Here is a 103254-nt window from a genome sequence, read left to right as displayed (position 1 = left end):
CTGAAAACGAACAGGACCTGTATACGTGCATTCTCCAGTGTTCTGCCGCTTTTAGGTCTGGGAGTTCCTCTATCTTTCAAACAGGAAGGGTGATTACAATCCAAACCGAACACGTAAACAGGCTGAACTTGTAAACTGTGCACCAATGACCATCACTATCAAGCACATTCCTTACTGTGATAAAGTACTGCAGGAATGAGTCCTAAAAGCCATGAATAAGTTATCGTGTTTGGACTTCGGGTTCCCTCTTCTCAAAGTTGATGGGTTTTATTAATGGACTTTTGGTTGGAAGCCTGAAATAGGGTCTGTGGTTAACACAGGCTTAAAAGAGTTTTTTCTTTCTACAATATAAAATACGTCATTAAATAGCCCACTCGTGGTTTTTGAAGCTTTTACATGTCTTTGTAAAGGCGGTTACTAAGCTAGATTGTCACCACGCCAACATAATCGTGCTGACAAGTCCGTCTTCACAGCTTTTGTTTGGGTATGTTCACACATGGTTTAGTTCGTTTATAATCCTACGTCAGCTTTTTACTCCTGGCGATGGCATTTAGACTTTAAAAAATCATTTGTGAAGATTATCTCGCTGGAGAAAACATGTAAGTATCATAAACTTTATTTGCCACAGAACTTATTTTCAGCAATAATCCAAGTCCAACGGAGACATCCCATTGGCATTTTTGTCGAGGGCCCCAGTGCGATGCTAACTTCTGGGGTCATCCCTGCACTTCTATATTTATTAAAATCAGGTTTATTTCCTATCAGACTATTTTACTTAAAGCGGACGCACTTCTTTTGGAGACTTATCTTTTTCTCTCCACCAGGAGGATCATGCAATCGATAGGATGTGTTTGTGCGTGAGTAGTGAGTGTGCACCTCTGTGTCTGTCCACGGCTAACCTCGCATTCTGCTGCAGCAAACTGCATCATATTTTGGGTGGCTAGTATGGTTGCATACTCAAGAACCTCTCGCGATTGTGGTGACTCACACTTTCTCAAAACACCTTTTATTATCTGTTTTATACTTCCATTGACTGTCTGCTGACTCATCACTCACTACTCTTGGCCTGTAGGAGCCTGTAGGGGCCACTAGTGATGACATATCTGAGTGCATCGGCGACTCCCAATCTGCTACCATGCGCCCACATTGAGGGCACAAACGTTTTGGGCTAATAGAAGTACCAGTATGGACTTCTGCTGCGTACCTCTCGGCCGCTGGTCTGTGGCTCACTTTTATTGTTTTGGACGGTGTCTTTGGTTAACCACCAACGGCCAAAGGAACTACCACTAAACGTGCTGCTGTGCCTCACCGCAATTCAGCCGCTGCTAAGCGGGCGGACAGCTTGGTGAGTTTAATTTAGTTTTTGGCAAGATTGTATGAAGTGTATAATACAACGACTTCAAGTTGATTGCTTGCATACATCGCTGCTTTGTGCTTTACAACGCCTTACAGCCCATTGGTTGAGTACATCACTGGTTGTTTGCTCCCTTTTATTGTTCAGTTCGATCTGATTGGCTAACCGCTGACAGAAATGCCAGCACACACACTGCAGTACCTCTTTGCAACTCAGCCGCTGCTACACAAGCAGACAGCTGTAGTTTTTGGCAAGATTGTATGACGTCTCTTATACAACAACTTTGAGCAGATTGCCTGCATACATCGCAGCTTATTTTTTAAATTAAATGTAGTGTGTTTTACCACTTCATTGGGTTGGTGTCTAGACGTGGGGTTAGCCAATTGTGATCTGTATTCATTCAATCCCCCAATATAGCAGTGGAATTGCAAACGCACCTGGCGGAGACCTGCGAGTGCAGCTTTCTAGTTTTGTCAGGTTTTGTTGCTTTCACTGACCACATAATGAAATGACTGTCGTAAAAGATGTTCGATGGAATAAACTCTGCAGGTCAGATAACGCGTCCATAATGCTGCAGTGATCTTCGTCTTATGTCAGAAGTCTCTGTGTGGCTGTTGGAGGAGCACAGGTTTCAGATGTCTTCCCACATGCAGAGAGGATCTGTAGTCACCACATAACCCGACACCAGTAATATTTCATACCAAACAAAACATTGTCATGTGACACCAACTTGAACTACATATTGGAGATATATAAATAGAGGTGGTTATTTTGCAATTATTACATTCTGGTGTTCACAGCATGTTTTGCTGCTTCTCCCAGCTCATCATATGACATTTTAAATCAATTAGAGAAGTGAAAACTACAGGAAATTGTCTGCATGGCCAACCGGACCTATGAGCTGGACGGCGGAGCACCTGTTGTAATTTGGTAGCGTCTGACAGCCCGTGATGATGATAGGAGTAATATGAGATGGGGAAATTTGGACTCCCTGCTCCCCCTTGCTCATCTCAACCACGCGTCCAGCTGCTGATGATCTCTCAGGTTCATGGCGAGGAGCAGTCCGATCTCTCTAGACCACGGAAAATAAATTCCTCGGGGACCAGTTCATTCATGTCAGCCTGTGCATTTGTTGGCACTTGCCTTCGATGGTTTGTACTTCAAGTTCACATTCATGTGGCAACTTGGCGAAGGCTGTGGAAGAGTACCTTCAAAGAATTCACGCACAAAGAGGAAAACTTGTAGTTATCAGCCAATCAGATACTTGATACGGATTTGTCAAAAACCACAATTTGTTGAAAGGAAATTCATTCCATTTCTTTTTTATTATTATACGTTTTTTTATTTTTTATTATTGAGACCATGCTGTATAAACAGCACATCAGCTAAAACATGAGCAGATTAAATCTCTCATCTCTCATCTCTAGCATTCAAGATGATGTTTCAGAACTCTTGGTGCTTGTCACCAGTTTAGTTCCAATCACCAGTAAACCTTAAACTGTAGTTTCAGCTGGAATGTTAAAGTATTTTAAAAGTATGCTCATGAAATGTATTTTACTGATCAACATTATGATTTACAAAATGTCCTAAAAGCCTGTCTGGCCTTTTTTATTTCTAATGGCTCAACTGACTGCCAATGTCTAACTTGATCTCTTTCACTAGTTGCACTGTGAGAGGAACGTTGACATTTAGGATCACATTCCCTAAAAATAGATGGCTTGTTAAGTGTCTTCAAGCTGCACAGAGAAGCAGAACTGTGACACAAGTAAATGGCATGTGTGATGACATCAACAACCCCAAATTATTAAAGATGTAAGAGATTTATGCCCCCAGCCAGATCAAATTGAAAGAATATTTCCTAAAAAAGGTTGCGGTTACATTTTTCAAATATAAATTTCCAATGCTAGATATGATATAGCCCAAACAATACTGAATATTTGATTTTTAACATTTGATCAGCCTTGTTATCAGTTGGAAAATCTAGTAATTTTATTTGTATGTTTTTTCAAATTATAGAAAAGTTGCTTTCAGCAGTTACTACCGTAAGAGATTGATACTAATTCAGGAAAGTTTATTTGTAAGGGCATCACCTCCACCTGTCTACAAGGCCTGGTGGATATTACCACACCACAATTAACCACTAGCCACGCTAACGGCATGGGATGGCAACTTCGGTTGGTCTACCATTTTGGTCCGGACTGAAATATCTCATTAACTTTTGGATGGATTGCTATGGAATAGGAACAAACATATGTCGTCTCATAAAGATAAATCCTACTGACATTGGTGATCCGCTAACTTTTCCTCTAGTGCAATCAACTGGTCAAACATGTTCTGGATGGATCACCAAATACCTGCAAAACTGACATAATTTGTGTTTAGTGCTAATAAGCAAATGTTAGCATGCTAACAACAGGCTAAACTAAGATAGTTGAAAATGTAAGCATTATTACCTGATTACCACCAGCATGTTAGCATTGTCATTGCGAGCATGTTAGCATGCTGACGTTAGCATGTAGCTCAGTAGCACAGTACAGCCTCACAGAGCAGCTATGGCATATGGGAACTAGATAGTAAAATAGTTTATCGCTGGTCTGTAAGGCTTAACAGCATTAGATCTACCATGAATTCTACAAATGCTGAATGAACCCATTCCCCTTGTGATCAAAAAAATCAACAGAGTATTAAAAATGACCTGTCAATAATTTCAAAACTTTTCAAAACAATACATTTTCTCTCCTCATTTCCTGAAAACTTGAAAAAGTTTTCAACCCACAGTAACAATTTTGTCAACCTTTTGCATTTTCAGTGGATTGAAAGGTGTGTTAACGCATGAGCACCCGTCTAAAAAAACCACCCGACATGTGCAGAGCCACTTGTGCCCCACACAGGGTGTTATATAATACAAGTCCCCCACCGTACCCGTCTCTTTGTCTCCGCACTGTGCCCATCAGGGAGTCCCGTGTGCACATACACAACTTTAAAAATAGAGTTGGACACATATGAGTTCCCCCGTCCAGGCGTGTCCCGTGTGGGAACAGCAGATTCCACGTGAGGGGCAGAAGGAGCTTAATATTGCACAGACCGAGCACAGGGCTTCACACTTCCCTTCTGCAGTGGTCCAGTGTCTGACTACCCTTTACCAGTCCTCAGGGAGCGTTTCAGCAGGAGAGCGTCACCATGCCGAAAGTCTTAGCGCCAGGTAAGTATGGGCAGGATGACTCTGGGGTTAAACATGCACTCTCATCGATAGTGTTTTCAATATTTCACGTTGACACATGACTATTAAAACAAACTGTGGAAGCCTTCACCTAAAGTGTAATCATTTCCATTTTTATTACGCTTTTCCATGGAACGTTTTTTGGCCAACACATGAAAAAAAAGAACTTGACCTTTCTGTCACAACGTCACCCTCATGTCCGATCGTTCAGATGCCTTGAATGCATATTACAGGGTTCACACCTCTTACTGTCTAATATCAACAGCTGTTTAGGTAGTAAATTCACAAATGTTTGCCAGTGTTACATTGTCACTTTAAATGGATGGCACTGACAGCTTTAATGACAGGTTCATTGGGGTTAAAATGCATATAGTTCCAATATGAAGTCCATATTGGATAGTAAACAGTGATCATGAGGTGATGATTCTCTTAAATGCGTTGTAATTTGTGTGATTCCAACGTCAAAATACATGTTTTAAGCTCAATTGCAAACAATTTAAATTCATATCGTGAAACTCCGTGGTTGTATATCAGAGCAGAGTGTAGGGAGTAAGTGATTATCAGCTGGTAAAATTACAGGAGAGGATGTTTTATGGATGTGATTTGCCAGAAGATTCTCCGACTTCAAGTGTGACAGGAGATCAGGTCATTCTTAATTAGTGCTTCAGTTTTTAGTGTCCCTTTTAGTTCATCACCAGTATGAAAATCTCTTTCATTACTTCATTACTACTACTTTAAATGCTATTGTAATAGCTGATAATTATAGACTTACCTCCACCAGGCTCTGGGCATCTGGCAAGTATGATGACACATTATGCCGTTAAGAGTTTTCCAAAAGGTGGAAAAAAGAAAGGCAATGTTCCAACCATCGGCTGTCTGAAGAGCTCGGTGGTGGTAATGATTTGGCAGGTGTTGGTGCAGAATGTGCTTTATGTGAAAGCATAATCTGACATGACGGCTGGGATTTCAAGTACAGATGAGTCTTAAAGGGCCAGTTTACCAAAATCACACGATACTCAGCGACGTAGATAATCAACATAACTAACTGTGGATTATGTTCTATTAAAGGTATAGTCCCCCCCAAAAACACATCCATTCTGCAGCTCACTTACTTCATAACCACACTTGTTTTGTTTCCCTCTAACCTGGACCGCCCCACCCTGCCTGGGACTTTTTGCTTACTCAGCAGAGGGAGGAAGTGAGAATGGAGCTGAGAAACTTCATATGGAGTTCGGAGAAGATGTGAAGCATTTCAGAATGCATGGTTTACCGTATGGATGTGAGACGGTCACATCACCAAAAATTCTTTCTCCAAAGCGCATTTGAATGCAACCAGGGATCTTGGTAAATGGAAAACAATGCCGTACGGTGGAAATGGACACCATTTATTAATCTATTGTTCACATTTAATATCCGTTCTCTGGTTCATTATAATGCATTTGAATTAGAGGCTTTGCAAACAGAGCAGCACCAATGAATAAGTGAATGTGAACAGTTACATCAATAAATGACTTTTCCCAGGTAGCTCAGCGACTCCTTCCACCACGGGAATGCTTATCGGTTCACAAAGCAGCGCACAAACAAGACTTAATTGACCTTCAGACTTGTTTGAACTACCGAGGCGATGCCAGGGAGGCGACGTGAAACGCATCTTCACGTGCATGACGAGATGTTCAGAAATGATAGCGGTGCAGGAATGGAATCCTGTACATTAGCATCAAAAGGCGTCACCTCCCCTGGGAGCGCGGAGAGATCGCTGAATCCTCTCTGCATGTGTCCTGAAGATGCAGTTCCCACTGCTGTGTCCAGCTGCTGTTCCTTCAAAAGTAACTGTGAATTTAACAGTCATGTGTCCTCTCCATTATTTATCCTCAAACTGTATGTTACCCTAATCCCACTTCTCCATTTACCATAAAGTGTCCAATGTCTCATTCCATTGCTCATATCCTCAGCATTACTATTGCATGTGTCTTAATCTCTATATTTTGGTTATAACTGATACATATTAGGTCTCTCTGCCTAAAATGTTATGTATTCATAACTACGGCAAACTTGTTGTTGCTGATATACTGTAAAACACAGTAATTGTTTTGTTTTGCACATCCCCTTTCTAACCAACTCTTTTCTAACACTCTCTTTTTTGGGGTTTTACTCCGGGCGGTTCTACTTTCTTGCTGGGCACAATCAGGTCAACAGAGTAAGTATGGAGGGTGAGGCGTAGAACTCTAAGTCCTTGTCGTCATATGTGCCATACTGGAGATGTAACGCCTTGGCTCTTGGCTAGAAAGTGCATGTAAGAAGTATAGTTTGATCTAGAGAGTGGTTGGGCATCAAGTAGTGCCACTCTATGTGAGCAACAGTTCTCCAACAAGCGTTCAAGTCTCGTAAGCAACGCGATGACGATACGTATCGTCATCGCGTTGCTTACGAGACTTGAACGCTTGTTGGAGAACTGTTGCTCACATAGCTTGGTTCATAACTCCAGTCATTTTGCACTATGACCCTTTTCTCCTATCATTAATTTGTCAAAAAACAACAAGAGATGATCTGGAGTTAAAAACATACATTTAAAAAGGCTGAACCATCTTGTGTCCGTGCGAGTCCAGCCAACAGCGTGTGCCAGTGCTCCTCTATGTGCATGGGACCGAACTGGAGGTCAGACTTTGACTGAGTCAGTCTTTGGTGATGTGCGCAACGCATGTGCTGGAGTCTGCAAAACATCCGGCTGGGTAATGTACGTGCCTTTTTACGTCATAGATGTACGATGTCGTGTGGACCGTTCATTCACCGCGAATGAACGGTCCATCTTTCATCGTCCATCGTTCTGCAGTCATGTTCATGCCGCGTAGATTAGCGGTCAAGAAGTTGTGTTTGTGGCTGCATGGTGTGACGGGAGCAGAATGCCGAGCTCTGTTATTAACACAACGAACCGTTGCTGTGCCCGACAGAGACCGATGATAAAATGCGGGCCTTCGCGGAGCAGGTCTTTGCGTCGGAGACCAAAGACGAGGACGTCCGCGATGAGATCTCTATGTTTGATGTGGCTGAGGACTGTCCCATCATGCACCAAGAGATGGCCCACCATCTACACACTGAGGACGATGCTGAGAAACGGTGAGGTGGGAGATTACGCGTTGTCAGTTTGTGCTTGTGGCGCAACAAAATTGTGTCATTACACGGTGAGAGAATACGATATTTGGAGGTTTCACATTTGCATTTAGTCTTAATGGCAAACCACTTAACCTCACCTCTCCTTATCCACAGCAAGAGACACCAGCGCTGCCGCACCATGGCCGTGCCTGCGGTCGCTACCCACGTGGCTGCTGTTGACACGCCCACCTACCTGGAAGTGCCGGACTTCCAGAGAGTGGCCATCATCGGAGACTACGCCTCTGGGGTACTGTTTATTTTCATTTGACCCCATTCAAATTCACTGGTGAGGTACTTTTGTTTGCCTTCATGTTTTTAAAACACCCACCTTTTTAGACTCATAAATAATGATCCTTGATGTAAATTCACTAGTAAGTAGCATCAAAACTCATAGAGTGCTGCAGGGATGAGGTAACGTGAGGTGTTTCGTTAGGCCAACCCGGAGGTTAGTCCTTACTGTTGTGTTACGTTCAAGGGGTGACAATGACAAAAAATGGAATATGGATCTTTAAGCGAACAGTTGCTGTGTTCCTATAAAATAATATTAAAAAAAAGCTTGTGTTAACTACAGACCTTATTTCAGGCATCTAACAAAAAGCCATTGACCTCGAGACTCGGAAGTCCAAATATGCTATTTGCAGGTTATAGGACTCATTACTGCAACACTCCATTGCCTCATTTAAGCTAGTTCAACTTAAAAAAAGTTCCCTCCATTTTTGCCTGAAAAAGTAAACTTTAGTATTTGTTTTTATTATTCTCCTCATTACATTCCCTTGACTTAAGGGGAAAACAAGCTATTAAATGTATGGGATGCATGTCATTATTACCAATGAATGCAACTTTACATGTATAAACCGACAAACAAGTTTCCATCATGTAACTTTTCCCCTAACTTTGTTTGCTAATATGCTAACCACTATCTTTAGAAACTTAATTTGGTCAGTTTAGTGAACAGTCAGGCGTACATTCATTCAATAATAATTTCAAATCTAACAAGAAATTTGAATTTTTTTAAAAATATGAAATGGGTGATTACACATTCACATCTATCCGTTCAATAAAAGGCTCCGACAACCAGCAGCCAGTTAGCTTAGCTTAGTTAACGATAAAATATTAGTTGATTTCAGTGAAGTCCCGTATGATCTTTTACAGTGTAATAACAGTAGTAGTTGAAGTATCAACCCCTTTATTTACTGCATGCTGTGAAAGGAACCGAAACTAGACTTGGGTCAAGTTGACATGGATGCAGACTTCGATTTCACGGACTATATGTGTCTGTGGGTCAGTGGCCTCACAGCCTCCCTCTCACTAGCAGAGGCCCATGAATGGAGCTCAGCTGAGAGCAGGCCCGGATTTAGCTCTCTATGCTCGACTATGGGTTTGAAACACTTTGGAGGAACTGATTGATATTTCTGCTTAAGCCTACTCAAAACCTCACGATTGTGAAGTATAAAGTATATAGGTTGACCGTAGAACATATTGCGTAATATCATAAAGAGCAATGCAGCATGTCAGAAAAAAACTGCCAAATAGGGGCAATGTTTTGTCTCTCACCTCCCATCAAACAAATATAAACTCTTTAGTTAAATTTAGTATTAAGTCTTTTTGACATGAGTGGATAGCTAACGGTATGGAGGAATGCTTCAGATGTTGACATTATAAGGCTACAATTTTATTTATGTTATTAGTAACTGTAAAATCTGTAACATCTCTTGCATCTGCCAATCAGGTGACCATGGACGACTTCGAGCTCTCCTGCAAGGGTCTGTACCGTGCCTTGACCATCAGGGAGAAGTACATGAGGCTGGCCTACCAGCGCTACCCACGGACGACCTCCGAGTACCTGCGCGATATCGAGGGGGAGAGCTTCAAGATTGAAGATCAGGTGCAGCCAGGTGAGGAGAGAAGGAGTTCGAGGCAGCTCGTGTGAAACGTCTTCTGTACCAGTTGATTCATTTGCGTTTACGTCCGTCCATCAGTCTTCACGACGCCTCCAAAGAGCGGGGAAGACCCCTTTGACGCCAAGAAACTGCCAGAGAATCTGGGGTATGTTCCTCGCATGAAGGACGGCGTCATCTACGTGTACAACGACGCCGCAGCCGCAGACAAACATCAGCCCAAAGACCTGCCCTGCCCCGACTACAACACCTTCATCGACGACATGAACTTCCTCATTGCTCTCATTGCACAGGGCCCGACGTGAGTCCTTTGAAATGATGTTGATCGCTCTGGTTTGAACTTTAGAATTCAAAAATCTCGGTTATCTCTGTTGTCCCTCCATGGTTTCCTCAGGTCTTTAAAAGTGAAGTCATGTTGTCAGGGTTTAGCGACTGTAATTTATCACAAGTTCTCAGTGTATGGTCGTGGGGATCCCAACAAAATAGCATACAATAACAATAAGCTTCAAATCAACATTTTCCTTTTTCTAAACACTTGAATTCAACATGAAACTCGTCCATCTGCTATTTGGCAGCCCCTAACAGTGCAGTTCACTTCTCTTCTCTTTTGTTTTTGCAGTAAGACGTACACTCACCGTCGTCTGAAGTTCCTCATGTCCAAGTTCAATGTGCATGAGATGCTGAATGAGATGGAGGAGATGAAGGAGCTGAAGATGAACCCCCACAGGGACTTCTACAACTGCAGGAAGGTAGCCATGAAAAGCCTTTAGCGAGCACACTTCTTCTAATTTAGCTTTAAAACAGAAAAGCAGGACAAATAACTTGGAACAAATATATATATATATATACTTGGTGAAGTTCCCACAAAGGTTTTATATGAGGGGAGGTTGTAAAATGAAGGGGAATCATTGCATTCTTCCTCCACTGACTGATCTAAAAATCTTTAAATTGACTTATGTTTATGTGACACACGAAACACACTTTATGTTCACACAGAAAGCATTGAAATTAATAATTCAAATGTCTAAAAATTGGGTTTCTCATCTCTAATTCAAATATATTCAAGTGTACATAAATGAGGAGATTCTTTACATTTTAATTTAAAATGTCTTTTTCCCCACTTAGTTTGTTGTCGTCCCCGCTTACATCTGCCATTCACCTAGTGTGTGTGTGTGTGTGTGTGTGTGTGTGTGTGTGTGTGTGTGTGTGTGTCTTTAGCTCCCTCTTGTTACCAAGCAGAGTTATTACACACCACATGAAACCTCCAAACCTCAGTGATCCTCACCCTTATCATCTCCCTGCCTCTCCAGGTGGACACCCACATCCACGCCGCCGCCTGCATGAACCAGAAGCACCTGCTGCGCTTCATCAAGAGGTCTTACCGCGTGGACGCTGACCGCATTGTGCACAAAATCGAAGGGAGGGAAGTCACCATGAAGGAGCTCTTCGAGTCCCTTCACCTGCATCCTTATGACCTCACTGTGGACTCCTTGGATGTGCACGCCGTACGTTACACACTTGGAACATTGGTGGCTTTAGATATGAAAAGCTAAAAAAATGGAATTACCATGTTAAGGAAACGTGAGGAATTGTCTTTTTTTTATTGCAGTTCTCTGACTGCATGTGTTCGAAAGCATCCATGTATTTAACAGTATTGATTTTCTTCTTGAGTAAACCTAATGAGAGGTTTTTAAATATCAAAAATTTGCTGAGAACATGGTTTTATTTAAAAAAAAATCACAGTTCTTTTGTTGTAATTTGTTCAAATGAAGGTATTGTATACATAGTAGACAATATAATAAATGTGTTGCTTCAAAAAGGCACAATTTAGACATTACGCTAAACTAAACACACACTAAATCTTTAACATTGTATTTACTTATTCACTCTATTTGGATAACTACTTCTTAAAGTAAACATCCAAATTTTATTTTCAAAAACTGCTACTATTGCAAAATTTTCATTATGAATAGACCAATCCTATTGTTCCCATCCCTTTAGTCAACCTTCTGTGATCTAAATCTGTTTTCTTGTCTCTTTGTTGTTTCTCTGAAGGGAAGACAAACCTTCCAGCGTTTCGATAAGTTCAACGCCAAGTACAACCCTGTAGGAGCCAGTGAGCTGCGTGACCTGTACATGAAGACAGAGAACCACATCGGGGGAGAGTACTTTGCCACCATCATCAAGGTCAGTTTCTCTGTGTAAAGAATGGATAACAAACATCGCAGAAGAACAAACAGTTCTTGAAAAATAGGTTTTAATAATGAAATAATCCATATGTTTGTCCGTTTGACCGTTGTGTAAACCAGGAAGTAGCCAATGACCTGGAGGACGCCAAGTACCAGTATGCTGAGCCTCGTCTGTCCATCTACGGCTGCAACCCTGCCGAGTGGAGCAAGCTCTCCAGCTGGTTTGTCAAGCACAGAGTCTTCTCGCCAAACCTCAAGTGGATGATTCAAATACCCAGGATCTAGTAAGATTTCATATCTTCATTCTTTCATTTATGCAAACTGTGAGACAGATGGAGAATAATGAATCCTTGTGGATAGATCATAGATTCTAATTTGCCTAGGATATGATATTAAAGAAAAATCTATTTTGAATGAAAAAAAAGGCTCAAAAGGTGTGAAAGATGGCTAGAATTCATATTTAAATGTTTTTGTTCCCCCCCCCCCCCCTCTTCTATCTTAGTGATATTTTCAGAGCCAGGGACTTTGTGCCCCACTTTGGCAAGATGCTGGAGAACATTTTCCTTCCAGTGTTCCAGGCCACCATCGACCCACAGTCCAACCCAGACCTCAGCCTCTTCCTCCAGCATGTGAGTCAGAAAAAGTCACAACTGCAAAGGTGCACTCAGTAAAGTGCAGATAAGTCACGTCGCATTAAGCATATTAAGCGGTTTGCTGCAGCAGAATGCGAGATTAACCGTGGACAGACACGGAGGTCCGCACTCACTCACTCACACACACACACACGCAACCAATTGCATGGTTGCATTCATAACTGGGATGATCGTAACAGCTCAGACACAACAAGATAACAAACCCTATCTGTTACCTGTGTAATCAACCTTTTTGCTACCTGGTGTGTAGGTGACAGGTTTCGACAGCGTGGACGATGAGTCCAAGCACAGTGGTCACATGTTCTCCACCAAGAGCCCCAAACCAGAGGAGTGGGACATCGTCAAGAACCCCTCCTACACCTACTACATCTACTACATGTATGCCAACATCACTGTGCTCAACCAGCTCCGCAGGTCAGTAGCTTTGTCTCCGTACACACAGTTTTGTCTTTTTTAGTGTGAGCTAGTAGCGCACTAATAATTATTTAATGCTTTCAGGGGTTTTTTATGACAGATTCCTTCCATTTTGCGTTCATATCTCTTATACTTTCCCCTCATTGTTTTATATCTCATCTTCTCCTGAGTGAGCGCGTACTTGACGACAACAGGAAAACAAGTTCCTCTGAGAACATGTGTCCATAGTTTAATACTTGTTTATTGTCCGCTTTCCAGACAGAGGGGCATGAACACGTTCACGTTCAGGCCTCACTGCGGTGAGGCCGGTGCCATCACCCATCTGCTGGCTGCCTTCATGACCGCTGACAACATCTCTCACGGCCTCAACCTCAAGAAGGTCAGTGACTGTGAATCAGCACTTAAATTCAGCAGCACTCACACATACACTCACTCACACATGATCGGGCACCAGTTCTAGACTTCAGCTCTGCAAAGGAACCACAAGGGTTCTAGGTATTGCGCTGTACTATAGCCTACAGGAGAGCTACTGCACAATTCTTTTTCCGAAATGTGTTTACATAATTTGTTGTCAATGTTCCATTCAACAAAAAGAAGACAGAAAAATACATGGAAGTACAGCAGGTGAAGTACATTTTAAATGTGCCGATTTCAAATTGAAAATTAAATATGAAATTGAAAAATGGCAGACCTCAGTTATAGCGATACAGTGGCAACTTACTTCAAACAAAAAACCATAGTAAAATGGCAGATACATTCACAACAATATATTCTAGAAAGGGTTTTTTCATTTATCAAAAAAAGCATCAGACAAGTCAGGAAGTCAACTATGTTCCATTCTTGGTGTCATCATACCAAGCAGAGATTGTGAAAACCTGACAGGAGATCCATTGATGTTATATACAGAATGTCTTCTGTGATGCACGTTGGTAATATCATAAGTTGACTGAACCTGATCATATCTATCAATCTATCAACCCCCCAGAGTCCTGTGCTGCAGTACCTGTACTTCCTGACCCAGATCCCCATCGCCATGTCCCCCCTCAGCAACAACAGCCTGTTCCTGGAATACGCCAAGAACCCGCTGCTGGAGTTCCACAAGAAAGGCCTGGTGGTCTCTCTGTCCACCGACGACCCCATGCAGTTCCACTACACCAAGGTCCGAGCACATGGAGGGCGCAGACAATGACGCACGCTGTGCTGTGTATAATGAGCATTGTGTTACGACTACAGATGAATGCATTTTAGTTTTTGCAATCTGATTGTACACAAAAAGTAATGTGCTGCACGCACAAACGGAAATGAAGTAGAACAATCAAATGGACATGCATTGTGAGCATTGTGCCGTGTAGAATACGCAGATTCTTTTAATAATGTGAATTGCTTGTACACAGTTACCTCTGGTGATTGCTGCCTTCCACAGTCCAAGGGAGTTGGATGTACTATAGCTGTAGCTATGTGATCCAAATATCAAAGTGTAAATCTTGGCCTTTATGTCCACAGGAACCCCTGATGGAAGAGTACGCCATCGCAGCCCAGGTCTTCAAGCTCAGTACCTGCGACATGTGTGAGATCTCCAGGAGCAGTGTTCTGCAGAGCGCCATGTCTCATGAGGTAACACACACCGCATGGTGATCCATTAAATGTGGTGATGCTTTATTTAAAGACATTTAACAAATAGCTTGTAAGACGTGTCTTTCTTTTTACATTGGCAAACATTGTCGGTGCAAAATAGTACTTGAAGACGTATTTCTGCACTCAGATCTTCATGTCAAATCCTCTATCCTTTCACCGCACTGGCTGTTTTTTAAATCGAAGAGATTTAAGCATCATGTTCCACATAGAGGCGATTTCATGCTCGCACCAAAACATGCTCGTGGTTTCCTTCTGTGTTCCAGGAGAAGTGCCACTTCCTGGGTGAGGACTACCTCAAGGAGGGCCCAGAGGGCAACGACATCCGTAAGACCAATGTGGCCCAGATCCGCATGGCCTACCGCTACGAGACCCTGTGCTACGAGCTCAACCGCATCAAGGAGGGCGTGAAGTCTGAATAAACACTCTCAGATACGACTTCCACTCGGAAAAATGTTCCACATTCGTTTTTTTTTTTTCACAGCAACTCTTAAACAATTGAATCTTAATGAAACTAACCTTCTAAACACGCTGATGTTCTCTCCTTTTGGGGGAAGAAACCTTTTTGCTCTTCACTGTGTAAAAAACACTTACTGACTTACATCTCAGTGTGTGTTTTCCATGTGGAGAAACATCATGTGTGAGAATGAAAGAGAATAAAATGTGAAATACCAAGTGCATTTGTGTGGTGATGCATTTCATCATTCAATCAGTGTTACATTGCAACATTGTTTACTCGACAGCCGGATCTTGTCTCGTGTTGATTTTGTGACTTGGCAGAGCTACTGCCGCCTTCAGACGGTCCTGGTGAGCTCTGACCTGTGAGCTGCAAATGAGACATGAATTGCACTCTTATTCTGCGCCATGTTTCTTTCTACACTGTGCACCAGAAGTAGTTTTCTGATGGCTGTTGTTTCCTTTCGAAGTGGAGCTGCATTAACATTTAGCTGTATCTGCAGAATGAATCTGGGAAAAATGCGCGTCAGCCATGATGTTAGTGTGAGATGTTGCATAATGCATTGCTTTTAGCATTAGTTATTGACAGAGCCTCCTTGATGTCTGCCATTTATCTTAGCTGGATTGAGCTCACAATATACCTTGTTGGATGAAGTCTGAGATTCCTTTAAAAGAAAACAAAAAACAAAGAGGAGATCAAGACTAAAATGTCCTTTAGCTCATGTTTTTGTGGTCCACTGTTTGTCTGATCCAACTAAACGAACATGTAACATATGCTCTGAGTCTGCTCCACTGTACAGATTCTTGAAGTGAGTCTGGTTATAAATAGCATCTGCTGCTAAATGGATATTTACTAGATTTTGACACTTATACGGGACATGTTTTTATGTTTTACACTGTCCATCGCTTTCCTGCACCGACACATTACATCCCGTTGCTTTATAAAAGAAAGCAAAGTCCCAGTCAGTTATTAACTTGAGTCGTGCCGTGCAGCTCATAGCCAAGCGTCCATATTTCCCAGGACACCTGAAGACAACAGCATTTATTCATCGTTGACAGCTGCAGCGGTTGATATGATGACGTCTTCCCTCTTCGATCGGGAGGATTCAACCAAACTTTCTCGCGGTCACAGCCGCGTCAAGCTCGACAGAAACACCCAGCGTAAAACTGGAAGTCAAATGCCTTTCCTAGAGAATTAGTGTACCTCAGTTCTACATTTACACAGATGAGTCTAAATGAGTCTATGTATGATGAATTGTGACTCTGTGTAAAAAAAGAAATAAAATAGACATGAACAAGTGGGCAAAGTAAGTGTTACCTGATAATGCCTCTGACAAAAAAAGAAGAAAAAAAACTTGTCCAACAACTGACTTTGACCACCTCCAACAGTGTAAATTCACCTTGAATTGTTACATAGTCTGTAGCAGGTGCTATGAAAGGCCTTATCCTATATTGATCGTGAAGCAGCAGATAGGAATTCACACATGTCTTTCTATGCCATTATTAGTGTCTTAATAACATATTGAGACACTAAGCCAGAAAAAACACAGTCCCATCCGCAGTTTTTAATGAAAATACATTTGCCTTTAAACTCATTACTAACACTGACATCATATACAAATGGAAGGAACACAAACATGTAGCTGCTAAACGTGAAGACAAAAAATGAATTGTATAATTTCACTTTTTAACATGTTTTGCGATTGACAAGGTTGTTATTTTGAAAGTTTTAACCGGAAGTCATCTATTTTCTGGCTGACTTGACGCTAACTGTCCCGAGAAAGAGGACGAGGAGTGCTCTGCTGTACTTTTCTCTAGTCAATGGACTCTCTCTTTGTTGCTGTGTGTAGTTATTAGTACAGCGGACACGGTGTGTGGCTCAAACAAGTTTATTTTCTAAGAAGTTACAAATAAGTGGTTGCGGACTCCAACGCCTGGACTTATTCAGACCGCTAACCTCTCCGGTTTGAACGCTGCTAGCGAATAGAGTCGGATTTAATTAGTTTTTCATTTTATCGAAAGGAACATGAGGAAAGCAAATGAGTTTTGCTCACAATTTTAAACTATGAGGGGTAAGTTACGAGACAGGTAACGCTACTGTATGCATCTTCCCATGTGATGTTATGGCGGTAGTATTGTTCCGATGTCTTCTCACACAACTCCTCGGGCTACGTTAACGTCAGAGCGTTCTGCCACATCCAGTAACCCAATTAGCGTGACATGCTATCCGTATAATTGTGCTAACGTTACATTTTTAAGTTACTTGCGGGTTTCTCCATACGGTGAGACGTCGTAGTTATAGTTGACGCTTAACTTATTAAGTATCGAACATGTATCTGTATCAATACGTGATGTTGTTCATGATACCGCTCCCTCCTCCAACAGACAACTGAACAACTTTAACCCGGCGGTAGGAGACTATCCGTGTAAACCAGTGAGCTACTTTTGGTTATTTGACATTTTTGTTATGGCCGAATTACAGACAATAAATCCTAAAGAGTCAGGGGAGCAATTAAGTTTCATTTCTTTGAAATGAGACTTTGCAATAAGGAAGAATATTCTAAATATCTATAGTTTTGAAGGGTGTTTTTGTTTTCTTCATATAAGGACAAGTTCTTTCTCCCCATTTTCTACCAGAAAGTAAGCAACTAATTCAGGTCCCACAGTTGGCTGTGGTCATTGAACCTTACAGCAGTATAGCTTCAATATGGAAATATTCTGCAGGTGTTGTAAACTGTAGGAAAAGCAGTTCAGTTAATAAATACGCATCTGAGATGTGTGTATTCCACTAATCCCGTCAGAGGAAAGGTTCCAGTTAACTCCAGGAACACTGCTGAATAATAGATCCGCATTCATGTGGTGCTAAAGCTCTTCAGTTCTTTTGATGGCTGTCTTGGTTTGAGTTTACGAGATCATTTGGCTGCATGTTCAGCACAGTGTTATCCACAACAAATGCAGGAACTTGTCATGCTGTCGAGCGGTCTATCAGTCTTTCACCAGAGCTCTCAAGATGAATGTTGAGTTGCTCACAAACTGTTCTGCTGGCTGCTGATGGATCAGTCATTTCCAGACACTTAATCGTTGGTGTGTCCTTCTACGCTGGCATTTAGCAAACCCACGCTTTTTCTTCTTCTTTTATTATAGCTGTAACTGTCACTGCAGCCGCACAACACCTCACCTACAACATGTTGGGTCACGCCGCACTTCTTCGGGCGTTTTGTGGCAGTTTTTGAAGGCGCAATTAGGTTTGATTTAGCTGTCGAGCGATGACTGGGTTCTCCAGCTCCATGGTGCTCCTGTCTGGTTTGCTTGTCGATGAGTCAGTGAGTTTCACTTGGAAATACAAGGATACCTTTTTCTGCGTAGTTGGCGGCCCGATACATGCCGGTGAGCTTCATTTTGACCCTCCGGCTTTGTTGCTCAATATCACGGCGCCTCATGGCGGGCCTCACCGACAATAACAAAGCTTGATTTGAACTGTCAGCCGTAAGAAAAGGGGAAGCTGAAAACTTGAGATATGTTTGCAACATGTTCCTGTAACTGAGTAGTAGCTGGTTTACTTCTGCAAATTACTGAGTTTCAGAGACGGTGTTTGATTACCAGCACAGGGTTGGGGGGGGGGGGGGGTAGAGATGATCCAAACATAGCTCGGATCAGTGGTTTCGACTGGGTGCAAATCTCTCCGCACCGTAATTATGGACAGTCGGCTGATCCTTCATCCTGCAGCTCACGAAGCTCAACTCATGCTTTCCTGTACAACATACCGCACGCAGACGAGTAACGCAAGTAGGTCAGTTTTGGGAGACGCATTGTCACTGCGTGGTCTGGCAATGATCGAGCAGCATTCCAGTGCACGCGCATACGTTTGATGTAGGTCAAACCCAAACAAAGGCGTCACTCGCAAAAATGACTGACCGACTGTCTCTAGTTAAATTTATTCACCCCCCCCCCCCCTCTTGTACGGCTCTGCAGGAATGCGGCTCATAGAGTTATTGTGATCGTGAGCCGTGCAGTGGAATTTTACCGTGTCTCCCCTTCTCCACGTTCTCCCAGCCTCGGTCCTAATGTGCAACGTGTCCAAATGGTTTGGTTCCAGCAAGCCAGGAGCTGCAGCACCAGAGTGTACAGTGACCGCATTGATGTCGACTCAGGGAATATCAGTCAGGGTGGCTGACGCTGCAGATCTGTACACCAGGTCTCAGTGTTTGATAGCATTTGGTTAAGGGGGGGGGGGGGGGGGCAAGACCATAGATTGTAGCTCCATACCGTACACATTGTAATCCTTGCACAAAGGCATCAGTTAATCAGATATGTTTTTATCTAGCGTCTGATAAAGAGCTAAACCATTGAAGAAGCTTTTTATTCCACAGCGTAGAAAGGTGTGGTGAGAGTGTTCTCCATCGTTAACCTAACTGTCACTGGCTCCTTGAGAATGATGCGTTGTCTTTCCGCTAAAGCTCTTTGAAATCACCTAAAATGCGCAGGTCATCCCCCAGAAAGCTTTGCAAGAACACTACATTTTGAGTCGAAGCTTCGCTTGATCATTGGCATTGTCGTAGTTGGCCAGCTGTGCGGTTAAGGGCGACAGTGACAGAGGAGGAGGAATTCCCCTGAGGCTAGAGGAGGGTGTTGGGGCGGTTCAGGACACGGACACACAGCGGCAGAAATCTGCGTTCCGGTCACTGTCTTCCCTTATTCTTACGGGATGTATTTTTGGAAACCGACCCCGACAGAAGCCTGTCCTTCCTGACGTCCTCTCTGTCCCTTCCTACAAGTTGCAGACTGCTTCAGATGTGTGCTGCTTTAAAAGTATCCGTGTCCTCCTGTGGTGCCTCGGTATCCCTTTGACCCTGCGATGTGCTGCCTGGGCTTGTTTTTAAGTGCAGTGATTGATGGGTAATTTTTTGTGTCTTGTCTTCTTCTTTTTAGGTTGTTTACAAGAGGAAACGAGGGGGGACGTGACACTCTGCTAGGACAATAAGAAGCGTAAAGGATCAGTTACATCCGTACACCTTGTGGCGCTCCTGCTTTTACTTATCGTTTCTGGATCTAATTGGGAACGGATCACTTGGCTTCGACCTGTCTCTGTCTTTTCGAGGAACTCCCTGATGCATTCTCTTGCCCCCTCTCAACATGCTGGCTCTGAGGCTGGAGCAGGGCAGGCGAGGGGGTGGTGAAGTCGATCGCCTGCAGAAAGGGGACGCTGTGGCTCGGCAGGGCCGCCAGTCAGGGAGGCCCCCTTCTCGCGAGCAGGGCAGCAACATCAAGGAGAAGATCTCCCAGTGGGAAGGTCGCAGCCAGGATGCCGGGGCGAGAGCACATCCTCCGGCCGTATGCAGAACTCTGTCTGGAGAACTCCTGGGCAACGGATGTTCCAATGAGGGATCAAGAGGGGGGCCTTACCTCTCCAAATCTATGACCTTGGCCTTAGATTTTCGAGTATCCCCAGCACATGGTGTGGTTGGTAGGAAGTCAGAACCTCTGCAGAAATGTTCCACTGAATTTCCCACCACACCCCCAGGAGTTAAACCACTTGCAGCGCAAATGTTTGCGTCTCCCAAAGCGGAGACCGTCGCTGCTAACACCGCCGGTAAGCGGATCTTCACCGCCAACAGCGACCAGAAAACGGATCGCATCTTGGACGTTGAAGTAGTTTCTAAACATCTACCTCTGTCGACCGACGTACAAGAAGACAACATGCCCGCTGGGAACTTCTACACTTCACGGGGTTTCTGGCGTAAACTCGAGGGGGACCGACTGCTCTGGGAGAAAGGCAGGGGGTCTTCAGGTGAAGCTCAGCCTCCTCCCAAACCTCTGCGGACATTCCAGTATTCGGGAGCCAACAGCAACACGGGGCGGGACAGCAGATCCCTTCATAACAGCCAGTCCAACGCGAGGAGTAGGAGGGTAGCCCACCCACCTAGCTTCCCACCTCCTCCCTGTCCTGTAGCGAAGACTAATGGGCTTTCAAGGCACAAAAAGAACAGGTGAGTCCATGCAGAGCGCTTTACTTGATCTGACAGAATAAGGAAATTGACGAATGCACATTAAACATCCTGCTTCAGAGTTCGTCTGTCAGCAGTGTTTTTTTGGGGCGGTTCTGTGGAGGAAACCGAGTCTAAATTGTTGGCCGGCGTCCTGGTGTGATGTCACCTGATATCTGGCAGCATTGTTCTCCATTATGTGGATGTGGCCTAGTTCCTCTGCAGACACGGGTCCAGGGTCATCATCCACACACACACACACACACACACACACACACCCTCTCTCACACTCTCTCTATTCACTGGAGATGAAGCAAAACAAAACATAACTTTGTAACCCATGGACACATTGAGATCAGGACTTATTAGGTGGCCTGACTCCTAATAATGCAGCTCTCTGTAAACTGTTGTGTCTGTCGTTATCATCTAAACACTGTCCAGGAGTATTAACAGATTATGATCATACAATGCAAAGGTATTCACATTTTCAAATAAAAAAATTAAAAAAACAAAAACATATAAAGCCTCATTTTTGAGAGGCGTTATTTAGCCGACCCTCATTTGATATAAGGGGGGTGGGCAAAATAATAGAAACATCTGTCAGCGTCATGCTATACAGTGAAATAGCACCACAGACTACATCCTCCAAAATTACAATACAGTTGAATTAACATCCTAATCTTCACAAGGTGAGATTTATAGCAGGACTGTTGTATTGGACGGCATCAGTTGTAGCGAAGTGTCAATTTATGAGGTCTGCTTCCAAATTTACCTGGGATGGACCTCGTGTTGTGTGTCTGAATATAAGTGCAAGAAGACACCTTATAAATATATAAACCCAAAACAATAGTTACAATAAGAAAAGTGATCTTCTCTTTTGGAGACGTTGCATTACACCTCACAAGTCTTCACTTGGATGAACACAGATGAAAGCCTTTATCACAGAGCTGTGACTGAGTAATAGTTGGTCATCTGTAATACTCATGCAGAGTAGTGTATTTATTGGAATACAACCTAACTTTTATTTGGGGGAAACGGCCCAAACCTTAGAAAAAGTTGGCCAAAAAGATGGCCAAAGCAACTTTCAATCAAAGTAAATAAAAAGTTGCCCAATCTGGCAACAGGTACATCAAACCTCCACTGAGCTTGTAACCAGACCTAGATGATAGCAGATCCGCTCTGACTGAACCGATCTGTATTTTCACCATTGGAGGAAAGTTGCACTGTGGCCTAAGTGTTATTATGACAGCTGTCATACTGCCAACTGCCCTGTTTGAAATCCTGTCAGAGTCTTCTTCCTTGTTCTGCTCTTCAAACAACTTCTGCACCAGATGATCGGTCATTTCCTTTCATGACAGTTTATCGCACTCTCTCCGTATTGCTGCGTTTGATATCAACATGTGGAATGTTGCGGCGGGGCGCTGACTGAGCATAATACAAAAGAGCGAACAATAGCGTGGCGGCTATCTTTAGGACAGCAGCGAGGCCCCTCTCCTTCACTGCCTTCCCTTTCCCTCCTCCGACCACAGGAAGTCCTTTGAGTACGAGGATGCGGCGCGTCTGACGGCGAAGCGAGGCACGCTGCGAGGCGAGGACAGCCTCTACCACGCCTACTCCGACGACAACATCTACGAGGACATCGTTTGTAAGTTGAACTCCCTGAGTCGCATGAAGCTTCTGGAGCTTTTTGATCGCTGCACCGACTGTCGTGTGTTTTACACCCTTTTTTGTTTTTTTGTTTAAAAAGAGACAAAGACAGGAAGTCATAAAGACTGCAGGGTGCCTGTCATTGGTTGAATGCTCCATTTAGAACTTTTTTGTATCATCATAGCCTGTTCAAGAGCGATGCTGGACAGGGACCGGTGACCTCATCAGGAAACATCACTGAAGATGTACTCCCTCAGATCTTACACTTTCTGCGATACTGTGACATTTTGAGAGCTGTGCTGTACAGTATAGTGATTTGATTTGTCTGCATCAGTCGTTGCAGTTAAGCATAGATTTAGACACAATGGTGTTACTGCAGTAAAATGAAAAGTATCTCTACCTAGAGGTGCACAGATTAGAACATGAATCCGTAATTACCAAACTACTTTGATAATTAGATGATTGTTTTAGTTCTGTTTCAAGCAAAAACACCCCAAAAAATATCTGGTTGCAGCTTCTAGCTTGTGCTTTTTCTTTATGAAAGATATTAAAATGATTGTCTTTGGGGTTTGGACTGTTGGTGGAATAAAACAAGCAATTTTTAATACATGACTTTGTCCAAAATTGTACAAGGCTTTTATTATTTTCACATTTTAAGGACAAAAAGATTAACCAAGAATATAATTGAATAATTCATTGATAATGAGTCTACTCTGTGGCCATGGAAATGATTAGGAATTACTTTTCATTTGCTTTTATACTCAGTATCTTATTGTAAAGGTGTGGTGAAACTTTTCACTGATGAATCATCCAGTCGGCCCGTCTTATCCTCCCCCAGGTGAAGTGACCAGAGATACCCCCTATGAGGATGTCAAGCCATCTGCCATGTGTCTCCCTATCGGAAGGCCAAAGGTACCGGGAGATATGCCATTTACGCCTCCTTTTCACACTCCAGAAATATTTATAGTTGTTAATCGGTGTATAAAATGAGCCTAAAGGAGGAAGTGTTGTAGTTTGATACGACGTAATTACCGACAACCAAGCGATGACTCCGAAAACTGTTTGTCTTCCAGCTGCCTCCCAAACCTAAAACGCTGCAAGGCTACGCTAACAAAGTGGAGAGGAAGAGGTTTCAAACTTCGACGCCATCCAAATCCTCAACGCTTGCAGATATTCCCAAACCAGCTACACCGCGGCGCGGAAGCGCACAAACCCAGAGGACGCCTCAGGTAAGTGATCGGTGGATCGGTGCTCGTGTTTGGATGCTGACTGAGATGTTTTGTGTTTACGCCTTTCATTGGAATTTGGTGAAACACATTTCTTCCCATAGCTCAAGAAGACTAAATACGAATTTCGCACAAATGTCTAATAGGATTACATTATGAAGACGTGGATGTGAATTGCGACTTGGTTGGTTTGTGGAGGCGTACATCCGCGCGCTGGTAATTCCAGTTGAGCAGGAAGGAGAGGGATGCTGAAAGAAAACAGATAGTGGTTGAGCAACATGTGCTTCATGAGAGTTCACACAGAACTCATTCATGACTCATGGCGGTGCGGAGAGCGTGGCCAGGGGGGAACTTAAACGATCAGGTACAATAACAAGACGGAGTTATTAACATATTATATATACATGTACGGGTGATGACTAGAAAAGGATTATAGCTTTAAAACCCACGTGACTCTTGTGTACCAGCAGGTTTGACAAATGCCAGTCAAGGTTATTTTTAGATGGTATTTGAACAAGATGTCTTTGGTGACCTGAATGTTTTCATTATGTTACTTTGAATTAACAAATAGTTTAGAATGAATAGCCTGGATAGTAATTATAAAAGAAAACATTTGTTACAGTTATGTCCTTTAACTCTTTTAGATCTTTGACAAAGGTGTTAACATTAAGACAATGGGCGTAGACACAAGAACGCCTCATTATGTATTTATCTGCTCAACAACTGTACCATTGTTTTAGTTAGAGGAATTGAACTTTCTTTCCATACACTGACACACACACACACGTTGTCTTCCTCTGCTGGCAGTGCGCTGTGTCCTCTTGAAGATAAGTTTTCGGTTTCCTGTATGTCCTGTATGTATGTTTGTTTGTGTGTGGAGCCCCAACTCTATGTATTAATGCGCCTTAGTCAACTGTGTTCTTTCAGGACATTAACAGAAGAATGTACGGTTAAAAAAAAGAAAAATATGCAGAAAATCTATAATATAATTATGTACTTAGTGGCTTGTTATGTCATGATTCCCTGTAATCATGATTCTATAATGGCTGTGAAATTAGGGGGCTGACAAGTACCTGTGTGTGTGTGTGTGTGTGTGTGTGTGTGTGTGTGTGTGTGTGTGTGTGTGTGTGTGTGTGTGTGTGTGTGTGTGTGTGTGTGTGTGTGTGTGTGTGTGTGTGTGTTCTACCACACAGTATGTCAACAAGATCGAGACCATCTTTGATGACAAGCGAGGGAGGAAGAGGGTAAAGAACCAGGGAGTCCCAGTGCGAGGTAAACACACACACACACACACACACACACACACACACACACACACACACACACACACACACACACAGACTGTCACATATGCTCATATGTCACTCACATCAACACTTCAGTCAGATTACGTAGAGCCCCTTTGTGGAAATACCCAGCTTTTGATGGTACACACGAGGCCAGCTGCAGCTGGCAAAGCTGCTGATTATGAAACAAAGGCTGACTGTCTGCATCTGATTATGGCTTCTCAAGTCTTTTCCATTCCTCTGCTTCTCCCTAATCCCCCCCCCCCCCCCCCTTCTCTAATTCATATCCACAACAGAGGAGACCAGTGGGACAGAGAGTGACCCCGAGGACAACACCAAAGGTATCACGGTGGAGTTGATATGTCTGTAATGTCTCTTTACATATGTCTGTCCAATCAAGTGACATTCAACCATAGTGGGACCATAATGCACCTGATTGTACATGATGGGGACATCGAGACTAGTGCAGAAACAATTAGTCATGTATCATTCTAGAGGGGCTTTGAGGTAAACGCTGGTGTTTACTAGGAAATCTTTACCATGTTCACTGTCTTAGTTTAGCATGATAACCTTTGCTAATTAGCAATAATAATTTGGCCATAAACCAATGCATTGGAGAGTATTAAACCTTTCATTTTGAGCTGATGAGGGCTTTAGATTCACCAAAGTTTTTACATTTCATCCTCTGGCGAACATCTGTCTCTACCAGATTTGATGTGAATCCGTCTATCAACCATATGATAATCCATATAACAATACCCGTCCAGCTTTATCAGTGTGGACTTTAGTGGTGGGCGTTGCCATCCTTAAAGCCACGCCCGGCAACTGTTGCTTCTGTTAAGCCTTCTCAGAAAAGTCAAATAAAACCAAGACCAGCCAAGCAACATCCTCTTTGCAAGAGAGGCTCATGGGAAATGTTGTTTTCACTTCAAGACACTCAAATAATACCACTGCTGTAAGACACAGACTACCAGTTATCCATGACCATACACCGTGTAATCAGCGTTAACGCCACAATTATACTTCATGTTTAAAAAGCCTCGTATTGCTCCGGTGTGCTGGATGAGACATGTCCCAGGACAAGCGTTTGGCTTATAGTCTCATTGTGGGGTGTCCAGCAGGCTCCAGGAGATCAGTTTACATCCAGTCTACACTGAAACGTCGGCCAGGTTACCGCACCCTGGAGAGAGACCTGATCCAGCTGCAGCAGCAGCAGCTTTTCCAGATCTTTGTGGTGGTGTCGCTGAGAAAAGGCTCCTCGGGAAACACCTACGCTCCTGAAATCACGCAGCAGTTCCCCAAACTGGTTAGAAACGAGTTTTTAACATAACCCTACCCCTTCTTCCAGTCAGAGGACATAACTGTAGTTTAATCATAGTGCTTTGATTGAATGGTATTCTGTAGAATTAGGACAATATCATGTCCAAGATCTTGTTTGGTAGAATTAAAGGAACATGACTCTCATCTAGAGCAATGAGGAATCATTTCAAGGGGAATTTTTCAGTTTTACATAAATCAAGAGCACTCATGAAACATTGTGTTTTTCCCATATTCATTTTTTAATTATATTTAAATATATTGTCATGTTATTTTTAGAGAAGGTTTTGTCTCAGGCACCTATATGGGAACATGCTAACTGTTATTTGATGAAGATTTAGAACAAGCACCCCCTGCATAAGACATTCTTAATATACCGTACCGTATTAAAATATGTTCTATTAAATTATCCTTTAATGCAATTAAATGAGTACAGATGTCACGAGGGCCTCCCTTTTAACCAGTTCAAAGAAGTCATTTGGAGGAGCCCTGCTTTAGCTGGATTCCCTCGTTTCAGTTCGAGAAGTCGTCCCGGCTCTCCAGAGAGGCAGAGGATCAGCTGAAGGTCATCCCCAAGTTCTGCTTCCCCGACGCAGACGACTGGAAGCCCTCCGCCCACATGCCCAGGTCAGCACATGCACTACGGGAATACTGGTAATAGCAGGCTAGATGGACACATTCATAAATGCATCACACGGGCTACGCCAATGGCTCAATGGTAACACTATATTTTCATCTCTTCCTTCATGTCTGTATTTGCGTTTGTTGTCATTCTCCACACGCCTCTCATGTGCTCTAATACATGTTGTCTAACTTTTCCCTTCCTGTGCAGTGTTTAGCTTTAGTTCTTGCGCTCTAGTTATCAGTTGAATATGTTTCTCTCGTTTCTTATTTATAGCCTCTGCTGTAACTCATAAATTGCTGCTACAAAAAGTCAAATTCCCCACAGGCGTCATTACAATTTCAACAGATTGAATTAATACTCTTCCTAGGGGCATTGGGCATTCTTCTTCTCTTAGTATTTATTTATATTTAACACGTGGGTGTGGTTCATTGTTGTAATGTGGATTATGATCTCAACTTACTCATCCTCCCTGTCTTTAAACACGTTTTACATTACATTAGTCTTTTATCCAAAGTGATTTACAGCGTATCTGTCGTAGTGCAGATAAATAAGACTCATCTGTTCATTTCTATTGTTTCTGAATGCTCTGCCTCTACATTTGGAGATATTTATCTCTTTTTTCCAGCTTTTAGACAAACAATTCGTTGTTTTTTTTTTTTTTACAATTGTTTTGTTTTTAAGGTGCTAAAAATCTGAATGAAATCATTTGACTATCTCTCCTGTGTCTTAATCTTGTTCCGTTCACAGTGAGACCTTCTCCTTTGTCCTGACCGGAGAGGACGGCAGCCGCTGGTTCTGTTACTGCTGTAAGATCTTGGTGAGTGTAGAACATCAGCGTCTGAATCATTGACTCGAGCGTCTGTGTGTGTGTGTTTGTGTGTGTGTTTGTGTGTGTGTGTGTGTGTGTGTGTGTGTGTGTGTGGGTGTGTGTGACGACATGGAAACCCGCCACATGCTTACTCAACATCTCTGAGGAGATTTGAATCAGTATATGTGAATAACAGACCGTAAACCACTTCTAAATCGATGACAGAGAGCAAGAAGAATTTCATCCTTTTCTCCTTCTTTCTTTTGCTTCACAAAGAGAGCTGCTGTCAGATCTTTTTAAGACGCTTTCATAAACACGCGTTTTAGTTCGAGATGATGCGGTGTATATATGCCAACATATATGTTTGTGAATATTCTGTGGTTGTCTTGTTGAGCTCTCTTTAACTATGTTGTTGTGTTTATTCTATCTTTAGTGCAGACAGTTAGACCAAGCCTTACAGTCAGAGTTTTCTGTTTAGTTTTGTTGGTAGATAAGCTCACCACTACCATCATAAAAGTTTGGACTTTAGACTCTTGATTTGTTTTTGTTGACCTTCCAATCCACCAAGATGTCATTGAAAGTACTATCAGACACAATAAAACAGAAAGTGGGCTCCTGGTGAGAACATGATCGTACTCAGTTTGGTTAAATGTTATTTATGAATGAGTTTTTTTGGCATCGTTATCTCTGTTGTTCCCTGCTTTATGTCACATGCAACTGTTTTGTTTCTTTAAGCCCATTGGGAAAGGGAAGAGGCTTCCTGAGGTGCACTGTATCGTCAGCAAACTGGGCTGTTTCAACCTCTTTGCAAAGGTGAGGCGACTAGACAATGCATCTGCACCCTTGATCCTGCTGATAGAAGCCTTTTGTAGGGAGATGAAAGGAGCCGGATTTAAAATGGAATGAGGCTACTCCAGAATATAATCCAGAGCGATCCCTGGGTGTTTTTTTTCACAAAATAAACTGTAATGCATGCAGCCGTGTCACACCCATCTTCCAGTGGTGAAGTTTACAAACGGTAAGTGTGACTATGGCGCGAATGTGGTCACAAGGAGAGGAAAGATTCATTGACTTCATTTGCAGCGCTGCAGCTTTGCTCTGACTTTAATCAACACCCGTTCTTTCAGTACACACACAGTGATTCGTCTCTCTCCGTCTGTCCAGATTTTGGAGGAGGTCGAGAGGCGCAGGGAGATTTCCCCAGCGCTGGTTTACCCTTTTATGCGTAGCGTGATGGAGGCGCCTTTTCCAGCCCCTGGACGCACAGTCACCATCAAGAGCTTCATCCCTGGCTCTGGGAATGAGGTAACCCTGAAAACCAAAAGAGGAAATGTTAATTAGTAGTTTTGTTCCTCCTAACCACTCCTTCCTGCACACTCAGAATGACTCAGACTGGGAGGTTATCTGTGTAAACAATAGGGGTAGCTATTTCAGCTTAGAAGGGTTCATGTCGGGACAGCTAAATGTATTATAACCGTCAGCCATAATCAATTTAGTCATTACTGTTTGCTGACTCAAAGTAAGTAGGTAATGAGCCTTCCCAAAACTCAGACAAAATGCTGCAGAATCACTACTGTCTTCTCTTTCAGCAGTTAGGAGGCCCTGAAGATGCTTACTTAAGATTCCGCTTCTGTGGTTCACATCTGCATCTTCCACCTGCATGTATCTGAAGAGTCTGTTTTTGCTTAACAGACATTAACATAACAGAAGTTTGACTTGATTTAAAAAGTCAGTAAAGCTTAAACATGTTCAAGTGAAGTAAATAACCCATTAAAAGTTGTTAAAGCTGAACGGAACTGTCAAACAGCTCGTGTCAAAGCAGTAAACTTAGCATAGTTAACTCAAAATCATGAATTAGGTTGACTTTAAAATGTCAGTTCAGCCAACGTAAAGATCAGAGTTATGTTTAGTGAGCGGATAAAAGTCTTTTCATGCAGTTTGTAAATTGTCAAACTTGTACTCAAAATGTTGCCAAATCAAAATGTACACAATTTAAATGAAAATGCATTTTTTTGGACTGCAGATTATTGTTCTCTATGATGAACATACGCTATTGTTAGTGTTGTTTTAACAACATTGTGTTACAGTTTCAGTTACAGCTAGTCTTAACGGCTCCAGGTTAATCCGCTGTAGTTACACTCAGCCTGGCTCTTGTTGCTCTGAACAGGTGCTGACTTTGTGTCGACCAGTGGACTCCAGGCTGGAGCACGTGGACTTTGACAGTCTGCTGCAGTGTCTCAGTGTCGGGAACCTCCTGCAGGTGTTTGCCTCCCTTCTGCTCGAGAGGCGGGTCATCTTCATCGCTGACAAACTCAGGTACTGCCGTGGTAACACCAAACACTGCAGGCTGCAGGGCCCCTTAACCATCGGTGTGTGTGTGTGTGTGTGTGTGTGTGTGTATATATATATATATATAATATATATATATATATATATATATATATATATTATATATTATATATTTTATATATAATATATATATATATATATTTTATATATAATATATATATATATATATATATATATATATATTATATATTTTATATATAATATATATATATTTTATATATATATATATTTTTTATATATATATATATGTTTTTTTTTTTATGTATATGTATATATATATATATATATATATATATATATATATTTTATATATATTTTATATATATTTTATATATATATATGGAAGAGTTGCAGCCAAAAAGCCAAACCTTCAACATGGAAACAAGGCCAAACGACTCAACTATGCATCAAAACAGAGGAACTGGGGTGCATAAAAATGGCAGCCGGTGCTCTGGACTGATGAGTCAAAATTTGAAATATTTGGCTGTAGAAGAAGCCGTTTTTTTTCGGCGAAGGGCTGGAGAGCGGTACAATGAGTGCAGTGAAGCATGGTGGAGGTTCCTTGCAAGTTTGGGGCTGCATGTCTGCAACTGTGCAAGTGTGCCTCGAAAAATTGATGCTGGTTTGAAGGCAAAGGGTAGTAACACCAAACATTGATTTAGATTTTTGTTTGCTCGCCTTTCATTTTGTAAATTGATCAAAATAAACTGTTAACACTTCCATTTTTCAAAGCATTCTTAGTTGACAGCATTTTTTTTCACACCTGCCTAAAACTTTTGCACAGTACTATATAGATAGATAGATAGATAGATATGACATAGAGAAGCGATGCTTGATTACATCATACAGGCCCAGTGCCAGTGTTATTTATATGCGTGTGCCTTGGCCTCAATGCTAAGCTTCCCAACGGCAAGTCAAGTCAGGTTTTATTTGTACAGCCCAATATCACTTACAGTGTCCCAGAGGGCTCTACAGGGCCAACAACAACAGGTCCTGACCCATCCCGAGCTGGTTCTTATGGAGCAGGACATTTCTCAGTTGAATGAGGATACTTCAAATTCTGTCTTTATTTGATTAAGTAACCTGCCATATATACATACAAAATGAAGGCTACAAGAACAACAATATGTACTGCATTAGCATAGATCAGCTGGATTTTGGCAGAACTCTTTGAAACACCAGAACTGTTTGCTGGAAAAGAATTAGTCGTGTGCTTTGATTAATATCTTCGTGTCATGTGATCCGTGTGAGAACTGACTGGTGTTTTAATCTCTTCTCCCCCCCCGTTCACCGCAGTGTGTTGTCTCGGTGTAGCCACGCAGTGCTGGCGCTGCTGTACCCTTTCACCTGGCAGCACACCTTCGTGCCCGTGCTACCGGCCAGCATGCTGGACATCAGCTGCTCCCCCACCCCATTCCTCATTGGGGTGCTGGCCCCTTGCCTGCCACAGCTGCTGGAGCTGCCCATCGAGGAGGTCGGTCCGGTCCGAATTCTGTTGAAATGTCCTAAAATAGCTGTTGATCAAGACAGGTCTGTCTGTGTAGAGGTTTCAGTGCCATCTATTGGCCGTAGATTTCCTGCATATGGCGAATGAATCCCAAACAGAACCAGTGAGTAGCTCCCACTGTGCGTGAGGAGTGTCTGAGAAACGCCCTGGAGAGACCGTTGCTCAGACTCACCCCTCCTTTTTTGTAACTCGTGTTGCGAAATAGTAAACTCTCGCCATCAGTAACTGTCATTCTTTCCTCTCGTTGTCTTCCCAGGTGCTCATAGTGGATCTGTGTGCAGACAAGTTTGTCATTCAGGTGTGTACACATAGCGGTGTATAATAGGAATGATAGGTGTGGTGCCAGTGGGGGGGGGGGGCTTTGCCTACACTTGTCCCTTGTTTGTATGCAGAATGTTTTGAGGATGACAGAGAGAAAATTATGTTACGCCCACAAGCTCTGCAGAGATGAAGCTATATGGTACGTAAGCGCAAACCAAACAGGACGGCTGTTTTTACAGCTGTTACAACAGTAATAGTCTGTTCAATTCATGACGAATGTGTTTGTTTTGTTCAGTTGGGTTTATTTTTATGCGTCTTAATTTAGGACTGGGTTCCTATTTGACATTTCATTTAGCTTCACCACGTCTTTTTTCTCTATTAACTACGAGCTAACGGGACATGCGGTGATTGTCTGTCGCTCCGACGTTAGCGGCCTCAAATACAGGAACTGTGATTTCAACATTGCCGGTAGCCTCCCTCCTCGGCAAGTGACACGAATTTCGTCATTGTAAGGATGATTTGACAAACGCAGTGTAGTCTGTTGGTGGGATATTTAGACGGTGACATTTTGGAATCTCCAGATTTAACATTTTAAAACAAAACATAACACCTAAACAAACACAAACACGGCAGAAATGCATGTCGTGACATCGTGTGAGAGACAGGTTGGGATGCATGTTTGAAACTGGCGTCATGTGACTGCTGCTGACCATTCCCGTGATGTGTGACAGCTGGGCGATGAAGACTGCATCCTGCCCAGTAAACTGCAGGCAGCGCTGCAGCAGATCCTGGAGGACAGGGAGGATATCCTGAGACAGGAGGATGGAGACAGATGTGGAGGTTGGTATAAACAGATGTGCTGCAGAGTCTTAAGTTTATACTGTTGATTAATCTTAAATCTGATTTGTAAAACTACGGTACAATTCATCTATTTTGGATTCTGTTATAAACCGGTTTGTCTGTTCCCGTCCAGGTCAGCAGGCTGACCTGAGCTCTCTGGTGTCGGAGGGTTTTGTGCGGTTCTTCGTGGAGTTGGTGGGCCACTATCCCCTCCACATGGTCGAGTCCTCCAACGGAACCAGGGAGGTCCAGCGCGACGGCTTCCGCAAATCTCACCCCTCCCGCGGAGTCCGCCAGTTCCTGCAGCTCTTCATGGATACTCAGATGTTTGCCGGCTTCATTCAGGACAAAGAGCTGCGCAAGGGAGGAGCGAGAGGTACTTGTGTTGATGCGGCGGGGCCAATAGGGTTCAGAAGGGTTGATTCTTTCAAACAAAAACAAAAAACTGATTGAGAAAACCTTTTTTCTTCCATGACTTTATGAAACAGCTAATTGTATTGTCCAATGGGGACTATTTTCTCTGTTTGCATTAAGGTGCACTGATACGACTTCTTAAAAGACAAAAACAAAACGTGCAGATGAAATTTCTTCTCACTCAGTAACTACTTTTCATAATGATATAATCAATAGGAAGCAAAAATGGTATTGTCACACACCAAGTCGTGGCTGAAATACACTCTGGTTCAGAGAGAAACACCAGCAGCAGACTATTGTAGGCAAGGAAGGCAACCTGGGCCTGGAGCCCCAATCGGCTATAGATTTATTATGATGTTTAGATATAAGAAATATTGAATTATGTTAATATTCTAACTCATTGCACCCAGAAAATAAGGAACAGTAGGCCCCCAAAGCAAAACATATGCAACCCAACTGTATTGCTGACTACTTACGGTGTACTTCTACTTCAGAGGAAAACATTGTAGTACTACATTTATTCTCCTGACAGAAAAGTGTCGCAGATTCAGATTTGACTCACAAAATATAACCATTAAAATACGATGCACAATTATGAATTAAACTCTCCAGCATCCTATGCTCCGCCTTGAAGAGAATGGGGGGGGGGGTGCTGATGATGCTTCTCTTTCTCTCTTTACTTGAAGTAAACGTTTGAATGCAGGACTTTAACTGTAGTGTATTAATAGATTCATAATTAATAGTTCTACTGAAGAAACGTTTTTGTGTTCTTCTACCACTGCCAACATTCCCAGTTAGAGAAATGAAAAGTAAAGCAGCTTTTGCCCGGGGCCCTGAATGACGCACACATCTTACTCACAGTCAAAAACATGGCTAAACACTCAGCGGAGGTATTCTTCTCCAAGTTGCCATATTAGTCACTTGCTTTGTCACCACCGTGGTTGCAAAGTAGAGCATGGATTCAATTAGCGTAGGTATTTTTGCTGGTGGTGAACTCAATAGTTAGTATGCCAAAAACAATAGATACTGTATTTGAGTTGCACATGCTGTCTTAGTGGCTCAACTCTCCCAACTGTCTCCCAGGTCTCTTTGAGGCCAGAGTGGCCGAGTATCTGGATTCTTACCCTGAGCCGGAGCCAAGCGGTGTGAACAAATTTCTTAAAGGACTGGGTAAGCGTTGCTCCATCATCAAGTGTCGACTCTCAAAGGTTCGTTTTCAACAGCTAATTGGTTTTCTTTTTTTTTTCCTTTTTTAGGAAACAAGATGAAGCTCCTACAAATGAAATGAAAACCGACCAACACGTTGGCTTTTAGATGAAAGACTCTGTCATTACAAACGGAACACTTGTTGGTGCTGGACTTGCTGAGGAGGTGAATGTGGACGGGAGTCTGGTCTCTGGACGTGAACGGGACAGTGGAGAGTGTTGGCGTGAGAGGACCAGCTTTGTCTTATAGCCACGTATGCATGTCTGAGAGCAGCGCACTTTTTAGCGGACGGAAACTGGAAAGGCTGTTTCTCTTCGACAATAGCTTTTTGAAACCTTGAGGACGAGGCGCTCTGTCTTTTGGAAAACTACAAAAAAAACATTCCAGCTTCCTGACCTCAGTTATCAGCCTGAACATGCGCGGTTGTAAAATGCACACATTGTGTATTTAACAGTAAATGCAACACGTAAATGTTAAATTTCAATGTAAGTACTTTACACTTGAAAGTGATCTGTACGGTTCCAACCTGATGCATGTTTCTATACATTTAAATGTAATTCCATTACCTACGTTGCATTCCCTTCAGCACAAACTGTACACAAACCTTCTCTTTCCTATGTTTTTATTTGTCTGCATTTCAGATCAAGTCGGTTTGTTCCCTCTGATCAGAACATTTCAAAGTGTCCAGGTTAAATCTCATCAGTCAAAATTAGTATTAACATTTACATATACAGAAATTTGGTTTGGTTTTTTTTCTTCCGTCATTGACTTTTCCCTTTTTAACTGGAGTTGTAAATATGTTTTTTTAGATTTTGCACAATGTTGAGAACCAGTGTACAGTATTTGGAATATTTTTGTATAAAAGCATGATGTGTCCTGAATGGAATAAATGGGTTCCCAAGGACAGCATTTAATGATTGACTATGCTTCTTAAAATTGAAATGCTTTGAAAACTGGGTAGTACAGTAGCCCTGCATAACTCTAACAACAATCAATGCTTTTGATTAAGCATTAGTGTAGGAGGCAATACATATGGTGGCCCTGAGCTCAACAACTGCACATTAAGAAAATGCAAATAGACGACACGCAAATTTGACATCGTATGCAGGGCATTTAGAAAAAAACAACTAAAACTACAAATACAGAAACACACTGCATGTTTAAAGTGTCCAGATAACGAACACGTATCCATCCCCCCGCCATGGATGTTAGCTGAGAGCACCCAGGGCAACACCATCCCCATGGGAGCCGGCTCGATGCTAAAAGAACCAGACGAGCATGAAGTTCGCCTGATGGCAGAGACACTGCTGAGGATGACTCTGACTCAGAGGACAAGTCCAGAAGCCTCGGTTCTGAAGACGGCGAGGAAGATGTTGAGTCCCTAATCCTCCCTCAGGCTTCAAAGCTGGTGGCCGGGGATGGTGCGTGCAGCGGATCTCCAAACCCGAAAGCCAGGATGTCCCAGCAAGAGGCCTGTAGGAGAGCGGCTGCAGAGCAGGGTATCGCGTGGCCTGAAGTCCTCACCGAGACCAGTACGCCTCGCAGTGAGGGGGGGAAGGCTTCCCAGAACTGAATCCTCTGCTGGTTTTACCTGTGTGCCTGGAGGAGGCGACCCAGTCATGGATCTTTTTCCAACATCTATTTCCTTTTTAATGCTGCCCTGAGATGAACTGGTTACTTTATGAAGCATTAGGCAGATTATAAGAGCCTTGGAAACATTGCTTATATACTTATGACTAGAGCCAAATGAGGAATCTGGCAGCCCAGAAACTGATGCATCCTGGATTTGGGTTGTCAGCTGCCAGGATTTCTCTCTGGTTTTTGTTTTTGTTATCTCTAAGTGTCCGCCTGCCTTTAGCATGAACGTCATCAGAAACATGTTGCACAAATGTCTTCACATCCTTCCTCAGAAATGCAGCTGCTTCTTTGATTGGTTTGAACTGGAGTCCTTCCATCTCGGCGTATAAAGTGTTTGAGGGCTCTTTCGCAGACATTTTGAGTCTTTTATGAACACTTTCTGTAAGTCCCAAGGGAATTACCCACAATTCATAGTATTGTTGGTAAACATGGGTTTACTAGGGGAAGTTGGAGATGTAAAAAAAAAGAAAAAAAAAAGAAAAGGTAAACAAAGTTGATGGCACATGGTGTTCAGCTTGGTATATTAAATTTACACAGAAACATTAAGGATTTAAGATGGCACATAAAAACACATGAAATAGATTTTTTTACAATTACCTTGTAAGGCAAGAGCCTGGAAGACGTTCAAATCCAGGAGCTAAAAATAGAAAATAAATACCCACAGTTGTACATGTTACAATGTTGTCACGGTAACGTGATATCCCATTCATATTCCTACCATTTACCAGATGACATCAGTTCTGTTCCTGAGGGTTCAGGGCTCAAGGCCTGAGGGGGGATATTGGGATTGGGCCAACATTAGCTCAGTGATGCAAAACTACGGTGGCTGACAAGGACAACAACTATTTTAAAAATGTATGCGCAACTGTCAAAACCTGAAAACGTGCTGCAGCTTCAGAAACAATGGCAAGATTTTTACAAGACTGTAATATCCCTCCGCTTCTTTCACTTTCTCAACTAGACTTTTTGAAATGTGATTAGCTCAGTGGGTATTTCCCTTCTGTTGATTCATGTTGATTTAATTCACAATAAGCAATGCTGCATAGATACAGATATAATTGACGGATGATTGTTTATCGAAGCACATTATAGAGATAATGCCACACTCTAGTGGTGAGAGATTGGAAGCGCATCTGTAGTTGCAAGTGTAACAAAGTTAAGCACATCTTCAACTTACAGTGAGCTCGGTCGATGATGTTCCCTGCCTGCGCACAATCGATCACCGGCGATCGCCGCACAATGCATGCCGGTTAGACGTGTGTACGACAGGATCCCGCCCTGCGCACGTGGGCAACGATAACCTCAAGGGATCCAAGCAGCAGCGAGCCAGGCAGGCGCAGTAGCTCTCCACCGACTGCAAGACCCAGGGCATGATGGGAAGCAGCTGTGCTGTCGCCCGATCAGGGAGCTGAATATAGTGCCAGATGCACACATATCCACATGCATGCATTTACAAATATAAATACATCTGAACTTGTTCTGCAAACTACAAGTGGCCTGCAAACAGGGTGTAAATATCTCTGTGACTTCCTGTCCTAGTCTTTGAAGGCTGTTGGAAACTGTGCTGCTTGACCACAGCTTTCTTGTCACCGCCCCCCGCTGCTGCTCATCTCGAACGACCCTAATAATGCGTAACATTTTGAAATGCTTATCAGCATCAGTCCCTATTGCAAATCATACAGTGAAGTATTAAGACATGATAATAAATCCAAGGATTGTGGGTGTTGCATGCCCACTGATGGCATATAGAAATTGCTTCTCTTTTATATTGCTTTAACATTTGTTGATGAGTATTCTGTGGTCTTTACTGTAGTTCATTTGTGACCTGATCTAAAAGTCTGTGTGCTAGTTTCTCCTCTATAACTACTGTCCTAAAAGAACCAAGATCCTTCGTTGTCTCCTCCTATCTGTCATTAGCGCTAAATCGTAACTCTTCACAGAGAATGGAAAGTTAAAAGAGGCTGAACCACATGCATAAAAAGGTGAGTAACACCTCAAGACATTTGGTAATAGGTCACAGGAGCCATGTCTCATATATGTCAGCCAGACGCTCAAACCACAGGATGCTGCTGCTAGGCTTAGTCTCGCTTCTCGCTCCTCACATATAGAGGCATTAGATAGTATCAAAGTTCATCTGCAGTACACAGCAAAACTACAGTTTCACCTTGTTGCATGCATTTGTTTAATCCACAATTTCAATAAGTCAATGAATCAATTTGTGTATCAATTATTTCATAGAGAGATAGAGGGATAGGTTTTGGGTGTAGTGTGTCTCAACATATATTTTGTATCTTCGTCAATGACGTGTCACAGACCGGCTCTGCTGGGACAAAAAACGGGAGACATGCGGGTATATGTAATTTAATTACCACAAAATAACCAAAATCAATGCAAACACATAGTTGGGAGGAATCTGTAAAGTCAATAATGTAGGGAGTGGTTGGACGAAAATGTGCTGCATGGATGTTGTAAAACAAATATGCCACAGTAAATTATTATATTAAATTATTTAATTTCCCCTATGAAGTAAATCCGGTAAACACTACAGGCTACATGGTCTGTGACACATATTTCGATCCAGCGTTTTTAACTTTGTTAAGGCCATGGCCAAAGCCACAAAGATACGCATCAGTGGAAACTTGTCCGTCAACTGCTGGTTCAGCAGGACTCTTCAGCTCATTGGTCCAGAGCTGATAGCACCACAGCAGTGAAACATCATTGGACAAGAGGATGGCCTCTGAATTCAGTGATTCCTATGTATAGAGGGTGATTAATGCCCTAAACAAAAAGCAGGAAAAGAAGTTGTCTAAGAAGACAACACATGTCATTAACATCACTTCTACTTTGATTTAAAAAAGAGAATGTATTACTTTTACAAGATGCATTTGATACTTTCAGCATTAAATCAGCTCTAAGTCTGTTTAGAGGTTTGTGAACCTAAGGCAAATCTACAACTTAAGTTAATCCATCAACATATGTTCTGCATCTATTTAGACCCATACCAGCTGACAGTTTTCTGTTGAATTAATGCAAAAGTAGGAGGCGCCTTCATGAAAACCAAAAATATAAAATGAAAATGTCCCCCTTTTGGTTTCAGATTTCTTTGTCACAGGGTGTGATTCACAGGGCAAGAATGCCGTACCTGACAAACAAAATCCATCACATCACGTTAATGCCATTTAATTTCAGGTGGACTTGAACAGAATTTACAAAAATCGCATGGCAGACATTCTTGATCTTTGGTCCTGTTATGGAAAGTTTCTATGTAAATCGGGAGAAGAGAGTGTGGTTCAATCAATTGAAATAAACAGAGTCTTGATGAGAATCAAAGTTGTCTTGTCGTATATTTGCTTGCAAGCGGAAGAGTGTTCACCAGTCACGTATCACAGTGAGCTTCAATGAAACACAATATTCAATATCCTTTGTAGAGTTGTTATCTTTCAAGGGAGTCACACCCCCTAGGGCTTATCTTGTTGTGTTCTGCTGAGTTCCCTCAGTTTCGATACACAGGGTAACAAAAAAATTATTCCCAGATGTTTCTGCTACTTTTTCAGTAAGTTTTGGTTTCACAGCAAGGCCACACAGTTGTTTATGCATATTTTTACCATTACAGTCCGTAATAAGAAAAGGCAGCCTCTCAATATGACTTTGCTTTAACTGTTGGTATATTTATTGATGCAGTGTTTGATGGCGGTAAATACAGTCTGCTTATAAACTAGCAATACAATTTTTTAATACATTCTAAAACACACAAGAAGCCAATATAAATCTGCTGAAATGTTACAATGTGAAATATATTTATTTTGTGAAATAATAATGACGTGTTTATTTGTTTATCCATGTTTTTTTTTTTTACTGGTCTGACGTTAGGTGCGTTTCCACTTTGTGGCATCAATCACCTTCCATACAGAGCGGTTACTACTCGCTCGCTCCATAAAGGAAGGGCGCTTACCAGTCGCGTTGCAATTAATTCTACCCCAGCTGTAGCCTTTCCCCCACAAGACATTGCACGGATGACAGAAGATGATGTGAGAAGAATGGAATAATACGCGTGTATTTTAAGGTAAGCGTTTTTATTTCACGTGTAACACTGGTGGGGATGTGAGGGATGCGCTCCGTGCGCGGTGCCGCTGCTGCTCAGCATCAGCAGCGTGGACATCCATGTATTCACATGTCCAATGCTGGAATGGTTGCCTAAAACACTGAAATTGTCTCTGTGATCTGTAACATCTCAACCGATCAGTGGTGAATATTTGGTGCCAGAGACGCTGCGTCTCTTCACCATGTCCAGATATAACACTTGATGGGCTTATATGAAAAAAAAGGCTTGTTCACCAACAGCATCTGGTTGCATTAATCCTTCACATGGAGCTTTCTGTAATCCATGGGCATGTTCTGCCATACAACACTGCGCCGAAGCACACACTGTCATTTATGGGGAAGCCTTCAACAACAGTACGCAGTAGGCTATTATTTTAAACAAGGCTTATATGTCTCGATTGTTAAGATGATATGAAAACGGCTCCTCCTTTCATGGCACTTCTACTTTTCTACTATAATACACGGTAGAATAGAACAGCCCATATTAGTGGCCTAATCGACGAAAAGCACATTTATCATTTCTAATGAAACAGTGCCCCTGCCACGTGCCTTTGATTTGTTGATCGCTGAAATCGATCACTCACAGAGCTACTGAGGGCGGCAGCATTTCTCCCTGTGCATCAGTAAAGGGTTCCCACAGGGAGGGACCACTGCTGGGTTTCCACGTGAAGGGACACCATGTCGATACCACATCATGCGTTATCATTCTAAACGTCAGTAGACAGTTAAATCCAGTGCCTAAATATGTCTGGGTCTTGGGCGGGCAATGGCCCTTAGACTAGTCTATCTGTCTTGCATCAGCTTTCCGAAAGCGCGTGCAAACCGCTGCGCATGCAGACCGACATTTGTGGTATCCTACGTGTTTTTCCGAAGCGTCGCGCGCTTTGTCTCCTGTAATGACTGTGCGCCGCTGAGGCCAGACACCCACACCTGCGCTCAGGGCAGACTGAGCATGCTTCATTGGGCCTCCATGTGATGGAGGGTACTTGCATCACAGGGACGTTTATCGGGGAATTCCCAAACTGCGCACCTCTGAGTCGCTTGCGTTTCAAAAGGAGCTAGATCCAAGAGAACAATCGTAGCAATCCTGGATTTATAGATTTAATTATACTTTATTAGAGAGCATGAAGTTATTGTTCACTTTCATTTTGGATGTATTAATGCCCACAGATATACTGAGGTAAAGCTATATATATATATATATATATATATATATATATATATATATATATATATATATATATATATATATATATATATATATATATATATATATATATGTGCACTGGAGGCTTCCAGTTTCTGCATATTGTAAACTATTGAGATGTCATAAAATTCCATATACGCCCACATATTTAGGTGTGATTGAGGGTGAGCACAGAGGGAAATCTCCCCCTTCAGCAGATGAAAATGAATACAGCCTTCTAGTGTCAAACTCATCATTCTGCTCTGTGAAGTAGGGCTGTGTATTGGCAAGAATCCGGCTATACGAAGCCAATCGTGTGACAGGTGGTTATGATTCAAAATATTGTTTTGACATTTTACAAGAAACGGTCATAGTATGAAGAACACCACCATATGCATGCAATCTGAGTAAAAATAGGTTTTACTTTTTCATGCAATCAGAACAGTGAGAGCTGCATTTGCATTTGTCACAGTCACTCTCATCCAACATCATGGCGCTACTTTGAGAGGGCACATGCACGGGTAGGCTGCATATCTCTGCAAAAGAAATAAAGTGTTTTATCGGGTTCATTTTTTTCATGTAAACTTTTAATTCACAATTGACTGTGTTTTTGAGAATTGATACAGTATCACAAACATTGCAGAACTTGATATTTTCGATATTTCCTTACTGCAAAGCTCAAGCATCCACCTGAAGCCACAGAAAGCAAAACACATTTTTGACTAGAGGGGAAGATTTTCATGAAATCCAACCCTGTTTTGAATACTAAGCCCTGTTCCTTTGTATTGTAGCGTCGCCTATAGTTTTCATTGTTTGTGGCTGAGTCCTCCTTCCCCATGCTGGTGTCAAATGGCTTACCTAAGCACAAAGGTCTCACAGGAAACAATGCAGCATGTTCTTTGTTTTCTCATTGTTCATTCTCTTAACATCGCTTCAGATGTGTTTTAAGTTGCAGCAATGCAAACGGAACATTTCCTCCTGCTTCTGCGTCACGTTTTATCACTCTGGCTAAACACGGGGTGGCCGTGAAGATCATCAATGAAAAAGTTAGTAACCGACAGCTGTCACAACAGTCTGTGTGCACAAGTAGGCCTATGTGTTGTCCCATGCATAGAGTGAGTCGTGAGTTCCATGCATTTCCTTTTTTTTTTTTTTTAGGAAACCTTTATGTGGCGAGAGTAGTATAAGCAGAAAGATGAATGGAAAACAATTCTCAAAACATAAAAGTGAAAAGTTCATTCTGGATTCCATCCACTGCAGACAAACATGAGATGTGAAATTAAATGAAAAGCGAGAAAGTGGACCTTGAGTTTAGATTTTTCCTTCCATTCCTGAACATAAACACATCGGAGAGAAACTAGCATCTTTAGACGATTGAACCGTAGGAACACAGATTGACTGATTTAGACTTAGCTGAGATTGTTGGTGGAAACCATTTTTGGACAAAGGCTTCAGTTTCTTTGCATGAGAACAAAGAAAGCAAATTATCATACAGTTCACCGCCTCACAGTGTAACAAATATAAAGCACTGAAAGTCTGGGCACAAAGAAAACCATAACTATTTTAGTATAGTTTTACTGAAGGAAAGCGGTTGTAGTCTTTTTTTCATCATCACACGATATTGAACATTTCATTCAGTCTAGTCAAGCCAAAATATCTCCTCTTTTCTTTCCTCCATGCTCTGCTGTTGTCATTGTTAACTTGAACTTCTGTAGATAAGTTACTTCTCCTGACTGCTGGTTGTGTGATGCTGATGAGAGACCTATCAGTCCTCTCATCAAAGGTTGAACCTCCTCTTCGCTTCACTGTTCCTTACACCTCACACAGAGTTCTATTGTGTGTTCACTGATTTCAATCTTTTTGTGATGCACCACATACACATCTCATGGTGCCCCTAATGAGGAACATCAGGTTTTTAAATGACAGCGCAGTGATTTCCCAGGGAGCTCTGTTGCTGTGGTGATAAGCGTTGTGCAGAACTAATGCCGTCTAATTTGAAGAGATTGTTCGTCCCAGTTCACAATGGCCGACGGGGCCAGAAAGAGCGGGATAAAGGACTAGCAAGTGCTCCACACACGCAATGTTGCAATTAAGTGGCAATTGAGTTATGCAATTTTTAAGCCATGACATCTCAATGGCAACTATGGTGTGTTAACACCACACTAGCTTAACTGCCTGTTGGCACAGTATACTCTTTGCATTGTTTTAGTCAGCTGCCCGTTACAGTACAACCAGCTGGGTTCAAAACAGTTTCATCAGCCTCATTCAATGGCGCTGATATTATTTGACCAACCAACTTGGGACTGTGTGAAAATGTACTTAGGGTTCGTGAAACGCAGCTAAATACAGAAATATTAAATACTCCGCAACGTAAACAGGGTATTAGAACACGTTTCTCAGTCAGACACTTGGAGTGAACCCTACAGCGTACTGTTGAGTACTGTTCTGTTCATGAGCTGGACTTGTTCCTTCTGGAACAAAACCGTGAAGTTCTGCTTTCAATTTGACTCTGTATAACCTAATATGTATGAGATCAGATCTCTGACTGTTGTCATGACGTTAACCCCGCAATAATATTTGCACAGTCCCTTACAGCTCATCAGCAACACAACGACCAAAGAAATAGAGGAAGAGCAAATGTATGGTGTCGTTTTGACGTGTGATACAATGGTGTGAGAGCGAAGAAGAGTTCCTGGAAAGAGTGATTTGCCGACTCCCCCACATCCTCTCTTCAGGTAGAGCAGGATGAACCATGCTCCTTTGAAATCAGAGTGTCTGACTGCACCCGGCTTGTGTTATAGTCCATATTAATTATAATCTTTTTTAATTACTCTTGACTGTGTTTCTCCTCTGTGCTCATGGTGACACAGTTATTTCCTCCCTGCGCCGTCTCACCCTCCATCGTTCCTTGAAAGGCGGAGGCGCTGCCGAGGCTTAATAAGTGCAGCTTCAAGCGGTGCAGACAGTCGGAGGGCATCGTGCTTAACCCGGATACTTTCTAGGTCTCATCTCACGCGCGCACGGACGTCCCTTCTTGAAAAACTTTCCCTTTCAGACTATTCCAACATGTCTGAAGTATGAGACCCTTCTTGGCTGGCTCTCGAGGTCATTTATTTCAGTTGGTTTCACCACCAACAGGAGGCAGCAGGGTCACATGTTCCCGCATGTGTGTGAGATGTAGGTCAGGGGGTTGATGCATATCTGCGCCTGTGTGTCTATGTTTGCAGTCAGATACTTTTGGACACGTGTCTGCGTGTTGCTTTACTTCAGCCAACGAAGAGCGCGTGACACCTGGTACGTCAGCGGTTGGCCTTTATTGAAGAAAAACATCAATAATTTCCCCCGATGTGCACAGATGGAAATATGATTTCGCTGAATTATATGATCTCTGTTCACAGTGTGCCCATTCATCCTGCCACATCCAAATAGCTGTGGCCACTTTGTCTAATGCATCATTTGTCGAAAATGCCAAACATATGATTACATATTATGTTTGGACAAAATTAAAAACAGTAAAATAGGAAATAGGTCTACACCCGGTTACTCCGTTGAAAAGAACTCCCCCCCCCGTCCTCCTTCTTATCCGAGTATATTACATGGTAGTAGTGGGTGATAAAAAATATTCTAGCATCGCAAATAGGACTTTATGTTGTGATCTATATTCAGTATATCATGGTGTAATAGATTTTCAGAAAAAATTAATTAAGAAACCATAAATAAGCAGGAAGGGATGTCCGCGTTCGCTGATCTCAGCGAATGAATGAATGACAGATCAAGGTGCTTCATCACATTGATCATATAACAAGAACAAGAGTCCAATCACCGGAAGCCGTATCGACCAATCCCATCACAGATCACCAATCACACAGTTTATTCCTCATTGACGGCCGACAAGCCATTCTGTCCCTCTGCTCTTTGTGTGTGTATGTCGGCTCATCCCTCTCGCTCTCTGTTTGGACACAACGGACAAATATGTGGAGTTAGTACGTGATGACGGAGGATTTGGCGGCATCTAGCGGTGAGGTTGCAGATGGCAACCGACTGAAACTTCTCACAACCCAATCACAAACAGCAGTGATACTAGGCTATTTCTAATAAATACAGTGGATGGGAAGATTTTGAAATTAAATCATGTAAAATCAGGGTAGTTGAAACTCCAGGAGAAAAGTTGTTCCAACTTGTCAAATGTGAGGATTTTCTGCTTTTCTTTGTTTTATATAATCAACAGTCCACATGTGACAGGACATTTGAAGTCCTCGCCGTGTACAATAATGGATCCATTGTAAAATAATCAACAATTATTCAATAATAGAATAATCTTTGTGTGCTAATTTTCTTTGATACTAGCTGTGACTTTGACCAAAGGCTCTGTTGCTGCTCTGTATCACAACCTGTCAAAAGAAAGCAGGAACCTGATGATGTAGATACTTTTACCTACAGCCATGCTACGCGGACTTACCTCCCCATAACAAACCAGGACATGTTATAATGCATGGAAAACAGAACAGAATGCTTTTAATGTTTTTCTAATGCACCTCAAGTCGATATGTTTGCAGGTTGACAGCCCTCTGTTCTTGTCTTCTCATTATGTTTTTGTGGCATCATAAAAGAGGTCAGAGAGAAGAGAATGAACATCCGAGCAGACAATAGAGATGCTTCATTGCCATGGAGGTGAGGGGTAAATGAGCAGTGCTGTCTGTTGCCTGTGGGGCTAGTTGATGTTTGCTCTCTAATCTGCAGCCAAGCAGAAGACCATTATTGGGTCAGTGCCTACTTTGTCCCATCCCATTAATTCCCCACAGTGCTAGTGGGGCCCGGAGGGTCGGATTACCCTGCCCAACTGTAAGACGGGCGGCGACTTGACTGGAAGGACTGGAAGGATCTGGCCTGGGTACTGTCATACTGGCCACGTATTGCAACAACTCCCATGTGTCTACTAGAGAACTGTGAGGGCATAATGATGAAGAAAACGAGACTATCAATGCTATCAAAAACATTGAAGCATGAGGTGGAGATGGCAACAGGGTAACCTCTTGTGCTGCATCATGGGATTGATTTTAGAACATTTGATTTGATATTGTCATATATATATATATATATGCCATCTAGCTAATTTGGAATAAGTTATTCTCCCAACAAGGGACCAGCATTGCAAACTAGCTTAGGCTATAAATGCTGTGGTATGTGGACTGCCCTTATGAAGCCTCGAGTTCCACGATTTCATCGTCGCCATCTTGGCTTTTTAGCAACCGATGAACGGAAGTTACCATATTTGGAATGCGGAGGAGTGACATGGTGACGTCGTATACGTCTCTGGTAGCGGCAGCGACCTGTCAATCACAGTAGCCCCGCCCTAAAGCATACTCTGCTTTATGGTCTATTTGACTCTACATGGACCATCATTTACTAAATGAACATCATGCTGTATTGAAGAAGACCTGAAACTAGAGATTGAGACCATAAACTCATGTTTACAATGTTTACTGAGGGAATGAATCAAGAGAGAAGTAGAGTCATTTTAGACTAGACTTCTATACAACCTGACTTCTTTTTGCAACCTTGAGCCCGTCCGTCTAAATGATTTCCCTTCTGCTTCGCTCACTTCTTAATAGTGAATCTACACTTGTGTTGTCTGAGGTCACTATAAATACGATATATCGCAACATTACATGTGTTATCTTTATAAATGATAATGAATCATCATTGGGACTTACTCATTCATTCATTTATTATTTTCTCCCGTACTTAACTTGTGCGATTTTATTTAAGACTTCCCTAAATCACCTACAGTTGGTCAAAAAATGCTGCATGCTTCCAGGGGTTTTGACCAAGTCAGATTGTTGTTGTTAAAGAGCTATTAAAGGGACATTAAAGCGCTACTGCAGCCCTTCATCAGCAGCAGGTCTCAGTGGCCCTCTTATCAAGGTTTGTTGGTTGTTCCTCTCTCCAGGCTGAGGACAAAAGGAGACGTTTTATAGTGTCTTTTGTGTTTTACCTTAATATATGCATTTCACGTCCGTCTTTCATCTGCTTCTTCTTCTTCTTGGTGCTGCTATTTAAATAAACTTGTTTCATTAGTAGTATTGTTATCCTTATTATTATTATTATTATTATAAAACACTTTAATGCAGGTGGTGAAAGAGCCACACAATTCATTGTTTTATTCTGTATGAATTAAGCTTGTTTGTGTCAGTTAAACTTAGAAGTATACAATGGTGGATTAAGTTTTGTAGTGTGCTTGTCCATGTTTGACTGCTTGTTTTCAGCAGATCATACAGTTTATCAAATGATACATAATGGAGACGCAGCATACCGAACAAAATCCAGCATGACCTTACACTGTTGGCTGTAATCATTAAGCCATGCTCTTCTTTTAAGGAGGCTTTTCATTAAAATACAATTTGAGCATTTTCTAAAGCCATCAAATCTGAAAGCTTGTAGGTGCCATGTGCTGCATTAGGTTAAGGACTGCTTGGATCCAGCCTATATGTACTTCATGCATTTCCAAGGCTTGAATAGTTGGACTTTAATAGCTTAGCTCGATTTCTGTCCATCTTCAAAACTCTGCACATTAAAAATGTATCCCACTTCATTGTGTTCCCTGAGAAGTCGTAGTAGTTTGAGTGAAAAAGAAACAATATTACAATATTAAAATCATAATTTAATGAGATTAAAGTAATCATATTTTAAGAAAGAATCTAGCTTCCCCAGTGTCTGCTATGCATGAAGTTATAGTTCTGCATTGTATCCCCTTCAGACTCGTTATGTGCTGCAGTGCAGCCAGGAGAGGAACGGGACCAGGTTCAGACGTGAGATTGGACGAGGTTGTATTGGCATGGGAATCGCTGAGGCAAGGGTGAAATAAAAAATACATAATTGTACAAACAATAAGTAAGGATCTACTAGAATTCAGATATGTGAACAGAGCTGTGCATATAAATGAAAATAAGTCGGCTTCAGTTTAACTTAAAATACAAACAGTACATTTTGATCTTAAATATAAGTAAAAATAACTTAAGATAAGAATAGAACAATTTAGACGTTGCCGTTAAGAATATAAACATGAAGGAAAAAATGAGAGCACTGCAAATAGTTTAAAAAAAAAGCGTAATTAAAGGTGTTTTGTATGTATGTACAGTATCTCTCTCTCTCTCTCTCTCTCTCTCTCTCTCTCTCTCTCTCTCTCCCTCTGTGTGTGTGTGTGTGTGTATGTGTGTTTGTGTTCACTCCAAATACAGGCCTAATGCAAACGAGTTCGCTCATATATTGGTAAAGACAATTCTGTCCTCCCAAAATACTGGTTGGGACATGTCCCTACTGTCCATATGCAAACCCAGACCCTTGCTGGGACAGACGTGGTAAACCCAAACGTGCAGAAATTAGTTGGAAAGATATCATATTATATTTCAATGGTAACGAACTAATATCAATCAACGATGCTGTTCCAGTAATCACGCATCTCTCGCACTCAGTCACACTCTGCAGTCAAACAAAGAAAATGGAACTAAATTAGTCACAGTTCCACTTTAACAAACCCGGACCGAGACGAATAAAGCTGACCATATATTCCTTCCGTGTGATAATCTTCTCTCTTACAAACAATGCTCAGATTTATGTGATATTAGTCTCACAACATGCACAAGGTCAACGAGGACAAAATACGCAATGCTGCTGGAGTTAACTTCAGGGGCGTATGCTTCTGTAATTGAAGGTTCAAAGAGCTGGTTCCTGGAGTTACATCAGCGCTGGGTTCAAACAGGGTTACTTGTTCCCACAGTTGACCCACTGGATTACAGCTCCGCTCGCCTCAGAATCTCTCCTTCACTACATTTTTGCCAAACGAATTTTCTGCTACAGTAAATATTGCTTCCTTCGCAGTAACAAAATGATTCACTTGTAATATAGTGTGTGCGAACACCGGTGTCTTCGAGTGTGATTGGCAGTGTGAGACTTTGTCTAAGTCTGTCGTTTCGTGGCTGTGTAATAACCACACGAGAGGCGTCCCCTTGATACTTCAAAAGCCTTTGTTTACCACGGAGGAGGAAAGACTCCCCAGTCCAAAGCAAATACATTTCTGCTGTGAAGATAAAAGAGCAGGTAGGGCAGAGCCTGTCGCTTATTAATATTACAACTGCTCGCTCTGATCTCACTTTGAAAACAGGCATGAAAAGGGCAAGATAGAAAATGAGATAGGACTGAAATGAGAAAAAAAGAACCCAGTGAGAACTTTCCAATTTCTGGCTTTGTTTGGCTCATAAGCAGCCAGGGACAGAAAAAACAAACAGTGGGAAAGGATTACCTCACCATAGTGCATTGTTAACAGAGTGGCCCGGTTCTAAGACCCTCCCACCTCTGGTCGGATCATCATCACCTGATACTGATCCACTCGTTCTCCCCTCCCCTGCCTCTCATGATGCTTTATAAAACCTTCTCACAATCTCTCACCAAACAAAGTCCTTTATACCTCCACCCCCACCTCAGACAACCGTAATGCGATTTTAATTGGATTGTCAGCTCTGGCTTCCGTCCCAAACCTTTTTATTCGTACTTATCATGAGCGATCAGCTGAACAGTCAGCAGCTCACAGCAGCATGGTTGGAAAGTCCTATTCTTTTTCTGTTGTTCAGCAAACAGCTCTGCTTGTGAGGACCCTCCGGTATTCTGTGCTCAGTGAAAACCGTGCAGAATAATGAGCTGGGGTAGCGCACCAACAACAATTCTACAGACTGCATTTTGGTTTCAGTGCCGAAAATTGGAGTTGTTAGTTGAAACCAAAAAGCCGCGTCATTGCATTTCGCCATGTGACAACGTGTCCCAACTCGTCACGTGCAGCAGCTTGGTCAGTGGCCCTTTGGGGTCAAACTATGATGCTCAATGTGCCCCTTCTCGCGTCAGTTTTGGACGTGTAGGTCTGCTGCCTCTGGTGGCTGTAGCAATTGTGATGGGAGTAAAGTAGGAAGTCAGGTGACAAAGCATGAAGAGCGACAAAGTATGAAGAAAGACAAAGTATCAGGAGCGACAAAGTATCAGGAGCAACAAAGTCCACGTTGGCAGGAGGTCGGGGTCGATGGATGGGTCAAACAAACACAGGACTTTCACCCAGCAGACCTCTGTTTATGTCCCGTGTGAAACCAGAAGTCCACGGCAAGATATTTTAGTTATTACAACTTAATTAACCTGAAGCATGATTTTAAACCCAAACCAAGTTAAACACATGTTGCAATCTACGGGCCTACCCTGCTCATTGAATAATGACGCAGCGTAAAAGTATTGGGGAACCCAGTGCGTTATAAAGTGACGCCAAGGGGCCACGGACCACGCGTCCGTATGTGACAAGTTGGGAGGGAGAACGTGTTGTATGAGCACAAGAGTTTGTTTGTTAAAGCTGCTTTAATAGATTTCAGAGAATAGATTACAGACTGATACAAGTGCTGTCACTTTAAGAAAAAAAATCTAGTTAGATGCAAACTAGCATCTCAACCTTTGGCATGGAAAGTAGCCTTTACGAAAACATATTTTAACTATCCGGTCATTTGTGGAGCCCCCACTGTCTCACCTCTTAGATGGTACTGTATCCTCATCTGCTCAGCATGGGCCACAGTTCAAATATTTTTTTTTGGGGGGTGTGTGTGAATGTGCTGATGTGCTGGCTCAGCGCTGGACTATAAGAGGCTTTGAGAGACGGACTTAGGACCTAGCATGGATATCACTCTCACTTCTTCTCATATTTATGTTGCCCTGTCTCTTCCACCGGTTGATTATCACGAGCTGAAAATGGAGGTAGGAAGCTAAATAGAGCATATTTATAACCTGATACATTGCTATATAGTTAGAGCTTTGTGTTTGTGATGAATTTGAATTTTTGTGGGCCATTATATTATATTTAAAGGGGTTGCCAATTAATGTAACCTTATTTCTAAAGCATGAATGCTGCTGTTAATGTGTGTGCTGTTTGTATTTAGTTAAATGAATTGTACAGAAAAGTTGCTACGTCTGTTTTAAGAGTTCTTAGACTGTCACAGAGTTTCAATTATTTCTCTTTTGTGAAATATTTGGAAAACAGTCCCATCACATGCTGTACAGATTTGTTTTAGTGTTTTGGTGTCGAAATTCTTCGAAGTCATCGTGCACAGTAGTGAACCTGACCTTTGCATTCCATTTGAGTTATGTGGGGCAAATATTCACAAAGACTGTTGAGATTACCAAAAGTAAATAAATGTGCTAACTTTTGAAGGTAGACCAAGTGGCTGCTTTGCCAGCTTCCTTGTTTCTTCTGTTGTTATAAGCACTACGCAGCATCACCCAGACTCCTGGGTGATATGAATTAACTTTACCTGGATGGTATTCATGCATTAATCTGTAATGATAAGTCAAATATGCACTGATAAAGTGTTATTATAAGAGTGTGGTTTAATTAGCAACGTGGATATTATGTCTCAAGCTGCACTAATTCGTCAAATGAAACTGTGTTATACAACAGCTACATCTGCACATTGTTTTCTTTTTATGTTGGTGTTAATGAAAGCTGTGATCTGTGTTTCCGCTTGCTGGAGCAGAGGTTGCATCTTACGGTTCATTACCGGTGTGTGTGTGTGTGTGTTTTTTTTGTGGTTTTATAGGTTGTGTGTGAACGTATGTGTGTGTGTGTGTGTGTGTGTGTGTGTTTGTGACCTCTGATCATAATTTCTTTGTAGATTGTGTTATTATAGAGTCCACTCACTCAGCTGCATTGTGGCGTCGTGTACACGAGGCACCAGGGATGATTTCATTCCCATGTCACTGTGTGTGTGTGTGTGTGTGTGTGTGTGTGTTTGCCTGCCCTGGCATCCATATGTGGCAAAAAAAGTAAAAGAAAACATATTTATATCACACTGTTATACTCTTATCATGATGTGAGGAACACATTGTTCTTCAGAGGGAACAAAAAAGCACATAGTGCCTTATTAAAACCGATTGGTTCACTGATCTAATCTCTCTCCCTATCTCTCTCTTATGCTCTTCATAGGATGCCATTACTCAATGTCAGCATGAAGTCTTTACAGCTTGCACAACCTTGTACAGATAGGTAAACCAGAGCACCTGGAGAACACTGTGGACACATGGAGCAAGTGATACAAGCCAAGAATAGATCATCTCAGGGCCTGACAGAGATCCTGACCACAAAGCATTCACCTTGAGCCTCAGTTGATTCACATTGCTTTGTTCCTACATTTTAAACGTCGCACTCTACCTCCACCGTTCAAAGACCTCCCACGCCGACCCCCCTTCTGCACCATAAGGACCCAGAATAGTGCCCCTCAGAGGGGAGATGCCCGTCTTGCTTAATGCCGATGCCTCCTTCAGCTCCAAGCAGGAGCTCCTGGACCTTCAGGACTGCCCTCTCAGCGGGGGCCCCTCTCTGGACACCCCCAGCCCCCCAGACTCCCAGACAGGCAGCCCACTTGGCTCAGCCCCCAGAAGCCCTGGCAGCCCCGGAGCTGATGGCCCCGTTCGGCCCCACATCTTCACCGGGGCTTCCACGCTCCCGGGGCAGCTGTACGGGGCGGAAACGCGACCTTGTGCAGGGACCCCAATGGGGTTAAAGCTGATCTCCACTGACTCGGATCAGCTGTGTGGCTGGGGGGCCCTGACGCCCAAAGCTATCCAAGCTTTCAACACCCCTCGTTGGGTGCTGTTCTTCCTTTGTGTGGCCTCTTTCCTCCAGGGGATGATAATCAACGGCTTCATTAACACAGTGGTCACCTCCATTGAGAGGCGCTTCGACCTGCGCAGCTACCAGGCCGGCCTCATCGCCAGCTCCTACGACATTGCCGCCTGCGTCTGCCTGGCTTTCGTCAGCTACTTCGGCGGGACAGGACACAAGCCCCGCTGGCTGGGCTGGGGGGTGCTGATCATGGCTATTGGTTCTCTGGTGTTCGCCCTGCCTCACTTTACCACACCCCCTTACCAGGTCAGTCTGACCGAGCGGACGGTTATGTGCTCCGGCAACCGTACCACCCCATGCCAGGACAAGGAGGGTGGAGGATTGTCCAGCTATCGTTTTGTTTTCATGCTGGGCCAGTTCCTCCACGGCGTGGGTGCCACACCTCTCTACACGTTAGGAGTCACGTACCTGGATGAGAATGTCAAGTCCAACTATGCGCCTGTTTATATTGGTGAGTAATTCATTTTGTACAGCATGTTTCTGTTTGGTTTGGCATTCAGTGATCATTTTAATGATGTAATCATGTTACTAAAATAATAATCATCTCTTCCCAATTGGTCACTTTTTTCTTTGCATGTTGTGTGTTTGTTTGCTCAGTCCTTCGTTCGTTTCCTTCTTTCTCATAATGTGACTGACAAATTGATTTGTTTACACCATCATTATTATTCAGAAGAATGTCATTTTTAAATCCCAAGAGCCAAAATCTTAAATGTATAGTACCTTAACAAGTGTGAGTATATGCAAAGAAGAAGATCGACAACGAGTAAAATTTACCAGCGCCTGTTTTTCCTTGTTTCAATAAAAAATCCAAGTCCCCCAGTCGATGACTTCCTAAAAGTGTGTTATGTAGCACACCGAATTATTTAAAATTATAAACAGGTTATAAAAGACAAAAAGGCCATTTATACCTATAAGTGCCAGCAGGTAAAATGTACCCCAATAGAGAATGAATGAAGTCATCTTTGCTCTATTCATTTTGCGCTTTTAGATAAACATTCTTGAGTGAAGTAAAGTTTGATGGTGGGAAGTTTCAGGACTCAGCGATGTGTTCTGGGTTGTTTGTGACTCTTTATGTGAGTAGCATAAAGGAACTAAAGCATTTCATCATACAACTCCGTCAATGCATTCTAATAAGTCCACTAATTGTACCAGTTGGCGGTTTGAGCAATCTCAGCTAATATTGGCAGCTGGACTATGAAGTGCACCGACTTCTATCTCTGATTGTTAATTGTTTTGAATGTGCTTCAATTGCTTTGCATAATGAGAACACATATCAAGCAGGGCTTGGAAAAATTCCCACCTGCATCTTTTCATAATGACTGCATTGCGGACGTCTGTTGTTTGCATGAAAGGGAAGCTACATATTTGTTCGACCATGAGCATACAAACACCAAGAAATCTGTCCCAAAGTACGAGTTGAACCTGTAATCTAACTGTAACAACACTGGTTGCATCCCACTCTTTCCCTCTTGTTCTTTTTTATTGTTCATTCAAAGTGTTGTGAATTAGTTGAATGGGTACAACTGCTGTGACACTTTCCCTCTAGGATCAAATAAGTCAAATTGCTCTAATGACACTATATAATGATTCCAATTAGGAGTACCCATCCAGAGGATAATCACAGAACTAACTTTTAACACTGAGAATTGGATACAGAAGAAATAGAAATAACCAAATGTGCCCTCTGTGCGGTCACATACACTCTGTCACAACATATTGTTCATGGTATTCATTATTGTGTTGCCATTAACAGAGATCAAGTGCCAGCCCTGTCATTTTGACCGGTTCAGGCTTTTCTTCCCATCTTCACCATTCAGCATCCACTCAGGACATCAGTAGTGCTAAACCTCACTACGCCCATTTCAAATAGCAGCAGAGCACAGCGTGACCCACTTAACACTGTGCTCAAAACTAAAGGACAAACACACAAACAGTCTTTGACATCAAGCTCTCTTCTCTTCCTCGTGGAACTCTATCTTTGGGGACACAGAGCCCAATAAAGAACAATGGGGCCCTTTTAACCTGTAGGAAACAGGAAGTAGACAGTCACTGAACTGACACACCCATGGTCTGGTTCTGAGTCTCTCTCTCTCTTTCTCTCTCTCTCTCTCTCTCTCTCTCTCTCTAGGGATCTTCTACACAGCGGCCATTGTGGGTCCAGCAGCAGGCTACCTGCTGGGGGGTTACTTCCTCAACATTTACACCGAGATCCACCTGACGTGAGTCTGCTGTGGATGGCAGAATGAATAACAATAGACTAGAACACCCATGAATAAATAGAGTATATATAGACCTATATATAATAGAGCAGACTTGATACATGTTAACATAGTCAGTGTATAGCTGGAAATATTGATTAATTTTTTTCCCACATAATTAACATAGTTAATTTTGCACTAAGTTCGTAATCAAATGAGAAAATACTTCGTACTTATCATTTGTCAAATATTTAATTTACACAGGAGTATACAAAAATAGTCTCTATGAAACAGTCACATGGTAAAGCATATTTATTTATTGAACTACCAAAAAATGTATTGTTATCGACATGACCTATATCGTAATATAAGATTTTGGCCATATTACCCAGCCCTAAGTGGACTAGCATTTAAAGGTCGATATATATGTCAAGTCATTCACGCAATATGTTAATGTGTGTGTGTGTGTGTGTGTGTGTGTGTGTGTGTGTGTGTTGTCACAGTACAGAGATGACTCCAGAGAACCCTCTGTGGGTCGGGGCTTGGTGGATCGGCTTCCTGGCAGGAGGAGCAGCAGCTCTACTGGTAGCATTCCCCATCCTGGGCTACCCACGACAGCTGCCGGGTACCACTCCTGTCCACTGCACACATACACATACTCACTCTTTTGTCTTGCAATAGGCAGGCAGTAAAGAAGCAAACGAGCATTCATTCATGTATTTTTGTATTGGAGTGGTAAATGTCACTCACAGTCTCACATCCTCTGCCTCGTCCTGCAGGCTCTCAGGAGTACGTGGCCATGCGGGTCTCTGAGGCCCACCAGCTCAAGGACGGAAGCCAGACCACAGCCTCAGACCCTCAGTTTGGCAAATCAGTCAAAGACATGCCAAGGTAATGCACCTACTGAAGAGGACAGTAGAAAAGTGCTCTGGATACGGTACAGACAATCTGGGCACACAGTCGTTCTGATGATAGATGGGATGGGACAAGAGGAACTAGAGATGTGGGACTGGACTTGTGTATTACTTTGTATAAATTCCTTCACAAGTAGCCAGTTTTACAAACTAATATTAAACCAATAAAAAGCTAAATGATCATCAGATGATAGCTGGCGGGTTCCCAGATTTCATTTCAGCAATGCGTTCCGCCTCTTTTTTCTCTCCACAACGCATGTTTAACTGGATTCAACCAAACGCTGCTTAATTAAACGTGATCGGTCAACAAATGGAAAGCAGAACACTTCCGATACCAAACTCTTGTCCCGCTGCCTACAGATTCTGCTTGCAGATATATTTATAGAGATTACAGTACAGATGACATCAAAGGGAGACGTGACACCATCATGACATCATCAGAATGACTGAGCGCATCAACATGAGGAGACTCAGAACCAGACCATGGGTGTGTCACATAGCATATGTTTTTGTGTTTTCGGGGGCCTCGGGGGTCACGAGGCCTCCTTGCTTTATTAAGGGGGGGGGTAAGACAAAAACATACAGTTGGCCTATATCTCAGCATTTCATTCATACAGCATCAGGGCCTCTGTAACAATCCAAGGGCTATCAGAACAATAGCCAAGCACCAGGGAGAAGAAAACTATTTATCAAAAAGAAACCTATTAAGTATGTAGGATTTCAAAAAAATAATAACAAAGACTACTTTATACAAACAGAGACTTGTATCAAAAGTTCCTAAAATAACAGGACAACTCAACATTGATGCAATATTCACAGGAAAAAAATCACAATTGATCCAAATTGTACTTCTTACTCCTGCAGTTATGGCATTCACTATTTGGATTAATTGTACAGTTTATCAGTTGTTCTGTACCGATATTGTCGAATATGTCACCCATTCAGGTTACGTGAGTTTACTCAGAGATAGAAAGAGGGTCCCTTTAGATAGCCAGAGATCATTTATGCAGAGAGACCAATAACTCAGTGTCATTCCTCAAATTAAAGTAAAAAATTAAACTTTAATTTGATAATTTCTTTCCCTCAGAGATTTACTGACATTTCCAATGTAATCCTGTTTACAATGGCCCTGACTATGAACATTGTCATTTTATTGTCTCACTCCAAAACTAGATTGAAAAGTCAGCATGACGATGACAATGATGATGAAGAGTGCCGAATACAAAGTCACTAATTAAAACATTTTGGCCGCTGTAACCCTTTAGGAGTAACTGAATTACAGCCAGTTGTTCTATTTGTAAATTCAGAAAATGTCCATATGTTAGTTATCATAACATTGTGTTGGTATATCCCCCCCCCCTCCCGGCTGCACACATCCTCAACTGTTTTGAAACATCAATCCTTCAAGAGGTTAATCAAGAGATTAGAGGAAATAAACGTCACATTCCAGACAAGTTCTATATTTTGACAGGCATGTTACGGACTTTGACAGGTGAGTGACAGCCCTGCCTCTATTCAGTTCACAACTGTGTTTACTATGAACGCAGCAACCCGCAGGATGTCACCACTGTGGCACTGGGGATTATGTGCACACAGTAAGGCGGGGATCATGTTATGTAACATGATGATGCTTTAGATCTCGTGCAGTGTTCAGCTGTACTAGGAACGTCTCCAGGCTGGTGGGATGTGAGCGGCCTGGTTTAATTAAAAAAGGAAGCTACGGTTTATTCAGTTAGTTGCGCACACTTACTCCTTGCTCCGTCTTTCTCCCTCCAGGTCTGTGCTGCTCCTCTTGAAGAATCCCCCCTTCCTGTTCCTGTGCTTGGCTGGGGCTACGGAGGCCACCCTCATCGCTGGCATGTCCACCTTCGGTCCAAAGTTCTTGGAGTCACAGTTCAGTCTCAGTGCTTCAGAGGCTGCCACATGGTTTGGTGAGTGGGGTTAAATCATACAACACATGATGCAAAGTCCAGAGCAAACCCAAATGATTGATGGAAATCTGTTTTAAAGCCATCTCAACCAAGTGAGAAATAAAAAAAAGTGGCCAAGACCTGTTCCTTTGGAGATGTTGGAGACATTAAATATCTATAATTCAACACTTTATTCTCATTGATCTTATATTTGCCAGTCCCTCCTCCTGTGCAAAGCCGTATGTAATGGGCACTTTCGCTGAATTTACACTTCCTCACACCCCAAAATCACACCCGAAATTAAACTTCCAGTGTAGGTTTACTTACGCAAACAAACACTACTTGGTTTTCTTTAGACAGCAATAGTTTGAGGTTAGGCTCAGAAAAAGACAGTCGTCAATTTGGATAGATTGGTTATTTTTAAAAGTTGGGTGGTGGCTGCATCGTTTTAGACTCATTTGATCGAAACATTTCCAAATCTCCACTTAAACAATAAATTTATCTCTAACTGGCCAAACCATTGCATTCTCCTGGAGTCTGGAGGTGCAGAAAAGCCAATGCAGTGTCCACAATGAAAAGAGTTAATCCTCCATAAGTCTACTAACTTGTAAGATTGTGATACTTCATGTCAACAAGTAGAGATTTTAGGCCTAATAGTGGAACTGCAGCCTGATTGCATGCCTGTGTATGCTGCCCCCCCCCCCCCCCCCTCAGGATACATGGTGGTACCAGCCGGCGGTGGTGGCACCTTCCTGGGCGGCTACATCGTGAAGAGATTGAACCTGCGCTGTCGAGGCATCATCCGTTTCTGCATGATGTGTGCGATGGTCAGTCTGCTCGCCATCTTCATCTTCCTCATCCACTGCCCCAATGTGCCCATGGCCGGTGTCACAGCATCATACCAGTACAGTCTGATGGAGAAACAGCAGCTGGACCAGTACAAAGACCTGTATGACAAGCCAAGCAAGCTGCGCCGGAGGAACAGGTAAGCAGTGATTATGTTGGCTGCTAATGGTGATTTATTTTCAGGATTTAATTTTGACTAAAATGTGTATTAGTTTAGGTTATTGTTTATTTGACTTTTGTTTCCGAAAAGATGCAGTAATATTACTTTAACATCTGGGGGAAATTGAGGTAGCAATAATTCTTGTGGTCATACCAACAATCTGTGTACCGTCAATGTTACCCCAACAGTCCTTTACAATGTTCTGTTAGCATTAGCATTAACGGTAGCTTACCTTTTTACAAAACTCAATTTTATAAATGTCAATTTTATTAATGTGCATCATAATTTAGCCTGGCTTATTCGGCACTGTCTTTGTGTACTTCAGAGTATTACCATCATGATGACTTGTACAGTAGTGACTTAGGAAAGTACTTGTTATCACAAAGTATGAGGTAGCACATTTTTGGCATCTAATGACCTCCTTCTTTGCCCTTTCTCCACCCTCCCTCCCTCTCTTCCTCCCTTCCTCCCTCCCTCTCATTTCTCTGTCTCTCCTTCACCTCGTGTCTGCAGCTCTTCTTTAGAGGAGGACCTGACAGTGGGCTGTAATGCAGGCTGTAGTTGTGTCAGAGAGCTGTACAACCCGGTGTGTGGGGCAGACGGAGTGATGTATTACTCCCCCTGCTACGCTGGCTGCAGCTCCATCAACCACACCGAGCAGTCCACGGGCAAACAGGTACGAGAGAATAGTAAAAGTCACTATTTTGAAGCCGGGGCTCTAGACTGAAAGCCTGATATAAAATCATCCATGATGTAATGCTGTAATGGCTGTGGAATCAAACGTTCAGGTTAAAATGGTCTTCAGTGGTTGACATATTTAAGCGTGTCTGCTTTACAGATTATTACAGATTTAATACAGGAGCTGAGGTTGAAAGCTGTGTTTATGCCATGTGCATAAACACAGTTAATGTTTGTGAACTAATGAACAATATGTGTGTTTTCAGGTGTACTCTGGATGCAGCTGTGTGGTGGGAAATGTGTCCTGGGGCGAGGAGGGCTCCGCTGTAACAGGGAAGTGTGGCAGCTCCTGCCACCACATGCCAGCCTTCCTCTCCTTCCTCTTCATCATCATCTCCTTCACCTTCCTCTGTAGCATCCCAGCACTCACTGCCACCCTCAGGTAAACAATGTCACATTTGACTACTTGTTGTTAAGTGTTTTCATTACAAGAACACAGCTGGAAACTGCTTTGAAAAATACATAGCTGCCTTGCCAATGGGCATAACTTGCCCCAAAAATACATTTTGGAAATAGTACCTCCGTGGCCCACTAGATGGCACTCCAAACAGATCACTATAGTACTGTAGGGGGCAATCTGCAGATAAAACAAATGCAGCAAAAGGAGCTGAAAAAAGGATGAACTTCTATCGTAATGAAGTGTGAGATCCATTTTGCCTTCATGTCTGACCGACTGTGTGTCGTGTAGGTGTGTGCCAGACAGCCAGAGGTCCTTCGGACTCGGTATCCAGTGGATTGTGGTGCGCACACTTGGTAGGCCCACTGTATTCTTGCATCACGTTTGTTCTTCTTCTTTTAACCTCTGAACCACGACCCATTTGCTTCATGTAGATGTTAAGATCTTGTCCAACCATTGTTGCTGTTTCCCCACAGGTGGTATTCCGGGGCCCATAGCTTTCGGCTCGGTGATTGACATCTCCTGCTTGCTGTGGCAGGATAAGTGTGGCGAGCAGGGCTCCTGCTACCTCTATCATAACTCAGCCATGAGCCAGTACACACTAGTAGCCGGTATCATCTATAAGGTAATACTAATACACCCAGTAACAGGCCTTTTACTGTAGCCTCACTTTCAACCTCTTTGTTGAAAACGTATGCTTGTGAGGAACGATGTCTCTGATAGTTTAGTCAGAGACATCATCTTAGGGACTGTAAGGACATATTTGATGTGCGTGTGCATGTTTAAATGTAATTAGCTTAGCTGTAATTAGCTTTAGCATAATACCGTAAAGCAGGGGGTAAAGCTTGGCTCTGTCAGAGTTCAAAGGCCCCGACCGACACCTCAACATTTTACACATGAACACATTACACTACATATAACTATGTCTTTGAGACTGATCACCATGACCCAGTTACTCCCCTATGCTGTGGTTTTCACACTTCAGTTTGTGTACATATTAAACAAATGGTACACAACGTATTACACTACTGAATGGGTTAACTTTCACACAAAAGACACCTAGAGGTGCTGGCAGGTGTATTTCTTTACTTTATTCCTTGCTACGGTCGTTATGCTTTATGCTAAGCTAATGGCCTGAGGGCTCTGGCTTCAACCACAGACATGAGGGTGGTATCGAGCTTCTGGTCAAACGCTCTGCAAGAAAATAAACAAGTGTATTTCCTAAATTGTTAAACTAGTCCTTTGATATTAAAAAAGTGACTTAGTCACTGCTGAGTTCTATGTTCTACTGTAGGCCTTTTTGTGAATTATTTTCTGTGTACCATTTATCTGGATTTTTTTTAACTCTCCCTCTTCACTGCTATCATCTGTCCTGTTTTTTGTTTTTTTTTTAGGTCATGGGGACAATCTTTTTCCTGTTGGCCAGCATCCTGTACAAGCCTCCTCCTGAGTCGCCTCAAAGTAGCTGTGAGAGCACCGACCATGGAGGAGGGGACATGAGCGACCTGCCTGTCAAAGACCTGCCTGAAGACGGCGTCATCGTCAACCTGCACGCCAGGTTATGACGTCAAAGACCCCCCGACCGCTGAGTCTCTGTCCGACTGTGTGTGTGTGTGTGTGTGTGTGTGTGTGTGTGTGTGTGTGTGTGTGCTGCTTAGCGCAGTGTGTGAATGTGTGTTTGGGTGGTGCTTCCTTTATACCAACAGCCTTCTTTCAGCCATAATGACACCACCCCCAACAAACACATGCGTGCATGACGACACATGCACATAGACAAATGGACAAGATTAATACAGACACACATACCAAGAACAGGATGCCTTCATGCACACCACACACACAAAGGCATACGACTTTCTATAGTACACCACGACTTCTAACATGCTGCTCTCTGGGAAGACAACCCTGCTGTGACCACAGGTGTGCGTATCTGAGTGTGTGATTGACCGGGGCGGTGCCACACAAGTTTCTCACAAGCATTTCTGCAGATATCTCAACACTGTGTTGAATCAGTTCAAATGACTTTTTAGAATGTAAGTCTGACGGCATTTTTTTGTTTCATATTTTATGTAATTTTCCTTCAAAAGACAATGAAACAGCTGAGACCTTCGTGGTATATATGATATGCCGTGTGTATGAAGCATTTATGATGTGGAAGGGAAAACAAAAGAAGGTATTTATATCCATCTTTTTTTTCTGTTCTTCTCCCATTACTGGATGATAGTAACACTGTTTTACTTTCCACCCATGATGAAGCCATGATATGCTGTATCTGCAGGCCAGTAATAATGAAGCCAAATCATTTCATATGTCATGTTTCAAGCCAAGAGTATCTGAAGGCACTTATATTAATATGATGTCAATATAGTCTATTGGTTACACAGTACAGCAGCACAAATCTATTTTCAATTAGAAAAGCACACATGTATTTTTGATGTACATGTACAATATATGACCACTAATTGGCTTGCATTTAATAGTAGAAAAGAGAGGAAATGAAATACTGAAAACTGTATATATACATACATGCTCTGTTTGCCAGAGTTTAGTAGACAGAGCTTTGATGCTTCTCTTCCACTGCAAACGCATAGCTGCACTTTAAAAAAACTCCCAAAAGATCTGAGAAGCTTGGAAAGTATGTGTTGACACAATGAAGGCCCGGTCACATCAGCTTTTAAAGTGGCAATTTTCCTATAGAATCATTGCAATCACTTTGTTGGGTTGAAGTAAATCTGAGCACATGAGACCCATGAGACATGGCTAAAACTAGCTGACATAAAAGAACAATTCAAACTCGCCCGATTGAATCAAATTCCTGAAGACCTCAATCACTTTGTTTTAAGCGTAGATGGGGTAGATGGCCAAGGCGACTTGTTTTGCTCTAAACCTCTTCTTCTTCTACTCTTTTTACTGGTGGATTATAGCCATGCGTAGCTTATGGCGCCCACTTCTGATGAACTATGCTTTGCACAGCTGAGTTAATTCTCTCCAACCCAGTTGATAATTCGCATTTCTTTTTTTGCGACATTTCAAAAGTTCACTTAAATTTTGTCCGACAATAAAATGGAAACACAACTCGACTTTTACAGAGAGACAACATGAAACCGAAACGTTCAGATTCTGTTCCAGGAATACTGAAACAAAAGAAAGATTGACCTCGCCCACCACCTGCGCAAATCCACTGATCACAGCGATCCCATGGGGATTTAGTGACCGTTTTAAATGCTGATGCGACCATGCTTTAGAGAAGGATATTATGGGAAATAGCTTGTAAGTTGGAGCTGCCAAGGGCAACGCACAATTGGCATGACATGCAGTATAACAAATCAGCAGTTATTTGGACCTAATTATCACAGTACTGTAAGTACACAAATGTGCCAAAGCAGCCTTGCCTAACAACTCTTGTGTATTATTTTTGTTTTACCATTGATCTTATTTATGCAAATAATTTATTCATAATGTTTCTGCACTTATATGTTTTTTTTTTTGCATTCACTGTGGGATGATAAAAGGAATGCTGCCCTGGCTCTGCTCCTGCCTTTCTTTGTCCATACAAACTCCTCCCCTTGTCTTTATTGTTTATGTGATAGTGAAACGCAACCTTCTGTATGTTGCCTGTGTTGTTGTCATGTCCTGTCCCTGTAAGAATTGACCTCAACACCCTCCAGCTGATGTTGACGAGTTTGATCCATGTGAATGTGTAAACGCAGTACTCCTAGTTATGCTTTTCAATCAATCCCGAGCTTTGACGAACCACTCTGTAAAGTGATTTATATTTTTTATTTTGTTTTTGGTACTGTATGTTTTTTTTTAAAAAGCAGTGGACTTGAAATCAATGATCTTTTTATGGAATGATTCAAAGATGTCAAGTGTTTTCTAAATACAATAGCTGAACGGCGCTTTACTTTTTGTGTGTCAAATCGTTATTTATCGTGTTATGAGTGTGTGTTAGTGTGTGTGTGTGTGTGTGTGTGTGTGTGTGTGTGTGTGTGTGTGTGTGTGTGTGTGTGCGCGTGTTTGTATGACAAACGATATATACTATACTAATAACAATAACATATGACATAGCATAGTGAAGGGCAAACAACAAACAATATTAAAAAGAAAAGAACACAGAATAAAACTTCGGTGGCCTGTTGTTCAAACCCACAAAAAGTATATGCAGTTTTAGGGTCCTTTCCTACCTTCCTTCTCAAATCAAGCATCCTAACAAGCAGATACAGAAGTATCTGAAGTAAGCCAGAGAAGAGTTCAATCTCACTCTCCCCCGAAAATGTTTGGAGCCTAAAATACTGGCCGGTCAAAAGGAGTGAGGTGTCAATGACACTATAAAACAGCCAATAAAATGTTTTTTTAAAAACTTGTGAATTATTGCAACCACAAGAGGTCCTTGAGCAAAGAGTCATAAATGAGCACAGAAGATATAAGGCTGATTGTTCCAGCAGTGGGCGGACAGAGAGATAGACATACGAGCTAACACTTTATCTCCCCACAGGCTCAGGCCTGCTGCCGATAATAAGCAACAACTATCAACCAAATACAATTTGGGAAAGAGAATTTGAAGAGAAAAATCAGTGTTCCCCTCCCTTGTTTCGCTGCCTGGATTATTATTGCCCATCTTAATTTCCAACACTGTTGCCTTGTGCACCAGCAGCATAAGAATACATGAAGACTGGAGGCAGAGGATGCGTTTCCCTGACTACTGTCGAATCACGACGCGATAAGTTCCACTGTTGCTCACTGGGTTCCTCGCTGACATGTTTTATGAAGCCTGCCTGCGACACACACACACACACACACACACACACACACACACACACACACACACACACACACACACACACACACACAGAACACTAAACACCACAAGCAGGCTGGCATCATTAACCCACACACACACACACACTTGAACTGCGGCTCAGTAGAAATTGACATAAAGTAAATATTTGGCTTGAACGCAGTGCAAACAGATGAGACACGACCGATGAACGATGAAAAGGCTCATAGTCAGTTGTACTCTGGTGTTTTTCACTAACTTATAATAATAATAATAATAACATAATCACAAACTTCATTTATTTGACGGTTTATTTCTTTACACTTTCCGATATATATATATATATATATATATATATCCAGGAGAATAATATACTGTACATTGTAAGCTATGGGACGATAAAATTCTCTCTTTCTATCTCAAATAAAAAAGGGTTTTATTGGTGTATAAAAAGTAAAGTAAAACAAATCATTGCAAATAAGTCATACATTTTTTTATTAATTACAGCTATAATTTAACAATTGCATTTAATGGTAGGCCTGAGGGTTTGAACTATAGGAAGTAGGAGATAAAGATAAAATAAAATAAAGAATCTGACAGAGGAGTCAGATTGTAAAAGAGCTCAGCACAGTTTAATGTGTTGTTTTGCTGCGTTGGCCTCAGGCTGTATAAATATTGAATTAAGGTCCTGAAGTGTGTCGAATGAATTCTTGAATTCTCTCTCTTTCTTTCTCTTTCTCTCATTTCTCTCTCAGTGGCAACCCTCATACTTTAGATGGAGCCAAACCACCACTGAATGGAGGAAGTGATTTAGTAGCTCTGAGCACAACAGTTGGCTGTCTGTACATTACATCGTACTACACAGTCAGTGTAGCGACAGAAGAAGTACTCATATCCTCTCTGACGCTTGAGTAAAAGTAAAGCTAAATGAACTAAAAGCATCAAAGTAGAAGCCTTATTTTGTCCTCATTAGATTGACATCATGTATGTCCATTCAGTCCAGTTGGTTTTATTGTCCAATCCACTAGCGGGTGGTTAGTCACATGTTCTAGCAGCCCCTGTCCTATCATGTATTTGATGTCTAATGATGCTTTCGTAACATGTTTGTGCCGACCTCAATTCAATAAAACATTATTTTAGATGCACTTTTGCTGAATTGTTCAAGCAAATGCAAAAACTTCTACAGTACACTGGGAAATGTGTAAATGCAGGGACATGGCACAATGACTGTCGTCATGCTATCGCCTATGGAAACAATTGTTATTGAGGATGCACACAAACTTCAAACAACTTCAATTTTGATGACCGGTAGAACCATTATCCTAATTATCAGAAATACTAAACAGATACGCAGGAAGTATACATCAAAGGAAACAAGGAAGAACAATGGTGCGCTTTTCTAGCAGGGCCTTGGTTACCATGGTACTACTCTGATTACCCTCCTAATTCCCGTATACGGACAAAGACGAATGAACGATGAAGATCTAAAACAGCATGTGAGACAGTGACGTGGCTAAGTGGCTGCTTTAGAGTATAAGACATAAGTGTTTTGACCTTCCTCTCTGTCGTATTATAAAAATTGAAAATCAGTGTTAAACATTTGCTATTATGGACAGTTCAGTGGTCAGTGTTAGATCTCATGCGAGCACACTCTGTTTCCATGGGTGCCTTCCATTCAGGTAATTATAATTCTTCCCCTCCCACCCTGGCTTGTGACCAGGAAGCTGATCGAGGGCCTCCATCATCGAGAGTGTTCCGAGCATCATGGCAAAAATAATTTCCTCTCAAAACAAGTGAAATCTGTGTCTGTCTCCTTCAAAATGACTGACAGAGTGCCCCTACCCCTCTGATAGTGTGTGGTACTTTAAATTAGGACCCATGACATAAGTGAACTCAGAAGTCCTTCTAATAAAGCTGCATAAAAGTGTGGATGGAAATAGAGTACCTGTGAGAAAATAAAGCATTAGAGTTAAATGCGTCTTAGAGGAAACAAGGAGAGAGGAGGCTACCAGAGGAGCTCTGAGTAAGGGCTCACAGCTGTTTCCTTTGAGAGGTTTTTATTTTATACCATCTGGCAACATCCCTAATCTGTTTATTAATCAGATATTCTGATGGGACAGTAAAAGGAGAGGCTGGGCTGTTGTGACAACAGCTGAGTGTAATAAATCTATATATGATGAGATGCTACATCATCTATTTCTGAAAGTATTGTGTACATAATGGTTGCTAACATCCCATATATATATGGAATGTAAGGAATCAGAAGCACACATGTTCAATCGGGGACTGCCCACTGTTCCGACGACCCACTCTTACAAAACCCCATTCTCCCAAAAATGGCCCACTGGATTGAAAGCCAATTTATCCAGAAAACTGTGATGGTATTTTCAGAGCAATGGGCCTGTGGAGCAATGGCATAACAGGCTTTGTAACGGGACATAGTGGGGTTTCGGACCGTTCAATCTACGCACAGGTAGTTTGCAATGACATCATCACAATGGTGGTGGCCAAATTCCCTGGGTCAAAACGTGATGACCACTGGCTCCTTGGTAAGAGAGTTGTTTGGAGAAAATATTTGTCGTACTGCCTCATTTGTAAGCAGATGGGGGAAGGCACATCAGACAGAACACCGCTCAACATTATTTCCAATAATTGCGTCTTTTCAGATAGCATTGTTTGCCTTACAAAAGTCTATGCAGCAATTCCAACTTTGCGTTACCTACAAAATGTAATTGTATACAAATAATATATTGACATTATCATTATTATTAGCATCACTATATAACATGTCAACAAAGAGTGCTTCACAAACAAAAGAAAATAAATCAGTGAAACCAAATAATGAACACAAACTCAATTTCTCGCTCTGAAATTAGCAATTCCTCATTTCAACCTCTCTGCCAGGCAAAACCCCCAGCGCTGCGAGTGACCCCACCCATCTGTCATGCAGCCTCTTCGGTCTCCTGCCTCCTGGAAGAAGATACCAGAGCCTCCCAGTGCACTCCATTAGACTGGTCAGCAACTTTATACATCAGGCTGTCAGGATGCTGAACTCTCTCCTCTCTGCCTCCAAAAAGCCTGGACCGTAACCGACTCATTACACACAACACTGGCCTCTATTTCAATCCTCTATGCATTCTTTATAAATGAAGAATTGACATTTAAGTTGTCTTTGTCAAGTTTGAAATTGGTTGTGACATTTAAATAAAGAAAAATGAACACTTTTTCTGACAGCCACATAGTTCTATGTAGTAATTAAACCCAGTGGGTATGACCTTTTAGCTCATGATTATAGACACACTAACTTGCGATCTGTGATTTCTTGCACGGCAATATGATAATGTCCATCCTTTATTCAAATCTGACATATTGAATCAGAAATGTGGAATTACGACCAGGAACAAACGCAGACTGCACCCAGGTCAGCTGGAAAGAGATCAGCAGCACTCAACGGGCGCGACACCATACTGCGTCGGTCCTGGATCGGTCCTGGATCGGTCCTGGATCGGTCTGTTGTTGGCAAGCTCAGAATGCAAGTCTAATCAGAGCGTCAGCATTTAGGAATTAAAGTGAAGGAAAGGCGTGTGGATATTTTCTTAGCTGATTACAGCACAGGAAAGTCTGTGCTGGTTTTGGTGCAAAGAGGTCTTGCTGTCGGAAATCGGAATATATTTAGCTGGGCGTTAAATTCCAACCTTATTGTCATATTTTTTTTTATCATGTAAAAAGTTCTACGAGCTTCTTGGAAATTATTGCTTTACAAAAGTGGTTAAAAAGTTTGATCTTTTTGTACATCCCAGTGTAATTGTGTGCCAGTGCAATATTTTAAAAGTGATGTGTCTCTACAGCCTGCAACAAACATGCAATTAAAAACTACATGCAATTAATTTGCACGTCTGTATATTTTTTAGAGCTTTCGCATCACCGTAAAAGGTATTAACTAATCACGTTGTGCTGAAGAGACTTTTTCAAAATGTACACTATAGACTCCGTAGTCCCAACCAAGCAGTGCAGACCAGATCCACTCCCTCCGTTCTTACCTTTCACAATAAAAGCCCTAGACATATACACTGTGTAACTGTCTGAGGATTTCATACCTCAGACAGACTGCCAGACACTGCTCTGGGTCAATACGATTCTGGTAGTTGGTCCTCGTCACTTATTCATCACTCCCTCTTGTGTGCAAAGGCCTTTAATCAAGTCAACTCAAGTCCAAGACCAGGTTCACTCAAGTAAAAAGGCAGTCGAGACCAAGTTCAGTCTGAGTTTAGAGCAAATGAAGTCCTGTTCAAGACCATAATAGGCAATAGTGTCTTTCCAATGTTAATACTGCTGAACCACAAGCACACATTTGGGATAACAGCTCATTTCGGTCAATGGAGTCAAAATGCATAGTTTAACAGACTAGTAGTAAAGTAGTGTGTCTGTGTGTGTGTGTTTGTGTGTGTGTGTGTGTTGCATCCCTAATTTCATCACTTAGGAAAAGGAAAGAAGTTGAGTCTTTTACAATTAGACCCCATCAGGACGTTTGTTTTTGAGGAGGGAAGTGATTCCCCCTATAGAGTCTGGTGGTGAAGGGGTGTAGAGCAACGGCTGAAGATGAGGAGCGGGACCTCTGATGAGCTTAGTGGATGGACCAGCTGGGAAGAATATGACGGAGACCGGAGGGGATTGGGGCTGAGGAGGGTTGCATCGACCTGACACTGAAACAACGGCTGACAGCAGGAGGGAAGGGAACAGACTCAGACAGCTGCGTGATGACTGGCTCAGAGGTCGTGGTAAAATCTGATTGGTTTCACTGAAAGAGCGAACGCCTGCGACAGCTGATTGAGTTGGAAGCGGCAAACAGACAGAGAGACAGAAAGTGTAAATCAAAATAGAGTAAGCATCATTCCTCCTGATTGATCTTCCGATAAGCTTCATGAGAGAGACTGTCGAGTAACCACGACAAGTGTCATGGCCACTCAAATATGTGGGAGTGTAAATACTCCCCTTATATGTGTCTCACACACACTCAGGACTCCATAATTCCTCTGGCATATAGTGTTTGACCTTTCATGAGTCATCCCACACACTTTAAATTCAACATGAGCTTGTATACATTATGGCCAACAGAGCAGGGCAGTCGGGCGCCCAGACCACAACGCACAGAGTCACAAAGTCAAAGTGCAACACACACACACACACACACACACACACACACACACAGCAACAGAGTCATGTTATTCTGTCCCGTAGTAATGAGGATAGTGATTTTTCATTGGTTTCTTAGGTGAATGTGATCCTTCCACAGAGGAGCAATACGCCATGTCAGTGGAAACAAGACACAATGAAGGGTTAGATAATGGATCTATGTGGTGTGTGGGCGTATCTATGGCATAGAAAATGATAATGAAGTGTTCTCCATTCATGTGGAAAACCAATAGTGTTATTAAAAAGGGACAAAGAAAGAAAATGAGCAAGGAGTAGAAAGAGAGAGAGACTGAATTTTAATTATTTACTGGCTGCATATCAAGTGTAAATTCATACTCTGCTGTTTCATTTATATAACCTGTCTTTAAATGATTACCAGCCGGTGCAGCTCCGCAGCTATAGTTTAAGGCTGTGTATCGAAGAGGTGAGAGGACAAAAATATCAGGACAGTTTGTTATCTTTTTTGTGACTTACCTCAATCTTCTTTTTATTACCATCGCCATAGACAAAATGGGACTGACCTCACCTGAGTTAGAGGAGGCAGCTTACGCTAAATCCCTCTTCTTGTAAAGGATCATTTTGATGTATGCAGAGTATAGTGCAAAGCATGAAATATAAAAGCTTAGCTAAATTAGGACATACATATAAATTCACGCATATAGTATGTGTATACACACAGCATGAGGGCAAACATATCGAAAGCATTACAAACACATCCACACAGGTGACTCAAGTAGAATTCAGGTCTGGTATTTGTCACCTTTAGAGATGAATTAAGAGTGGTTTGTGGTTTAAGAAACTACAAATATCCAAGTTGTATGTACAACTATACCATGGCTTTGTATGTATAACTATACCTTGGCTTTCAGGGGACCCCACTTTCTTTTACAAGGTGAAATTTATGCTAGGAATAGGTAGGTGTCAAGATTAAGGAAAGTCTGGCTTGGGCTTTCCCCAATATTAAGGATGATTTCACTGAGCCCTTTTCGCCTCAACCGCGTTAACTGGGTTCACTGATGAAATCATCGGTTGTAGAAATCAAATATAACATCAAGTAGCATTAATAGTTTTGCCGAAGAGAGCACTGGCAACACAAATTAATGATGCTTATCTGGCATGTTCGTGATGCTGCCTCTGGGAGTAGACAGCAATTGCAGCAACAACCATTATGGTAAAAAGGGTTGAAATTGTACCTGGCTTCAGATAATGTTTTTTTTGCCAGCACTACACATGCAGGTTTGTTCAGATATTTGTGTTATTAGCCATCTTGTGTCAGCTATTAACAATGGCCATGAGAGGCGCCCCATCCAAGTTGGACAGGACGTTGTCCTTCCCTCCATAGATGAGGCGAATAAAGAGAACATGGTGCGCGATTCCTGTTTTTCCTCTACTTCCCCATCAGGGCCCCTACACCCCACTTCTGTGGTTAATAAGGTATTCATATCACACTGGTTATCAAAGCCGATCTGCACAGTGAACCATCCGGGCCAGGAGTGCACTGTGGAGAAGGCAGCATTGTCCCTACTTTGGGTGATGGGATGGTGTGCTGAAGAAAAGACAGTGCCTCCCAACCTCACCCCTTAAACAGCATAAGGTGGAACCGCTTAACCTCATTAGCTCTGGTGATTGTGTTAGCGCTGTTAGCTCTGTTGGTACGGTTAGCACTGTTAGTACTGTCGGGATTGTGTCAGCAGCCCCACCCAGAGGTGCGTCTGGGCATACTATTCTATACTAATGGTTTAACAAAAGTCATTGGGGTTTTCAGGAGACACAGGCTGACAGGTATTTACATAAAAGACAATGAGGACGAAGCCAGAGATAAGTCATGACAGAAGATAATTGTGAGTAAAATATGAACAAACGAGGTGAAAATGTAGTGGATGAGGACTAAAGATAATTGTAACTAATGCATTGATTGTGTCCTAAATCATGTGATGTGGTCCTGTGAGCTGCCTGTATGGGCTCTAAATTGGTGAATGGTGCAATTTCGTCCTTTCTTTGAGGATGAAAGGGAAATTTTGTAGCTCACAGATCATTGATTGCTAGAAAGAGGGAGGGGGGATTAGGACTAATTGATATCAGTGCAAAAAAGACACGCTGAGGGTGAAATTATAAAGCACACATGAATGGACTCTGGCGGGCTGCTTAGCCATACGGTGTATGAGTGCGTACACTTTGTGCGTCTTCTCTCCCAGAAATGCCTACAGTGGTCTGCCAGAGTTCTAAAATTCATAATAATAAGCAGAGCCCCAGAACTCTTTTTAGCACTGTGGACGTCTTTTAAATCCTTTTCCATTTAGTCAGTGTAAACCCATTTTAACCTCTTTGTAATGAGAAACTCAGCGAGATGCAATAAAAAAAAATTGTGGCGCCTGATTCTTTTATTGATGTCCTCTGCCCCTAACCGTGCTATTTTATCAAGTATTAAGCCAGTCTCTTGAAATGAGCGCATGCTAACTGTGGCGCACCTCAAACACTTCGTAAACCCCGAAGATATAATGCCTCCTAAATTTCTCTCTGAAGTACTGGATGTGACTGCCCCTTGGTAATGCTCATTAATTAACAGTTCTCTATCCTCTGGCTCATTCCCAGAATATTTGAAGATTGCCTGTGTGCGACCATTCATTAAGAATGCTGCCTCGATCCAACAGAATGCAGAGACTACAGACACATTTCAAAATGATCTTTTATTGCAAAACTTCTTGAGAAGACCGCCTCCATACAAGTCCTAGAAGTGTTCAGTCAGGTTTTAGACAGTATCAAAGTACTGAGAATGTGCTCATCAGAGGATCATTTAATAACTGGTGAAAGCTAAACGTAAACTCAGTTAAATAGCTTACAGTGGCTTAAGCTAAACATCAATTTACCTCAGATATAGTGCTAGACACTGCTCTATAGAATCACGGTAGTTGGTCCTTTGCCTGCATGAATCTGTTTGAATCTTTTTTTGGAAAAAGTTATACAAATTTGCTTCGCTGCAGGTATGAATAATTTTGATGCTAAATATTTAAGATCAGCTTTTCAAACATTTGACCACACAGTTTTGATTGAAAAGCTCAAGCACTTGGTTGGTATCTGGTACGGCTTTGAAGTGGTTTTGTTCTTAAATCAATAAAGTCTGAATTTTTTAATATTTCTATAATCTTACTTCACTTTTTAGTTAATTGTGGAGTCCCTCAGGGGTCGATACTAGGACCAATTTTATTTTTGCAGCCTGAACTTGGCTACATTATACAGACCTAAAGTTTGATTCCACTGCTACGCTAATGACACACAACTTTAGCTCCCAGAAGGCCAAGACTGCAAACCAATACAGGCCTAAATATTTTCCAGCAGATATTAAATAAAAATGTGTCAGTTCATTTTCGTAAATTATATTTAAATATAACTGAGATCATTATCCGAACATATATCTGAACGGCTGTCCCCTCACCAACCCGTGGGCAACCTGAGAACCTGCTGACTACTGCAATTTGATGTCACAGAAATACTTGAAACTTGACCAAGACCACTTAACAGTGCATTACATTGTGGCAGCCCCTAACGTTAAATTGACTTGCGGTTCAATGGGACAAGAGCTTAGCAGAACTGATGTTGGGCCTACTTTTGGACCAGTGTGATTCAGAAATGAGAAAGAAACAAGTGCTTAAAAAAGGTCAGCTGAGCACATAACCTGTCCACAAAGAAAACGAGTTCACCGGAGCTCAACGTACAATTGGGAGTTATTTTCAGGCACTGGATTTTAGGGTGCCCCCACCTGTCAAATCCCACTTTAATCCCTTCGTCAATGTGAAGAGGAAAAACTATTTCTCAGAAATTCTACAGCTTGGCCTGAACAGCGTGACTGGAACAACAACCTGGCCAAGCGTAGGAGCAAAGCCTGGATCAATATTCTGTGGATTGATGAGATGATTGTAGCCAGGTGTGTGGTGAGCCGGGAGAGGTGATGAGCTGATTGCAGGAAGGTATGCTGGTAGGGTCCTGAGCTGGAGTCAATTTAAATCCTTTTTGTATTTGCCTAAGTTCTTTTTTTGTGGCGTCTCATTTTAATCTTTTTGTAGTTGCTATGTGTCTCTATATAGTTGCTTTCTGTCTCTTTGTAGTCATTTTGCCTTTTTCCATAGTCATTGTGACTTGTGAGTATCTTTGTGTGTCTTTACATCTGGATTGCATCCCTTTGTAGTGCGTCTCTTTGTATTTGTTGTGTTCATTTCGAGTCTCTTCCTGTTTGGTATGTTTCTCTGAGTGATATTTTGTAGGTAAATAACCCCTCAAACACCTTGGGCCGCTCCATTCTGAAATTGCATCCACATTTCCTTCACCTGCATCTTTTCCTTGTGCCTAAATACCTTCCAACGGGGATGCATGTAGAGACGCAGGAGACCATGCAAGAGAGGGTAAACAACGAGACGTCCTTTCCTGTGAAGAGTCACATGAAGCATCCAGCATTTGTAGTAATACCTATTGTACACCTAATGTGTTGTAATTTCATAGACTTTCAAAGGAAAACGCATGAAAATTAGCAAACCTTTCGTAGGATATCATACAAACCGTTGTATGAGGATACGTTGATCCTGAAGCAACATCCATTTCTGATAACAGCACAGCTGCATCTGCTGACAGCGGCCAGCGTCATGTTCACACACATACAACAGCCCCCACCACCTGCTGACACATTTACTTGCATTTTCATCCAGGTGTGTGGGTACCATTGATGGCTGCCATGTCCGCATAAAGACCTCCCCACTCAGGGACCTCACGGCCAGGATTTTCTCAACAGGAAGCTCTACCCATTCAAATAATTGCAGGCACAAGGTGATGGGTAGGGACTCTTCAGTCTTGAGTCCCGAAGAACAGTAGTATCTACAAAGAGTAAGGTAAGTTGTTGATACGTCAATATCCATGAATAACTTTAAATATATCAAATAGTGGTGGAATATAGTTGCGCACTCACAGCCACCAAGCAATCTTCAGGGTACTGAGGCACAAAAATAACTCACAACAGCAGGCAAGTAGCAGCAAAGGATGACAAAATAACAAAGGAACTTAGGTTGTATAAATAGTGACTGACTAACAAGGAAGGCGAGAGCAGCTGAGCAGGAGGTGAGGTGAGTGCTGGACTAATGAGGGACAGGTGAAACTAATCAGGGCAGACAATCAAAACAGCTGGAAAACTCACAAGAGAGGAAGTCAAACACAACACAAGTGAACTTCAAAATAAAACAGGAAACAGACTAAACAAAAACCCATGACAGAATTAATGCTTAACATTGACTGGTATTAACTATTCTGACTTGCATGATGCTGCCTTACTCCTAAGATTTTTATTCTCTTCACTTGTTGACGTCATGTTTTGCTTTCTCTTGTTTTTATTTTCACAAGTTATGTGTTTAATTTTTTTTTTAATAATGGACAATTTTAACATCAAACACAGGGGCAACCTTTTGGCTAAAGGACTCACACCCCTGGCAAAAGAATAAAATACATAAATGTCATGAAAATGCGAAATATAAATATCATGCATCAAAACTATTCCTACAGGCAGCAATGCAAATTTGTTTTTCAATAAAAGGTTCCAATAAGGTTGCACAGCAGAGGACCAACTACCTGGATCCCACTGCCTTTGTCAAGGTTGAAAGGAGTAGTAGAGTTTGCCATCTTGGTTCGGACTGCGGACCCACCGTGTTGTAGTGGCATAAATTTGGGAGCAACTCAACCCTTTCCACACAACTTGATTAGTTGATGGCTTAATGTTGTGGTGCGAAAGCTCAGAAAAATCACCATTGTTCTGAAAAATCTATAAAAGTACTCAAAACCAAATAAAAAAATATATTGATGTGCAAATTAATTGCCCGGAAAAAAACTTAAATTATGGCACAGTTACACTGATGTTGATAAATGTGCATTGTCGCTGAGACTAAATAAATAAACTAGCATTGAGGCGTTCACAGTCACTGTTAATTACTCTCTATTATTTGATTCAATTTGATGATGCATCCTGTAACCACAGTCCACAAAGAGGCTGCTTTAAGTCCTGTTTTACTGCGATCAGAGGAAAGCTCCATTACTTGTTACCCTCCTTTCTTGCCTCTCTTTGGACCTCGCTGCTTTTCATCAGATTTTTTTTGCCATTGACCTAACCTCAGTCACTGCCATCAAACACATACAAATCCCCTGTTGGAAAGTAATGCGTGTTGCAGCCCAAATAAAATCATTTAAAGTTTCAACATGTCTATCTGTCTCAGTCTATCTTTATTTGTTGTTTGCTTTCATTAACTCCAAAACACACACACACACACACACACACACACACACACACACACACACACACACACACACACACACACACACACACACACACACACACACACACACACACACACACACAGGGTAAATGAGAGTGTTGTGCTCTACTTCAGAACAAATGTTTGCTCCATCAGACACTATGGTCCTCAGGTGGTTTCTTTAAGAGCTGCTTCCATTGACATGTTTATTGCCTTTTTATTCTCACATATCACATCTAATCAAAAAGAACAATACATTGAGGATTTGCAATTATTTTCTTGACCATAATACACTCATCCTAAAGTTAATTGATAAGTAGTAAAATGTTAATCCAGCTGCTGAACAAAAAACGTGCTCCTGTCTCACTTCCCGTTATTAGATGGGCTGACTTGGGCTGACACACTAGAGCTTGCAGAAACACATTAGAAAAAAATATCCTGGATCGTCCATGTCGGCAGGACAGAGAAAATACTTTCTTATGCCTAATTTAAGAAAATACCTCATAGCTGAACCCACATAAGTAAGTATATTCATGAGCAAATATAGCTGCATGCGGCAGTGGCAGGGTCAAAGCAGATAGCCAGCTTTCGGAAGCTCATTTCTTATTTAATTGACAAGAAGCAAAATTCCGGATTTTTCCCTAAAAAAAATGAATCTTGGTTTCTATTTTATGCTGATGCTCTGTTGAGGTATGTCAATCTACTTTTAGAACGATCTGATGTAGCTTCTAACCTTCTGTGAAGTGTTTTACATTTGTATTGCATTTAGATTTTAGTCAAAATCTGTAATGCATCCCATGTCCAGTAATTTATAGACAAATCCTGCAACTATGTGAGGAGTGTCATAACTTATCCTGGCGAATGCAAGAATTCAGACCATGTGCAGGATGGCAAAAGGGGGATTTGAAATCTTCACCTCAGACAACCAACTAACCACTCAAATACTCAGCAAATCAGATCACCCTCGTGTATAAGCATGAAAAATACCTAAGGACCTGCCTAAAAGGTTTTGACGGAACACATTATAAATTGAACGAAGGACAAATTGATTTATTTGTCTCTGTTTTGCATGTATTGTTAAATAGGTGCAAAATTTTTCTCAACCTTAACGTGTTCTCTCTATAAAGAATTATTCTGGATACCCTACACGCTCGAAGGTGAAAAGCTCAGATTTTTCACATAGAAGTTGTTTACATATGTACAACTGCATATGCGAAAAAACAACAACAACGTAATAGAAGTGCAACGCTAAATCGATGCAGTACTCTTTTAAACCTTACATCTCGATGGTATGTGCTGAGCCACACCGGCCATCGATCTCCACTTGGTTCGAGCTTGAAATGATCAGTTGCTGCTACATGCAAGGGTGATTATCTTAGATCAGTGTTTCACACCATCGCACCCCAATTCACAAAAGGTCTTGAGCACGGGGACAATGCACATAAATGACCGTTCTTTACCATCGCATTACATTATTTTGAATAGGTAAACCTGCCATTTCCAAGAAATTCAGATTTGTTAAATCACAACTTCGTTTTATACATGTGTTATTGAAAACAAATACACATGATGAATACTTGATACTTAAATGAGAGAAAATGAATGTATTCAGGCTATCTCGTTCTTTTAATTTCATCTCATCAGTAAAACAAATAGAATGTATGCTAGCTTTTCATATTGGATTCAATGTTTTGTGTAGGCTACACTTTTCAGAATCTTGAATAGATAAAAGTCCCTCTCTGTGAGTGTGTGTGATGTACCGTATGTACTGTGTGTACCATAGTGACCAGCCATGACAAGTCATCAGGAGTGCAGAAGCCCGGATTATGGATCTGCGGATCCACTGGACACAGCAGCTTGTGACCTTTACAATTCTCTCTCCACTGAGCTCCCTCGAGACTAACTATGTCCACTTACATAACCTCGTCCCCAAAACAAAGTGTTTCTGAGGGTATAAGAAGTGCATTTGCTGTCTCTTTGTGGACTACAGTTTTGAATCCTTGAGTTCGGCATTTTGGCCATCGCCACCTTGGTTTTTGCAACCAGAAGTGACTTAAGAGGTTTGGCAACATGTTCAACATGCTCATTTAATTTAAAACACTGGCTGGAGCCAAGTACAACCGAACGGTGACTAAGACATTTTTAGGAGACCACAATGTTACAATTAACTTTCATGAAGTTAAAACACACTGTGAACGAGCAAAAAGTTGTAAGACGCAAAACATACTAAATTCTTAGGAGGCCTTTAAATCCATACTCAAAACTCTAAACAAATGTTTTTGCCTAACTCTTAATTAGTTGCTTATTCTTTCATTATTTGGCTGGCTGGTCTCCGTCTCAATAGTTTATTTCTACGTAGTAGGCCTTGCGACTAGAATAACGACAATTTTAAGCCAATGCTTGACAATAACCCTTGTTGCTTGCATCTCTTTCGCACGTCTGACCATCCTGGGAGACGGGTCCCTACTCAGTTGCTCCTCCTGAGGTTTCCTTGTCTCAAGGCAAGGGTCCAAGGACACAGGTTGTCATATGCTGTACAGTTTGTAAAGCCCACCGTATATATATATAATTGACTTGACTTGTAACTTAACTGAAGACTGTCTCTACAACAAAGCAAGATGGCGTAGAGTGTATTGCTGAAATTGTTTCGGTTCATTTTACAGTGGTGTAACAGGAAAAAGGAAAATCAGAATCTGCTTTATTGGAACACAAAGTGACTGTTGGGAATTTCCTCCTACTGCTATCGATCAAAGTGGTTAGACAAACAGAAATTCAGAGTTAATTTACTCTATGAAATAAAGTCACCAGGCTATTAAACTGACAGATGAGACATAAACAGATGGTTACAAAGTTGAAAAAAAAAACCTGCAACAAAACAATTTGGTTAGTTTAGGTGTTTTACTGTTGTGTACTATAATGTTAGCCAAATTACAGAAGTCAATTAAAATAAGTTAATGTTGACTTTGGGTTTCATACAGGACAAACTGGTCTTCTTGGTGAAAGTCCTTTTTGTGTGATATCTATAGTAATAATAATAATGGTCCACATTGATGTGAAATTGCGTAGTCTTGTCAAAAGCTAAACAAATTCCCAAACCCAATGAGTCCAAGTATCTTTTATTCACTGTACTTCAGAATGTAATAATGATTGCTGATACCGGCAGGCACACCAATATGTGAATAAGGGGAGCACTGGCGCTTCCTTTTTTCCACTTCAAGCACAGTGTGAAACTACTCACCACCAGCTGTGTTCTCTCACTAAATGAACGTTGCTTCACTGTGCCATCCCCTGCCAATCAACTTCATCATCATAGCGAAGGAAGGAAGAAAAGGAACTGAGGAGATAAACAGTTGGGGGACAGAGATGATCAGTAAAGGAGTGAGACGCAGTGTAACAAGAGAAAAACCTTTTATGGGAAAGAACAGTGTGCAGCGAGGCAGGAGCGCTGTGAGGGGGAAGCTTTTAGAATTCCACACACACGAAGATTGTGTTGGTGTAGCTTTGGGCCGGGTTGTCAATCCATCCGTCCGGTCCATTCTCGTGAACGCGATATCTCAGGAAGGAGTTAGGGATGAGAATGAGATGGGAGCTATTATCCATGGGAAGCCTGTTGAGATTTTTACAGAATATAAGTATCTGGGCACAATCTTAACGTGATATATCTGCAGAGGTTTGCTTTCAACACAAAGGAGATCTGCAGGGAATGCCAGCAGCCGCAGTTTCTCCGGAGGAAGCTCACTTTGGGGTCAGCAAGGACATTGTGACAACACTTTACTGAACCTTCAATGAGATCGTAGTGACATTCTCCTTCACCTGCTGGTTCCGCTCCACCAGCCTCCATAAAGGAAACCACCTGCAGAGTACAGTCAAAGCCTGCTCCAGCCTGCTTTGCACTGACCACCTCTCTCCCACACAGTGACTTGCACACGGCAAGGACTGATGCTGCTGTCTGTATATGTTCACTGAATCACCATAGACTTATATAATTACCTATGCACACTACTTATACTCTATACACTGCATTATACTTTTACTGAACGACGATTTTCACATTATTGTAATGGTTTGTAATTATGACTGCCCTATTATTGTTCTAATATCATTCTTCTTCTTATCATAATGTGTAAGGCTTCATTTTGCACTATTATTCTCATATCATTATTATCATAACGTGTACAGCTTAGTTTTGCACAAGTATTATCATTCACATTATTATCATAATGTGTTAAGGCTTAATTTTCCACCCCTAATATTGTCATATCATCAATGTTATTATGTGCAAGGCTTAGTTTTGCACTAATATTCTCAAATCATAATCATTATTATCATCATGTGTAAAGCTTATTCCTGCACTAAATGTATCTTTGTCCTATCATTAGCATTATTACCATAATATATACAGCTTAGATTTGCACTATTTTTCTCGTATCATTGTCATTATTAACATGACGTGTACCGCTTATTTTTGCACTTTTTTTTGTATTTTTTTATTTCCTGTATTGTCACTGTACTAATAATGTATGCCTCTGCAAATTGCTCCCCGGGGACAAACAAAGTGTTTTAAACTGAACTCAATTGAACACTTTCCAGTTCCAACCTGATCAACTAGCTGGTCCTCCTTAGCAGCTTGTTGAGACAGGCCACTACAGACTGATACAAGGTCTGCCTGTTGCACACACTGAAGGATCAGAGTCCTCTCAGGAAGAACAGTCTGCTCTGTGCCGTCCTGAAGAGGGTGTTGGTATTGTGAGACTAGTTGAATGACATGGACCCCAAGGTACTCCTATGAGTCCACCCTCTTCACTTCCTCTCCCTGGATGACAACCACGACAGACATGGATGTAAACTGCAACTTGACGGGTTGATGGAGGAATACAGCCACAAGGACGACATTTTACTTTTCTTTTGAACCTCTTCAAGCTTTCGTGACTCAGTAGAGTCTTTCATTTCTCACCAGCAGCAGGTGAAATTACTGAGGGAGGCAGCAGGGGAGGCTTCTCCGAGAGATCATTATGAGGCTTGGCAGGACTTTCGGAAAGCCTTGCAGGTCAGGATAAAGGGCAATGGGAACATCTGAGTTCATGAAAAAGAGAAAATAATTCTGCCACTCAAAAGAGCAACGATTTCCTCTCAATTAACATGGTTAAAGAGTGGGAGGATTGTTAAATTCAGCAGTAGGACAGAGGAAGATGGTTGAAGAAGATGTGTGATGATTTGTCACAACCTGGCAGGCCCTTGGGCTGATGAGGCCTTCTTAGCAAACTATTATATTTCACTAACACAGCACCTCAGAGTTGGCCCTTTGTATCTTTCTTAATAAGCCCTTTTGAAACACTTATAATTCAGTTTATTTTCACAGTATAGATAGATTAAGAGCAGAGCATAGAGGAAAAGTTTGAACAAGTCTTTAACTGCAATGAAATGAAAACAGCTCTGAGGAAATGGGCATGTTGTGCTAAAGCATAGGCACCAGGCAAAAACACAATTTTTCATTCAGTGATCAATTTCAAAATTTTGATATTGGATCAGCTTCCATAACATGTCTTCTTTCAAAAGAGTTCAATGCAGACATTCAAGTGTTTACATTATTACACTATTTGCATCTGTAGACTTCTCTTAAATTCCCCAAAAATAGGCATTAGATAATGTCTCGTTTGCATATTTAAATATACAATTTCAGAAAACAAAATACAACAACAAAAACAGAATACAGATTATATTTTTAAATATATATATAATGTAAGTTATCAACTGGGGAAGCTTAATAATTGTGTTATCTATTAATTTTTTTTGTACGGCAAAATGCTGCTGTGGGAAGTGAATGTTGAATAAATGTCACAAACGTACAATACTTGCAGCAGTCAGAACAGCAGTCAGCAGTCAACAACAGGACATCGGCCTACTTGATCTATTTATAAAATGACCGTGTTTACCAACCCCTGCCCTTGCGGCCCAAACACAAGCCCAGAACCTTCCCGTTTCTCCTGATAATCTACTCTGTCCCTGCAAGGTCACAGTTAATCTAATCCACTGTTGCTTCACTTTAATTAAAAACACAACGTGAATCCACGAGGAAACAAATGGAAAACATCTGCGTGTGTGTGTGTGTGTGTGTGTGTTGTTGTGTTCAAGAACACACAACATTACTTGAAAGAGAACGTGAAGACAAAACCGCTCGCACACTTCGGCATCCCGAGAGCTTTGATCCACTCACAGCCAATTGAGTGGAAGGGTCCCTTCAGCATCAGGGACTGCAAGTGACCTATCGTGAGTCATCCACATTTCAACCACTTCTCTTGTCATTTTCACCACTTTCTTTCATTCCTGTCTAACAAACTAGCAAATCTGCCTTGAGGGTAATCACAGGGACTTTACCGCCTTTTGGTACACTGATTGTTGATGCCAAACACCAATTCAAACACATTTCGAACCATGAAATTGGTTGATCACGGACAGGTTAAGTTCATCCCTCTGGCGTGACATTTATCAGTTTGTCAGTCCGCCTGCTGTTTAATGTCTTCTGCATTCCAGCCGTCATGTAAACACCAGAGACCTTTTCAGGCTTACCAACCAAATAGCACCGTTGTTTATAAGCGTATGGGGCTGCAGCATCTAGGCGTCAACTAGAAATCCGAGGGTACGACAAATGGAGATCTCTCAGGAGCGAGAGGGAAGAAATCAGAGACAACTGTCATAATCATACAGCTAACCGATGCTGACAGCCTGGTGGTGGCACTTGCTTGAAGTGTGATTGTAATCCATTGAAGTTATGTCATCATGGTCAGAGCAACTGATGTAGTATAAAATCCCGACCTCATGGAAAGGCGTATAAATATCAAAACATTTCAAGCATGTATATATATCCTCTGTATGAGTGGGATCATTTGGTGTTTTGGAGTGGCAGGGGAGAGGGAGAACTTGATTGTAATTGGGTAAAGTAATTGAGATAAAAAAAAAAAAGGACAAAAACAACATGATGAAAAGTAATCTGTCAAAATGTACAAATGCAATACAGCATGTGTACACCTTAAGGAAGGCTGAAATGAATATCATATATACCAGGCGTCACTAATAGGCGGACCGCGAACCAGGTCCGGACCCAGACGGCATTGTATCCGGACCTGGATCTATAACCAATAGAAAATTGAGAATGATTGAAAAACAGCAGCTCTACCCACCAGAGGGAAGATGCATTCTGGGTGATAGTGGTTACCCCTTTCAGACTGCCCCCATCAGTCTGATGACACCTCAGTGCAACTGTCCACGGACAACAACAAGCTGTCCAGGACCAGGTCCATCATGGAGTGCTTTTTTAGAAATGACAAAGACCCTTTGTTTTTCCATCTTCTTCAAGTCCCTAGAAATGAGCCACACTTTTACACCTGTTGTTGTCATCTTCTGAACCGTCCTTCACAACCTCCGCTGTAGACAACGGAGACATTTTGGAAGCTGATGAGGAAGACATTGAAGCAGGAGATGACGCCAATGACGGCCCATCCCTTGGAAACAGGAGGGATGTTAAACCAGGTGAAGGTGCCAGGGACCTCCTGGCTGCAGCAGTATCTCTCTCCGTTGACTGCATTCCAGCTCTTCAAGAGCATGATTATATCCATCGTTAGGATATTGTGTTTCTTTACCAAAGCCAATCTTTATGCCTATGTCAAGAGATGTTATATATTTTATATTCTGTCACCATAATTTTACCAATTTAAAACCTTATTCTCTTTTGATAATGTCAGACTGCCTCTTATCAGTGAAAATGGTGAAAATATGTGGGGATGTGCTGACCCGATACCCAGTATTGGCATTGGTCCAATACTGGCCAAAATTACTGGATCGAATATGAAAACAAAAAAAGTAAAATCCGATTCAATGCGACCCACTTCATGCAATGTGAGTGTTTCAAGGGGGTGTCATCAGCGTGGGGAACTTCAACACCACAAACCTGATTATAACCTCTGTGAAGCATCATGGAAAGGAGTATGCCAAATACAGGCAAAGAGTGCTCAGAAGAAAAGTGTGCTGTAATAAAAAACATTTTCAGAAGCGTGATAAAACTCACTCCAGACAGCACCAAAGCAAAGCTGATGAGGGAGAGAGTCGCTAAACTCATCGGGCTGGATGACCAACTCCTTTCTGTTGTTGAAAATGCGTGGTGTATGACGCTTACTCATTCGGATCATTCTGCAGTCGCTTAATCATTCGGATCATTCTGCATTCGTTTAATCATTCGGATCATTCTGCATTTCTTCTCCAAAACAACTATCCCAAATAAGTACACTCAAGTGCTTGGAAAACGTTGCCATGGTTAGTTTCACCACTGACATCTCGAGCTCAGATCTGACAGCACAGTGGATTGACTCAAGTCTTACTTTGCAAAAACCAGCGCTGCAGGCTGAGCAGTTTAGCGGCCCACACAGAGAGTCCGTCGCTACAGCAGCGGATGAGATGTTAAATGCATAATGGAAAATTGAGTAGAGGAGAGTCCATGTCATTTTAAGAGATGAAGCCAACGTAATAAAAAAGCAATGTTTCTATTGGAGTTGACAGTTTGCGATGCTTCATGCATGCCCTGCAACTGACTGTGAACGAGGGACTGCTGTTGCAGTGTAGTGGAAGTGATGCACTGGCTGTCGGCAGAAAAAAAATGGTCGTCACTTAAAGCACTCGCCACTTGCGTATTCACTCTCGGAGGACATTCAAGTGGTGCTGAATGTGCCGCCCGAAGCGTCTGCAACAAGATGTATGAACGAGGTGGAGCTGTACATATTGTATGATTGCACAGAAATGTGCCCTGTGTGCATACGCAGCAGAGTACGACCTGCCAGACACATTGACTGCAACCTACTGGGGGATACTTTTTGCAAACTCAAAAAATGCACCACAGGATTGTACTAATGTTTTTGTGTTGTTTGTCATGTATTTGTTGTGTTACAAATGGGGTAGAACTGATTTTGGTTGTGCAACCCTGGGTTGCATAATGACAATAAATGATCCTTGAATCCTTGAGTCATACCAGCAACATTACTACAGTTTCGATGACTTTCTGTAGAATATATTCACAGACATAAAAAAAAAAGTATTTACTTTCAACCCAACACTTTATGATTTGGTTGAAAGTCCTCTTCCTTCTTTCTGTGGACAGAATCCCTTCATTTGTTAATACAAGGCTTTTATTCTGAAATATGTGCAGTACAGTGTTGTGAAAAATGCTGTCACTTGTACAGCTTATTTACAAATGAGCGACTGCTTCATAGACTTTTTCTGTTTAAAAAGATCTAAATTACATTTGTATTGGAATTAAATTAAATTAAAAATTCTGAGGCAAACTATGTAGAAAGAATGTCTGGCAGCAGCAACACATCTTCATGAGGTTCCTCGATATCCTCGGTTCGTATGATATCGTTCATACGATTTCCTACAAAATCCAGCAACACCTGTCAATTACTGCAAGATACATGCATACAGTCTTTTCAAAATAAACTTCCGTTCTTTGTAGGAAACAACTCACTTAGGGTTTAGGCAACAAAACTACTTAATTAAGTTCAGTAAAAGATTGTTAGGGTTGAAATGACGGAAGTTAGTGAAATACCCAAGTTCAAGATCAGCGGTCTCCTGAAAGATCACGGTTTGTTGGAAACATCCACCTCTGTATGTCAATAAAATACAAAATAATTTTGTAGGATACATACGAATTACGGCACATTATTTTTCATAGATACAGCTAAAAATGTTGGATGAGACCAACCTGAGATTGCGTGATTCGCTGCCGTGTTAAAAAAACAAAAGAAAATGGCAAAAATTACCAACCAATAAATTATGAACAGATCAGAACTCTAAAAGAGAAAAAGAAGGATGCTGTCAAATTTCCTCTCACGAATAATGTGTGTTCTGGCTGATACACAGACCTCGCGAAACATCAGACAGACTTAAGGACCGGATGGAAGACAACAAACTGTTTACATCCTCAGAAGATCCGCCAGAAAAACACACACACACACACACACACACACACACACACACACACACACACACACACACACGCTTCAGGAAACAACATCCTCTTTTTTCTCAAACTGAAAGTAAAACTTCAAAGTCAGGGAAACTTCAAAGTGAGACAAATGGCCTTTCTTTCATGCCACTGAAGACCACGCTAAATTGTGCCACCTCATGTCCCATTCACACCTTTTCTGGGGAAGCATTGTAGATTCTGCTGTCCACTGCTACTGTATGATCCAAATTAAACATGCACATACTGTTGTTATAGCGGCATATTGATTGGCTCATTAATACAGGGCTGTCTTTATTACTACCAAGCAAGCAGGGACGTAGCTCAATACTGAAAAACCTACACAGTTCATACCTTTATTCACAGTACAAAAGATCAGAAAATAGGACCTTGTTCCGAAAAAAAAAGGGGCGCTTTTTTATATTCACTTACTGCGTGAAAGTTTTCATGACAAAAACAACTGTTCCAAAAAATATATTGACGAGCAGATTGCCCCCGGTGTGTAAAGGCCTTTATGGCTTTGAGTGAACTGAGGCATCTTTTCATCTAGTGCCATCATGCAAGGAATGTACTTCCAAGATCTTTATTTGTGTGAATTATTTTTCATCATTTCTTCAATTCTGGACGATCCTGAGTTGGTGCTATGAACCAGAGAACAGTTGGGTTTGTGGTTACTGGAGGGATGAAACATCGAATTCAGTAGTGAACATACTGTTTGAGAAGCAATATACTGTGCACTGCAAACAATGTATATATCACATCCTATAGGGACCCTTTGCTTTATTTTGTTCCCCTGAGATGGTTGCCCTGTACCAAATCAAAATGCAACAGCAACAAGCTCAACAACCCAAATACGTGTCAAATTAAAACAACAAAATTGGACATTTCTGCCAACATAATGTACTTCCATATTACATTTTCTACGCCCATCTTGGAGGATATACAGCGACTGATGATAATTAAATAAATTTATTGAGAAAAAATAAAAAGCAGTATTTTTATTTATCGCCTACTATTCTCAGTATGATTGGTTAGTTTATTTACTTTTAGTTCCTGTAAGAATCTCTTGTATTACTCTTTAAGTTGTTTAATGAAGGAATGTAAATATGCAGACTGTTATCAACTGTTCTTCTTTACACATTCGATAATTCAAACATTGTAATTACATATTTTTTTTAAATATGTCTGTTTCTCAGACTTTAAACAAAAGGACAAACATCATTTTAAATCTTTATGTTTTGTGGAACATATTGGGGCCCATTTCCTGTATATCAATCAAGTAATAGTATTTGTCACATGTTATGATAAAAAACAATTCCAGTGTAATTTCATTCTGGCAGTACCTTCGAGTTTTAAATACAATAGCGATACAACATTCTGTGTGATATTTTTTGGGAGGGGTTTATATTCACTCAATCAGACATGACAGCAGCGGTTGTTGCAGACACACCAGCCGGAGATCTGCTCTCGACTGAGTGCACCTTTCCACTTTCGTTGTATTAAATTGCTATTGATTGTTTTAGGTGCAATATGAATGCATGTGTATAATAATATTCACTCCTGGGTAAAAATAATTTATCCCTGAAATGAATTATGCTGCATTAATAGATGTACCTCTTTCCTCACGGTCGCAGCACATGATTAGGATAAAATATTGAGAACACACATGACATCATTATTGATTCCTTCAAATTTATTCATTATTTTCATTATTCTTTTAACAACAATCAACTCACCATTTCTGATTACTGATGAATAGACATTTTACAATTACACAATCAAAACATAAATCACTTGCATCCTTGAGTGTGTTTGAATTTTACTGATTAATTTCAACCATTACTTGTTTTAATTACTATCCTTCAAAATGATTGCTACAATCCTCAGCTGTCGGTGGGCTGGCTGGATATTGACCGACGTCCAGGAGGTTTACTCCTGATCACGTTTTGATCTATTTCAGCCTCTGTTGTTCCTCCCATACCTAGTTTGTCACTGCTGCAGCACTGGACTCGTTGTCCTACTAGGTCCACCAGCTCCGCAGCTCCTGAGATTAAGCAATCAATAGCACTTGTGGACGTGCTACACCATGTCTGTGAAACAAAAAGACCTTTGGAGGATCATGATTGTAATTTGGCTGTGTATGATTAAGTTCTCCTGTTGAATGTCAACAGTTCCAGCTCCTCGCTTAATTAAGAAGAACTCATTACCCATAGAGCAATGCTTATTTTCCATATTTAATTTGTTTGTTGCTAGTGTGAGCGGTGTCTTGATTATCTGCATCACCTTAACTATGTCCCTCTCTGCGCCTCTCAAGGATTTCTGTATGTGAGGTTCGTCACAGGCCCCAGACATCAGAAGAAGCACTTTAATAATCTCTCATTGGGGAAATTCAACTTTTACACTGTGTATTTCGGGGCTCATGCTTGTAATGAATAACAATGAACATGAGCAGGCACACACATGACCTGTGGACATGCATTAGTGGAGCTGCCACGTCAACACATTCTCTCTCCCAACTCGTCAAATACAGTTCAATCAGGAGAGACAAGTGACTGATTAGTAGTTAACATTTATTATGACAGAATGATGCGTTATTGAGTTACACGGAAATTATTTGGCGCTTGAACTTGCCGAGGAGATTTGTGATAGTGGTTGCGATTGCCCTGAGCGGCAACAATATAAATCCCCCTGAGGAGTCCAGACACTGGTGGTGGTGGTGGTTGGAGGTTCGGCTGGAGTTGGCTGGAGATGCTGATGGAGTGCTGAATGCTGGATGGTGCTGGGGAGGAGGAGGGTCACATGAAACAGCAGCAGAACGCTGGAGGCGGGGATACAGCACATTTAAAAGGAGACAGAAGCAAGCTGATAGGCTAACGAAGAGTGTGTGCCTAAGCGCTATTGGCTGGGGGCGACCCAGCTGTTAAACAGCTGATAGAGTCTATGACGCCTCTGACAGTGACAACCGGAATAGAGTATGTGCTGCTAGTGAGGGAGCCGTATGGGTGAAAGGCCTTCGAGCCTAAGCGTGAGGGGATAGTCTTCCTGTCTGAACTTATGCTAGAGCTTCATATGCTTGCATAGTGTCTTCTCAAAATAAATGTCCGTACTCTCTCAGTGACGGCATATTACAGTAAATCCAGATTATCAAGGATGTACCGTGGAGGAACAGTAGCTCGGTTTTGACCAGGTTGAGCTTCAGGCGGTGTGTCGTCATCCACTTCGAGATGTCAGCCAAGCACGCAGTGACGCGTGTCTCCACTTGAGTGTCAACGGGGGGAAATGACAAGACCAGCTGGGTATCATCGGCATAATAATGGTAAGAAAAGCCATGCGAGTGAATAACAGAACCCAGAGATGTTGTGTAGAGCGAGAAGAGAAGGGGGCCCAGAACTAAACCTTGTGGAACCCCCGTAGTCAGCATGTGTGGTTTAGACACGGCCCCCCTCCAGGTCACCTGGTAGAATTGACCCGTCAGGTAGGATGCAAACAGGGAGAGTGCAGAGCCTGAGACGCCCATTCAATCAAGGGTGGAGAGGAGGATCTGGTGGTTCACAGTGTCAAACGCAGCAGACAGGTCCAGGAGAATCAGGACAGAGGAGAGAGAGTTTGCTCTCGCGGCGTGAAGTGACTCTGTCACCGCACAATGCGACATTATCAGCGAAAAGCATAAATGCTGATGTCCTGATTGCATATTTTACTGAATATCGGTGGATAACAATTGTCAGCAAAACTTTATTTGATAGTGTGATGGTTACCGTTAAACTTTGTAATTATTCCGCGGTTCACATGCGTGACAAACCGTGAGGGGGGATTCATACGGATCACTGATCCACAATGGTCCGTTACACCACTACACTATAGCACTGTAAACTGTGGTAAGTCATCTCACAGGGAGGATATTGTTGGAGTGGGAGTTGGTAAGGGATGTTTGGGTGTATGGGTTCAAAATATGGGTTCAAACGTTTTTTGTTACGCCAATATATCTGTTACTGTACTGTTGAAAAAAAATATATGTTTATACAAAAAACTAAACACTTTGGTTAGTTTGTTACATGGATACAAACCCTTTTCAAAATAAACTCAGTATCAGACGCCGAGGTGCACTGGCCAAGCAGCAGTATTGGACGAGTTGGGAGTTAGAACCAGTTTGCCATATTATTGGGCACTTCAAGCAGTTGGGGGTTCAGTGCCTTGCTCAAGGGCACATCTGCATTGCCAAGGAGGTGAACTGGCACCTCTCTAGCTATACAAGACCAGTGTGGGTCCTTCGGTTCTCAATCTGAGTCCCTGCTGATTGATCTACTGCCACCCTATCAGTGTTACACAAGAATACACTCAGGTGGTAATTCAGTGAGCATGTTGATGGATGCAATTATCCTCCTCTTTCACGACACACAAACTCAAATAACCTGAAAGGTCCATGTAATTACTTAGATGGCACACATTCAAATATGAGTTTTGACTCAAGTCGGTTAACGTTATTATGCTCCTCTCGGGATTAGTGTGACAAATTTGAGCACTGAGCACTGAGACCATAATCTCATTAACACTTACTGTGGGGAAACAAGCTGATGATGCATGCTTGGATGGTTATAATGATATCAAATCTTGAGATTTATTTACAGCGCCTCCTGCTCAGCCAAGAGACACCAGGACCATAAAGATAGATAGTGTTAATGACTCAATAGATATGGATGGATCAAACAAACGCAGTACTTTCACCCAGGAGACCCCAGCTTGTGTCATGTGTAAAACCAGAAGTGAACCGTTGACTTATTTACAAAACCATGACGTTTTCATAAACCTAACCAATTGGTTTTGTTGCGTGAACATAACCAAGTAATTTAGTTTAACGACATTAACTTAGTGTTTAGAACTGTGACCGTGCATCCAGTTTGCATAAGCATAACTTATATATATGTAACTTGATATACGTAACCCAGATCAAACTTATTTCCCTATGACATACAAGCGACATATATATATAGCAACAATATATCTGAGAGCAAACATACAATTTGAATAGAAGCAGAGCAAATCCAAGTGCAAGAAGCATTATTTGAGGATGAATGGTGAGGCAGGGAATCACCAAAAATACTTTACATCTAGTGCCATCATCTGGTCAAAATTCCACTTGAATACTTTGGTGACCAAATACCTGCCAAACTAATAAGACTCCCCTCAGCGTTAGCTGTGCATTCTGTTTAGTGCTATTAGCAAATGTTAGCATGCACAGGTGCTCACAAACTAAGATGCTCAAAACTGTGAACATAATCTCTTCCTCAGCATTTTAGCGTTGTGAGCATGTTAGCATGCTGACATTAGAATTTAGCTCAAAGTACAGCTGTGCCAAAAGTTATCACATCCTCACAGAGCTGCTAGCACAGCTGTAGACTGTCTTTTTTGATTTTTCTAAAATGAGTATTAATGTCAAAGAGTTCAAAAAAGGATTTCTGCGTTAAACAGTAATCTGGAATTTAGTACATAGGCAGCACTGATAATTCACTGATTCATATTGATGCACCACAGTACACACCAGCATACTTGTAAAGACATGAGGCTGAGATTGCTTTCATATAAAAGAAGACTCTGAATGAATATTTGTATGTTGTGTTCCGGGGTCTGTCAGGGAACTCTAAGAGGCAAGGACAGAGTTTATAGCAGATTTTTCTTGCTGATGGTTATCTTCTTTTTGCTACACCTTGTACTTTAATCGTTTGTTATTATCTCTTCCACAGTTTAATTTATTCTTCATGAATCAACATCACAACATGGCATTTTGAGTTTGTTTGCTAGTGTGTGTGCTTAAGATTGCATAATCCTTGCAAAGTCATTTTTTCCTGTGACATTTAGACTTCACAGGTGTCTAAGTCTTCTTTTTGTCAGTGTTACATGATATAGTAGATAAATAAAAGATAAATAAATATGCGCATTACACCATTCGAATCCTCTTACTTACCTTCTTAAGATTTTAATCATATTAAAAGGCAGCTCTGAATTAGCTTATAGTCAAGCAGAATGGGTAATATGACAGAAGTACAAGGCACATATGAGTTATAAGTTGTCTGCGGTCAGGTCAGCATATGCAACACATTTGTTGGAGGGAAACTAAAAGGAAATGACTAAAAATGCTTAAATCAGCAGCCTTTGATTTAGTAAGTACCACAGCAGAGTGCAGTGCCATTACGAACTCTGTCCACTGTGTTGACTTTGATTAAATCACATGCAAACACACCTCTACATACATCAGGCACATTTGGTATGACTCTTTATAACTTCAAAACATTTTTTAGATATCCGATTATGGACCCCAACCTTCCCCTGTGCATTAGCTCCAACCTTAAAGGTGCAAGATACGAGGTTGGGAGCATTTCGATTGCCTCTCAAAAGCTTCAACATGGCGAATGCGAGCTTAAGGTGTTAACAGCTAAACAACGGCGAAAGTGCTGACAGAGTGAACAGTGTTAACCTGAGGGGGAACCGGAGGGGGGGGGTGCTATGCTGCCACGGCGATGCTGTTCATCAGCTGCTCATATAAGCGCAGTGCAGAGCGGCATCCGTGAGCTTAACAGTGGGGCACACTCACATGCACTAAAAGCACGAGTGGCTGGCTCGGCTATGTCAACAAAGCAAGGAGAAGCTCGGATTACGACACACAGTCAGACATTACGCTCCTATATATTTACATAGCTCATAGTTATTTGCTGCTATATCAATGTTCAGATGCTCAATAAAGCTCCTTTGAACCCTTACAACTGGTCTTCCTCTTCCAATTTCACAGCAGTCTTGAATCAATAGCCCACAACCTCTGGGTGTTTCCTGGGGACCACAAGGGCAATATGAAACACTGTATTCCAAACACACACATAGCTGGATTGAAAGCAGCGTCTCAGCTGGGGCTCTCTCTGCAGTACCTATCCTTACTTTAGAATAATCGACCCACCATACAGTCCCTGGTTAATCATTCATGTAGCAGTGGAACCTTTTAAAATGCTGAAATGTCAAGTGGATGTCACTGACGTACTTATTGAAGGAAAATAAGCAGCCATTCTGCCATTTCCCATAAAAAAGGGCCATGGCACACTTGTGCTGGACTTTTCTCAGATCAAGCTTGCTTTAGAGCATGCGATGAGCCAAAACATTCGCACTCCCAATGATGCCTGGTTCACACACGGCTTTGGCCCAGATTTGTTTGTCATGGCAGATGAGCCCATCCTCATTGACTCTAACCTCACCTTGGCAATGCAGCCATTGCCAAGGACAAGGGCAGACATTTGCTCATCATTTTCTTTGCTGAGAAGGTAATTGGCTACAATCTGCTGTCCCTCCACGCCTTGTACGCCTCCAGGACCCTGAGGAGGGCAAGAAAGATTTTTGGCCCGCCCATCCTGGACACACACTGTTATAGTGCCTTCCCTCTGGCAATCCGGCCCAATACCTCACTCCACAAAGACAGTTTCTTCCCGTCCGCAGTCAGGCTAATCAACAAAGCTCGGGATCTCCACTGACTTCAAAGTGACTCTTACATCGCCAGGACAGTTACATATAATTACACATCCCCACTTTTCACACAATTCATAAAATTGGTCCTGCACCAATTTCATCCCCAATCGTCCCCTAGACACCAAAACATGGGAAAACAGGGTCCAGTGTTTTGGCAGCACTCAGAGCCCTACAACCAATCACTTTAGTTTTTGTTTAATTCCATTTTTATATTCTGCCTGCTCCCACAATCATTTTCCATTTTTGATAGGAAAAAAAGCTTGGAAAAAGAAATATTGACGTTTTCTTCATTTTTTACACTGAATAAAATAATAAAATCAATAGATGATAAGCGGACCCAGTGTTAAAGCTCTGATGTTCTGTGCTGTCTACCTTGATCACACATGGCAGACCATAGGCATGCTGCACTGTTTCAGTGTCACCAGTTATTATTGGACTTGTTTTCCTGGCATTTATAGAAGGCCTGGAGGTCGCCGGCCTCTCAGACAGACGGCTCAATGTTTCCACTTTCACAGCATTCACTCAACTGGCTTTTGTGCAACTGTTGCATGCATAATGAATAACTACGGTCAGATATCATCTCCATCGATCAAAATAACTTTCCTTTTTGCATGCAGAAAGGCAATTGAGGCAATTAGTTGTTCTCGTTTCAAATGTAAATAAAAGGGTTTTTGCTGCAGGCACACAGACAAGATTGTTGGCAGGGATATCGTGAACCCACTATGATGCATGTTCTGCAGATTCTAATGGCCTGTGATTTAGAGTCCTTGGTTTTTAGTGGTGTAGTCTTTTAAAAAGGAAGACTCTGACGCTCGCTGTCAATTCAAATCATTAAAGCTCATTAGCAACAGGTAGCTGCGGTTCAGTCCTGCTTTGTAAATGCCTCAGTTCATTCTTTCTTGGACAAAAGCCACATAAAAATAAACCCTTTGAACAATTAAAGGCACATTTTTGAAACTCCATTTTCTTGCCGAGATCCGGTAGAAAAGTGCTGCCGATAAGTTGATCAGAGATCAAAATGTACAGTCAGGGTTCAGAGCTCACCCCAAGACTGCTTTCAGTTGCTTATTTATTAGTCCTTGTTCGCCTTGACCTCAGCGCTGAATTTTGGCATTGATGATCTTTCAATCCATCTTGAAATCTCATCATCTTAAACACTATGTGGGCTCCAGTTGCACGCACGAGAAAGCAAACAGTAAGATCAATATGAGGAGTTGTTTTGTGGCATTACCTTTAGGATTCGCAAAAGTAATATATGGAACATGTTTCGCCTCATGATCCTGTGTGGCTTATAAATAACATTTGTTAAATCCTGTATGACAAAGTTCAGTGAAGCTTTGTCTGTGCAGCCTGTTGGCATCTAATACTCAGTTTTGCATTAAGGTAACACATCGTTCTAAAAACAGCAAAAGTCTCTAGCAGAGTTTGCTTTTTTCTGAGCGCCAGCGCCTTTTTTCAATTGACCCCAATGAGGAGAAAGCATACGTGTCCACCTTGACAAAAAAAGCTGCACCCACCATCTTTTTTTCAGACTTTTTAGTGTGGCCACTTCAAGCACTTGTAGTTTGACATCTCTGAACTTTCAAGACTGGTGTTGTCACCGACTCTCCTTTTCAGGCAGCCAATCGTATGTCCTTTCATTTGATGTTCATGATGAAAAAACTGTGTCAATCAATAGATAGTAGCCCAAAAAGATAATAAAAAGCAAAGGTGCAATGCTAGGAAGTCAATGCAACAGCAGTTTGGTGGTATGTTGTCAAGATATTACTGTCATAAAAGCAAAACTTACAGACAGCTTCATGTTCGCATATGTCTATCACAATAAATCCTCAAAATTAGACGATTCTTGTTGATCCATACTCTCTCTTCAAAATGGACATGGACTCAGTAGGTCTCTAATAAGGTCACCTGACTTCCTCCTTTGCTCCTTTCATAGTAACTATGACCAGAGGCCGATCACTTGGATATAAACAGAGGCTATCCTTGTTTGTAGGACAGTCTCTTCTATCAGCATTAAGCGTAGAACAAAACAGTTCTGAATTTAAATTCATGGTTTCTAAAAATTGACACTGAAAATGTCCATATATAAGCACTGTTACAGTAATATATAACTTTTAGCAGCAACAAAGTATTATAACATGTTATAGGACAACAATAAAATAATTTGACATAGTAAATGCATTTGCATTTACTATGTCAAATTATTTTATTGTTGTAATTTTCATTCATCGACATCATGCCACTTCCACCGGTGAGCTACCAGAAAAATCGAAATCAAATCTTTTGTGTTGCAGGGAGCAGTATAGGAAGGAAGGACCTATACAGAATAAGAAGGGCAGATAACACTGTAATTTCGCTAAAGACTTAAAAGCAGAGAGTACAAAAAGCAGACAGGAACACCAGGCGGGTAAAAGTGGACAAAGAGAATGTTGTGTTTTCCAAGAAAATTGGAGCAATTCCTATTCTTCACAGAGGTAAATGGGAAGTCAGTGTGCTCGGTGTGTTCACAGCGCCTTTCAGTGCTCAAGGAAAACAACATTTGGCTCCTGTATTTTTCTCATCACGGAGAAAAATATAGGAGCCTGCAAGGTCAACTGAGAACAGAGAAGATACATTAGTTTAAGGACACAACACAGCAAGTTTTTTGTTGTATTATGTAATGGTTTTACTGGTCCCGCCCACTTGAAGCTCAAATTGGGATGTGTGTGGCCCATGAACTAAAATAAGTTTGACTGCTTTGGTATAAATTGTGACTGACTAACAAGGAAAGTGAGAACAGCTGAGCAGGTGGTGAGGTAAGTGCAGGACTAATGAAGGACAGGTGAAACTGATGAGGGCAGACAACCAAAAAGGCAAAAAAACTCACAGAAACACAAAGTAAAACCACATGACACATGAGGAAAGAACTTCAACATAAAAAAGGCGAAACGATTAGCCAGGACCGTGACAGTTTCATGCACCCACATCCTTCTGACAAGCTCATCCATACGAGGGAAAGCATCCTGCGGTTTGTGCTCATGGTGAGAAAACAATGTCACACAAATCGATCGTAGCTCAAACTGATTTTACAAAGCAAAGGTGCTAGTCTATCATAAGTTCTTGATATCTTGCTGTTATAGATACAAAACCCCTCACTACACAATATTGCCCACCACTGGATTTATAACAAACTGCAATAAACTTGAGCTTCTGTGCTTTGATTATAAGCTATGAAACATTACCCTTTTACAATTGTATCATTCCTAGTTGTACTTCTGTCGTTATTTTGGTGGAAGTAACTCAAAAAGTAGTGTAAGCAGTAATGCATTACTCTAAAAAAAGGTGAAGCAGCCTCCCGGCGACAGGTACAACAAGGCGACTTTGCAAGTCTTTTTCTCATATATGCCATTTTGGATTTAAAATATACAAACGTACGCTTTCATCAACATGCACGTATCATGGATGTATTATTGAAAAGCCCTCTGAGAAGCTCTACTACTCTATTGTTGGACTGAGGGCAGACTGGACGTTACAGTGACTCACTATCGCCTCTTGAGGTACCTGTGGTATTATGAGACACAACAGGCCGGATGAACAGTGGTACACCAAAATGTGTCAAACATTAAAATCAGCACTTTGTGACCGGTTCCACTCCACTAGATTCTTTAAGTTCAAACCTCTTTTTTTTTCTCAAGTCCATTAACTGAATCATGGGCTCTCCCTTTATCTCTAGCCCTCGGAACCAAGCAGCAACCTCCAAGGCTGAAAAATGAAGCCAACTGGAAGTGCCAAAAACTGCAGTCCCTCAAATGACTATTTGGGCTGGCTCCAAAAGGGATGTCAATCCCCATAGTCCCCCATGTTAAAGTGCCGGAGTTGCCTCTTCGTGTGGACGCCGTGAACACGTGTTTGGAAGCGACCACGTAGACACCCGCGTTCGCTACTTGATTGGCTGTTAGCAGTCACGACGTGTTCTTTCCTGATTCGCCACGCCCCTATCACGTGAGCCTTTCCCCGAAAAATGACAAACAACAAAAGCCTTGATTATCGATCAACTACTAGGTTAATTCAACATGGACAAATTATCACTGGCGTTGCTGCCCTTGTTGTCTTTACTAGCAGCTGTTTTACAGTTAAATTCTGTATTTTTGCTGAGGAAGCAGCTGTTATTTGTATTTATGTTTGTAATTCTGGTAATGTTAAGCACTTTGTGACTGTTTGTGAAAAGCGCTTTATAAATAAATTTGACTTACTTCCTTATTTATTTAAGCGATTAGCGAGCGGTGTGTCCAGCGGTGTTATCAGCCCTACGGAGCGGACGTCTGAAGTCATGGTATGCGGCTTTGAGGAGGACGACGAACACAAAACGGAGGACTTTCCTTTTCTTATTGATGCTAATTTTGTTCTGCACAACTAGTCAACAATCATAAACTATAAAGGAACAAAACATGAATTGCTCTCCAGTAGGACAGAGACTTCAGTCTCCAGCAGAGCTACGAGTGAGCACAGAAAACAACAAAACCGAGGAAACGAGTGAGAGACGTGTGTTGACCTCATTTATAGATCCATAATCTAGTAAACCATTATGTGCAAGTGTTGATTTTAAAGTAAATGTGATGTGTGTGAGAGAGAGATAGAGCAAGACATGCAGTGTTGTAACTAAGTCTGAAAAATAAAACTTCTAAAACTTTCCACGAAATGTGTCTGAGTTTATAGAGGAAGATTTTAGAGTAATATCTTAAGTATCAAGCACGACCTTTCAATATTAAACACCATTATATTAATCTGTCGTATTATTTTTAACCAAGCAACCAATCTACTTCCTGTTTACACCGTCACCTACCCGCATGTCCAGTGTACGTGAATAGTCACGTGATATTCGTTTTAAGGCGTGTTAGTCTGGACGGAGATCATTTCAAAAACGATGCTGAAAATGGAGTTTTAAAAGAAAAACGTATTAGCGTGGATGTAGCCTCAGGTGGCTAGCTGCTCGCTGTCTCCTCTGCTGCGTCATGCGGGCCTGCCTCAGCTCCACTGAAATTCACCTATTTAAACAACCCATTGACTTTGAAATAAGAGTACTGGAAGTGAAAAAAAAAAGGCTAACTCATTCCACTCATTTAGGACTCATTCCTGCACAACTCTGAAACCTTCAATAACTGATTTTAGTTTTGGCCACTACATGTCATCACCTTTTATCATCACATCCTGCAGTTTTAGAGCACTTGTGTTTTTATCCACCTTATTTTGGATTAGCCAGGAGTTGGGCTGTGTCGTCTCTGCTAAGATGGCGACAGTCAGAGCCACACACTTTGAGATTCACAACATTCTGGTGACATCACAGAGACTACATTATTTTATATGTTTAGAAAAAAATAAAGAAAGAGCTTGGAGAAAGTTATATTTCAACAAAAAATTAGAAAAAGAGCAGCAGCTGAACGCCAAATAAGGTTCATAACAAGGTACATTCTCTGCAACATAATCTTACTGATGGCTACATTGACTGAAGGTCACAGGGGACTTTTATTGTGAAGAATTTATAGGAAATTACATTTGGTTATCCACCATTTTACAGCCACTTCTTTTGAACACAAAATAAATCTGATTGCATTGAAGTGTCAAGGGTGGTCAGACATATGCTGACACAGCCGAGTTAGAGCAATGCAACTATAGCTAAAAAAAACTAAAGACGCAACCATACTACATTTTACGAGATCACATTTGAATAACAGTTCTGTGCTGCCCACCGGCTGCTAAAAGCAAACAGCCGATTGCACACAGATCAGTTGTTCAATTCAATCTGCACAGATTAGCAGCACAGCAAACTCGCACCCTCAGAGTTGGTGTGAGCAGGAGGGTTAAACGAAAGCAAAAAATTTGCATCAAAAGTTTTTAGTAATAAAGTTCATCGAGTTTCTCAAGAAACAAAAGATGTGAAGTGGGTAACTTTGCGTTGAGGGAAATGTAGATTTTTTTTGTTTTTTGTTTACTCCATGTTCATGACAAATGATATCTGTTTTGAACCCATCCACTCCATGCAGAGTGTTTTGCTAATAAGATATATGCTTTTCTTTAATCTCAGTAATTTGGCTTTTGGCTCATTTTCATTCTGGGCTTTCCCTTCAGATGTGTACATTAACTGTATATGCATGTTTTTTTTCTTTTTTGCCATTTGAGGCATTCAATGAGAAGAGGTGAACACTTAGTGTTAATACTGTATGACTTTCTTGTTGAGGGAGTAAGCAGCTGATGAACTAGGAAGCACATCAAAAAGTGTATCCAGTGCCCAAGTTTTGTTTAGAGTTGGAAGTGAGAAATCTGTGTTCCATGATCCACAAATAATTAAATTAATAAATATAAAGATAAACATATGTGTGTGAGGATTTGTGAATAAATTATGATGTTCACAAATGTGTGTTCCTATCCACAAATACCACACAGCTTCAGTGTAGAAATGTGCCATCACAGCTAAAATGAATAGTTAAACATTTTACACATACATACAACCAAACTCAGTATTAAGCATGTGGGCCTTAGTTGCTTATGTTGAATCTGGGTGAGATCACAGATCACCCGACATGTTGGGATTGGATCAATACGACCACTACTTGGCTGGTCTTTACATTGTTTACTTATAAAAGACGTTCAGTCAAAAAGACCAACTCTATACAGGACAGAGGGAGTAGATAAGCCTGTTTATGTCAGGGCTGGTACAACTTTTATATTTAAGTCGTCTTTATTTTTCATGTGACAAAATGTTCCAAACACTTTTACACATTTATATACATGCATATAGAGCATTTCAAAATTCAATGTTCCATACAAACATTGCAACTTTGTAAGTTTGGTGTCTAAATCTCCCTCTAAATCGTCCGGTAATAGTCTTTTATTTATTCTTTCAACTGTGACATTATCTGGACGTTTTCCAACGAAGCCAGAGGGATGTCACCAACAGAGAACGTACAACCCCGTTTTAGCAGCATGTCACTTTAATATAATTCTTAATAATCAATAAAAGGCATACACTTATACAAAACACACACAGGGTGGGTGGGAACATTACAACATACATTATTCTTAACTGCTACTGGACACAGGCCAAACTGTGACCATCTGACAGCTATTATAAGTAATGCTATATGTTGTATTCCTCTGTGACAACCTGTCAGCCAAACACAGTGAACCCTGAAAGAGACATTGGCCCCCGGGGCCGGAAACATGGAGAAAGGGTTTCCTCAAAGTCTGAAGTATATCACCAGCAGGTTGTTGATGCCAAGCAGCAGAAACAAATATCAATATCATACAGCAGCACAAAAACACACCCATGCTTTAATGTGTTATAGTAGGTGTGTGTGGCATGCAATGCACATGATTAATAATGAGCTTCACAAGGGAGACGTGCCCACTGAACGAGTTGAAATTATGAAGAACATTAACTTTCATTGCGTGTGTGTGTGTGTAAATACTTGCACAGCTAACTTTGTGAGGACCTGGGTTTTAGATATTCAGAGTGAGGACATTTTTTGGCTGGTCCTCACTTTAGGACCGACCTTCAAAGGACATGTTGAGGGTTCAGGTTGAAAGCAAGTTTAGGTTAGGGTCAGGCATTGAGATGGTTGAGGTTAGGGTAAGGTGCCAGGGAATGCATTGTGTCTAGTGTCCTCACAAAGACATAAGTACAAGGTTGTGTGTGTGTGTGTGTGTGTGTGTGTGTGTGTGTGTGTGTGTGTGTGTGTGTGTGTCAGCAAAGGGCCTGCTTTGCTACATTGATCCCAGCAGTGACAGCTGCGAAGTAACCATCAGAGTACCATCTCTCTCTACCCTGTCCAATGATATTTCTCCACACTAAGATTCATTAGCACTGATTAAGACATGATCTTTACTGCAGCTTCCAACACAATGACACTGAACAGTGGTAACTCTCCAGCTGTTGCCTGACATTATTTCCTCCGACTCTCAGAGACTGAACCTGTGTTACTTCGGTTTGAAGTGAGTCAAACAGATGGCCTCTCAGTTTAAACAATCGTACTTTCTGTTTCAATGTTTCCACACATAGAGCTGTAATGGATTTAAACTTAACGCTCTTGGGGCGCAACTTGGGTGCCCTGGCGCAGAGACTCTTTGGGAACAAATGAAGCTCTAGCGCAAGTTCAGACAGGAAGACTATCCCCTCATGCTAGGCTTAAAGGCCTTTCTCCATACGGCTCTCCCACTAGCAGCACGTACTCTATACCGGCTGTCACTGTCAGAGGTGTCATAGACTCAATCAGCTGTTTGTCAGCTGGGTCGCCCTCAGCCAATAGCGCTCAGGCACACCCTCTTCGTCAGCCTATCAGCATGCTGCTGTCTACTTTTAAAGGTGCTGCATCCCCGCCGCCAGCGTCTGCTGCTGTTTCATGCGACCCTCCTCCTCCCCAGCACCATCCGTCTTCGCCGATTCAGCACTCCCTCATCATCTCCAGCCAATTCCAGCCGATCCTCCAGCCACCACCACCAGTGTCTGGACTCCTCGGGGGGATTGATATTGTTGCCGCTCAGGGCAATCACAACTCGATCACAAATCTCCTCGGCGAGTTCAAGCGCCAAATAATTTCTGCGTAACTAATTAATGCATCATTCCGTCATAATAAAATGTTAACTACTAATCAGTCACTTGTCTCTCCTGATTGAACTTGCCGTTTCCATTTGAAAACACCACCAAGACAAATGAGGAAGACTTCATCTGGTTCCACCACCCGTGGGTGTTCGGCAAGGCCGTGTGCAGGGGCTACTACTTCCTCCGGGACAGCTGCTCCTATGCCACAGCGCTCAACATTGCCAGCATGAGCGTGGAGCGCTACATGGCCATCTGCCACTCAAAGCCAAGAGCATCATGTCCCGCAGCCACACCAAGAAGCTCATCAGCGCCATGAGGATCCACACAGTGTTACATACTTTACATGTCTGCCATAACGCTTGGTAAACTGTACGGTTTTACATTCAAATGTGTCTCCAAAATCTCGGTATGTGCACACCAATATCTGTTGATTTTCACTGGAAACTACACAAAAGAAAATACATAATCTAGCCTTCGCTGAAAGGAGGTCAATGTTATTAAGCTATTTAGGTTTTAATCCAATATATCAAAAATTATTTAGCCACATGTTTGTCAGCAATTCCACCTCACTGCAGGTTAATTGTATGCTGAGAAAGAGTCGGTCGCACGCTCACCAACATCAACAACGTGATGCTTGTGGAAATTCTTATGGAAATTGGAAACTAGGAAACTAGATGATCATCGA

The 103254-nt window shown here is 41.8% G+C and overlaps 3 protein-coding genes and 1 long non-coding RNA gene across 9 annotated transcripts; 3 read left to right on the top strand and 1 right to left on the bottom strand.

Annotated features, from left to right (window-relative positions):
* The first annotated feature begins 4443 nt into the window (after positions 1-4443).
* ampd1 (adenosine monophosphate deaminase 1 (isoform M)) lies at positions 4444-15190 on the top strand. 4 transcript variants are annotated; one of them, XM_068733907.1, is made up of 16 exons: positions 4461-4556; positions 7181-7303; positions 7523-7688; positions 7839-7971; positions 9454-9619; positions 9704-9923; positions 10242-10371; positions 10933-11127; positions 11678-11809; positions 11932-12095; positions 12314-12440; positions 12715-12878; positions 13137-13257; positions 13864-14037; positions 14382-14492; positions 14777-15190. In XM_068733907.1, the coding sequence occupies exons 2-16, from the start codon at positions 7273-7275 to the stop codon at positions 14930-14932; spliced, it is 2190 nt and encodes a 729-aa protein (XP_068590008.1). In that variant the 5' UTR covers positions 4461-4556; positions 7181-7272; the 3' UTR covers positions 14933-15190. The 4 variants fall into 4 exon arrangements, with proteins under 4 accessions (XP_068590009.1, XP_068590008.1, XP_068590007.1 ...); XM_068733908.1 differs by lacking the exon at positions 7181-7303 and having other exon boundaries at positions 4444-4556; XM_068733906.1 differs by lacking the exon at positions 4461-4556 and having other exon boundaries at positions 6986-7303.
* A 1448-nt stretch (positions 15191-16638) lies between these two features.
* dennd2c (DENN/MADD domain containing 2C) lies at positions 16639-35345 on the top strand. 2 transcript variants are annotated; one of them, XM_068733905.1, is made up of 19 exons: positions 16639-17038; positions 19896-20953; positions 22480-22595; positions 23436-23509; positions 23671-23826; positions 25017-25095; positions 25406-25450; positions 26231-26415; positions 26944-27053; positions 27799-27868; positions 28595-28672; positions 29024-29164; positions 30027-30175; positions 31505-31682; positions 31972-32013; positions 32708-32816; positions 32950-33192; positions 34314-34400; positions 34487-35345. In XM_068733905.1, exons 2-19 carry the CDS (start codon positions 20100-20102, stop codon positions 34516-34518), a joined length of 2748 nt encoding a protein of 915 aa, XP_068590006.1. In that variant the 5' UTR covers positions 16639-17038; positions 19896-20099; the 3' UTR covers positions 34519-35345. The 2 variants fall into 2 exon arrangements, with proteins under 2 accessions (XP_068590006.1, XP_068590005.1); XM_068733904.1 differs by having other exon boundaries at positions 16640-17038; positions 26228-26415.
* On the bottom strand, positions 33113-37441 carry LOC137889837 (uncharacterized). Its single transcript, XR_011105246.1, has 3 exons — positions 37252-37441; positions 36672-36711; positions 33113-33240 (listed from the first exon to the last, which is right to left on the bottom strand). It is a non-coding gene; the product is annotated as an uncharacterized lncRNA (long non-coding RNA).
* Positions 37442-39938: 2497 nt separating this feature from the next.
* Positions 39939-64132, top strand: slco4a1 (solute carrier organic anion transporter family, member 4A1). 2 transcript variants are annotated; one of them, XM_068733574.1, is made up of 12 exons: positions 39939-40137; positions 52367-53516; positions 55194-55284; positions 55767-55888; positions 56043-56154; positions 57954-58108; positions 58802-59072; positions 59607-59769; positions 60038-60213; positions 60520-60584; positions 60705-60853; positions 61623-64132. In XM_068733574.1, the coding sequence occupies exons 2-12, from the start codon at positions 52670-52672 to the stop codon at positions 61791-61793; spliced, it is 2322 nt and encodes a 773-aa protein (XP_068589675.1). In that variant the 5' UTR covers positions 39939-40137; positions 52367-52669; the 3' UTR covers positions 61794-64132. The 2 variants fall into 2 exon arrangements, with proteins under 2 accessions (XP_068589675.1, XP_068589674.1); XM_068733573.1 differs by lacking the exon at positions 39939-40137 and adding an exon at positions 51066-51141.
* The last annotated feature ends 39122 nt before the right edge of the window (positions 64133-103254 follow it).

Source organism: Cebidichthys violaceus, unplaced genomic scaffold (genome assembly GCF_023349555.1).
Source record: "Cebidichthys violaceus isolate CVI_PGR_0920_01 unplaced genomic scaffold, fCebVio1.0.p SCAF_6, whole genome shotgun sequence".
NCBI classification, from domain to species: domain Eukaryota; kingdom Metazoa; phylum Chordata; class Actinopteri; order Perciformes; family Stichaeidae; genus Cebidichthys; species Cebidichthys violaceus.
Note: the sequence above shows the minus strand (reverse complement) of the source record. Positions and strands in the feature narration are given on the sequence as shown.

Bases quoted from the DNA above. Each gene is read 5' to 3' on its own strand.
- slco4a1 (XM_068733574.1), top strand. From the start codon at position 52,670: ATGCCCGTCTTGCTTAATGCCGATGCCTCCTTCAGCTCCAAGCAGGAG. The intron at 60,214-60,519 runs GTAAACAATGTC...TGTGTCGTGTAG, and splicing joins GCACTCACTGCCACCCTCAG to GTGTGTGCCAGACAGCCAGA. The intron at 60,854-61,622 runs GTAATACTAATA...TTTTTTTTTTAG, and splicing joins TAGCCGGTATCATCTATAAG to GTCATGGGGACAATCTTTTT.
- dennd2c (XM_068733904.1), top strand. From the start codon at position 20,100: ATGCTGGCTCTGAGGCTGGAGCAGGGCAGGCGAGGGGGTGGTGAAGTC. The intron at 22,596-23,435 runs GTAAGTTGAACT...ATCCTCCCCCAG, and splicing joins CATCTACGAGGACATCGTTT to GTGAAGTGACCAGAGATACC. The intron at 30,176-31,504 runs GTACTGCCGTGG...CGTTCACCGCAG, and splicing joins TTCATCGCTGACAAACTCAG to TGTGTTGTCTCGGTGTAGCC.
- ampd1 (XM_068733907.1), top strand. From the start codon at position 7,273: ATGTGCTGGAGTCTGCAAAACATCCGGCTGG. The intron at 10,372-10,932 runs GTAGCCATGAAA...CTGCCTCTCCAG, and splicing joins ACTTCTACAACTGCAGGAAG to GTGGACACCCACATCCACGC. The intron at 12,096-12,313 runs GTAAGATTTCAT...CTTCTATCTTAG, and splicing joins ATTCAAATACCCAGGATCTA to TGATATTTTCAGAGCCAGGG.